The 144,179-nt window shown below is 41.8% G+C and overlaps 6 protein-coding genes and 3 long non-coding RNA genes across 11 annotated transcripts in view; 6 read left to right on the top strand and 3 right to left on the bottom strand.

The window, feature by feature from the left end:
• LOC122976715 (receptor activity-modifying protein 1-like) overlaps positions 1–1,325 on the top strand; it is a 7,166-nt gene extending 5,841 nt beyond the window's left edge. Inside the window, exon 3 of the mRNA XM_044345357.1 lies at positions 835–1,325. Coding sequence (XP_044201292.1) covers positions 835–1,090 — 256 coding nt within the window. The 3' untranslated portion in view covers positions 1,091–1,325. The remainder of the gene's footprint in view (positions 1–834) is intronic.
• Positions 1,326–1,832: 507 nt separating this feature from the next.
• Positions 1,833–5,196, bottom strand: LOC122976714 (putative methyltransferase DDB_G0268948). The gene is made up of 6 exons (XM_044345356.1): positions 5,008–5,196; positions 4,158–4,318; positions 3,725–3,938; positions 3,257–3,360; positions 2,877–3,014; positions 1,833–2,254 (listed from the first exon to the last, which is right to left on the bottom strand). The coding sequence occupies exons 1-6, from the start codon at positions 5,164–5,166 to the stop codon at positions 2,167–2,169; spliced, it is 864 nt and encodes a 287-aa protein (XP_044201291.1). The 5' UTR covers positions 5,167–5,196; the 3' UTR covers positions 1,833–2,166.
• A 10,674-nt stretch (positions 5,197–15,870) lies between these two features.
• Positions 15,871–52,934, bottom strand: klf7a (Kruppel-like factor 7a). The gene is made up of 4 exons (XM_044345151.1): positions 52,567–52,934; positions 30,940–31,567; positions 22,202–22,325; positions 15,871–18,540 (listed from the first exon to the last, which is right to left on the bottom strand). Exons 1-4 carry the CDS (start codon positions 52,666–52,668, stop codon positions 18,489–18,491), a joined length of 906 nt encoding a protein of 301 aa, XP_044201086.1. The 5' UTR covers positions 52,669–52,934; the 3' UTR covers positions 15,871–18,488.
• A 3,361-nt stretch (positions 52,935–56,295) lies between these two features.
• LOC122975983 lies at positions 56,296–78,811 on the top strand. The gene is made up of 3 exons (XR_006400775.1): positions 56,296–56,306; positions 67,319–67,325; positions 78,288–78,811. It is a non-coding gene; the product is annotated as an uncharacterized LOC122975983 (long non-coding RNA).
• LOC122975984 lies at positions 68,325–70,222 on the top strand. The gene is made up of 2 exons (XR_006400776.1): positions 68,325–68,890; positions 69,743–70,222. It is a non-coding gene; the product is annotated as an uncharacterized LOC122975984 (long non-coding RNA).
• Positions 72,546–75,615, top strand: LOC122975982. Its single transcript, XR_006400774.1, has 4 exons — positions 72,546–72,650; positions 72,754–72,968; positions 74,428–74,609; positions 75,168–75,615. It is a non-coding gene; the product is annotated as an uncharacterized LOC122975982 (long non-coding RNA).
• Positions 78,812–115,513: 36,702 nt separating the features above from the next.
• LOC122976474 (cyclic AMP-responsive element-binding protein 1) lies at positions 115,514–121,930 on the top strand. Of its 2 annotated transcripts, none has more exons than XM_044344976.1 (8): positions 115,514–116,026; positions 116,836–116,930; positions 117,025–117,171; positions 117,700–117,800; positions 118,164–118,303; positions 118,813–118,995; positions 119,159–119,312; positions 119,559–121,930. In XM_044344976.1, the coding sequence occupies exons 2-8, from the start codon at positions 116,844–116,846 to the stop codon at positions 119,701–119,703; spliced, it is 957 nt and encodes a 318-aa protein (XP_044200911.1). In that variant the 5' UTR covers positions 115,514–116,026; positions 116,836–116,843; the 3' UTR covers positions 119,704–121,930. The 2 variants fall into 2 exon arrangements, with proteins under 2 accessions (XP_044200911.1, XP_044200910.1); XM_044344975.1 differs by having other exon boundaries at positions 115,518–115,858.
• mettl21a (methyltransferase 21A, HSPA lysine) lies at positions 120,618–123,320 on the bottom strand. Its single transcript, XM_044344977.1, has 3 exons — positions 122,881–123,320; positions 122,680–122,791; positions 120,618–122,429 (listed from the first exon to the last, which is right to left on the bottom strand). Exons 1-3 carry the CDS (start codon positions 123,025–123,027, stop codon positions 122,032–122,034), a joined length of 657 nt encoding a protein of 218 aa, XP_044200912.1. The 5' UTR covers positions 123,028–123,320; the 3' UTR covers positions 120,618–122,031.
• Positions 123,321–124,616: 1,296 nt separating this feature from the next.
• On the top strand, positions 124,617–129,791 carry LOC122976675 (cyclin-Y-like protein 1). Of its 2 annotated transcripts, XM_044345292.1 has the most exons (11): positions 124,617–124,878; positions 125,367–125,574; positions 125,708–125,782; positions 125,874–125,908; positions 126,167–126,267; positions 127,425–127,460; positions 128,374–128,425; positions 128,520–128,639; positions 128,766–128,932; positions 129,106–129,268; positions 129,392–129,791. In XM_044345292.1, the coding sequence occupies exons 2-11, from the start codon at positions 125,415–125,417 to the stop codon at positions 129,506–129,508; spliced, it is 1,026 nt and encodes a 341-aa protein (XP_044201227.1). In that variant the 5' UTR covers positions 124,617–124,878; positions 125,367–125,414; the 3' UTR covers positions 129,509–129,791. The 2 variants fall into 2 exon arrangements, with proteins under 2 accessions (XP_044201227.1, XP_044201226.1); XM_044345291.1 differs by having other exon boundaries at positions 124,617–125,574.
• The last annotated feature ends 14,388 nt before the right edge of the window (positions 129,792–144,179 follow it).

The raw sequence follows: 144,179 nt of genomic DNA on the forward strand, positions 1-144,179 counted from the left end.
TCTTCCATGGGAAAATCTTTAATAATAATAAAGTTCTGTTACATTTGCATTAATCATAACTGTATTACATTTTATACATTCTTTATGTTATGAGGTATTCAATCATCTTTATTAGGGTTTGGAAAATCTGAGTTCTGCCTCTTGATGTCATGTTGCAACAGTCATTGGAGGAATGTGTTAATATGGAATTGGAGAAAGTGTTTTTGACCAGCTGTCGCAATAAAAAAAAGGAAAAAGATGCACTAAAGTACAATGCGCACATCAGAAATAGCCTTTCATGAAGAGTGTTAAAGTTGGGTGAACTTTTTATTTAAGGGCTCTCTGACCATTTGGCCACTCGGCCTCCAGCTATGCAGTTAAACAGAGTGGCCATCCGGAACACACTCTCTCCTGGTATGGTGCAATGCTGTACCGAGGGCGCTACCCTGTTGGAATGCATCTCCATTTCTCCTGCCCTCTACCACCTAGCAGTTATATTTAGCTGTGTTAAGCCCACTGGTAATCCTAGACACTCCTTTGCCTTTTTTTCCCCCTACCAATAGGAATCCCTGCTCTGGTAGCTCCCTGAAAGTACTTTTCAAAGGCACCATGAGGGACAATTTGAAGAGTGTATATCTAAAATTCTAAAAAAGGAAAAGATTATTTCAAGTTCACCATGGGAAATGCAGGCTCTAACAGTCATTATTTACGAAATTTCAGTATGGGGAAACATATATCAATACTCTGCCTCTAGATCTTTGTCTTTGCACTTCCTTTTCCTCTTCTCACCTTTGAGTTATATCAAAATTTTCAATCATTCATGTAGATTTGACTGTGTTTTGTCGCCCTCTGCAGGATCTATGAGGGTCTAACAAACTGCACCTTCCAGGAGGCCATGAAGATGGACTGCTTCTGGCCTAATCAGATAGTGGACCGCTTCTTCATGCAAATTCACCAGACATACTTCCACGACTGTCCTCTGACCGGCCGGCTCCTCCATGACCCGCCAATCAGCATCCTCGCCCCGTTCATTGCAGTGCCAGTATTGGTCACCCTGCTCATGACTGCTCTAGTGGTGTGGAGGAGTAAGCGCACAAAGGGAGTGCTGTAATGGGGGACTGCTTCGGCTCTGGATGTGGGTTCAAGGCTTGGAGATAGACTCATGACAAGCAGAGACTCCGAGAGTGTGTACAGATTTTTGGGTGATTTTCACATGATGTGTTGAGTTGTATGCACTTATACTTATGCTTATACTGTATTTTGAAATTATATAATCCTGAAGAGTGTATGAAAGATATGGCATGTTTGATTGCAGCTGAAATAAATCTCTTTCTTTGTTATAAAAATAGGACTTCTATGCACTCATTTTTTGAGATACCATCATCATTATGAGACGATGTCAAAGTTTGGCAGGGGAAAGTAATAAAGTTCTTTGAGATTCAGGGGATTTGGAGGCCGTGCATGTTAATTACCATCTGTTCTTGTGGCCCTAAACAATCTGTGAAGACATAAATTACTGCGGAGAGGAGGACACTCAGGGAGACGCACCTTTGACTTGGATGAATGATTGTTGTAAATTTGGAGGAGAGCTAAACAAAGAGAAGAAAACAGGAAAACTGGGGAGAAGCAGGGGTTTTGGAGGATCTCTTATCCTGTCAGAGTCAAAATCTTTTGTACTCAAAAACACAGACAACACTTCACAATACATTTACCTGTAGCAGAAGCCAAATGCAACCCAAATTACATTATTATCCAACATAATGACAAACATATCTAACATATTTGTTTTTTCATCCGTTTTCTCTAAAATATCAACTCGTGGCAAAGTGTATAGCAACAATTTAGCAACTGAATTATGTTCAAATACTCCAAATTTGCCTTTAATGATTCCATCAAAATCAAAAATGAAAATAACTTTTGACACATGAGGCTCAAGTTGCACTTCAGTTAAACTCTTATCCATCACTGAATGACAGGACTTCATCTAGTGTTCATTTAGCAGTTAATTTAGCAAGTTTAAGCAGGTTCTTATTGAATCATTTTACCTTTTTAGGTCTTGAAAAACATGTGTCACAACTGGCAGCCATACAACTGGACACAAGGGGTTGTAAGTAGACATTGGTTTGTTTTATCAAGCCCCAAGAGACTGGTAAACAGTGGCGTCCAAGATGCAGCCAGTCAGAATGATCAAGGTTTGCACGCCAGCCAGTAGAAATACTTCATAACCACTGAGACTTCTGTGTCGGGAGAAGACACCTGCATGGCAGACAGCAACCTGAGATGGAAGACAGAGGAGAAGAAGAAATGAGGAAGTGCTTTATTAATGAGTAAATGGATGTTTGGAGGTGAATCTAAATCAAGACAAAGGTTAAATGACTTTCTTGAAATATCTGCATAAATGATCCATGATTCCTTTCCCCTGTAACTGTCTTTCAGCGCAATGAAAACTGCATTCAAGAACAAATAAGACAAAACACAGGTCAGAGACAGGGAGCAGAACTGTGTGTAAATTTTACCAAACTGTAATAGTAATTAAATACAATGTCATACTGTTTTTTTATCCATGTAAAAGTTATGGCTCAGCACTTCCACTCCATATATTTTGCTTGCTGGGCTATTCTGTCCTGTCAGTAGCAGGGGAATTAATGGTGGCTATATTATCAAAGCAGTAAAAGCCTTCAACAGTTAAGCTTAGTCAAGCAATGTTTGGCTTTTCTGATTAATGCCCAAGACTGTGACAGTATTCAAAGACGAATTTCAGCAGTTTTTGATGATGATAAATGAATTCAGGGGGAGATTAGGAGATCAACGCGCGGCGCCAGGCGAGTGGAGGTGAGAGCTCAAGGCCAGAAGTTAACGATTAGGCTGGCGGATGAGTTTGTAGGTTAATATCTCACTTGTTCCTGATGTCGTTAGAGAGACGTTCAGCCTCAACAGGGTCCTTTTGTTTTAGTTTCTGGTAGCTGGTGAAGGTCTCCACCATGCCAATGTATCCATTCAGTGGCAGGGTTCTGCTAATCCGCAGACAGTCATTCCTGGACACCAAAAAACACAGTTAAATCATCTAATAATGTTAGTTAGAGATCTATAATCATACTAGATGTAAACTGATATGTGCATGTCATTAAATGTTAAAGAAGTTGGAGAAATTTGGGCTGGATGATCAATTAAACACTCGCGTTTGATACTTGACCCCCAACAACACAATCTTCTGCTTTTGAGTGATGCAGCTACTCTCTGCGGATAAAAATGGACACCAGTCAGACGTCACACTCACCACTCTTTGCTCGGGTACGAGCAGGAGTCAAACATGTCTGAGTAGATCTTCCCAGGGCTTGATGCCAGATAAGGATCTCGGAAAGGAAGGAGGGCAGCATAAAACTAATCAGAAAGAAAGGAAGAACAATTTAAATCTAAGCTCATGCATAACATGTTTTTTGGCACATTCAACATTCATGTTTAGAAGAAATCGATTGAATAACCGGTTTTAGCTCAGCCTAAGTTCTTAGTTTCGCTGTGTAAAATGTATCTACAGTTGATATTTTAATGTCATCACCCAACTTTATAAATACACTGCCCAAGAGTTAAAAAATTACCCAAACTTTCTCTTTTCTCAGATGACCTGTTCTAGGCCCCTGATAACTTTATATAATTAACAAGACAGCAACATGTTTACAAGACATTTAAAATATTAAATTATATTTTCTGTCTATTAGAAATTAGGGTTTCAAATATGGGATGGAACCTCTTTACAGATGTCATTTAGCTTGTTGGAGACATCCCTGTACTCCAGCTCCATGTCCATGGTGTAGCTCAGGAGGGCCAGGCAGCCTCCAGGCCTCAGCACCCTGTCAGCCTCCTGCAGGAACCGTTGGCGGTCGAACCAGTGGGCCGCCGTCATGGCTGTCACAAGGTCCACCTCACCAGAAGCAAACGGTAGCTCCTCTGCTGGACATTGCCTGGGGTTGAGGTGGTTGAAACAGTGAAGCAGAAAATAGCAACAAACATTTTGAGTTGATGCTGTTGGTATACACTCTGTACAGTATTTGTGTGTAGATAAATGAAGGTAATCTCTTATACAAAATCATATTGATGTCAAAAAAGGAGGCCTGGACATGATCCCCACACATACTAAGATTATGAACTATAAAATTCCCTCTCCCACACCTTCACCTCACCTGTATGAGACATTCGGTGGATTGCTATTAGCCAGTGCCATCTCCAGCTGGGCGCCGCTAATGTCTGTTCCAACCACCTTGGTGAAGTAAGGAGCCAATAGGACGGTCCCTTGCCCCGAACCACAGCCCACATCCACTGCAAGGTTGAATTGTTTTGATGTCTAAAGGGAATAAACCATTACTATGAACGTGTTTGTTGCTTCTGAACCTGAGAAATATTGATTTGGCAGCACAGTGGATAAAGCATTACAGCAGAGCTCTGATTCCTGCTAAAAACAGGTCAAAACTCCATATTAAACTCTGAATTTTTAAGGACCAGAGTGTAAGATTTTGTGGCATCTAGTGGTGAAGTTGCAGATTGCAACCAAATGAATGCAACTCACCCTCACCCTCCCCTTCCAAGTGTATAGGAGAACCTACAGTTACCGCAAAACTCATTGGAAGAAGCCTACCCCCTGTGTAGATATAAAGGGCTCATTCTTAGGTAACAACAACACAACAATTCTTATTTTCAGGTTATTATACACTAATTAAAATATAATTATGAATAAATGCCACTAAATTCTACACACTGCACCTTTAAGATAAAGGTCTACTCTAAATGACACATATGCTACATGGTGAAACTGCAACATTAAAAGGAGAGAGGAGAGCTGCACCTTCTCTTCAATCATAAAAAGATGAAGATACAGGGATAAAAAGAATATTAGAATATCCTTATTAAGTAGGTGTGCTGATACCTATCTGGAATATGACTTACTTAGTCTTAGTGTTAGCAGGTTACATAAAACAGCACAAAAACAGCTCAGCATGTTACATTCTGTTGATATTCTTCAACATGCATACTTACCTTTTTCTCCACGTAGCTCATAATCTTGCTGATTAATTCTTGGGGTGCCACTCTGTACCGCAAGTAAGCAGCTGCATGCTCTTTACCCTCAAAGAGCCGTACAGCCATGTTTCTGTGCTTTTCAAACTGTTTAAACTGAATACTATGACTCTGAGTCATAACACTGTGTGACACTGTGTGTCCCAACAAGTTATGCAATAACTGCCAGAACTAAAAATTTACTGCCCTCCTGCACTGCTGCCAAAAAAAACCATTGATTTAAATCAAAGGCAAAAAAATCTCCCTCTGATAATGTGTTTGCACATTCAGTTTGTCTAAGATTTAAGCACTTTACCTTAATGTTTCCTTTTTTTTCTTGGCCAAACTTTATAAGTAGTTAACCATGTCACATGCATGCACACATGCTGCCTTGGAGGTTACCCCGTTCCTAGGATGTGAACATATATAATATATACAATAAACAGCCACTACAAAGCTGAGGTTTTAATAGGTGGCAAATCTCTGGTTGAGAGTATAAGATCATCTATTTAATATAAATTAATGACACAAACACACAATATCATGAGAAAAACAGATACTTAAAAAAAAAAAAACATGTTCACTAAGTCTGCAGTGGGGCAACTTTCCCAATATTACCACAATAAATGCTGTATAATCTGCTTTTCCAAAATCTAGATTTTTGCACTTGCACTTGCTCACCAAAAGCAGCAGATGGCAGTAAATGTACACACATGATGCTTGGCAGGAAAGGGGAAACTGAAAGTGGACGTGCTTGGAAATGTTTCTTGTTAGTTGGTTGTTATTCCTCACCAATAATATTTGCACAGAGTGAGATTACCAGTCCATTCTGTTGCTCTTTTTCAGGAAATATGGTTTCTTTGGCATACTGGAATATGACGCATGGACTAAATTATATGAGTGTCTCAAGAAAAGAAATGTGTGGCTACAGTATACGCATATGTGGTTAAACAAATGTACCACACTGCAGATTCTTATAAATCTGGACAGCTTGCTGTTTTTTATTTGAAATTTGGTATTGATAAAATAATAACACCTGTTTTTTGACAAAGTAAATAAACCTCACATTTAGTTCTAAATATATTTTAAAATCATTGAAGTTGGAATCCTCTAAAGTAGTCTTGAATCGAGGCAGCCAGTCTTGGGCGCTGTATTTTCTGCCTAATCAACAAGCATTGATCCTTCCCATTCACCTAATCAATATCCATTGTCAGATATGGTTTGCAATAGGGATTGTGTTAACAAAGGGGGGGAGCGGGGGGTGCACGGTGTCCTCAGACGGCACAGGAGCCCCAACCCTTAACCACACCATGTTGCTATGTGCAGCCATGCCTTGTGTCGTCCAATCAATCAGCTTTGATCAAACCTGTCAGCAGCACTCAAGTCACACCACTGTCCACTGCTGTGTGTGTGTGTATGTGTTTGTGTGTGTGTGTGTATGTGTGCATAGTTCAAGCTTGATGAACACGCTTTGGAGGACGTTGTTGTCACCCACATACATGTGTCTACCCAGACATAACCAATTTATCACCAGGTCTTTATCACTAAGTCTTATTACAGTGTCCTCACACATTTCCACACACACACGCACACACACTCAGAAGCCATTAAAAACACAAAGTCAATGGACTCAGACAAGCAGCCTCATGTACCCTATTGCTTTAATATCTGCAGGCATTCTCACCACAATAAAAAAGAGCTATGGGAGTGCTTCTATCGACTGTGACGAGCGGTGTTGCTAATACTGCACGGGGAATTCTCCAGAAAGGCAATCACACAGGTAATCCACTCTGGGAGTAGAAAATATTAGAAATGGGTCTATACCGTATTTAAAATGCTTTTTTTTTGTTATGAGGGAAGGTGCAGGGAAAAATCTTGATTTTACCCCGTAAAAACCAGTTTCCAAACTGGTTGCAGAAGAATTGAATGTAACTGAGTCAGGAATTGTGGAAAAATGGATAAAAGTCAATATAACATGTGATTTTGTGCACCAAGTGTATAGTACACATCTTAAACTATATATTTCAACCTAAAATAGGTACATGTCTGCAGTTGTAAATACCTGCACACCGATTTTCTTCTCTCTCCTGACAGTGTAAGCAGAGACACACGGGGTAGGGGGATGGATAGATGGGTATTGAGTATAAAATCCCACTTCCCTGCGGAAATCTCAGCAGGTAAAAGCAGATTGCAGCTGTTGGATGAAATCCATAAATTTAGGAAATAGTCCTCTTGCCACATTGAGAGCCATGCATTTTTTGGAATAGAGGAAAAATTGTGTCATGCCTTTTGAATAGGTTGGGGAAAAGAGACAGCCACCAAAATTGGGGTTTTGGTGCACAGTTGCACCAGTTGTTCTTAAGAAAAACCACCTGGTTACAACATAAGTGTTCATTCGTGGAAATTACAACCAAAATTGCAACCAAAATGTATAGTTTTTATGTAGAGATAACAATAAAGTTAATGAATATTTGTGCACACACTAACTTGGTTTGTTGCATAGCTTACAACCTGTTTGGATTGAGGAGTAAAAGTGGTCAATACGGAATATGTTCAACACATCTGACTTGACATTAAAATGCTGATGTAAACTCGGAAAATGTCATTGCACAAAAACATACCTCAAAAAACCATTTGTGCCAATGACATTCGACTTAATGACCACATAACTTAGGTTAGCTTAAACTGTTTGGCATGGGTGCTATCAAATCTGAAATACACATATTTCTCCATGTATGCACATGAATAAAGGAAAGTCATACATTTACAAAGGACTGGCAGCCCTCTAAAACTTATTTGTGGAAGTTATGTTGCAGCTTGTGATGCTAGAGTGACTTCACTAGCTAGTTTGAATCTAGCTAGTTTCTGAGAACATAGGACTGACTTTACACACAAAAAGGTTTTAGCAATCAGTGGTGCAACGCAGTCCTGTGGTTTTTCTCTTCACCAATAAGAAATCAACTCTCTCTCTCTCTGTCAGGCTTTCTTTGATGAGAAAGGAAAAGTAAAATCTTCCCTTGTCTTTTTATTGTGGCACTGTGCACCGTGCCAAACAGTGTTTGCAATTTCTGGAAGGATATGAAGATCTTAAATCCTTACCCATTAAAACTTCACTTGAGACACTCTGTTCTCCACAGCCAGTTGTAAAGTACAAATATCGAGGAGATGTGAGTGACTCTGAGGCTGCGTTTTTATAGCCGAGACGCTCATTCTGTAGTGCACTCGGAGGGCTAATCCCACTCTCCGAGGAGAGAGGTAGGTATTGGCTTTGATGATAGAAATGGATTAAACAGATTACATTAAAGGCCCGTCTAATTGAACCAATCTATCCTGATTCTGCCGCTGTAAGATAAATGATGAGAAGGCCAGATAGTATATATAGGTCGTGTGTTTGTGTGTCTGGCTCTGGGTTTTTCTGTGGACATTTACAGGCTCGCCTAGAAAATACAGCACTTTCTGCTTGTAGAGAGAGATCTTATACTGTCTCAAGAATAATCAATTTAATATTCAAACAAAACTCCTACTTTTCTGTTCATGTCTGTGTTTCTGCTCTTTATTTCTGGACTGTCCTTATTCCTTTCTGCCAAGATAAAATTAACACTTACCAATATATTTGGCCAGTGTTATCCCTATTATTAAATAGCTAATATCAGAGTTTGATTTCAGTATCTAGTTTTTCTTTTTTGGTGCATTCAGGTGCTTGTAACATAAAACCAATGCTGGAAATGGCAACATTACTCCTCTATGTCCATGCTTCCAGGTTAGACTTCCTCCAAATTATGGCTTGTCAATGCTTCTTAACAGCTAACTTTCAAATCCTCCATGTCAAAGCTTACTTGAATGCTTCAATGAGGGACTGATTTCAAAACTATCCCTGCTAGAAACTACAAAATGTAACTTAAAAAAAAAAAGAAGTAAAATGTAAAAAAAGTAAAGGAGAGGAAATATCCACAGTGATGTATTGGCTGTCTTAATCAAGTTTTATGTCTTTGCAAGTTGGTTTTCGTGATTCAAGTGGATCATATAGTATGCTTTGGACAATTCTTAGTGGTAATGTGAATTTATGGTTAATGGGCTGAAATGTGCAAAACCACCACACCCTTAAAGTGCTGCTAATGCACTGGATGAATTTTATTAGTCTGCGATTTTTAGTGTTTCATGATGGTCTAAATACTGTGAATTTTTTGAGAAAAAAGATAAAATACAATATATAGTCACTTGCTCTCCCTCACGCCTCACAGAGTGGTTGTTCAAACAAATCAAATTCTGAAAGCTTATGTAAGACAGACCAGCACAAAAGAAGTCACTTCTGCACCAGCACATTCTGGCTCATCTGTCTTTCTCAATACAGAAGTGTATGCTTTGCTGTTTTCTTTATCTTTTGGATGGTTTCCTCTCTGTGTGTACCTGTCCTCTTAGGCAGGGTCATTATTGACGGTGTCCAGTTGAAGTGAGCGTGATAGGGTGACCTTTCCTTCCAACCTTGTTATCAATGTGAACTCATTAAGCAGGACTGTTTAATTAGCAGTGGAATGGCAATCAAGGAGGAGTCGGGGACCTCTGTGGCCATAGACACGGATCAATGGTCTTCAGGGAGCCTTTGCATTCAGCAACAGGGGGCTTCTACACATGTGTGCATGCAATATGCTGATGTGTACATACATACACATGCAAATGTGCTATTTTTACTTAGGTCTTAACAGCACATTTTGCATTTGGTCCAAATTTTATTATGATTTGACAGAAATTGTTTTTTTCAAATAAATACATCTGCAGCCAATATTTTATGCCAAAAGCAATGTCTGTAAATTTGATGAGCATTTTTTTTTTTAAAGATCCCCTCCCAACATGTTGTATGATACATAAAAATACTCTGCTTGGAATAATAATATGTGTCTAACATGCAATTTCCTCCAAAAATTGCAATTACCTCATTAAAAACCTTAAAATTCCATCCATTCCTTCCTTCACGCCTTCATCAAATATGAAAATGATTCATAAGCAAATATGGTTCATTTTGAAAGTTTGACTGCTGCCTCCTTCACTGAAAAGTTCATTCTCAGTGTATGTGCACTGGAGACTCCAAGTTTCCACATCACACTTGTAAAAGTTGCATACTGGACCACAATTAGCCTCCAAACTAGTTGAATCATGCTCATGGTCCCACCCCGAAATCTCAGATTTTCAATGAGCACAGAGAAACTTTCCCCCTTCAGATAAACGTGAAAACAGCCGTCAAACTCTGCACATACATCTGCACAGTTAAGCTCAAACATCGAAGTGAAGTAACAATAAGCAAAACACGTGGGACATCAAGACTGATATTTAAAATAAATACATGTCTTTATGGACCTTGCTTTGTGTAATCTAGCATTACAATTTCTCTTCACTAGTACTAAGAGACCCAAAACCTAGAAGAACACAAATGTATGGAGTGTCCACTTACTTGTGGCCCTATAGTTGAGGTTTTATTGCAGGTTTTACAAACTTCATGCCACCACTGACTCCACGTGATCAAACCATTCCCACCATAATAGCAGGAGAAAATTGCGAGGCTAATATCCCCCTTTTATTAAAATCCGAGTGCAGCGGCAAACTGATAAACAATATAACCCTGGCTGACACATGCTTCAGCACGCTCTCGAAAGTGTGTGCAAACATGTGCATGTTTAAACTCACACACAAACATTCACACGCAGGCAAAGAAATGCGAGGCAGGAGCCAACAGCCGCTGCACCTGGCGAGATCCGAGTGAAAGTGAGAAGCATAAAAAATAGCTGAATGCTCAGGTCTGTTGATCTATTTTTACCGCAGAGCAGGGGGCAGAGGGAGAGAGAGAGAGAGAGAGGGAGAGAGAGAGAGCTTCCTGCATAATGCATGGCCTTGTAGAGCAGCAGTGGCTTTTACACCGTGCTCTCTCACTGGGCTTCCAGGTGTCTGTGCTGTCTGTCAAGCAGGCAGCATATAGGAGAGCCAGGTGCTCTCACACGGTGCTCTGGTTGATCTGTCTCAGAGCACAAGGCCACCAGCCTCCTATCCAGCTGCTCGTTCCCTCTCCAAACACAAGATCTCCTCTGTAGTTTCATTCAAATCTATCTCTGAACTGCATTCAGCAGCTGGAGGGGGGGGGGGGGGGGGGGGGGACAACTACAGGTACGTATGCATTATACGTCGCCCCAGTTGGAAAAGGGAGAGCACTTTAAAAACAGAACGCTTGTTCATCTGGGACAAATGCACACTATTGTTTCAAGGGTCGTGTAGCAACTTTTTCTTTTTTTGGGGGGGGGGGATCTGTGCGGTGGCAACTCATGAATTGAGCTCATGAATTTCAGAAAACAAACCGCCACAGTTTGGTGTTTAAATTTAGCACAGAGGATTTCTCTGTAGGGAGATAAAAAAAACAACGCAACATCTAGTGTAGCCTACCGTTCAATTGCACTGTTACTAAATAACAGAATTATATTAAGCAATCCTTTCTATTGTAGCAATTCATTTTGTTTTGTTTTTGAGTCTTGTTTTCTTAAAACTGGAAAAAACGTGATAGATTTTGATGTCGTATTCTATTTCCTTTCAAGATACTTACGGAATTCTTGAAACAAGTTGGAAATGGGTTGAAATCATCTCACAAAACAACTTTTGACAGTATACACCACTAAATAACTGGATTCAGTTTTGGACGCAGCCTATCTGAGCATCCCTAAAGGGGGTTGGGCTGCTGCTGCATTACAAGGAGGGAGACTAATGAAAGCTTGATGGGGATGCTTTTCTGAATCCACCAGGATGATTAGGCTTTAATTACAGGGGGCCACCTCGACATATTCCCTATAATTGGAAATATCTAAGCACTTGGCTGCTCGTGGCATGAAACCAAAGAATCCATGGCTCACAACCCTTCTTGGACAAGCCTCATTCTCATTTTAGATGAACTGTACACTGTGTAGGCATTGCATGAGGAGATTTCGAGGCGCTCCAGATTGAAGCTTGTCTTCACGCAGATCAGTTGCTAAGTAGTTCTATGTAATCTTAGTAAGGAGTTCTTGTTATCACCCGAGTCAGAGTGTGCTGTCGGTCTAAGCATGGAATAAGACATTGTGAGGGAGGCTTTAAACTTGTAGCTCTGCTTCCCAGTATGCTGGCATCTCCACATTGCCAGATGTGACAATAACATCCCTCTATGGCTGCCAAACGCCTACAAGACACCCATAGGCATTGGCAGCTCCCTCGGTGAAATCTTTTGTTGCACAACCACATGAAAAAAAAAGGGCTTTATGTTCTGCTGGTTAAGTGAATCACTGCCTCGCCTGAAGAATCGGTCTTTTCTTTCATTACAGTTGCTTCAATTCAGCGCCGGTCACACAATTTATACCTTCCTTCAATGACGTGAGCTAAGGCTGAATCATTGTATATAAAACAAAAACAACAGTTCTGAATGCGCTCAGGTGTTTCGGCGGTGAATAGCGGAGCGGAGACAGTTGACGATTCAAGGGCAAGCTGATAAGCCTTCAAGATACCCGACAATGAGACAGTACATCAGTGAAAAGTCTGGAAATAAAAAAAAATCTGTCCTGTGGTCTTAATTTTTTTGCCAACACTGAATGTTGAATTTCGCTTTTTTAAGTTTAATTTTTACCTTTTTACCTTTAGAAATAGTCTGCTTTGGGAACTTTTTGCCTTTAAATGAAAGCTCAGTTGGAAAATAATCTTGAATTTAGCTTTCTGTTACACACTCACACACACATTATACATGTAGAATATCATAACAAGATAATATCATGGGATGTTTTAATCCTGTTGTCCTACTAGATTTACATAGATGCTATCATCTGATGCAGATGAATGGAAACAACAGAGGGAACAGGGTTATGGAGTACATGTAACAGAGCATTCAGCAGCCCTGTTTATCAACTCCGCTTTTCTATTATTCAGATTATTCTGCTTGGGATCCCTGGTGTAATTAGCCGGATAACAAATCCACCTCTATCCACAGTGTCTATGCATTGATTCTGTTTTATTCACCAGCTGTCGAACGCTATTAGAAAAGAGGGAAATGTGCGGAACGTGTGCATTTCAATCTTAACTACCGTCCAGCTCAGTTTAACCAAAATTAAAGGTTATCAAGTTCATTATATATAGTGCATGACGGAGCATTTGCCGATGTATGTGTGACCCTTTATGTGTTGATGTGAATGTGGTCTTTTCTCTCCCCGAAACACATTAAGACCATTTAGCTCTGCCGTGAACTCACATACAACCTCATTTCCACCACGTGTGATGAAAATGACGATCTGAGTGCGCTCATGGGACGGGTGACCTTTATTGAAAAATGACTCTAGCGTTTCTAATTTCATAACGTGTCTCTGAGATTGACGTAGTAGGTGTAGTTAGGTAGATAATACGCGTCTGTCTGTAATTACAGATAAAAGAACATTAACTTTGACAGATACATGTAAGCTTCTTGATGAGGGTGCCCATTTCAATTAGGGAGCATTAAATGAAACAAAAAACCTTATGGGAGTTTCACACTGCCAGACCCAAGGAGAATTAATACACTGCATAGGGCCATTTACCAGGCAGTAATTACTCCCTAATTAGCCATTAGTTATTCGATTACCCTTTTATCAACTAGTCATGGTCAAAAGGCAGGAATAGCGGATAAGTCATCACCTTGGTTGGTAACAGATGTAATTAACATGCCGTAGTTCCCTCGGAGGGAGTGTGCAATCAGGCAAAGTGAAGGTATTCTGGCCCATTTCCTGTGTTTGATCAAAAGGAACGATAAATCAGAGGCGTTTCTTTTTTAATTCATCCAGGGGTGGTTTGCTGCAAATAGCAGAAAAAGGAGGGTGTAAATTAATTTTCCTGCCCACTTTTACCCAGTTGGTTTGCAGATTTAACTGCGAAAGTGAAGCAAAGCGCACGGTCCTTAAAAGTCCTCTGGTCAGTGAGAGTAAAAGGGTGTGTGAATGTACTCTGGGTGCTTATTGTTAGCAAACTGAATGGCTCTGTGATTGAGACTTGATAAGAAATCATTAAATATTCGAAGAGAAGATGGATGATTAGGTGCATATTGTTGCAGGATGAAACCGCCATTAACAGACCAGCCAAGAACTCCATGAATACTCCATGCCAAACTGCTTCTACCATTTATTACACATAATTACATTCTTAAATAAAAACGATTCACCGAACAGTTCCTTGCATAGAGATATTACAATACCAATTTAAAAAAGGAATTATGAAACAAACCAGTAACAAAAATAAATCTTTCTCATTTTTCCATAATAAAGAACATTATCGTACCCATACATCATAATATACAAATGATAAATTTGAAACACTTTCTACAGCGAAAAAGGAAAGGAGAAAGACAAACGGAGGAAAAAGGTGGAGAAGGGGGGGCGAGGGAGGGAGGGAGGGAGGGAAGGAGGGAGTCGGACAGAGGAGAGGAGTTGAAAGGGATCATATCTGAGAAAATGGAAGGAGGAGGGGAGGAGGGAGGAAGAGAGAGAGAGAGAGAGAGAGAGAGAGAGAGAGGGAGGGGGAGGCGATGAGGGAATGCTGGTAGAAAAAGGGGGTGCGTTTGATTTGAAATTCAGACCTGGTGGAAACAGAAGTGGTGTCACACATAGTAATGCGTGTCGTCCCCCCCCCCCCCCCCCCTCTCCTTCCTCTGCTGAGAGCAAAAGCTGCAGTCTGGATCTCTGACTCTCACAAGGTGGCATGAAAAACAGTGAAAAACACACAAGGAGAACGGAGAGAGAGAGAGAGAGAGAGAGAGAGTGTGTGTGTGTGTGTATTTGTGAGTAGGTTCAGCATGTGCTTGTGCGTGTGTTTGTGTATTTGCCTGCATGTGTGCTGTATGAATCTGTGTGTTTAGGGAGTGTCTGCATGCATGTAGTCAGCGAGGGTGTGTGTTTGCATGCCTGCAGTGTGTGTGTGTGTGTGTGTGTATGCATGTATGTGTGTGTGTGTGTACATCTGTGTATAAAACAGCTACTATACAGCCTTTTGTGATCAGCGTTTTAATAAACCGGGGTCGTTTGTGTGAAGTGTAGTGTACAAGCGGACAGAAAAACATCAGATATGCAAGTGATTTTTCCAAAAATTCAGAGTGCAAATACAAACAGACGAAGAACACACAGGCACAGCAGAATTGACAATCATTCATTATGATGACACAGAACTGAACCGCATCCTCGGAGACAACATGAAACAACCTTTCCAGAAAAACACATTCACATTTGATCTCCCAGTTTTTTTTTTTTTTCGAGCTCCCGGAGAAGAATCGTTTGTTTATGTCAAGTCACGAGAAGAGTCGGACCAAATTTAAACTGTCCTGTAATTAAGGGGGGGTATTTCCATGTCTGGGCTCCTTAAAAAGTCTCAATGAATGTGAAAAATAACACATTCAATGTTTCAGTCCAAAAACCTCAGCTGTCTATGATTGGTACAGATCATGAACAAAACAAATAGAATAACACACTCCAGAGCTGCACATTCCCACACATTCGCAACCATTCAGTTCAACGGGAGAGCGTTTTTGTGCCCCGTTGAAATATTGAAACACACGAGTACCTAGAGCTGCCATTGATGATACAAATTTAACCCGTAGGTTAAACCGCTATTCTTCATTTTTATCTTCCAAGTGGAGATTTGGCCTATGCCTGCTGCGACATTCCCATTCCCAACTGGATATTTTTTTTTTAGATCGTCTACAAAGCGAATGTTTGTCAGAATCTGTGACTTTTATTAATGCCAACAAACATAAAGAATGACTGGGAGCATTGAGAGTTTGTAAGCTGTAACCTACAGTAGAAGGCCCATGAGAAATTTTTGGTCTCCTTGAAAATAAACCAGCAGTTAAAACTTGTATCTTTGCAACATTGTGTATAAAAGGGAGTGTGGCTTGTTTCTTCTCATTAAGAAAGAGAGTGTTCACTATTAACGCGAAGCAGGAGGTGACTATGTATCTACTTCCAGAGCTACAGACAGATCATGTCTAGATATGATTGAGCTGGGCTGCATTCATACCCAAAATTGAAATGCGCCTCTGGTTTACAGAGCAAAATCAATTTTCTGTCTCCCTTGCCAAAAAGCAGACTGCTGTGCGCCTCATTTGCCTCAAAGTATTAAAAGTCTTGTAAAATAAAGAACAAACACTTTCACAGAGTTCCCAATCGAGTTTGCAAGAACCCCGACAATCTACTTTTGTCCGAACTGCCTTTTTGATTTTTGTGCGCTTTCTGTTTAAGGATTAAACTCCAAAAATTCCTTCCTATTAATGGATTAAAGACATGTCACTTATAGTGTAAGGTGGCAAAGAAGTGGAATTTATGTGTCTTTGTTCTATCGGACAAGAGTCAGATCACCAAGGACAAATGTTCCAGTTTTCTAGGAGTGTATCTATGTGTCTGTGTGAGTCTCAGTTCATTGCAGTTTCATGAGCTGATGGGGCAGTTATCATTGCTGACCGAGCAGATCCGTTCAGCCACCCTGCTGGAAATCTGCACTCATGACCTCCCGCTGGTCCAGCACGACCAGTAAAATGTGTAGTAACTTGTCAAAAAGCTACCGGCTGTGTCTAGCTAAGTCAAACCGTTCATTTCTAATGTGAAAAAGAGAAACTATAAACACGTGGTGTCTGGTACAGTATGATTTTACCAGTTGTGATCACAACCCTGTTCAAGTGTTTTCTTGGGCCCAGCAAAATGTACAGACTTACAACAGATACATTCACATTGATTTGCTCCGAGAAGAGCCACCCAATTGATTGAATTTGTGTGTCTTCCTACAAGTCCTTCCGTTATCCAGTGAGTATGCATTCAGACATACATGTACGTGGTCAGGAAGTCAGCAGGAATGTTCTTGGATATGCATAGGGCCTGATTAGAAGAGCTGTTGAATGCTGCTTTCTGAAATAAAGTCTGAGAGCTGCTAATTTGGAAGAGTTCTGCATTTGCGGTGTGAACAGGACAAAACCCTCCTCGACCCAGTGGCTAGTTAGGTGCCAATCACTCTCAAAGGCCAAAGAGATCATTTCAGGCATCTACAGTAGACACTTCTGCTTTTTTTGGCTGCATCCAATGGTCTTTTCAATTGTCTTTTTTTTAACAAATAGGAGAATCTTTTCTTAGAAACAATATAGCCTTTACATACATAGTGATCTTGTTTGAGCTTGGTGTGCTATCGCAGTCGGCTAGCTGCTTCGTCTTGTGCATGTGGCTGTCCACGCTCTGACGGCATGTGAAAGCCAGTGTTTGGTGAGTCCCGAATCGTCTCCCAGTCCAAGACATTGGGACATTTTTTTTTACAAAAAGTTTGCAAAGAGTCAATTGTGCAACAGTTTCTGACAACAACTCATGAGAGCCAAGATCCTGGAGAGGAAAAACACTCTTAGGAGCCGTGTCTCTTGAGAGGCTCGGTTTCAGCTGACATTCTAGGAGATGAACAGTCTTTCCCAGAGTAGATTAGTTAGCCTCATCCAGTGTTAACCCTCAACAGATGATGTTCATAAAGCAAGCCAGCCCTCTGGATGACCTCAATCAGTCTTCACAGCACATCAGTGCAACACACTCCCATCCTCAAGTCTTCGGGGAATCCAATCTAACGCTCCGTTCAAACAAGTGCTCCGATGCCATCGAACCAGAAGGATTTATAAATGGATCCAGTTAGCAGATGTGAAGGGTCAGATGAAAAATTGTCAAATTATTATCTGTCCTATATATAGATAATAAAACCTGTGATGAATTGTAAAGGCTGTGGCAAGTTTGAAGGAGTGAAAGCCAGCTTTTTTTGCTTGCTAAACCCTAAGAGATAATGTTTGGCTACCATTGGAGATGAGCTCGTCAGCTCAGAGAAGACTTGAATATACAGTGCAAACAGCAACTCTGCTGTCAGCGCGCTAAATTTACAACTGGTCCAGTTTGGCGTCAGTGTACTCTGGCACGTGGAGCACTGCTGCATGAACAGGGCTGACATTATGGAAGCGTTTTTTAACCGAGGGGCGATCGGAAAGGCTGCAAAAGGACGACTAAAACAAAGAGCTGCAGACTACAGGCACGTGGTCCACCATTCATTGTGTGACATCCCCTCTGAGACACATACGACGGGTGGGATGGAGCGTCTGTATCGTCCACGCGACAACACCGGGAGACATTTGCGAGGTGACGACGTGTCACTGTGGAATCATGGACCAACTGTTTGAGCACAGATTGACAGAGTCACTTATGAGCCGTCTGTCTGCCTGCCTGTGTTTCTGTCTGTAGTCAGCGTCCCTGTGTGGTGCCTCTCCCTCCATTCCAGTCCAGAATGGCCAAATCTGGTGTTTTTTTGAGTCCATCCCACTGTCCCCCTCTGACATCCATGGTGTTATTTTTCTGCAGATGATACGTCCTCTCTTTTCTTCCACTCCGCCTCCATCCCCTTCCCCTCTCTTCCACTCCCGCTGACCTCTCTCGAATTCCTCAGATGTGCCTCTTCATGTGTAGCGCCAAGTGATCCGACCGTGAGAAACACCTGCAACCAAAGAGAGAGAAACAGAGAGCAGCTTGTTAGCTTGTTACCAATGCAGGGGAAAGAAGTTTGTTTTGTCGATTGAGCTAAATGTTGCTGTTAGCTAGTGAGTGCTGAGCCACTAATGCACACGCAATTAGTATATGTGTAACTAATTCATAATCAGCAATTTCAGCAGCACTCCTAATGACTTCAGCTGTGCCATGAATTACTAGAGAGCCCGCAGATGGATCTGTTGAAACAGTGTGGAAGGGGGGGGAGAAAGAGAGAGAGAAAAAAAAAAAAAAAACGCAAAACATGTGCTGTAAAACGATAGCTAAATTAGATGAATCGACGCCTCTCATCTGAAATCAGGCTTGCAGAATTGCTGGGGCGTAGCTGCACACTGAAAAATGAAATTGCCCTGGAAGTACGCTGGCCTATTTTTTTTTTTTTTTTTTTTTTTTTTTTACATGAGGGTTTTTAAAAATGTTTGATTATTTCAACCTGATTGCCACAAATCGACATAATGTATGCTTTCAGCTGGTCTTTTGTTTATTCCACGCTCGCATACATACAGATGCAGCCATTATATGAGACCTACTTTGCCATCACTATTACTAGATCAACAGTAATGCTGTTGCATGTGTGCTGAACTAATGCTACAGCTCCATTCCCAAGAGAAGAAGTGCTTTGCAAAAAGCAAGTGCTGCTTTCTTTTAGGTAATTGGAGGCTGCATGTTCTGGTGATTAGTGTGTTAAGAAATATTTGAGATGGAGGCTTATTTTACTCGTGTACTTCCATTTCATAATATTTAGAAGAAAAATAAGACTATTAAATTGCTTCCAAAGTGCTACATTTTCTAAATTTCCTTCCGATTTATTTCAAATGGAAGGTATATAAAATGTATGAGGTGCAAGTCTAATGTAATCTGTTTGTTACACCAACATTAAGGCTCTAGAGTTCATCATCCTCTGATCTTAAACAAGCCCTTAAGCACAGTTTTACATCTGCAACCAAATCTCTTTTTATGTATATTTGCCAATACTCCTTACAACAAGCAATCTTACAATTATTCATCAAATTAAGCAATAAATAAAATTCAACAATAAATAAAAACACCATACTCATGTAAACCAAATAGCATTTAAATATAAATCCCCAATTTGGGAGTCAGACTCCGTCTCACATTTCTGTAACTGTTGATTTTTTTATTTTTTCTCTCAGTTTTTGTTTTTTGACGCCAGTTTCAGATTGGCTCTTTCCACGGAGACAGAGGCAACTGCCTAAGATGTCAAGATGAATCAGTGTTTGGCCAAGAGGTGGAGTTACACTGTGATGAGCCACCAGTCATCTGTCTTACTGTCACACCTGCACGCGTGTGTGTATGTGTGTGTGTGTGTCACTGTTTTTTTGCGTACATGAGCGTGTGCGTGCTAACAAACACATGTGGGATTAATGAATGGCTCAGGAGACGTTCAGGCGTGTTTTTGTGTGTGTGTGTTTGTGTTTTACTATGTGTGTGTGTGTGTGTGCTCGGTGAGACAGATGGTAAAGTATGAGTCACGACTCGGGGGCACGACACCAGCTGGCACACCGTGGGTCTGTCTCCTCCCCCCCTCCTGCCTCCCCCCCACCATCCTCAATCTTCCACCCCGTCTTCTCTGTCTCCCCTGTTTCCCCTCTTCCTTCATCTCAGCAGGGTGTATGTGTGTGTTTTTGTGTGTGTGTATGTGTGTATGTGGTGCTGGAGGGGTTGGGCGCCTTGTGACACATGACAGAGGTGGGCCCGAATTAGGGATGTGCCTGCAGGGGGGTCTGGCGATGGGGGGAGGTGGGAAATCATGGGGGAGCAGGGAGGGATACTGTATTTACAGTCTGTCCAGCTGAGACCTGATTAAGTTGACACTGCTTGGACCTCTGCTGCCTCTCACACACACACACACACACACACACACACACACACACATGCGCTGATGACTAAGAGACGCACATTAAAACACACTCTTTCATACACATTAAGGCAAAGGACCCCAGGTGAAGAGGGACTTCTTTTTGTCCTTTCGTAATGAATCTATACATGATTCAAGAGGTCACAAATTCAATAACTTTGTTGTGACATTTCTGTGACAATGAATCACATCTTTGTGAATATATTAATCCTGACAAAAATAGTGCATACATGCCAAAAAAATTACAAATAAATCTTACTACATCTCTAAAATCTTGACATAAAACGGCAAAAATCTACCAAAAAAAAGCCTCAAGCAACAGTTTTGCACATGTATGTTTGTTATGAAACTATAATGTTCATATTTAGTGATTTTTACCCAGTGAAGCAGGGATGCATATGCAGTAAAAATGACCTTTCCACCCAAACTATCACCTGGAACACCGTAGAGGCTCCTGTAGACAAAATTGCTCAGAGATCCCAGAGGTGTCAGTGAGGGCTGGATCTCAGACAGAAGGGTGTAATTAAAAAAGGAGGAGTAAAGATTTTTGTGTCTGAGTCAAGCAGATCTTTTTATAGCAAATAACGGCCACTGAATGCTTGATGATTCTGTCGGCGGAGTCACATTTTAAGGCGCCCGGCAAATTAACATTTTTGCTGTGCTTCATAATTAAACAGAAGCCAGGGTGACTAATTAACCAGACGCGGGCGAATTACATCAGATCAACTCTTCAAAGTGACAGAGCACCTCTGTTTAAGGTTAGGAGGGTCTTTTGTCTAAGATGGTAAAGAGGAAGTGGACAAATGGTCGGAAATCCACATCAAACCATCTACTGAATGATTCCAATTTAAGATATAGAAAGTCTTGTGTGTGTGCAAACTGCCCTGCTGGTCGGTTTGCTTTGCTCAAGGACACTCGGTGCTCAGGTCACACGGGATCAGACCTGGAATCATCCGGTTTCTAGGAAAGTCCCTCCAATTACTGGGCCAGCTTGAGGCTTTATTTACAGTAACACACACACCTGTATTTTGGGTCATGGTGGTTTTGGGAAAATCCCTAAATACATTTTTGCCCTTTAGGTGTCCAACACACCAAACACTGGTACCATTTTAGAATAAGGAATCCTTTTTAACAGGTTTAACAAGCTGTAACATGGTACAGTAAATATTTCATGCTAGCCAAAATATACCCCTCATTATTAGCTTGCTACTGATCTGTAAAACATTTATAATGCCATTATTTCTGATGTATAAACCCTTTATAAAGCATGATCTAACAGAAACTGGTGCCCAAACTCTTAGAGTCACATTAATATTTCATATCAGTGATGTTTGGGAGCAACAATGGGCTCTACAATCATTTTGCACCTCTGCCCCCAGTGTGAAAGCAGCCTCCAAATCAAGGCCACTATTAATATGCTGCACAGGGCCCGATGTAGGCACCCTTTGCATTCCCACTGAAAGACTGAGCAGGTTGGGTGTTGCTTGTGTTGCACAGGAGCACACATTAGTAATCCTGCCAGCACACTTTTAAACTGGGTCAGTACCAAACACATTTGGGTGTGTTACCGGCATCTTGTTGCACTTCTTTTACGAAACCAAACTGTGTACAAAACACAACAGGGAAACATAGCCTGCTGCGCGAGTGCGAGCGCTTCAAATAACCCCTGGAAAAATGGAAGATAAACATATAAGGGGAGAGGAAAGGAGGGAGAAGTTGGGTTTTGACAGACCTGTCACAGTGGTTGCACTTAAAAGGCTTGGCGCCGGTGTGTTTACGGTAGTGCCTCGTCAGCTCGTCGCTCCGGGCGAATCGCCACTCACAGCCCTCCCACGAGCACTTGTACGGCTTCTCACCTAGGGAATGGAAAAAAAAAAAACACACACACACATGCAAGCACCTGTTTTAATGCTTATCTGCCAATCACAAGCTTATTTGTCTCTATGGTGTTGGCATGAAATCATGAATCCAGATATTTGGTGCCTTTGCTAAAGACAAAGCTCCATGTCCAGAGAATTTCTACATCCTGAATGCCGTTTTCATTCTGTTTCACTGATAAACATTCCTGTGCTTCCTTTCACTCTCTATTTTTCTTTTTTTTTTTTTAGGGGTTGGAAAGAGAGAAAGGCAATGTCTAACACTGGGATGGAGAAGCTCCCACTGGTCTCCAATCTTGCTGAACACGCAGAAGAGGAGTAGAGGTTAGAGAGAAGTGGAGCGAGAGAAGAAGAAGTGGAGAGCAAGAGGATGAAGGGGGTAGTGGGGGGAGGGAGGGAGGGGATTAGAGGCAGGGAGAGAAAGGTGGATGAGAGAGTGAGAAGAGGAGGTGAGATGAGACCAGGAGAGGGAAAAAGTGGAGTAGGAGAGAAGTGCTGCAGAAGTGGATTAAGGCAGAGGAGGCTGCAGATATGCCGGCAGGGGAGGGGTGGGTGATAATTAGGCCAGTCGGACGGCATAATGGCAAGGAGACCACAATCTGCCAGCTGCGTCCAGCTCAGAAGATGTCACCTGCATCAGTCACATCCCATCTGGACCGGTGCTCGTGGATGAATACAGACACAGTGACACAGTGACCAGCTCTGCTTGAGTGGCTTCGGCACAAAAAAAGGGGGCTTAATTTGTTGAATGTGATTATCAAAAAAAGGGGGACACAATCAATGGATCAACTGCTTTGTGAAGACAGTTGAGATAGAAGAGAGTGCTTGTATAAACACAGTGGTGGTTTGGTGCAATTATTTCTACCAGCTGTTGAAGAAATTCACTCATTGTGTGCACACTTGTTCATGGGGATAAAGCTAAAAAAATCAATAATATATACAGTATTTATGCACACCAATTAAAAGGTACATTCCTGTTTTTCAGTTTAAGTTAAATGCCACTAAAGCTGAATGGCACACGCCCAAGCAAATGAGAAAACAACAACAAAAAAAAATCTCTTGACATTTGACCCGTTCTCTCAAATATCCTCGGCAAGTAGTGGCGTTACAAAGCGCTCCATTAGCGAGAATCGTGTCGGGTTTGACGGTGAGAAGCAGAGGTGCGTTAGGTTATAGCAGTGATGAGGTGATAAATGAACAAATGGGGAAAGTATGACCTCCAGTCAGCAATCATCACATAGCAAAAAAACACCATTATTGAATACAAATTGATGACACTTTGTCAATTTTATTTTGACTTTCTCTTTTAAAGACATTACCTTAGAATCACTTGCATCAATTTGACACTCAAAAACTTGTGATGTGTGAATTTATTTCAGATAAGAACATTTTTTTATGGCAGGTGATTCAGTGAGCAATTTTCTGTTAATAAAAAAATTGTAGAGTTTAAGTGGTTTCGGTTTAGAGACACAGAAATTGCTCCTGTCCCCTTCCATCCATCCATCCATGCATGTCCCCATTGTGGACACGTATCCCTTCATACCGCCTCACTTCCCAGAAACACCCAGAGCAGCAGGTCTGGGCCATCCGGCTCTGGCCAATGAAATTCCCGGGAGGCAGGGATGCCTGACTGTGTTGCCTAGCAACGGGAGCGAGGGGGCGGGGTGTATATGTGTGTGTGTGTGTGTGTATGTGAAGGAGAAGTTGGGGGGGGGCAGTGCGCTGAAACATGAGAAGGCAGTAGTCAGTGCAGCTGGCTGGATCTGGCAACGGCACGCCGCCATGCCACCGGCCAATTACCGAGCACGCTGGCAGAGCACGGAGGCAGTTGCCTAGCGACGGTAACTGTAGAGCTGTACGGGGCAAGGGGAGGGGAGGGGGGCGGAGCTGGGGTGGCAGTAGTAGTGGTGGTAGTAGTGGTGGTGGTGGTGAAGGAGGAGGGGGCACTAAAAGACCAGAGCCTGCAGCAGTACATAACCACTCAGCTACAGACTCCTCCAACGATACGCTGCCCCCCGTTGCCTAGCAACAGAACCCCCCCCCCCCCCCCCCCCACCAACCCCCACCCTCCCCCGCTCTCCTCTCCCTCAAGATGCCCTCGTACAAACAGGCAAGTACAGCAGGTACACACTCGTCTTCTCAAACACGTAAACACACACACACACAGGAAGAGGAAGGCTACTTTTAAAATACAACGTTACATACAATATAACTGATTGGCAGTTTAAAATGGCAATCAGTAACCTAATCCACTGGATTAGCCCGAATTGAGCAACATAATCAGATTATGCTCTGTTACTTTTGGATTACTTTGCCTGTAAAACATATAATGTAGATTATGAAACTAAGTGGATTATTTCTTCTGATTTGAAGAATCAGGATTGTGGGCAGTGCTGTCGTTGGAAACCATTATATATTCTGCATTATTTAATAAGATCCCCATTAGCTGGCACTTTTTCAGGCAAAACGATGTGCAATCAAAATGCTTTTTTTCCACTTTGAAAATGTTTTCCTGGAGTAATCAAATAAGCAATCACATATTTCACATCCGTAATCTGATAACTGGGTGTTTCCTGAGTCATGGTAATCCCATTATGTGTAATCTGTTACTTCCGAGTGCTCTTTCTCTGACACACACACACACGCACACACATTTCCACTCACACGCACACTCGTTCCAGCCTCTCAGGTGCCAGTGTTGAAGTTAATTGCATTCCCTCCATTAGCTGGAGCTGAAGCAGGGCATCCGGGTCTCAGAGGTCATTAGAGTGGCTCTCGGAGAACGCTCTACAGGCTCCTGCCCACAACTCGCGGCGCAGGCTTGGGGATGAGCAGGAGGGAGAGGAAGAGAGGAAAAGGTTTATAGAGGAAGATGATAGATGAGGGGAACTGATAGGGAAGTAAAGTATGTTAGAGAGAGAGAGAGAGGGATGAGAATTATGGAAAAGAAGGGCTGAAAGATTAACGTCTATATGAAAAGTACAGTTTTCAAACTGTAACAGCTGTGGCGCAATTTTATTTTATGTTTTTTTAATTAGTTAATTACAAAACACAAAGAGAAGCTGGTAAGTGTGCTCTCTGCATGTATGATGGTGTATGTACAGCTGCGTATACATATAATATTTGGATAAAAGATTGAGAGTAGGACCAAAAAGAGTGGTGAGTCTTTTCTCTGCAGAAATGATCTTGAATATCACCTCACATCAAATTCAGACATGTAGTTAGCAGGTATTTCTGTAGCTGTGAAGTGTAAATGACAACTGCTTAACAGTTGTCAGAATGTCCTAGACATTTAAACACATAAAGGATCTCCTAATATGCAGCTTCAACCATCTAAATTAGTCAAATCAAGTGGATATCTCTCATAGTTACAGTCTTTTAATACCAATACCTCGAACTGCTGAAGCCTCATATTAGCTTTAAAATACATTTTTCCACAAAATGAGGACTATGGATTATGTCGCCCATCACTGCTACTAAAAGCACTTTATGACGGAGTCTTGTAATGGCTAGCATGAAGAGGAGGAATGATTACAGCGAGCAAAACCTGTTTCAATGTTCATCCAGGCACCTGACGGTTGTTTTAAGACAGACTTGAAAAATTGTGAGCCTATCCTTTACACTGAATGAGATTACAGTGAAGAGTGTGAAACCCCTGAACAGAAAAGTCATTCTTATACATTCTCTCATCAGGCTAAATTATAGTCAGTGAAATAATAGTGACATTAAAATATTCCCCATTTTTCTGGAGCCACTGCTTTAAGAACTTTCAATCAAGACCTGTAGCTTGCCTTAACAGTGTGTGAAGCTACGTTAGCTTAGTTATTTATCATTATTACTATAACTGGCTAACAATAAAGTTTACAACACTTTGAAATGTCATGATTATATTTGTATAATATTGATTAATGTCAAGTATGCTACTAATATAATACAGAACCTTTAATAAATGTGAACTAAACAGAAAAGTTTACTTACAGTAGAAGTTGACTTTTCTCTGTCTGATTGGTTTAAAAAAAAGAGTTCGATAGGATACAGAATATGTTTTATCAGATTCTATTTATGTAAAATCACAATACATATACATATGGCCAAAAGTATGTGGACATCTGAGTGTATTGATACCTGAATGTTTCACCTACAAGGGATTTTCTTATTAATATGCTACCGCTACTTTTCTCTTACACAGCACACATAGAAATATGGACAGGGATGTCCGCATACATTTGGCAGTATACTGTAGTATATGTCTGAGGTTATGAGTGGTAAAAAAAAAAGATATCTTATTTAATACTATGCAGAATACAAATACAGGCCTGCAGTTTAAGTTAGAGAAAATAAGCAAAAGGGCAGAGAGCAGGAGAGAGAGGCAAACACAGGAATGTCGGAGAAAGGGCTAGAACGAAAGGAGGAAGAGCAAGAGAGAGATTAGAAAGAGCGAGAGAGCGAGGCGGATGAGAAACAGAAAGAGAGAGAGAAAGAGAGAGGAGAGCACGAATAACCCAACAGGCCTCGTGTTTTACCCGTTCCCTCACCCTGCCCAAAATCTAATTGTACCATTTCTTATCTGCCATAAGCCTATTCACATAAAGCTCTACAGGGCACTGTCATTTCAACTCAGCTCGTCTAATTCCAGATTAAATCGTAGCCTTTTCTCCGTCGGTAATTTATGGAAATAACAACTAAGAAAAAGAGGATTTGAGTAATGACATCTTTAAACTTGTCAGGATAATGGCTCAGTGAATGGGGGAGCCTGTGGCACTGCTGTCTTTTTCTGAAGAGGGTCGCTCTACTGTACCTCCCCCATTCCTGTCTTCTGTCTTCATCTACTCTTTGTTTCACTCTCGCGTCACTCTCTCTCCTCTTCTTCTGCCTTTTCTTTAGCTTTTGTGTTTTCTTTTTGTCATCTTATGTCGACGTCCCCCCCCCCCCCCCCCCTCTCCTTTATCATTCTACCTTCCCGGTTTGAATAACAAGACGGATGTTCTTTTGGTGGATGCTTTTATCCAAAGCACCTTAAGTGACAATGATAAGCTCAACTGGGGGAAGGGTTCCTCAAGGAACTGAAACCTTTAAGGTACTATATGTACTGCAGCATCATGTCATAAAATCATTATCATATCAATTTTTACCACCTACAGAAAGGAAGGATTAGCTTTGGAAGACTATAGTTTTCAAAAGGTGACTTTATGTCATGTGATAAGGATATTCCTCATTGCATTGAAATGTCCTTAAACGATTAGTCAGTAGATAAGTTGATTAGATGATAAAATACAATGAATTTCCAAACATCTGCTGGTTCCAGCTTCTCAAATGTGATGATTTACTGTTTTTTTTCATTCTATATTACTATGAATATAATGTTTTTGGTTGGTCCAAGTAGGCAATCTGAAGACTTCAACTTTCTTTCAAGTTCTGGGAACTTGTCAGTATTTTTTTCAGATATGTTACAATAAATTATTTAATTGTGATAATAAGATGTCTACTGAAAATGATAGCTGTTATCCAGAGCTCCTAACTTCTCTTCACTTTGAAGAACGTCCCACAAATCTGGTCTTAAATATAAGATATTCAAAACTGTGCAGCGTTAATGCCACATTCTTTGTTTTATCCTTTATATCTCAGTATGGGATCTTTGCAACAGACAGTTCTGTGTCAATTATCTTCTAGCCCAGCCCTTTGCTCGCATGGATATTCTGACTGGACTGTATCAGTGGCACTGGTCTCCCAAAGCTGGCCCAGTTGGCATGGAGTTTAATCACAGGGGCTGTAGACACACCACACTGGGGAAATCAATGATAGCATGTCTGTGCCCTTTGTTCCAGTCTGGCTGACGCCTAAACCTGTGGCGCGCACCGTCGAGGGTGTGATAACACATGCGGCATGTTTTCTTCATTCTTAACATACAGTGGCTGACAACTTAACTTTCTTTAAATTCACACACTCCAAATGCGAGCGAGCCAGAGCTAGTAAACAAGTCCCATGTAGCTTCAGCTGTGGTAATCTGTCAACCTGGGAGTTTAGGGATTTAGATGGTGGGGAGAAAGCAAATCTAATTTGAGTCTCTGTAACTTCATTTAGCATGATGGACGCTCTTTGCCGTACCTCAACTGGTTAAAACATAAGAGCTATATATTAGTTATTCTAGGCTTTCCAAGCATGAGTAATGGCTGGCTGTCAGATGTCAATATCCATCTCATTATAGGTGGGTGGAGATCTGCATTTTCAGCCACTGTAGGGTAATTAATTCCACTGGAATATAAAAACCATTGTTCTCACCTTCCCAACCAAACCAAAAGACCTTCAATAAACACCCCAAACATACTTGATGTAAATGAGATGTGAAAGCAAAAGGGTGCTGAACCCTAACCCTGATAATTAATAACAGGAAACAAACAACAAGTTTTGTTTTCCCTTTCCCTTCATAATTGGAATAAACCTACAGATGGTTTCACTCATGACTTGCCTCCTAAGGGTACAATGTGCCATTATATTTGAAACATATTTTCCTGCTCTTAAAATGATTATCGCCCCCGCAAAATCAGGCAGTCTCCAACCATAGATTGAGAACCACTGACCTAGACTTATAGAATGCATAGAGGACAGGAGGGCCTGAAATAAACCGGGGAAATGGCGGCCCATCCAGGTCAATCCATCCATCACTGTGCAGTTACTCAGACAGAAGACAGCTCCCCGACAGGGGTCTGAGTGGTTTGGGATTGAGATGGAAGAGAGGGAGAGTTATAGCTCCCGAACCCTCCCCCCCTTCCTTCTTGAGAAGAACCTTGACAAGGAGCGCCCGTCCTGGTTTGGCACAGAGAAGTACTTAGGTAGAAAGACTGGGATAAGAGAAGTGGGTTTTCTTAAATCATCATATTTTTATCTTACATGGTGATATTTCCATGTGGCACCAAGGGGACGAGGCTTTAAGCCTGTTCCATGATTACAGAGATTTTTTTTTTTTTTTTAAACATTTCTTATCATTTCTTCTGTGCATTTTGTACTTGCTCCAAGAATGTGAAGCAGGTGGATTTTCCTCAATTATCTCAAGTCAGTTTATCTGGGAATTCAAGATGAATGAACGACTGCATGGATAGATAGAGATAAACTCATGAAAATTCATAATGTGGGTACTGTCTACAATAAAAACAGTTTACATTTTATATCTCTCTTGTAAAAAACTTCTTACACTGTTTATTTCCCTTCACAGACCAAAACAATGATCCGTGTGTCCCATAAAGACTGCATGTCTGAAACTTGACTGCCTGAATCAAATTAAATGTCTTTTTTCTAATGAACTAATTATTTAGAAAAAAAATGCTGTCAAGCCCTTGCCAAAAATAGACATATGCACATAGAAGAAAGAAAGCATTGTGATCAAAGAAAGGCAAAATTAGATTTGGAGTGACAACAGCCAAAATCCAACAAATACAAAATAATTTGCACAACCAATCTGACAAAACAACGATTTTTAAATTCTATTCTTTCGGTTCCTACGTTCAGCGCCAAGGAGTAAAAACAGAATGGCTATTCCTTCTTCACTGTGCAGTAGTCATTTAGCCTCAGGATTGAGTCTTTTTAACCTGTCAGCGACAATGAGCGTCAATCAAATTCATTACCAGCAGGTGTATCAAGTGGCTTCCTTTGGTCAGATAGGTATCCTTAGAGTTGCCTCGCTAAAGCTTTGTTCAGACTGCAGGCAAATCAGATTTGTTTCTCAAATCAGATGTTTGAGACAGACTGTCTGCACTGTTACTTGCAAGTGATAAGATTGGATTTGTGTGTCCAGACATCATCAACTTATCTGCATGGGTTGCTGTGGTAACAATGTAGGCGTCAGTAACTTACTGTTGTTCTCTGTGTTATCCTCCGTACTGCTCTGCTAGTAGCAGCCACTATGATGCACTTCTGTCAGTCTGGATTTGACATTGTTGTTCTGTGTCACGTTATGGGTGATGCAAAAGACACTTTGAAATCTGATTTGAGCGTCCAGACCGAGGTGCATCTGTAGAAATATGATTGGAATTGTATTTCAAACCACCTCTAAATGTGGTTTGTATACAATTTGCAAAAATCACATTTCATGTGTTTTTTTTTGCTGTCCAGACTTTCTAAAATCAATTTGGATACAATCTGAATATGCCAAAAAAACAGATTTGGGCTGGCAGTCTCAACAAGGCCTAAAAGTCTCACTATAAATCTGAGGAGTCAACTCAGATTAATAGTGACTAAATCAACTAAACGCTCATATTCAAAATACATACAGATTTTGAAACATTGTGTCTCTATAGAACTCCTATGAACATATAAATGTACACTTTTAAACACATTCAAATACATGAATGTGACTTTTTTAGGTGACTCAAAACAATAATATTTAACCAATCCTAGAGCTAAATGACTGTAGCACACAGAAGAAGGCAAAACAAACACGTCTCTGCATGTTATTCCCCTTTGCTCAACATAGAAACTAAAATATTACAATTAAAACTAAACTAACACTCTACTGCTGCCTCCTCTTTTACTACTATTACTGCAATTAAAAAATTCAGTCCTATCAACAAATGTCTTTAGCCTTAAGACTAATTCTCACCTGTGTGTGTCCTCTGATGAGCCTTTAAGTGGGAGCTCTTGGTGTACACCTTCCTGCAGCCATTGAACTGACAACGGTGAATCCTCTTCTTGTTCTCCGGTAGCTCCCCCACCCCAATCACACACGCAGCCCCCTCCTCTTCGTCCTTCATCCGGACGGGGAGCGCATGTGCCGCCACCAGCCGGGCCGCGCTAAGCCCCACCTTCCTGGCCACCAGCTTCAGGGTGAGCGTCCCGTCGGCCGAGGCCGTCAGCGTCTGGTTGGGTTTGACGAGGTGCCGGCCGAGTTCTGGCGATGAGGGGGGCGTCAAGGAGGTGACGGCGCTCAGCTGGGCCTGGTGAACCCCTTCCATCCCTTCTACAGTTTCCAGGCCCTGGCCCTTGGGTTTGACGTCTCTTTTCATTGCACCGGTTGATGGGAAGTTCTTACGTGTTGGGCAGAGGATCACTGGAGGTGGGCTTGGGGGCTCAGGGAGGCTGGGCAGGCTGGGGAGCAGGGTGTCCGACAACTCTTCCTCGCCGTCCTCCTTCAGGTAGGCCGGAGTTAATAGACCATCCAAGTCTTGGTCGAAGAGTTCAGACAAGCGCTTGGGCTCCGTCTGCAGATAACGCTCCAATTCTAGGCAAGTCTGAAAGAGAAAAATCGGGAGAAAAGACTCAATTTGGACTCAATTCAAGCAAGTTCATGCATTTGGCCAGCTGCATTAAAAAATGCCCATCCTCACTCTCAAATCCCACTTGACAATTTCAACAGCCATCAGATCATCTGATATGCCTTTACACACTTGTAGAGAAAGTCTGCATGGTGCCATCCGCTCACCCAGACAGGCAACTTAGCAGCTCTGCCAGCTGTCACATGCACACACGCACAGATAGCCACCAAGACAGCCAGGATTACCTGGCAGCTCCAGCAAGACGGCTGATTACACACTGATTGATTGCAGCCGCTGTAGCGCGGAACGAAAAGCGAGGCGAGTGGATAGCAGGAGGAGAAGTGCTAAACTATACAGAACTCCTATCAAACAACATTTTATAGAGCTTTGACAAGCCATGTGTGCACCGGCTTCCACTGAGCCAAGATAGGAAGATTTATTCAGCTGTAGTTATGGTCTGCTTCATCCCTATTACTCCATACACCTCTCCCTGCGGAGGGCAAATAAAAGGCTGCATCCCCGATTTGTGTGAACTGGCATCCTGAGAAGTCTATTACTTTACAACAAGCTGGCAAGGATCTAAGAGGAGAGCCAGTGGGGGAAAGAGACGCTCCATGTCCAAGGATGAAGCTATTATGTTTGAATGGACGGCGCCAGTTTGATCCCAGGGATCGTTGTGTTTCGCTTGTAGCCACTAACCCATTTTGACAGCTGAGATGGAGGCTAGCAGCTCCACTGGGCGCGTGCTACTCGCCACTTCATTTGTGTGTAAATAGGCACTGACAGACAGAGTAGCTAGTTCCATTATCAGGAATAAGGTTGTACAGACTGAACACATCAAGACATTTACAATCTTAGAACCACCCCCCCCCCTCTCCTTGTTTGCACCTTCTAAAAATAAAACCGCTCTTCTTTTTTCTTTTTTGGAGGTGGGGGGGGGGGGGGGGGTGTCTGTTGCTAAGGGAGTGTGATTTCTCCTCTAAGTCATCTTCTTCCAAGAACAAAAAGGGATTTGGAGTTGTTTTTTGACTGTTTACACTATTTGCATACTGACATCAAATTAAAAAAACAGCTCGAGACCACATCTACATCGAGAAGTGGAGATAATGCACCGTGCCTCCTCCCTCCGCTGCACGCCTACATGCTTTTTTTTTTTTTTTTTTTTTGTCTGAAGCCTTTAAAAAATAACTTCTTTCATGCACTATCTGAGAGGTCTCTACTGTTTCCTTGATGGCTGCGGCCACTGAATTAAACGAGAGGGTTTTTTTTTTTTTCTTTAGTCCTTCTTTCAGAGCACAATTAAATATTGAAGGCGTCGAGACATGAGGGAGGGAATAGCGTGCGTCGACCTGTGAGTTATAGAGTGGTGATCGAGTGGCTGCCAGGAAGGGAAAAAAACAAAACAAACCTGCTCTGTTGACAACATGCTCGGCACTATCTTTCAACTCCATCTGCCCTCCTGCCCCCCTCTCTTTCTCGCTCATTTTCGCCATTACCCTTCTCCTGCCTCACCCCCCCTATCGATTCTCCAAAATCACTCCCTTCTCTCCCCTATTTTTCACTTTCTCCTCTCATTGTCGTCACCTCCTCTCCCAAGGTGAGGACTAATTATCCGCTTAAACCAGCCAGTTAAAGGGGACTTTATTCAGCAAAACGCTGAGGACTGCAAACCAAGGTGAGCGTGCGCGTGTGCGTGCGTGTGTGTGAGGTAGAGATAGTTCAAGGGAGCGGAAAAGAGGATAGAAACGGATAAGTGAGAATGGAAGGTGAAGAAGAAGGAGGAGGAGGAGGAGCAGCAGAGTGATGGAGGGACAAGGTGAAGGAGGCAGGAGAGGATAGAGAGCGAAGGAAGGTCTTGACTTCATTTTCTCGGAGGGGGGTGAATCCTTTTTGGAAGTGTGACATTTGGCGTAACAGGATCCTGTCAGCGGGCAAGCCACGGGCCTCACACACACACACACGGGAGAGGGTTCACGCACACTAAATGTTAGGTTACGACCCACGGTGATGTGCTCAGATGTCAGGTGCGACGCGGCGAGAGGCACACACGCATACTGTACTTACATGTGTGTGAACACGTGTGTGCATGCAGAATGTGGGACGTTTGACAAGGTAAGAACGGATGAAAGGTGAGGGGGGGGGGGGGGCGAGTACGACGCTCTCTTTCCATCTTCTTTTCTCCCATCACTCCATCAAGGCCCTTCCCTCCCCCTCCCGCCCCCTCTTTCCCCCCCTCCTCCTCCCCCAGGTGGTGACATTAACACTGTTAGAGAGAAGGTCATGTAGTTGATCAGCAGTTCCTGTGTGTGTAGTATGTGGGTGTATGCACTGCATCTGTATGTGTAATTATGCTAGTTTGTGTGCGCTCATGATTTTGCAAGTGCGTGTTTATGTGTGAGTAGCATAATTATGCTTCTCTGTGCGTAATTATGCGGCTCTTGTATGTGTGTTTGTGTGAACACCTACGCGCATGCATAAACACGTCTATTTGTTGATCTCATGGCCTAAAGTAAGTGTGTAACTTGCATCTGTAAGTGTGTGTGTGTGTGTGTGTGTGTGGGCAAGGAGTCGAGAGCCAAAAGCATCACACAATAGCCAAGATAAAGGAGCACACACTTTTGGACAAACGCCGATCTGGAGAGCCAACATCAATTGGCTCTATACAAAGCCAGGGTCCATTTCCTAAAAGGCTTTCGGGATGATTCCTTCACATGAGCCAGGATAAGCTGAGGCAATCCAACGACTGTTCCAGCAGCCCCACCTCCACCTCCACCTCCAAACCGGAGGTAATCACTTTGGTGCTGCATGGTGGTTAAGCTTCCATATTGTCAAGCATCTCTCTTAAGCAGGACAGTAAATTATCACCGGCCTCAGGAGTGCTCTTCTGAAGCATTTTACTTTTCTAAGTCCAAAGTGTAGCATAGGTTTATGTAATCAACGTGCAACAAGGAGCAGAAACACACAAGGAAATTTGAAAAAAACAAAACAAAACCACAAGCCTAATCAGGGTTAGGGGTTAGGGTAAGAAGGGTTTGGGTGCATTCACTCATCATGGTTTCAGGTTACATCACAGCAGATAGCTGTCCTCTCATTGGTTGAAAGGTGACTAACAACCAAGTTTAAACTGAAACTGGAAAGAGGTGAAAGCTGTAGAAAGCCTTACATGAGTGTGACCCTAACGGCTGCACTGTATCCTTTGGCTTTCTTAATGCTTTCTTCTCCATTTTTTTATTAATAGCTTGCTCTATACATGCCAGAAAGCTATATATTCAAAAGGTCAACACATTTCACATGGCTTGATTTTATTGACCACCAATCCAACACCAAAGAATGTTCAATTTGCAATCATATAAAACAGAGAAAAGAAGCAAATTCACACATTTGACAAGCTGGAACCTGCAAAGTTTCTTTGATAAGTGACAAAAATAATTAATCAAGTATCAAAATAGTTGACTGATCTCTCGTGTCTTGTTGACTTGATGAGTTGAGCACAGCAACACTAGCACACTAATTACTTTGATCATTTTCAGCTGTGGCTTCATTCAACCTTCAAGCATGTCACACTTTCATGTGGTTTCACTGCACCTTGGCAACAGCAATGGTCTATATCGAGAAAACCGTTTACTTTGTTTCTGAACAGAAAAGATTTAGTCATCTTTACTATTTTGCTTTATTTTAGCAAAGCTCCTTTAATATTAAACCCCCAAACGCTATTGATATTCCTTCCTCTGTACATACACAAAAACGAGCACACACACTGAATCACACATGCAGAACACACCTCAGGTTAGTGAGGCTTAAAATACAGCAGGTGTGACAAAATATTCGCTGATCACAAGACAGGCTGAGAGCTGTGAACCAGTTCTGCTTCACTCACTTCCTCTACTTTTCATTCTCTGTCTTAAAAAAAAAAAAAAAAAAAAAAAAAAAAAATGTCCTCTCCTCCTCTCTGTCTCACCCTCTCCTCTCCTCTCCTCTCCTCCCCTCTTCCATGGGGCCCTTGGCCTGGCAGCTGATCCTCTCTCCCCGTCACCTCCCTTCACATTTGGCCTGCGCCGAGACGCCTGCCATCACCATCAAAGCACAGGCTGCCTCCCAACTGTTAGCACCCCGCTACGTCGCTAATAAAAAGCCTGGGTTATAAATATGAACAGAAGAGCATGCATAATGCCCTAAAGGAAGGCCCAAAACACCACTAAACAGATAAATGTAATGGGGTGGATACGGCTCATTAATTTTAGGATGATCGTGTTTAGTTTTTACAGATGCCGTGATAGAGACAAGGTGCTATGAATAATATTCAGTGGCTGATGCTAGCAGGGTTGAAAAGGGCAGGACTGTATAGGGGGCCTGAGCTGGAGGGGGTGATGCTGCTGCACTATTGTTGCACTGAGCAACACAGCACTGAGATTTGGGTGTGGGGGTGTGGGGGTGTGGGGGTGGGGTGGGGGGGGTTGTCAAATCTTTTCAGAGATGACCAATGATTCCCTGCAGCACCGTCCTCACAAGCTTCTGGACTGTATGGTGAATCATTTTTTGGCTTAATTGAGATCATGATTGCTGATATAGATTGTAAGTCACACTGATTCTGTTATTATTTAGCATAACAGGAAATATCACCATAATGGCAAGTCACACATTTAAACAAAATAAAGTTAGCTGTATACATATGTGGTTTTTGATACTTTCATCACAGCAAAACACAGTTTGCACATTTCTTTTTTTTTTTTTGATCGTTGACATATTCCACAAATTGGAAAAAGATTCCTTTTCAGCACCGACATGACATTTTGATTACTCGCGGGCATTTTCAAATAGCAGGGGTTTGATTACTCATTTTAAAAGTGAGTAACAATCGTGTCATGGATGAATTAAGTTGAACGCCGGCTTCTCCGCGGCTTTTCTTCTCTTTTGTTGTCTCACATTCAGCTGACAGGTCGGGTTTATTGCTTGTTTTAAGCTTTTATATGAATTGCACAGTATTATTGGTCACAGCGCATAAGAGGGCCTTGGTCTGACTCACGGGGTGTGAATGCAATGCCACTGCAATACCCAGCTATGATTAAAACCCTTTTGAGGAATTAATCACAGTTTTACCCCGCACAGGGAGGCACAACAATCCCATCAGTATAGGAAAATCTGGAGTGCGATGAGGTGACCAGATCGTCTTCTCTTTTGTTACTTATTCTTTTGATTAAATTTTTTATGACACTGTTTTTTCTTTATATTCCGCTAAGTTTGTTTACTGCTGTCTTTTGTTATTGCTGTTCGTGATTCAGCAACACACTTGGCACTTTTATGGGAGGAAAAGTTTGGGCAGGCGCTTAATTCACAAAGCAGTCTTTCACATGTGTGTATATATATATATAGGGCCTGTGTCTCCCATTGATCTGGTGAGCCGGGCTAAGCCATCACTTTGAGGTGACAGCTAAATGACCAGTAGCCCTAGGCAGTGGCCATCTCACCAACAGCCTTTGTGTGTTTGTGTGTGTGTTTGCGTCGCAGTGCCTAATCGATACGAAATGATACTGCGCAGGAGCTCATCAGCGGTGGCTGTCGCAGCTGACAGAGACGGTAATCTATAGCTTCACTGAGCAATACTTACACAGCACCCCCCCCCCCACCACCACCACCACCCGTACTCACACACACACACACACACACACACACAAAATCTCCAAAAGCAACCCCCCCTCCCCTCTAAGCTCCCCTTCAGGGTTTTTGCTCCTTCCCGTGCACTCGCTAAGAGCTCTGGCCCCCAGATTTCAGACTCCTTGGAGAGCAGCATGGCGTCATCGGCGGATCCCAGTCGAGCGGGGGACCTGCCTACGGGGCCAGAGGGAGGGGAAGGGTGGGGAGCGGGTGGCGGGTGGGGAGATATTGCTTCATTTTCCTCAACACTGATCTGAATAGCAGAGCGGCCTAGCATCGCCCTGTTATTCTCAATGGAGACGGTAGCAGGGGGGGTGCTGTGTTTGGCCAGGAGGACAGCTCCTGTTGCCCCCGATGGGGCTCCAGAGCAACAAAGCAAAGGAGAGACGGAGGGAGTTGAGACACAAAGAGAAGGAGCTAGAGGGGAGAGACAAAGCTAATTTATCTGCCTTCCCAGAGAGAGAGGGAGGATAAGGCAGGCAGGTAATAGATGAAGACACGCAAAGAGTTACCAGATTAGGTGGAAAGTTGTGTAGAGTGTAAAGGGTGAAGCCGCAGCATCCTCCCACCTACAAAAGCATAAGCAAAAAAGAAAGAAAGAAAAAAAAAAAAAAAGATGCTGCAGATTAGAGGAGAAGAAAGGGAGGGATAGATATGAAGCTTGAAAAGGCAGAGACAGCAGGCAGGAGTCCGTCTCCTCATTGACTAACAGCTCCATCTCTCCAGGCAGCCGAGCCTCACCTAGCTTCAGATAACACGCCACGGAAACAGCTTAATTACACAGGCGGCCTTATCAGACGACATTAGCCTCACAGTAATAATCGGAGCCGCCGTCAGCCCCTCCGTCAAAGCCTGGCAACGCAGCACCTTGAGGCGGTTTTACACAGTGCGGGCTTTCAGCTGATAACAGACACTGCCAGTTGTTAAATCACAATTTGCTGACGGAGTTTAAGGGAATAATGCACATTTGGTTGTAAACCTGACACCTCCTTTACACACACAGTCAATTTTTGTTTGGATGGGCTCACTAATAGGCCTGATGGGCACTTGAAACAGTATTCAGGCAGCATATTGTATTGGACTTAATGCTTAGATTTACATTTTAAGCATTTAAGCTGACACTTTAATTCTCATTAAAGTGCTTATCCTTTAGCATATTGCTTTTGGACAGAGGAATTGAACCTGTGAATGTTTCTTTTCAGAACGGCGTGACTATGAGGTTCAGTTTTGCGCATTTTGAGGCAACACATCTACAAACCAGGATCCTCAATTACCGGTGGTTTGTGCGACATGTGTATTTGTGTGTTTGTGTGTGTGATGGAGCATCTTCAAAGCACCTTTCATCTCGCAGGAAAGCCACAATGATGGAGCACTTGGAGCGCAAAAACCTGGTGACCTCTGCTTAATGGAGCAGAAAGACATTTCCCATTGCTTTCTCCGAGCAGACACAACAAGAAAGCACACCTTCACATCATCCTGGCACCGGGGACGCCCCCTCTGTCTTCCAATAACACAACATGAAGGCTAATAGGACTTCAAGTAAGAAATCTCAAGAAATGTAGGACCGCAAGTTGGTTAACAAACAGATACCACAAAATGGTTTGTCCCTTCTTTATGTAATCGTAAACTGAATATATTTTGGTTTCTTGGTCTTTTTCACCATTTTCGACATTTTCTAGATGAAACAAATAACCCAGAAAGAAATAACTGATCAATTAATCAATAGTGAAAACGATCATTAGTCGCAGCCCTGCATTTCTGACACGCTAGATCATGCTAGATAAACTGCAGACACATTTAGTGAGAAAACGAATCGTTGGAAATTGTTGGAAATGCTGATTATTCACTGTCTTGGTTTCCAGTCATCACTATGAAGTAACCAGGAAGTCAACTCATCCTCTGCAGACACTTTTGTTTCTGTATGGATTAAACAAACTAAATATAATGTGCTAATTAGTGAGCTTTAAAGGTGCAAGTAGGTGGATTTTTGCACATTTGGACTGAACCAGTGTTTCCAGAGTTTCTGTGTCCTGGCTTCTGCTTGGTAACAGGCAAATATGAGAGCAAATAAGCATAAAATGTTCCAAACTGTTGCTTTACGTAATTACAACGTGGCACACATGTGCTATAGTATTTTTGTACTACAAGAAACAACCACTGTCAAGTGTGGATAATCCATCTTTCCACAAGCCGCATAAACCAAACTCCTCTAAACAAAACAAAAGTAGCTTGACAAGTAAACAGGTTGAACTCGTGAAGATCTGCCGACCTTGAGAGCGATACAGACATTATTACGAGGTCTTAGGCTCAGGATACAACAAGTGCGCTGCATATAAAGACCTCTGCTGCTCCATCTAAATAGCTTGTGACAAAGTGTGGAAAATGTCTTTGTTCTGGTATTAAGTAGAGGATCGGAGAGGTAAGTGTGAAAGAGGATAGAGGAGAGAGGAGAAAAGAGAGGGAGCACTTGAGACAGAAGAAGATGAATGATGGAGAGGAGGATGAGATCGGGGCGAAGAGGAGAATAGCAGGGCATGGAGGATGGAAGGAGGATGGAGGGAGGAGAGAGGAGGGAGGGTATAATCCCAATGACTGGAGCCGTGTTGCACTCGCTGGGGAGGGGAACTCTGTCTCTCTTTAACTGGATTTGGGTGAGCTGCTGTTTATCGGCGTATGAGTCGCCAAGCGCTCCCTCTCAGCTGTCAAAACCATCCTAATCTAATCAGGAGACATTTCAGCCATTTGCTTTCAACACGGCAGAGTGCAGAGTGCATATTGGACATGTTTGTGTGCTTGTGTGTGTGTGTGTGTGTGTGCGCACATGAGCCAGAACATGAATATACGTGCGGGGTGCGTGGATAGAGGGGGGTCGGCGACAACAGTGGTTTTACACCGGGGTTAGCAGCTTGCAGCAGGATTTGGGGAGTCTGTGCTCCGGATGTGGGGACCCTATTGTGTGCGGCAGGCTGGCTAATCTTCATTACCGCACACAATGACGGGGCAAGAGAATGGGGCCTTGGCTGGAAAAGGCACGGAGAAACAAAAGAGCGGCGAGCAGCGAAAGAGAAAGAGAGAGGGGAGGAGGGCCGAAAATAACAGAGGGGAGAGGAGAGAGGGGAGAGATAAAGGGAACAGTGAAGCGGAAAAACTCTGCTTCCTCCTCATACACTGCTAGTCAGAAAAGGCCGTTCGGTACCCCAATCACGTCCACAAACCGTGAAGTGCAACTGTGGCGCCGTGCCCGCACTGATAAGAGCCAAAATGGTTCATTCTTACATGCTTCTCGACGGCTGAATTAGAAGCCACCTCCGTTTTTTTTTTCTTTTTTTTTGTGCCTTGTTTGCCTGCTTTTGCCACGCAGGTGTTGTGTAACACTAAATGTGTCTCTTAGGGCCACAGTTTCAAGCTTTGTCACTCATTACAACACCAAACCTCAAGCTAAGAAGCAAAGGAGTGGGGGGGGGAGTGTATGCATGTTGCAAGAAAACAAGCACAAGCAGCAAAAGCAGGTCAGTGGCACAGTCTCGCGAAGGCCAAGGTGGATTAGCTCAGGGTCGCAGACGTGTTGATGTATGTGAGGTTACGCAAGAGTGTGCACGTCCCGGTGACTTTATATGTACCTGAGACCATGCAAACAGGAGGTGGGGCGCTGTCGTTCCGTCTTTATTCCAGCGGCAATGCTTTCAAAACAAACCTGAGTGACAAAGATTAGCCCAAGCTGCTTAAAATATTGAAAGACGTCTCCTCGCCACCGCTACTGCTGTGGGCTCTCCTCCAAGAGATAGAGTGAAGAGAGAGAGAGAGAGGGTGTGTGTGTGTGTGTGTGTGTGTGTGTGTGAGGTTGTACGAGGATGGGCGGAGGCAAAAACGGCAGACTGAACCCATTCACCCCTCGGTGCTGAGCGGCTGGCTTTTCAGCGGGGAAGCGCAAACGGAGTGCGAGGACTTTTCACCCCAATTTCATCCTGACAATGTACGGCTGCACAGCGGAGACAAAAATAGGGCGGTTAGATGCACTGAGAAAGGTGTTAGAACTCATTGACTTTGGCCTTTACCTCTGCGTGTCGATGCCTGTGTGCGTTGACTGCTGTCCCACAAGTGGAGTGTTTCAGTTTGAGAAAACGGGTGATTACAGGGCAAAGGCTAAAGCCGAGAATAAAAGCTGTGTTAAGATTTGGGGTTAAAGTTTAAAGGCTTTTGAATTTAAATTAATTGGAGGTCGTGACAGTTACACTGAAATGTGTGCAACACAGGAGCAAGTGCATATGTTTGTGTGCATATAGGGAAACACACATACGGTACACACACCACCTGCTCTGCTGAATATTCGAAGGGAAACAGCCACTTTTCTTCTTGATGCGCACACAGGTACAAACACACACACACATAAACCCAATAAACTCTTCCTGTGAAGCTCTCTCTGTCTCGCTCATATACACACACACACACACATACACCAATGAAAATTATTGATGTGCTCTCTTATAAAACAGTGGCTGCTCCCTAAAGTATTCCTGGCAACATCACAGGCTGAAAATAGCTTCCGACCCAAATAACTTTCCCCGCCGGAATGGAGAAGGAGCCAGACCACAGCCACTGGCGACTGGCTTTACTAATTGGCATCATTTTACAATGAAATAATATCTGGGACGATAGACTGAATAACACATAGCAGTAAACTGTAGAGAGCAGGAGGATGTGCTGTCTAGCCACACAAATGTTCACGGAGATGAGTGGGGAGTGATTTCGAGGGAGGCAGGGAGGGTTTGGGGGGTGGGGGTGGGGGGGGACAGGGATGCCTTCGCTCTTGTTAGCATAAGTTATCAAATTCTTTTCCCTGAAAATACGCAAAGGGGAATTGGGTTGTGAAACATTTATGTGACACCATCAGTTTAGTTAAAAGATGGGGAAAACATCTACAGCAGGGGTTCTTAAATGTTTGTAAGTCAAAGTGGTATTTGCTAAGATTTGTACCACGGATCCCCATATGGATAGGCTGCATTTATTGATTTTTATCATTTATAGTAGAATTTTTGCACTTAACATGAGGGGATAATAGTGAAAATTATGATGGAGTTTCATAAAATAAAGCAATTTGTTCTTTATTTGTTTTGTTTTTTTAAAAAAAAAGTCTTCTAGGACTCCACTTTGAGATAATACCGCTGCCCTCACACACATTCAGGGGAGCTTGTGACTCTGAGGAATGAAAACAACCACACACACGTACAACAATGCAGATGATAAGAAATCACTGCGGATTTTTGTCTGCAAAATCTTATACTTTCAGGAACAACAACAAACAATCTTTGCATCCAGTCGTATTTGAAATGGGCCATTGTTCTTTGAAATGGGCCCTACACTTATGTCAGCCCGCAAGACACCACCCAAACTCCCAGTTTAGAAACAATCCCTCAAAATCGCCAACACTAACACAACGCACAAACTGCAACTCATGCACTCACATGCAAGTATGGTTAAAGAGAGACGGAGGAAGACGTAAACACAGATGTCTTTTGGCAGCCAATTCTTAATTAGCACCAGGAGATTCATCTAATCAAAGGGTTGCCAGCCCATCATTAAGGCTAAAACACACACTGCTCTCCTCACATACCAGAACAGAACAATGGGAAACAGAGGTGCGCTGTCATGCTGATGAATGGTTCTTCCCACAGGTCTCATTAAATCACAGAAGGGCACTTCCCAGGCCGTTTGGAGAGTTAAGCAGAGTGCAAAATCTTCTCACCCCCTCTGTCTGTCTACTTTGACACTTATATGGCCGTTTTTTTCAAAGGTGCATGTCAAAATAATATTTTTCATAATGAAAAATTGCGCTCTCAGGCCTTGACATGTAGGCTAATCCCAATTCAAGTTGAATCTGCCTGCTTTTGAGGATACAAGTCGTATCTTATTCAGACAACTTAGCCCTGCAGGGGCTTGGAATGACTGAAACTACATGACGTACCCAGCTGGCTGGAGATGTCGGTGTCTTTAGGGTAATTTGGGACCCAGTTTAATCTTCCAGTGAATTTACCATCAGCTGCTGACAATTGAAAACAACAATATCTGTGTCTGACCACCCATCTGAGTCCTCACCCTTGGTTTCACTCTGCCAAAACAGGTAGGGTGGAGTGAAATTTTAGGCAAATGATGCGAAGCAACTTTGAGAAACAGAAGGAATGAAAAAGAAGAAAACAGAGCCTGACCTAACAAGACCTTTTTTTTGCACAAAATCTTTGTCCTTACACCTCAAAACCTAATTCTTCTCTCTGTTATGTTGTCGTTATTAGAGGAATATGAAAGTTCATAGTTAGATTATGAAAAATACATCAGGATATCATATTAGCCAGCATGTAAATTAACTTAAAGGAGGGAAAATGATGAGAAACAATGAAAAAGAGTGATGATGCTGAAAGAATACAAAGGAGTGGGACAACATATGAATAAAGAAAGATGAAAGAAGAGAAGCAGGAATCTTTACTGCCCCGTAGTGTCATTGGATCAGCTTTGAGCAGCAAGCAGGTGGAAAAACATCACTAGCTTTACATGTTGGACAACCACAGCTGAGTGCTTGTGGCTAGCATGCAAAGAGCACACACACACATCATTGCATACATACTTCCAAACCTGCTGGCGCTTACATAATACAGTTAAAACTCAAGCGCACAAAGCTGGCATTGTTACATCTTCACTGGACTCGATGACACCCTGAATGCCATCTCGAGCCAAAATTCCTTTTAAAATACTTTAACACATCTCTTCTGAAAAGTCAACAACGGAGCTTCAGCTGTGATCTTCACCAATGACTGTCCAGCTTTATAAACTATCCAACCCGGTTTCAGAGCGCGGCGCGTCCTTGCGGCTGTCACCACCAAGAGCTTAGGGCTGTGATTGATGACTGGCTTCGAATGACAACAACAAGCAGCGGTGTTTACTCAGGGCAAATTGCCCTTGTCTCTCTTTCCCCTTCCATCTCTTTCTCCCTCTTTCTCTCTCTCAATCTTTGGAGAGAGATGGTCCACATGGCTGGATCTCTGGTTTCTGGAAGGCTAGGAGTCCCTTGGGGTGGGATTAGTCTCCCAGACTGACAGCTAAACAAACAAATAGGCCAAAGCTGGGCTTCCTACTTGCCAAGGCTGCCTAGCAACAGGTAGGCAGTAAGATAGGATGTAACGCTCGGTATGTCACAGCCAATGACGACTGTAAAATGCCTCGACATGATGTGAATGTGTTCCTATTATCAAAAGTGAATTGATTTACAAATATGTGAGCAGGCTGGAGAATTATACAAGTTGAGGACCAAGTGGGAAGATAAGGAGGAAGTAACCAAGACAACAGAGTAATACTTGAAGACTTTATACAGTCGAGGGATTATTTTACCTGTCAATGAATGAAACAAGTGTGGCATTTATTTGTTTTAGGGTCTTTTTTGTTCAGCAAATTATGACAAGCAACGTCACACATGGCAACAGCTACACTGCAACGTAACAAGTGTGGCCAATCACCATATTGTTTACATCAATAAGAATACACATTAATAGACACTTGCGCATCCACAAAAATCCCTGTATCAAATTATTCTGTCACTCCTCTGAATACTGATGCTCAGATTCTGGCTTTTAGAGAAGTGACCAACTCTAAAGCACGTATGATTATTTCTTCTCTTAATTGTTCAAGGGTAAATGATGTATATGAGGATGGACACAGTATTTATCAAAACCAGTAAGGATGCAGTCATTCCTCCTATTTCAAAAATTGTTAATTGGTCCATTAATGAAGGAGTGTATCCAAGTGCCTGGAAAAAAACTGCAATAATTACACCAGTGTTCAAATCAGGTGAAAATTGTAAGTTAAATTGGACAAGAGAGGTGTGGTAGGAGCTGTCTTCCTTGATTTAGAGAAAGACTTTGATACAGTTAATCATGAGGTTGTAATTACCAAGTTATCAAAGTTTAATTTTTCACCTAATTTAATTAAATGGATAACATCATACCTTCCGGACAGAAAACACTATGTAGACCATAAAACCTCACAAATGGTTGATAATTATGTTGGTGTACCTCAGGGTTCAACTTTGGGTCCTCTGTAATTTAGTTTGTATATTAACGACCTACCTGAAGTTTGTCCATCTACTGTAACTTGTCAGATGTATGCTGATGATACGGTCCCAACCGCCCCTCCACTCAATGAATTCATTAAACACAATCAAAACTCATCTACCAGAGGAGATTGTAAAAAACGATGTAGAAAAAGTATCTTTGGGCATTCAGCCTTTACCTATCGAGCAGCACATACCTGGGGCACTAAACCCACAGAACTAAGGACCATTACATCTCTTACAACTCTTTCTACAAATCTATTTTACCACAACATAAACATAAACATGTTGTCATAATCTGGAGTAGTGGTTATGCCATTGTTTTACTATTTGTCTATGATTATATGTTCTTCTATGTTTTCTTTTAGTGTTTTTTTATATGCCATCAACCTGCCAGGGACTGAAAATTAGCCTGTATGGCTAAATCTAGCATGTTTACATGATGGACCCAAGTGCTCATGTTAATTAATATGCCCTGTCCCTTTTTAAAGAAAATAAACATAAAGTGGCTCTTCTCAAATGTAATGTCTGCAAGACTGGCTCAGCGTAATCTTGTCCTTTGGTGGTAAGAAACTTCATTGAAATAACTGCACGAATACTTCTGATTGCAACAATTTCACCAGTAGTTTTGTGCCATTTATTTGTGACATGCTTGGCGTAAGAGGGCCTTTAATCAGCTTTGTGCCAAATTGTGATTGCATAACTCTCCTAAGTTCAACTTTTCTGCAGAGACACTGACTTTAAATAGGGGTTAGAGCAGGGCACATCAAACAAGGCAGCTGTGCCTTCGTCAAAACTGTCTTCTCAGAATTTGTCAGAGAAAGTGAGAGAGATAGAGAGAGAGAGAGAGAGAGAGAGAGAGAGAGTCAGTGGTGATTCCAAATCATGAAACGAGTGCCTGAGACTTCTCTTCCTTTTCTCTTTTCTCCCTGCGGTTGCCAAGCCGGATGGCAGCAGTGAAGCATGTCGGATCACTGTAAGGTGCTGTAACGGCTTCCCGATTTCGCCTCAAATGATGTGAAAGTCATTGCCAAGCCATGTGTGCTGGTGTGAGGCGAAAAAAATGACTGGCTCCTCTTCTCACTGTTAATCAAACCTGGGGTGGCAGAGCGTTTCGCAGACGGAAGCCATACATAAAGATGTGGTTGTTCACCACGCTCCCTCTCCCTCCCCCCCCCCCCCCCAATCCTCTCCTCTCCTACACCACCTCCTCTCCCTCTCCCTCTCTCTCTCTCTCTCTCTGACGAGCCAGTCACCAGAGCGTCAGACAAATGAATACTTCCTCCACCGTCCTCTCTTTCATCAGCGCTTCCCACCTTTTCATCAACGCCCATAAAGCAGTAGCAGGCACCTATCACTGGCAATCACCTCTCAGCTGCCTGAGTGATGAGACAGAGGTGGCAGAGTTCACTAAGCGCTCTTATAGCAGAATGGATGTTACTGGGTCAGGGGGTCGTTCGCACTTCTCATTACACAACATACACATAAACCTGCGCACCTGTATGTGAGGATGTATGCATAAAATACTCTCCTGATCACAAAAGAATATCCTGTAGAATAAAGGTAAAATAGCAAAATGAGGAGACACAGATGCAGAAACCTAAAGTAAAGACTGCTAGAAAACAGCAAGCATCGTCTAGTTAACATAACTGCTGCTGCTCAGGAGCCAAATTGAGTTTTTGCTGTTACAGCTCATTTATCTGTTTCTACTAATTGGACAAACTCATAGCTCTTTTATTACAGTCTCATAAACAGAGCATTTTTTTTCTCAGAATCGATGCATTGAGTAATAACTTTGTGTACTGAAAACGCTTAAAAGCGTCCAGCAGAGATGCTGCATTGTGCACCGCCGCACAAAGGCTTCCTTTCATGCCTCGGTGCGTCACGGGCCAGGCCGTGTCAAATAGATTCTACGTGGCATCCATCTTCAAGATCTTCTGACTGCTATCGGGTTAGAGGCGAGCAAAGCAACGTTGCGAGAAATCAATTTCATATTCGACATCTGAGCATCATGAGGTAGCACGGGCTTGTCGGGATACTTCGAGGATGTCTGGACATTAACTGCAATGATAAAAGAGTGCTGGTGTATTGTATGACTAATTAAAAGTGACTCTGGAGTCATGTCTGGGATGAGACCACACTGCTGCTCTTCTACCATCCATCACGTTTTCAGAGGCTTTGTGTAAACGGGACCAAACGTCAGTTAAACTAAAAGGGAATTAACTAAATTTTTCTTTGGAGAGCGTCCAAACCTGATTTCAGGAATTCCACGTCTCGTACTTACAGTTGATGTGACATTTTAATAAAACCACAGGCGTGCAACCGAGGCACTACCAGGAGCTCTTTTGAGACAAGTAAGATTAAGTCCCAGTTTGTCCTTCCTCCCCCTGCGTGCAGAATACTGAACTGTGCCCGTTACAAGATTGATTTAATTTTAATTTGCATAAAATTACATTAAATTGCGGCGAGTAAAAAGGCCGCAGAGACCATATGAGGTGTGTTTTTAAACTGGATGGTGTATTTTAGCTTCTTAGCCTGGCAGGCAATACATGATTCAGATATCTAAACTCATTCATTCTCATTGCAGGTGCTCTGCGAAGTGAAAAAGTGACTTGGAGTGCATTGTTACCTGGCAGCCACGCTGTGTTATAACAGAAGTGAGCAGCGTACGGCGTGGGGGAAAACGCACGAGTCCTGAGCTTACACAACAGCTCTGCAGAGATCAAAAATCCATACTGTGCTAATTCTATAAGAGGAAAAAACTGGGGGGGGGGGAGGGAGGGAGGGTGGGGGAGACAGGGAGAAAGGAAGAACGAGGGATGGAGGAAGATGGAGACAGGAAGGAGGGGGCCAGTTGGCTGCGATCCCCAGCATGCCTGCTGTGTGTGAGAAAGCAGCTGTGGCCTACTGAGGATTACATAACATACTGACACACATACGCACCGGCTGTGCACGTACGCAGACACGGCTGCATATGGATTTGCGCTCACACACATATATATATATACACACATTGATTCTCATATTCACAGTTTGCTTGCACATCCTGCTCTTCATCTCTATTTCTCCCTCTGTTTTTTTTTTTTTTTTTTTTTTTTTTTGCGCTGTCTCCTCTCCTCTCTTCACCCCTCCCAGAGGTTGACAGAGGGGTCACCATGACGATGTAGCTCTCTGGTCCTGATCACAACTTTAGCAGCCCAGTCTGGAGATGCTTTTGCCTCGGAGGAGCAGATATAACAGAATCCTGATGATGATGACAAAGAAGCTTATTTACATACCAGGCTATACTTGTAAGCAAGCATCATATTGATTTTTCTTCTTCTATCTGTTGCCAGTTTTCTTCAAAAGTCGAAAGGTAGCTTCCTCTTCTAAACCCAAATCTCATCCTGTCTCCATTTTTCAAGCTGGAAGCGGTAGATCTAAAATCCATGATGATAAGTAGCTGGCTACCAACAACTGTTGCACAGTGCAACAGTAAACAGTGCTAAGAAGGGCACTGTCTTTAAACGTCATTGACTCAAGACAAGTGCGTCATCAGTTAAAGATACACTTTCATGCTTGTTGTAATGGAGATGCAAATCCCTGCCGTGCAAGTCAAACCTAGTCAAGCCAAGCCAGCACATGTGTTTGCAAAACGGGGTATATCTGCATCCCTGCCTCTTCCTCCTGTTCTTCGGGACACCATGCCCCTCTACCCTCTTCTTCTCTGACCGTATCCGCGTATGCTCGTCGCTCCTGGGGGGGTTCGAGCCCACCGGACTGTGAAATGCGAAACCCTGCAGCGGGGAGAATGTGCGTGCTCGGCAACTTCCACCACCTCTACGCACGTCCCCCCCACCCCCCCCTACCCCCCCAGACGGAGCTGGCTGCTGTTGCTGCTGCTGCTGCTGCTGCTGCTGCTGCCTGGGAAATGTGCGTGCTGTCGAAGTCTCAAGCCAGAAGTTAATGTAAGTGGATGCATTTGAGCACGCGGGGCTTGCATATGGAGGTCGCACCGGGGCACCCTGCTGCTCCTTCCACATTTAGAAACATCAAAGCGACGTACAATCTGTACACATCCACATATAGAAGTCTATAATGCACTGTGCAGCAACATACAGACATTTCGCTTGGGTAGGCATCAGGCACTCAGTCTACGTCTGTGTGTGTGTGTGTGTTGAACCCCTAAGGGATAATGTATGTGTTGGAAGGTATAGAGTGTGTCCTGAGGTCAATGACAGACAGCCATTTGTGGTGTCCTGTTACATCCTATCCATCAGGGTCAAGTGCTGTGGATGAGGGCATGTCATCAGCAGAGTCTGAAGACAGTTGAAAAAAATCTATAATATGAGCCGAAAATCCAATCCAGATGTTTTGTCTTTTTTTTTTAGCGTGTAAACGCTCCAAAGATGGTGATGAATGTTTGACAGTGAGCCAAATGAGGCTTTATCAGAGCGAAGGCCAGTTTACAAAAGAGCATAACAAACACTGCAAAATTGCAGCCAAGATGACAAGGCTTTCTGTTGGTATAAAGATGCAAAATAGCACGTGTACACTTTGCTTTGAGGGAAATTGGGTTCCACAAATAACGAGTAAGTTCTGACCGGCTCTGCTTGTTCCAAATCCGGCTCAGTCCTGCTGTTTGTTCCAACTCTGAACAACCAACTGTACTGGGATTTGGAAGCGAGACAACACAGTTCAGTTTGGCACTGGTAGGTTCAATAATGGAACAAATAGCAGCCTCAAATGTACCATCTGCAGACCTCCAAAAACACTTTCTTCCTTTTCTACTCCCCATCCCCCTATAAGCGGCTGAATCATGCCTCACAGACACCAACACGGGACACAGTCATCATTCTTGCCATCGCATCTCAGGGAGCCATTTAGGGGCCGACAACAACGGCCTCCTATCTCAGCATCAGACCCCATAAAAGCATCAAATTCTAAATTGTGCCTGAAATACAGAGGGGATTGCTCAAATCACGGGTCTCGGCTGGACACAGAGCTTTTAAGGCGAGCCACAACTCATAATTTCTGTATTCAGGGGGGACTCGGTGGCATCTTCATGTCGCTACAATGAACACAAGGCTCGCTTTGCCAAGAACATCTCTGCATTTTGTTGTTGTGGGGCAAGTCATAATCCTTGTGCTCATAAAAATAAGAGTTGTTTTCCAAAAAAAAAACTTTGATATTTACCCCCAGTGACTTGTAATGGGACACAAAAAAGAGAAAAAGACAGAAATCTAAATGGTAATTTTTCCACTTTTTAGTGTTGTTATTCATACTTGTCCTGTTTTGTATCAAGATTGTTGTAAAAATATGTATCTTTATGCAATGAAAAGATGAAACATAAGACTTTATGAATAGCAAAAGTAGCTAAAGGTGCAGGAAGCGTGTCATCTCACATCTCTGGTGATCTATAGATGCTATCAGGGACAAAACTTGTGACATTTCTGTTCCTGAATAGTCTTATCTCTTAACTGATAAAGAGTTTTCTGTAAAATCAGATATCCTATGTGTTTAAATGTCATGTTATCATACAGTATAATAGCGGAATACGCAATATGCAGATCCTCTACATTTAAGGGACAGTTCATGATGATTTTCTTTCATTCCAAAATGGACGTTGTCTTGGGGAGAATAAGCTGCAGACAGTCAAAGAAAACTGACATTTCCACTCTCCACAGATAAGAGCTTTCCCAGCCTTTTGCCTACACATGCAGCTCTCTTCCATTTGCATTAGGTATTGATTTTGATATGCAGGGCTGTGGGTGAGAAACAGGAGAAGACATGCACTGCATATGGTGCACGTAGGCCTGTGCAATTTAAAATCCACTGACAGTGAAGGCAGGGAGTTGGAGACTTGTTATGAAAAGATGCGTCGGTGGCAAACAGTAGGATGCCAATTAGGCTGCTTGGCCACAACGAATGGATCCGGCGGTCACGCACCGGCTTCTCTCTCTCTCTCTCCATCTCTCCCCCCCTGTCATTCCCCTCCTCCTCTTCCCCCTCCTCCTCCTCCTCCTCCTCCTCTCCCTTTACGCATGGAGCAGAGAAGTGGGGAAAAGCTGAAGCTCCCATTGCATGAACAATACCGGCATCAAATTTCCATGCAATGATTTTTTTTTTTCTTTCCTGGTCAGTCAAGTGCAGCATGGAAAGCATCATCATCACCAGCAGCAGCAGCAGCAGCAGCAGCAGTAGCAGCGATGCAGGTGGGCTGACGGGAACGTGGCCCTTATCTGGGCTTGAAAAGATGCAAAAGATGGTGCTCATATGCGTGAAAGGTGCAGCGTTTGTATAGTAAAGGAAAATTACACCAAAAAACTCAGATTTGCTCTTAAGAAAGTGCCAAATTTCAAGCATTTCCTGAAGAATTCATTACAAGCCCCTAAAATGTTCCAAGACAGCATGTGTACAAGTACCAAAAAACAGTTTTAACTGTTAAAATGTCTGCACACACACACACACACACACACACACACACACACACACACACACAGAGAGAGAGAGAGAGAGAGAGAGAGAAAAGAGAGACAGGATATAGTGTGTGAGGAATATCTAAGAGCAGTAATGGCCGTGTAAAGTGCCGGTGAGTCTCCCCACGCATCCATCACCATGTGGTCGCGTGGATACCCGTTTCTCCATATTCATCTACTGAACTTGGATGGAGGAAGTGTGTGTGTGTGTGTGAGCTGGGGGGGTGGGGTGGGGGGGTTGAAATGTGAAAGCGAACATGCAGATGATTCTTTTCCTGCATGGTGCACTCTGCCATCGCACATATTTTTTGCCTCCACCAATGCATTTAAAGACAGTACAAAGACAGACATGTTAGGATATCTATTATGAATAAGAGAAGGGGGACTTCTCTTCATGTAGGGGGGGGGGGGGTTAACAACTCGGTAATCTGAGTGATGCAGATGTATTATTCACGACCAATTCCGTCTCTATGATGGGATTCGGATCTTCATCTTCCCAAATCGCATTTGACAGCTTTATTACGCGCCGCGGCGTGCATCTCATCCACTTTGCCATCTCTTAAAAAATTGTCAGATATATGAGTGATATAAAGCATTTCATCCCCTCATTTGTCCCTGAACTACACATCCATGCTTTGCGGGGGAAAAGTTGACGCCTGCATCCCGAGCGCGTGTGATCACAACCCCATCAGCGAGCGGACTGCGTGGTAAAAAAAAAAAAAAAAAGAAGCTGGATGTGCCTCGGCTTTAATGGGAAAGTTGAGACGTACCTGCTGCCAGTTTTCCTCCAGCGAAGGCATGGCAGAGAAGTAGCCGGTGTCGTGAACGAGCTGAAGTTCCTGAAAGATACTGTGGTTCGCCAAGACATCCATGCTGACGCTCGGTTATGGAAAACAAAAATGATCCACAAGAAATATGCCTCCTCTCTTGGCTGTGTCAGACCTCTACATCCACTTCTTTCATATTAGTCCATAAGAGGAGATTAATTGCTCAGTATAGCGGCTGGAAATGTAGCGATTAGGGTCCCTTTACCTGCGCGCATTATCGGACTCGGTGCGTAAAAGAGACTGGAGGTGATGGAGGCTCCATGCGTATCCGTGTTGCCAAAATAGACAGTGATAGGGAGCCAGAGGAGGGGAGGAGCTCCCATAAATGAAGGGGGGTGGTTTGATTTGTCAATCAACTCCCTCTGCTTGTCCATTTAAGGCAAATGGGCGGTTTAGGAGTTGTTAGAGCGGCGGTGGAGCGTGGAGAGGCGGGGTTAGGCAGATTCAGCGGGCGGGATTGGCTCCGGTGCCACGTCACTCAAGCCAAATATGGGCTCGATAGGTGAGCTATTTATGGATGGGTATATTAGATTTGGAAGAAGGTCTGAAAGGGTAGTCTGAGAGGAGAAGCCGTGGTGTAAACATCATGTGCTCACAAACAGGAGCTGTAAACAGTATTAATAGGCTGCTATATTGTTCTACAGTGTAAATATTTAATCATAATGAGATGCAGGATGAAGCATTAGACTAGCAGGGGAAAATATAATTCTGTTCAACTTCTACAGGGACATAAAATATGCTTTAATAATGACTTTATAGCAAACTTATCACACTTAATGATATTTTAATCTCTTGCAATATCACCATAATTCTATTGCAGCCCCTGTATTATTAACCACTGTGTTTGTGTTACAAACAAAATGACTTTATGGTCGCTCTATGATACAGTAAGGACTTGTACACAAGTTGTTCTCTGAGATTATAAACTGTCAAATAGTGTCAAATGTTCATCCTGACATGTGACAAGCAGGAGGGACATGATACTGACTCACATTGATAAACAGATAAATGGACTTCCTTTATGCAGCACATGTGCTGTAAGTAAAAAAGGGGTGAAAAAAAAGTCCACTGTGTGTCTGTGGAGTGATAAATAAGTAGCCAAATCTTCCTTGATATGTCTTGTTTGGTGGGGTGAGTAATGCCGCTTATTCGCCCGCTCCGTGTAAGCCATCGAAATTGTACACTTCCATGCAGGCTCAATAGTATTCTCCCTCTGTCTCACACACACACACAGAGTGTTGTAGAGGTCTGTAATCTCATTACAGTGCGAGGGGAGGCTGGCCGAGGGCCCCGGCAACGCGATTTACACATGGCATTTTGGGAGGGAGAGCTCAGCTCAGACGGACGATGAAGCTCCCGCTGACATTTATCCATTTGACACAACTCACTCTGCTTCTCTTTCCCTGCTTCTTGTTCCCGCTCTCCTTTCTGCCTCTCTTTTTTTTTTCTCCTTTTTCTTTTTTTACCTGCCCCTTGCTCTTTAAGTCTGCCCCTGTCCTCATCTGTCTTTCTCTGTTTCTGCCACTCTCCATCTACCCCCCCACCCCTGCTCTCCTTCCCCTATAATCCTGTATCACAGTTTGTATTTCACTCGCTTGTGTGTTCAGCGGGAATGGGGAAATATGACAAAACACATGACAGAGACATGAATGCAAACATCAGTGGTTGCCATGTGCTTTGCAGTGGTACAGTAGGTCAAATAACAAAACAGAACGAGAACAACAGTCTAGCACGGCTGTGTCCTGGCTCCACATGGCTGACTGAAGTGTAAAATATTTAACAGATAAATCCTGTTATTTTTATGCATAGTTCATGCGGTTCTTCGGGCGAGTCTAAGAGCCAACAGGAAGAAAAAAGGTTACATTTTCTGCTAATTGAAACCGGTAAATATCATAAACAGTGGCTGATTTTGCTGATGTGCTGAGCTTTCAAAGAACCATGTGAGCACCATATCGAACTTGCAGGATTTATCCATTAACACGGACCGTTTTTGGTGTGTCAATTGACCTTAAAGCCAAAATGCACGTCTACAACTCTGCATAAGGACACAGAGAAGACGTTTGTGGGTCAAGAACCAATTTGCACACCTCTAACATTTTAATATGTGAATCTACAGTCCTGTGTGTTAGTTTAAGTTGAAGTAAAGGACAACTTTGGGGCTCAATGTGGAACTGAAAAAGGAACCTAAACAGCAAAGTAAGTTCAATTATGTTAAGATTTGTTCATATTTTATTCATTAAAACATGTTAAGGTTTCATTCCAGAGTTGAAAAGAGGTTAGCGTTGCCATGTTTTGTATACTGCCACCTAGAGAGCACATTAAAGTTCATTGGAGTTATATGTAAATATGTTGGCTTTATGGTGAAACTCTGGCAAACACAGATATTTGACATCCCAAACAGTATGTAAAGCTGCATTTCATGTCTAAATGCTGTTTCAAAACCTGTGCCGCAATGTGAGGAATATAATTCTGGTAGTCCCTTTATTCTAACTTGGCCTAGAACAGTCAAATTTAACATTTTTGAATGGCTTTAAACTCCTCAAGACCCCAAGCACTGTTGTTGTAAGCACTAAAAATCATCAACTGACTGGGTAACATGTATGGAAACACTGAAACAATGTAGTTAGACAACACTGTGACAGTTTGTCATTAGCAGAGTATAGGAGTGTATCGTTTCTCGTGTTTCGCCGCAGTCCACCATACAGATAAAGAAATGTTACCATAGACTGTATATTAAGATGGATGTAGTGAGGTGTTGTCACCAATTGGTTTGCATTGGAGCCTGTTTGAAGCCAAGACTTGCAGCTTATGGCGGCCCCATCTTTTCCGTTTGGAACCAAATAAGGAGTGCGGGGTGTTGTCTTTCATGCTGTGCTACCTCGGACTGAAGGGAACGCTAGCTTATGCCGGGCTCAAACTATAGGAGTTTTGGGGCAATTTATCCCCATTTCACCCCTTCTGACAATCTGAGGAGAAATGTGGTCTTTGACCTTTGGCTGCCCTGATAATTCAAACATGTTTCATATTTAGGATTTAAAATCTGGATGATTATGTCACTACTTTCTGAGCGGAACCACAATAGCCAATGAGATAGTCAGGTCTAGAAGGAGACGGAAGTGAAGGAGAGGACTTTTGAAATGGCAACCACAAAGAAACAACAAGCTGTTGTACAGGTTTGTTGGACAGTTAAAACACCTCCAGTTCTCGCTGAACAGACAACTCATGTTGACAGCGTCTCCTGAACCATTTTTTCACCCAGACTCATTTCTGCTTTTGTTTTTTTCTCACTGCAAAGCATTACTAAATCAAGTTGTCGCACCATGTCAGTCTCTATTTTGTTTACATCTTCTTCCCCATGAGATCACGTGAGGTGGTGCGTTGCGCCCTCTGATACGATAATCTTAATAATATCCTGTAGTGTGTGATGCGCCATTATTTTCAAATCTTGTAATGTGTGCACGTTTGAGATTAGAGAGAAGAACATCTGTGAAGTTCCTCCTTATGTGCGTGATGCAACCTGACTTCCCAAATTTAGCGACTGAGACCACAATGACTCGTTGAAAAAAACGATTGACTTATTATTTCTAAGTTTCTAAGAAGTTAATGCTTTTTGAATGGGAGTCAACTGGAGCCAGCATCACTATAAAGTACTTCAGCTTTGGCTTCAGCCTCAAGCTGTGGTAGTTGCTGTAAAACAGTGAGTAAAATAAAATATGAATTTCTACTTGTAAAGTGAAAAGACATCAAAATTAGCCTGATATCAAGGTCTTGAGTGCTAAAATTCTATAATTTCTCAACACACATAAAGCTGTAGTCTCTGCTACATCATCAGATACAGCCTAATAGACTACAAATACAGCCTGCAGATAGAAGTCACAACATGTCACAGCAAAACTATAAATTATACACCATCTCATCAAGGGAATGAGATGAAATATCAACTATAAAATATGCCTATGCTACACTAAAAAGGATTAAGGTCACTATGAACTTTAAGAGACTATATGTAGCTTTATTATATTAGAGCTCACTTTCATTCACTTTTAATATTTTATAACATAATCTCTTTAAATTAATCATCCTTTTTATTTGATCAGTCTTCAAGATAACACTTTTTTTCAAGCACCACCCCTGAAATTGGTGAAACAGCACTGGAATAAATGCGGTCATTTCACCCTTCAAGTTGCTGAAATTGTTTGTTTTGCAGTGTACCACCCCACTGCCTTCACCAGGGATGAGCAAAACAGAGAGCTTCGTCTTAGTGCCCGTTCTCAGCCCACCGCCTCCTCCTCATCGGCCTGAAGCCCATGCATATCATAGATAAAAAATAAGTGCTCACCATTATCCGTGGGCACACAGCGTTATATTGTGGATGCTGACATTGCTCTTACCTGGCAGTTGGTGCTTTTACTATATTAATAATGGAGCAGGCGCCATCCATCATGGGGATATGAGGCTGCTAATCATGTCAGCTCCCTGCATATTCACTCCTTTCATCAAAAAGAGGAGGAGAGTTAGTGGGAGAGAGGCAGAGGGAAAAAGGAGGAAACGTGGGAGAGTGACGGTGAGAGACGGAGATAAACAAAACGAAGGGGAATGATAGGGGAAAAGAGAGGAAAAGAAGGGGAAAAGAGGGTGATAGAAGGGGACAATATCAATGTGCTGATCACATGACAGATGCCCTTGGCCTTTTGCTGAATGGCTTCCCTGTTGGCAGGAGTTAACCAGTGTATTTAAACAGGACAAGACGAATGGGACCTCTACTCCCCCTGCTCACTGAACCAGCCCATTTCTATTCCAACTCACAGCCTTCCCCCATGTGGGAATGCTAATATGGTTAGCTGACATTGCCAGGGTTAAAACTTCATAACGCCGTTTTATTGTAATATTCACTTCACTGGACCTTTCCTATTTTTCATACTTTTGCCAAGGAACGTCATGTAGTTTAATGCTGAGTCTTACATCCTTTCCTTTGGTTTTCCGAAGCAATTTCACTTGTTTTTAGAAGAAGACCAGATCATTCTACTCATATAACATAACTGAGCTACCAAATTTCTTTAAAGGAGTCGATTTGCATTTAAAATAGCACCCGATCTTTGCAGCAGCACACTTCCAAGCTCGCTCCTCCATCCATTAGTCTCCTGCAACCAGGGGGACCTTGAGTATTGGTGCGTTGCTTCATTTTCCCTCATTTGGTGTAGTATGACATCCACATGCCCTGATGTGTTTGAACATAACATTTACACAAACATGGCACATTTTCATCCAGTTGAAATTGCTTCAGTGGAATATTATGATAACCTTTATGTTATAGAGAAAATAAAACCGCACAAATTTCCCTTCAAACATCTGTCCTCGTAAGAGCCTTCTGCCCGACCATCCGCACAGAAAAAGGAAATTTGCTGGTGATTGATGGGCCTGGTTAAATAAAGATAAGATTTTGAAAACGCAGCCATATGTCTGCTGTATGCACAGTCTCTTTTGGCTCGGAGCCTGGATGCAGAACATCCTCGGTATCCTGACGTCTTCTTCATGCTTGCTCTTCCGTAGGGGAAGAGCCGTGGGAGCAGGGAGAAGGTGGAGATGGAGGTGGGCGACGAGAAGGGGGGGGGGGGTTGGGGGAGAAGGAGAAGGAGGAGGGGTGGATTTCAGAGCGACAGGCCGACTAAGAAAAGCGATAATGAGCGCTCGGGGCTGTCTGGGGTGCAAACTCCTTCCCGTGTGAGATAGCTGCAAGGGAGAAGGGGGGGTGGGGGGGTGGAGAGGGAGTGAAGGGGAGTAAAGGGTGCAAGAGAAAGTTCCCTCTCAGCTGGGTGATGTTTGATGCGGAGCTGCTGCTTCCTACGCCTGGAAAAGCGAGCGGAAACACAGCCAGTGAGGAGGCCATGAGGGGCAGCTGTTAAGTGCCAATTAGGCGACGATGAGTGGGAGACGGAAATACCCATTTGCACATACACACACACTCCTGCAAGCAGGCAGGGAGGAGTAGTCAAAAAGTGAAACAAATAGGGCCTAATCCCTGTCAATTTTCCCGGAGTCGCTCTCTTCCTCACCCTCCATCACCCCGCCTTGCCTGTTAGGTAACGTCACATCAGCGCCGGCTGAAAATGGGGGTTATGATTCGCTGTTCCATTTCGTTTTGTCTCCCTCCCTCCGTCTGGCCTCGGCCTCTTCTGAAGGCCACTGAAAGGAACATTTTGTAAAAGCCTGTCACATTATGGACAAAGGACAATGCCCAGTGTCAGGCGTCCAATTAGTCAGCAAATTCACTCACGTATTTAGTCCGTGACACAGAAAATGATAAGGTCGGATGAGGAAAATGGAGACACTATGTTTTTTTTTTTTTTTAAGCTTGTTTTCATTCATAGAAAAGCTATTCAAAAGGGACGCGTCAAGCTCAGTGTGTGTGCATGTGGGTGTTTTTTTAAAAATGTTTTTTCATGTGTTCATCTATGTTTGCATGTGTGTACATTCTTACCTATACCTGCCCGCATGTGTGAAAAGGGTTTGTGTTACAACCCAAACTTGATCAAGGAGAACAGGGAGTAAAATAAGAAGAGAAGAAGAAGAAAAGAAGAAGGTTATCCAGTTGCTGAATCTTTTATTGCCAGGTAAACTTACATTTCAGGTAAGGGAGACACCGGAATAAAATAAGAAACAAATCAAAGCTGTCTAAGAAAATAAAAACAGAACTATATGCAAAATTACTTCCAATACAGCACTCAATGAAAAGGACCACTATTGTTTAAGCCAGTGTCCACCAGCATGTGCGACTGGAGCGTCTCTCTTATAGCTAATGCGCATCTGTTTTGGATTCTGATATCTGTTTTTGCTGGATCAGCTTTCATCTCTTAAGCGTGAATTCCACCTGTGAATAAATGCCTTTATTGACCAGATGACATGAATTCATTATGTAAGGATGCTTTTAATTTGTTATTGGGAAACGATACAACTGGAATGCAACACCTTGTCTATTCACAAAACAGAGAAAAGAAGAAAAAAAATGCAGCATTGCCCCGTTAAGCGTTTTTTGAGAGTTCAAGCAGCAAAATGTAACAAAAGAACTAATTAAAAATAAGCAAAAATCAAGCATTGCATGACTGATACGCACCTGGTAACAGCAGGAGAGATCTACATAGTAATTCTGCACGAAACAAGCCGCTGACACTGCAACAACATCGTGAAAAGGATGTGTTTTTTCAGGAGGTGACTTGGCATAAAACAGGAGCAGTGAGGTCAGGAATACCAAACCTCTTCTATAGGGAGCTATGGCAACGGCAGCTGTAGCGAGGTGGCTGACCTTGTTTGCAGCAAAAGAAGACATTTACATTATCTGAATTCAGCACCTACAGGTGCGCACGCAGACTCTCGCTCTGGCGGAGACGCGCATAATCGAGCTGGATGATTTTCTATCCTTGCGTACTTTGTTCATATGAGATTGTACAACGGCTCAAATTACCTTGATAGATTCACAGCGGCTTCAAATGTAAAACCGTCATTCGTCATCAGGGTCACCGACAGTGAATGAGTCTTTTCATGTCCGAGCTCCCAGTCAATCTTGTTTCTATGCATGCCGCACATCTGAGGCCTCAGTAATTTCCCCCGGCTGCCGCCTCAGATCCACCCGCGCCATACTGTGTTTTGTATATTCATGTGTGTACCTTCCTATCTTAATCCTAGCTATTACTCGCATGGCTGGCCATGTCAAGGGGAGATTTGCTCACTCACAGTGAATGGGCCAATATTGACAGCACGCCCACCGCATCAACGATCAGTGTAAGGGCTTAGCGCGCACTGGATTCGCAGGTTTGAAGCTGAATTCAATGAGAGAGGGAGGTGTGTTGGAAAACAATCCTCACAGGGAATCTATGCAAATGCTAAATGTTAGTCTTAGACCGTCAGGAGTGATAATTTAACGGTGGGTGTTGTTGACTTACATGGTGGACACATCCCACTACTTTTTAAAGGTACTGCATTACATTGTGTTTTCTTTCTTGTAAGATGTAGTTATAGATCTATTTCCTTGTGGTAGTAAAGCTACTGCATATGCCAAAATACAGTAGCTTGTGCCAAGATATTATGCATATTTATAATTTCCAAGGTAGCCAAAATATTTTGGCTAAGAGGCATAAATCTAATATCAGGTCTTCATTTCTTTGCCAGAGGAACACCTGTGTTGTATTAAAACGTTGCTAGTAAAAGCTTAAATCCAGAACTTACCCCACTGAGATTTTGTGGATGTGCAAACAATTATTTGAAACCACTGATGTATAATGTCCCAGATTTGGCCCAAGCATGCTAGTCTGAGTCCTGGTCCCGACATTGGCACAAAGCTGGCCCATTGTCTGCAAACTGGAGTTGACTGTTAGCCAAAATCCAACTAAAAAAAACCTTAAAAGATCAAAATTTTGCAGCCATACAAAGGCCAGAACTGGCTTCTTGTGTGCCAGAACACAACCGATTGTGCCAACGACTATATAGATTTAAATTTTTCAACAAATTTCAGGAGTTTAAATCCAAACTGTCAAGTTAAAATCCTTTAATAGGGCAGGCAGAGAGATTTAGTTTCACAATATGAATTGTCTCCAGGGCAGTAGTGGTCAACCTCTTGACCAGAAGCCATTTTTGGCATTATTCACAAAAATGGGGATTTTCTAAAGGGGCAGCTTAGTGCTTCATCTCTTGACCCCAGCACTTCAATAAAGCCCACTTCAGATGAACTGTAGTCCAGACTGACCAGTGCTGACAGCTGTAAGGTGTTGGAGGGAGAGGTCATTTCAGCTTAAGCCGGGGTCAAGTGGTTTTTTTTTGGAATACATTTGAATATTGAATACTTGATTATTGGGACAGATGATCGTGTGTAGAGAGTAAGGTCAAACCATCCAATTTGTTAATTTTGAGGAGAAACAGGGTCAACTGTCCTTCAAACAGAAGGGCTCAGTCCATGTGCCCTAAATCCACCCTGCTGAAGTTTCCTTGAGCAAGACCAACCCCAGCGACCTGGTAGAAAGGAATAATTCATTCCCAATTAAATGGAATTTTGTCCTGATTAATTTCTGTTTAGGTTTAGTTCAGTTAATTTTAACTCAGTTTACTTTTCCCTTCTCTTCGCAGCTCAATTCAATAAAGTACAAGAAAACTCTCACTGTCGTTTATCAAACACGGCAGCAGCGTCTGGAGCAGCAGCTGGCCCAAAACCTCAACTGATCTCTCCCACATAGAGGTCAAAAGTTGACAAGAAGCTGACTCCCCTTTCATCCTGCAAACCGGGAGCTTCTCGCTACATTTTCCAGAGGCATGTCACCACTTCAAAGGTGTTAGCAGAATGATTTGCAGACGAAAGCGCTGCCGCTTCTCTCTCTTGGCTGGTTCACAGTTGTCACTGTCGCACTTTGTTTTGCTTAAATGAAATGATTGAGTCCTGGCTCTGTGACGCCGTTCCAAGGAAGCCAGCCTCACATCATTACCAGTGACATTAGCAGGTGACAGCAGCAGCCACAGAGCCAACGATGCGCTGAGGTTCAAAGCGCCTTAGCTACGTAAACAGATGAGACGAAAGAGAGTCAGAGAGTGGGCTGGAAAAAAAGCAAACAGTAAAGTAAGGGTTGGCTGAAAGATGATCATACATGTCCAGAGTTTTGCTCCAAAATAAGATCCACCAATTAAAAAAAAGGGGGAAACGTCTCTTTTATAATGACAGGGCTGTTGTAAGCCATCCATATGTTTGATTTTATGCTTGTAACCAAAGCTCTTTGGCTTTACAGGAGGCTTTTTACATCAGAAAACTTTTATAAAACTCCTTTGATTCAATACTTACAAAAAGGGCATCATACATTTACCCCAGATTTGTAATACACAATTTTAAAGCTCTGGATGTAGAGATCAATACTGTATAAAAAACCACGTAGGGTTGCATTTCCTCTGTACTTCTCCAATCTCTCAAGTGCAGAGGCCATGTAGCCAGATACAGTACTGTAAATTCCCTTAAGACTATTGATTCTCAAGTTGCAGGTTACAGAGTCCAGTGCTTCAACAACAGTGCAAACTGACCTTAGTCCAGCCAGGAAAGTAAAGCCAATGCTGCTAAGTTGGACCAGGAAGTGCTTTAAATAGTCATATTCATAGCTGAAATGTGTTGTGGTAATTTGATTTGCTCCAGAACAACAACATGAGGGACACGGGAGTGGATGAAGCCATATGATAGTCATATGATAGTGAGTTTGACCTCAAATAATAACCCTTAGGCCATTTGCAGTGGTGAATACTGCGTCTTTTGTGTGATGCAGCGCAGAGGGGTGAATGGTATATTTAGGCGTTCCCAACTCTGCAGGAAAAAAAAGCAAAGTTCCTCTCTCGTCAATGTGTTTTTAGAGGACCTCATCATTAGATCAAGGCCCGTTCCTCTAACTGCACACACTCATTTCATTAAAGCGCCTTTCATGGTACGTCCAAAACGTTCTGATGTCTCACTGAATGATGCCGATGAGGAAAGCATGACGCTTCCACAGAGGCAATGAATTCGTCATGGGGTTTTGGGTTGATCCAGCATCGCCATACAAACAGTAAACAAACCCCTTGTTCTAAGAGCGGGGCGTCTATTTATTTAGCAGAAAAGCGCTCCCCATTAGCGTCTAAATTGCTGTCGGAAATAGAGGCAGTCCACATTAACAACCTCGTCCTCTGTGCATAATGCTCCCAGCGTCAGCATGCCTTGTCATTATAGCCATTTCTGCTCCATTATTTCAACACCAAATCACCAAATCCCCCCTTTTCGATTCGTTCTCCCCCTCCTTTTGCCTCAGTACAGTGGGGCTCGCACTTCAAACTGCTCTAAAATGAGCTTGCTTTGCCAAGCCGGCAGCTAGCCAGACCAATCATCCATCTGCAATAATAGAAATCTTCTGGCTGATGATAGACTGAGGCAATCACTGGGCAGGCTGAGTGGGCTCTTCAGTCTGGCCTCTCCACCCCTGCTGCTGGTTGATAGCAGGGGAGGGCCGGGGGAGACTGGCACTGGTATCTTGTAGGTATAGGCCTCTGAGCTCCCGGGCTGGCTGGCGGACTGGATGGATACACATGGAGAGGAAAGCGTGAGGAGGAAAAAAAAACAATAAAAACTAGAAAAAAGTACTCATGGGATGGACAAATATGTTTGACATATAAGGGAAGGTTTGTTTTGGTTTGGATTTTTTTTATTTTTCCCACAGTACTTATCTGATTCAGTTGATTTTGGCTTTTCTTTCTAAATGCTGTGAGATCAGCCTGACAATTTACTGTATAAATTAAAAACTAAACGCCTTATTTCTTTTCTCCATGCTCAGTCAGCAAGGGCAGATTTAACTGCAGGTGTATAAACAGTAATTTATGGTCAGAGGGTCAAATTGTCAAGAAAAAAATACTCTAATGGGTTTTAAAAGGTTTTGTTTTTTAAAAATATGATACATTTTCTCTTCCCATCGAAGAGCATGTCATCCATGTGGGAGCGCTCAAATGATCTAGTGTTTGAGTAAGTTGAAGGACTTACAAGAGAGATAGTAGAAAAGAGCAGGTTTTTAGTTCCTAGTATGAGTCAGTCTCCAAACACACTGGATCCTACACTTCCCACAATGCATCTCAACAGCATCTTTGATTGCCAGCTAGTGGACAGAAGATAGTGAAGATATACTTGTTAAGAAAACAGTGAACAAATACAAAATCATTAAACCAGAAATGAAAGTACTCGAGGGGAGTAAGTCAGTACATTTTATTTATATAGCACTTTTCAAAACAGCAGTTCCATCGTGCTTCACAGTTGATAATACAGATGCATAATAGTGCACAGCATGAAAACATAGTAAAAATAGAATTTATAAAATGGAAACAGACACTCAACAATAAAAGCAATATAAATAAACAACACAAGATTAAAAGACAAATAAAACCAAGAGGAATTGCAGAGCAACACACTTATAAAAATGCCAGTCTATACAAGTGGGTATTTTAAAAGTTTTGTAAAATGTGGTACAGACTCAGCTGACCTGACAGTAAGGGGGGGAAGTGATTTCATAGTATTAAAACAGTAAAACAGTAAAAGTATGACCCCCCTTTGTTTTGTTTTTCAGCCTGAACCATGGCCTGGACCCAACCTGCCCTGGGCTTGACAGCAAGCCAACATTTCAACCTGACCCCGGCATGAAGCCAATATTTTACCATCTATTGGTCTATAAGTCAATAAAACAGTAACAAAGAAGGAAGCTTTCACCAAGCTTCAATGACCCAACCTTTTCTTTAAATGCTTTTTGTGGTTTTCTGTCATATTTATACTGTTATGATGTCAGATGTCTGTGTTAAACATGGTCAAACTTCCAAAACCTCCAAAACTTTTCTGCAAGTCAAAAGCCAGGGCTTCAGCCTGCTCTGAACTCCTCATGTAGATGTCACATTGTTCATGCATGTCCACAAACGACCGTCCGTTCTGTTGCCTTTGTTGCTAAGGTTGTTCCACGGGTTGTTCACATTGTCCACTCGTATATTTCAGATCCAATTTGGGCTCGAATGTGTACAGATTGATTTTAGGAGTTTCTATTTCGAGTAGAGAATGATAAAAAGAAGTGAAATCCTACTACTACTGTTTGTTTACGTAGCCTCTGGAACCACTTGGTTAGGAGAGTCTTAAAAAGACAGGAGCTAAACCACCCTGTTTCAGACAGAGGCTGAACTGAGGGGCTGCATAAAGAGCCAGAATAAGGTAAATAAGGAGCTAAAATCATGCAAATATATTCCAGTAGAGCCCCAGAAAATAAATTATAGACCTGGAAATGTGCATGATACGTCCTCTTTAAAATCTCACTGATAAAAACCAATATTTAAATGATCAGAAACAGACATCCATTTATTAAGCAGATTTTTACATATATTATACAATTACTGTGTTGTTTTTTTTAAAGAAACGAGCAAGTGCTTCAGGAAATGTAGTAAACAGTGGTGGTTTCCATGCAGACTTAAAGAAACATTTCATCATGGTTAAATCATTTATTGCCCCCCTACAAGTGTTTATTCATGACTGCTTGACTGGATGGATGGATGGATGGAACCGTCATGGCTTCTTTAGATTCTCTCTCTTTCATCCTCTCATTATTTCTCTCTCAACCATCCTTCCTCCCACCACAGTTCTCTCCACGCCCCGAGCACCTCTATCCCTCAATCATCCCCAGCCTCTCCACACCTCCACTTCGACCCCGCTCCATCCCCTCCATCCATCCTTCCACCTCTCCATCGCATTCATCTGCATGGAGAGCGTCTCATTCTGCCCGGGCTAATTGGCTCTAATTAGAGTCATTCAGCAGGGGTTAATCAAGGATGACTTACGCAGATTATGACTGGTGGGGGCAGGAATCGGAGGCAACAGACAGCCTATGCGCCACGCCGGCAGGCACGTATCTCTCCTCCCAAAGCGGCCTGAGGACTTGGCATATAAATGTGTTTAAACCTACGGCACAACGTGATGTTTTAAGACATGTGCTCCCCAAAAAAAAAATCCAATACTTTTGTAAAAAGGAGCCTGAAAAAACTTTATTTTATCTGCAAAAATAGTGTGATGAAAGGAAAGTCAGACAATATGTTGAAATGAAGCAGATCGCAAAATATGTGATTCGCATCAGTAACATGATATTATCTTTCCCCTGTGAAAGGCTGTCACCTGTTAAAGTTTTAAAAAGACTTTATGACTGCCATGTTTCCACCCATATATATACTTTGGCTGATGAGGTGCGATTGTGAAAGATTTTAAACATCTGTTATTGCTTCATCTGTAATTGCTTGACAGCTGGACAGCTTTTTTTTCCCCCCCAGAAAATGAGACTTTAAAAATTGGAAATCATTGTTGGCCAAGGACTCAAACTGGAAAAAGAGTCAGTTTTTTTTAAGGCGTAAGTAAACAGTACATTGGTTAATCACAGGTCAAACATTTCTAGATAACTTGGTCAAAAATGTGTAACATAAAACTGTTATTTCACAGCATTTCAGTTTAAATATGGTCACTAAAATACTGTTGAAATGATGGTTATATTTAATCAATACTTTTCAATTTTCAACCAGATTAATCCCGGTCTTAACTTAGATACCTGAACCTTTTTTGGAGCTGCAAATCACCAAAGTCAGGTTCACTGGGTGGCCTATGAACCAGGATTTTTACAGATATCCAAAACGTAAAAGAGGAGAGCTACTCCAAAAAACAAAAAAAACATGACTTCACCAGATGTGTTTGCAGTTCCAAACTTTCTGTTCTACTTTAAAGCCTCACTGTATATGAACATTTAAAGACCCCACACAGCAACACAGAAGTTTTCACTTATTCTGGCTGATTAGATGTCTGTTAGTCTTAAAGCAATTAGTCGATTCTGATGATTGATGAATTGCACGAGTCATTTCTGCAGGGAAAAATGCCCCAAATTAGCTGGTTCCCTGCCTCTAAAATGTCAGCATCTGCTTCTTTTCATTGTCTTACGTTAATGTAGACTCACTGTTCTTTATTGTTTGGACTAAACATGTGACATTTTGAGCTCTGGGAAGTTGTGATGGACATTTTATTTAGACCGAATGATCGATCGATTCGACAAAGCAGCTGAATCAATAAAGAAAATTAAAGTTGACTAAGTAGAGTCTAAGTAGAAGTTGTCCTGCCTTAACAGGTGGTTTAACACTCTTAAAGTTAGAGGCAACGCGTGAAAAAGAGGATAATTCATGGGCAATATTCAGGAACACTAATACTAAACCCCATTTAAGAATGGTTTGAAAGCATCTGAACAACTGAAGATGCTTACATGTCATCATGGGATTTAAATGATGGGTCCATGTTCAGTTTTACAAACCCCCTGACATCAACTTCAACCTCCTCTTGATGCTTTAAACAGCTGTTTTTGAGTATCTTTACCCTGTGGTTATGTGTCGTTGAATCACCTGCTTTACTTCATGTCGGAGAAGTGAGAAGAGCAGTGCCAACTTGTGATAATGCAGCAGCCACACTCACTTTAACATCATAAAAATGTTTTCATTGCAGGTCTGCGAAATTACCACCTCACGCGGTCTTCCTCACGCTCCTCATATCAGTGGAGTATGCACAATGCAATATCGCAGGTCTCTTTATTGCCTTCCCTGTTCTTATATAAAAAGGCCTGTGGTAATTATTTAGGGAGGGCCACACTGTATTGTACTGTACCGAGACCCCTCTGGGACTGGAAACATTATGGCTGGGCCTCACACACACACACACACACACACACACACACACTGGCACACTGGACAGAGAGTAATGGCCCAGCCCTTGGTGGTAATGGCCTCTCTAACTGCGTGTGTGTGTGTGCGCTATGCCATACATGTATTCATCTGAGCATGCTCCTACCAAGTCTATTTGATGTGACTAGTCCATTAGACTTTCAATGGGCTCCTACACCATAATCCTGAATACACTGAGTTTTTTTCTTTCTTTTTTCGATGGGCTCTTCATTGGAACTGCCCCACAGTACAGATTGCTCCTGTCACTGTTGAAGCAGACAAATTCCCCTTCATATCCTCTGCATATGGGATGGGATTGTCTCGTTATGGCCCCGTTACATTCCCCCATGGCAACATTAGCCAGCGGCTGTAAAAAGACTATTAGGATCCAAATCATTCTGGACTGAAGACGGCAGGGCTAAGAGAAGTTAGTGAGGGGGGTGATGGGAAAGAGAAAAGAAGATGTAGAAAGAGATAAAGAAAGAGAGCTGGATTAGGTGGTGTGATTTAAGAGGGCTCATCAGTTCAGAGACCTCCAGCATAGCTCCAATTGCACACATGAACTCCCATATATATATGTGTGTGTATATATATATGTATATATGTTTATATCTATACACATACTGCATGCTAAAGCATTCTTTGCAGCAACGCAGCTGTCCTAATCCACCGCAGCCAATCAATAAACACTTGACAGGTACTGAAATACAATATAGAGTACAACACTGGCCTGCTGGTTCTTCTGCTCCATTTAAACTGCAGTTTGACAGCTGAGGAGGGAAGCAGGGGGGAGATGCATTTGGAAATGTCTCGATTGGCCCCGACAGAGGGCTCCTATAGAGGAGCAGACAAACACACGCTGCAAAAATCTTCATTTTGTCAAGTGAGTTTTGTCTATTATTGAGACCTTAAAGATGTATTTTTTTTTTGCATATTTAGATAATTTTATCCAGTTTCTGATGGAAAAAGAAGAGTTTTCTAGCGGCGTAAGTGCAGTAATCTGCTTTGTTTAAAGGTAAGGTTGTCGCTTTTTATCAAAAATTCAAACTTCTGTTCAATCGTAGGACAAAAATTAAATAATCTGTAATTGCCCAACGCAAAATGGAGACAGTAATTATAGCATCAAACCATTTCAGAGATAATGTGTGAAATGTGTTTTTTTTACACTATATAACTGGGGGGGAAAAGTAAGGTTCATTTTGTAAAATGCAACCGCTTTACAGTAACGATACAGCTTGTCACTCAAGCGAGGCAGCGGAGGCACTGCTAATGAAAGGAAAAGGATAATTTATGAAACATAGTTTAGGATTAGAGTTTGTGTGCTGTTTAAATTAGTTAGAACGTAACCACGCTGACATTCAACACGATTTGTAGTGAAAGCAGTCATTTTAATGCCTTGGTATATTTTTCACTTTTTTTAAAGAAAAAAGACATTTACGATTCAATAATAGACAAAAAATACATCATAAGACAGTTTTTTTTTCATGTGACTCAATACATGGCAAAATATATACACCTGTGTACACCTGTGTGGATACCTGGTTACCACCAATTTACTTTTTTCCCCCGAAAAGAAATTAAGTTAAGTAAGAAAGAAAAATAAAGGATGAAAGAATAACATTCTTAATTGTTTTTCCATCCTTTCTTTCCCCCTGTCTTGTGTGGCAGATGAGGATCCGGTGCTAATGTCCCTCTTCCATCACCACTCCTCTCCAGCTGCAAAACGCTGATTGGAGCTGGAACCACCCCATGATTGCACTCTCTTATTGGGTGCAGGGGGGAAAAAAAAAAAAAAAAAAAAAAAACAGAGAGAAAGAAGAAAAAAAAAACGCTCATTTAATTCTTTCTCTCTCTTTTCATCTTCTAGTGTTTTGCAAGGAGGAAATTGGAAACGCCCCGCAAATGTTTGGGAGCCATCCCAAACCGAATCGAGGTGCCATTACCCCGATGGGTGCAGCACAGTGGGGCTGAAAAATGTCCGGCTTGCTCTCTCTCGCTCAATGATTGTCTCATCAGCAGGAGTAATTTGGGTTTCTGGTTATCGCGTCATTTCTGATGCCGACGAGGGGGAGAAACGGGGAGAGACGTAATTACTTCTTTCGGCAGACGGAGAACAGATGAGGAAATGGGGAGTAATTGATAACTGGCTGGTACCCTCCTGGAGTAGATGCTACCTCCCAGCACCACCACCGCCGCCTCCTCCTCCTCCTCCGAGAGAGACTTTACTCACTGTGAGAAACGAGTGGGAACATACTCCAGTAGCAGCCTGATGGATCAGCAACAGGCGTTTCAAAGAGGGAGAAACAGAGAGAGAGAGAGAGAGAGAGAGAGTGGGGAGAAAAGAGAAGAAAAAAAAAAAGAAATGAGATAGCAAGGTGAGAGTGAAAGAGGCGGGGGAGGGGGCAGAGGGAGGAAGATGAGATGGAGGAGTGATAGGAGCTGAAGAGAGAAGAAAGAGTGAAGATGGGGGATGAAGTGGATGGATGGTGAGGGGACAGATTGGCCTCGGCTTTAGTACACATGAGAGGCAGGGGGAGACGAAATGAGAGATGTGTCAGGCAAGTAGAAGAGGAGAGGGGAAAAGATGCTAGTAGGCATTAAGCAAGAATAAAAAAAAAGTCTTCACTTTTGATAAGAGGCTGCCTTTCCTGAGTCACTTTCATGTGGAATAAATCAAGAATATATTACAAAAAGACAGACTTCTTCTTTTCTTACTGACCGTTTTCATTTCCTCACCTATGTTTGAATAATGTTTGGCTCTTCCGCTCACATCTCCGGCATGCATAGATTATTTCGCGAAAGCTCCCTGGCAACCGCATTCGCGATGCTGCCGGGGCTTATCTTATCTCCTCTGTGTGTGAGGCGTGTCGCTTCGACAACACATTAGCCTGCACTTTACTGTCCAACATGCCCCCTTTTTTCTCTGTTTTTCTCTCTTTCTTTGCCTTTGTGCAACCCTCAGCGAAAACTGACCTCTCCGCGAAAAAAAAAAAAAAGGGCATCGTTTTTTTTGTGTGTGTTTTTACAAAAATCCATTCTACCCACACCGTCTCCCTCCCTTCAGTGCTGATGTGGAAGTCTGTTCAGCTTCCCATTTTCATTCTGCACCACTTCCTCCTCTCCGTCTCGCCTTCTGTTTAATAAGATCTTGGCGGCGGCGGTGGCGGCAGCAGCAGCGGCGGCGGCGGCGGCATGTCTGGTGCCGGATGCCAAGAACGGAGAGAGATGATCGGAGCTTGTCAAAGTACAATCTGGAGGCTTAGGTGGAGTCAACAAGATGAGAAACATATCTGAACAGAGAGGAAGGAGGGCCAGAGACGATGTTTACCTGTCTGTCTGTCCCGAGATCCAGGACAAAGTGTTATGAGGACAGGGCCTTCTCTATCGCTGCCGCAAAACTGGAATTCTCTTCTTCCCACCATCCGATTCTCCCCCACTACTGAGTCATCTTCAACACACTTCTACTCTTTAGCTTTTAACTCTGCCTAACCAGCTCAGGTTTTTCTCCTGAAGTCTCTGTAGGTCTGTGTTGCCACCATAGGCTCTGTGTGACCATGTGCCTTTATTATTATTATTATTATTATCATTTTTTTATTCATTAACCCTAATCCTAACCCTTAACCCTAATCCATCACTCTGATTTTCCTCTTTTTCTTCTCTTTCCTTTGGATGTGTTGTGTTTAAAGTGCTATATAAATAAAGTTGAGTTCAGAGTGTAACACAGGAAAACACACACACACACACACATATATATATATATATATATATATATATATATACACACACACATGCAGTGATAGTTATCTACCGAACAGGAGTGCAAACACAAACTGATAGCTATCTCACAAAATCGCATGCAATAAAGTAGACACGGTGGACAAGCATATCCATTTATCTCACACACACACACACACACACACACACACACACACACACACACACACACACACACACTAACACACACAGCGATGGTTATCTTCCACACAAACAGAAGCTGATAGCAATCCCAGGTACACACACCCACACACACACTCATACCATGACTGACCATTTTCGCCGGAGCTGAGTGACTCATCTTCACGAGATACGGTGATGAATGTTGTGTTAGCGCTCCATAGCTGCACTCTAATATTCAAAGACTATACATAAAGGCTTATTTATTGAGGATCGGCACAGATAAAGCCGCAGTCTCACAAAGAGGGATTGTGAAAGGCTGAGCCGGCGAAAGGTAAATGAGTTTGAGTGCGCTGAAGAGGCTCACATTGTTACAGGCCAGTACCAATCAATCACGCTCATCAGGGTCTCTGAGAGAGTTTATTAACAATTCAGGAAGCAGCCGGGCCCCATTTTGACCATTAACTGATTCCTACTCAATTGCTCCGAGTCCGTCTCTATCTACATCCATTTTTCCTGCCTCGTACTTTCATTCTTTGGCACACTCTGCAATCTTTACCATGCATTTCATGCTTTTAGCGTTTCTTCCACAGAAATAAAACACATCCTCTCAGGGTGCAGAAAACCATCTCATTCAGGAAAACACTGCTCGGCAGGCCTTGAGTTGACTGTAATTTCAAGTCAATCTTTTTTACCAAACTGTTACACATGAAATTCCTCTTTTGATCTAAAAATACAAACCGTTATGTCTCCCTTTTTTTACAGCCGTAGCTATTTAGCCGGTGTTTGTGCACAGCCAATTCCCCTATGGGGTCACAATGATGACGCCAGGTGCGGTTGCTAGGCGACGTGTCACGCAGCCGACTGCAAAGCCTGTAAAAGTGAGTATGTAGGTGTTGCTGAGAATGTGCACCAAATCGCACGGATGTCTAAGCAATACTCCGTCAGGTAAGAGGAGGCCTGTCTGTGTTTGTTTCTCTGCAGCCTCCTGTATCCGCTATCTGTTGACAGCACCTGTGGAAAGCAGCTGGCTGGGGGTGCGGGGTGCTTTGCATCGCAGGCAGAGGGGCTGGTTAAACCCGTTGGGGTTACAGGGATGTTACACACCATGACAACAGTCAGAGGCCCTGCTGCTGATGCAACTGCTCACATGGGACACAGAGAGAGAGTTGAGGGAGCTGGGAAAGGTGTTAGCATGTGTGAGTGTGTTCATTTTTGTGTGTTGTACTACGCACGGTTGCACATATGTATGCATAGGTGAGGTACCTGCGTGTGCACATATGTTTAAGGGGAAGAATTTCTGATATTTTCATGCAACGTAAGGAGTTTCAGTCCAAGAAGAGATGGCAAATGTTGCATACAAGGTGCATACAATGTTTATAATTTAAATTTAGAGTTTACTTTAAAATCTATTCTGATCAAAAGATTACAAAATTGGACTTACTATTATTATTTTTAAGTCATAAGATATAGTATCTCGAGTCCTTTCTTATAAATCTACAAGATTAGTGAGGATATTTAAGGTTTAAGTTTCCAGTATCTCTTGTTAAAATCTGACAAAAATAATATCCATTTAATAATTCATGTGGAAATTTGATTTTTAAGATGCTATATAAGCACTTTGTTGCTTAACCACGTTCTGTTCTTTAAATCGAATCACTAAGAGGTTCTCAGGTGTGTAATCAGCAGCTCATTTGTGCTTTCCCCTCATTTTTGCCTTCACTTTCCATTACTGGAGACATTTTCTGAGCTGTTATCGTCACAAGAGTGGCTTGTTTGCTATAAACTGCAGTAATCAGTGTCTTCTTGCAGCAGGAAACAACTCCGAGGTAACTGGAAGTGTACAATCTGGATTTAAAAGAGCTTAAACTGATCTGCTATATCTTCTGTATGAGCATTATATGACTGCCATAAATACATGAATATACGGCTTAAATCTATGCTGTCAAATTTAAATCTTTCTGCATGTTTCTTGACACAATAAGAACGATAAGAATTCACCCTCCGCAACATCTATCTGATGTAATATTGCAAGCTCACCAGCACTATTAGACGCAGATTTACCAATTGATTTCAGTGGAGCCAGTTCTTACCGACAACATGAGCCCAGAGCTGGTCTCTTTGGCAGGTAAATCAAAGGCTGAGGCTTGTTATCGGGTTTCATATGCAGCTTGAGGATCGGGGGTATGTAATGTAATAAAACAGGTGCTCAGTGGGAGAGCTCTGATGGTATTTCTTCTGGTGCGCTGGGTCAGGCATAAGCCTCACGGGCTCAGACGCATAACTTACTCGCATGTATGCATGTAATAATATAGACTCTGACACACAGGCGCAAACATAAATATACTCGTGCTGTGTATAAATGCTAGTATACCACATACACATGTCATAGCTATGAGTGGAAAATTGACATGTTTTAGATGTTCTTGAAATAAAGAATTAATTCATGAAGATTTACAAAACTCTGGAATCAATCACCGCAACTCTTATCACGCCATCTTGCTGAAGTATTGCTCAATTCCCGCTCCCCTTGCTTGACACGACAAATCCCCCCGGCCGGAAATCCAATCCCGCCTCTGTGTGACCGGGGAGGAACCGTGACGGATAGCTTGTAAGCATCCCACCATGTTTCATCAAGCCTTCTTCTCTCTTTGTCAGGGCCGGAGACTGAAGACTTCCATGCAGCGCCTCACCTTAGGGACGCCGCTGTGTTCAATAATTCAGTGGCTGTTGCTCCAGTCCTGCGGAGAGCGCTCATCAGTGACCGATGAGCATCCCTAGTGGGCTCAGCTCCATCCCGGAAAGGATTTTTCTCCCCCTTCAGTAGTCCGAAATGGATAGTAAGTTCAACTAATTACTGTATCGGCCCGAATTTAAGAGAATATATGTGTTTTATGAAGATTTATGTCTTCAGCTGGGATGAATGGGCTTGGACCTAAGAGCCACACAGAGGGTAAAGAAGTCATAAAGTTTTGAGAGAGCGATTTGTTGAAGATAACATTAAAACTTGTATTTAAATGTGGTTGAAGCCTTAATGTGGCTAGGCTAGCTAGTGTCTGCAAGTCTTTGTCAGGCCAAAAATTTGTCATGTATACATGCAAATACAAGATAATGGGACTGGAACACCTGCTTTTGAGTAAAGACTCCTTTAAAGATACTCTTTGAATAAAATAAACCACATCCTTTCAACTTATGGTCATATTTAAAGAAAATTACAGTTAATCACTACAAAATAAACACTCACACAAAGATCATAGTTTTGAATTAAGTAAGTTACTAGTAGATGAAGAGCATCAGCCTTTCATAAGCCTTTTTTCACAGCAGACATTTTGACTTATCATAGTAGCAAAGGTGCAGGTGTCACTAATATCATTAACGATGGCTGCTTTCTTCTCAAGTGCCCCAGTAAACCATGACAGTGTGACAGTGAGCCAGCCTGCACAATGCCAGGACCCTGAAACAGAGGCAGCTGCATGGAATCCAGCCAGCAGTAATTGTATTAGTTACACTGTACTTTTCCTCCAGTGACATGTGGAAATGTCTTCCAAGAAAATGGCATATTATTCATGCACAGAGAGAGATCGGTGGCCTCGTGTAGTTCCTCTACACAACTTGAGTCTAATCAGACAAACTGAGAAGACCTGGGCAGGTATGCAGAGCCTTTCAACTTAACCGTTTATTGACTACACAGGATATCAGTTCTGTTACAGAAAGTAACAGACCCAGAAAGTGTCTAGTAAGTCCAATTAAGCTGGTCCATGTTACATGTTTTGCTGCCAACCTTATTATAAGAAGAACCTGCCTTTGTATCACCTGTTTTGGGATAAAGACTCTTTTGAAACAAGACACATTTAGCATCTTTTAAATTTATAATCATAGCGAAATAGAATCTGTCAGTAAATGTCAGGGCATTTTTAAACCTATAGTTTATTTCCTCTGGTCCGAGTTGTTAACTCGGTGTGTTTTCCCCTTGCTTTGTTTTTTTTTTCACACAGAGAAACATCCAAGTAACCCAAAATGCATCACTACAGGCCATAAGAGAATGTTCACTCTGCTCATTGGTCAGATGTATCTGGGGCATGAACAAGAACGTGAACCCAGGAAGAAGGTCCTGTCTGCCAGTACCAAACATGTAGTCCAGGTTGGACCTTGATTCATTCTCCAGGTATCTGCTTGCAGCTGCTGATTTTGCTCATTTGCATCGCAGTATGCAGAACACATCTGGCCATTTAGCTCAACCTTACAGAGTATGTCTTCTAGTTGAGTCGGATTGAGGTTTGATCACGTTGTTTATGACTGGCACCCCCGAGTATGATTCCTGTGTTTAGATCAGAATCAGAGTCTGATTCAACCAGACTGAACAGCGCAGGTCTGAAAACACCCTTAATCACACTTATAATCTGGATTAATGACAAACTATAGGGTACCGTTCATTCTAATTCTGCTTTTCCATCTCGAAGAGAATCAATAACATTCAAGCAGTGGATTCAATTTGAATTATGACTCTAGTAGCAGTTCCTTCTTCGTTCTGTTTCTCAGTCATGTCACACTCTCCTGCAAAGCTCTTGGAAGAATAGAGAAAGATTTGTGATTGCATTTTTTTTTTAGACCACATCATTATTTAACATGATTTAACGTGACTTTCATGACAGATGACTGCCTGGAAAAATATTTTTTAAATAGTCCAAAAACTGGTGTTGTAAAAGTAGAAGTGTATAATTATGGTCGTCTTATATTTGGGGGACTAAATGAGTAACACAGAAAATTGTTTGAAAATTTGCAGTGTTGATCTGACAGTAAAGATGCTGTAATGTCCTTCATCCAGTGATTGCTGATCAGTAGGCCAGTTCTTTGAGGTTTTACGTTGAAGGTTTGCCAGGCCCAGCAGTAAGCCAAAGTTCATCCCCCAGCTCTTCTACTCTGTGAACCCCCGGCACCTGATTCTCAAGCTGCAGGATTTGGTTTTTGTGGGAAAAAACACTGGAGAAAGGAAGGCATCAAAGCTGACAGACGTACAAGATGTAGGGAGACAAATAGAGAAGAAGGCCCGGGCAGACTGGCAGACGGAGACGGAGACAGGACAGGCTGACCAATTAATCGTCACCGGTGAGGTTTGAGTCCTCTGGGATTTAGGAGTATTTCAAAGAGAGTTGGAGGTTAACATGCATCTGCGGAGAACACAACAGATAAAATCTCCACTGGGTACATCCTAAAAAAATCAATGCTCTGCTCGGCTCATCTCGGTTTTCAATACTGTTTGAAAGCAAAATTTTTTAGCAGTACTGCCAGAAAAGTTTGCAATATGTTGTATGTTATTCCTACAGTTGCCATATTCAACTTGCATTACATTTGGGATGGGAATTGCTGGCCGCTTTGAGACATATATATATTTTATACGTGTATCGTTCCGCATTTCATTCCCCAAGTCTTCAAAATGGCCACAGTGGGAATAAGGTTAATTCTTAATGATCATGTCTTTTTATTCCTCTCTGCACATACAGAGATTTTGTAGTCTTAGCAATAAGGATTCCTTTTCCAGTATCCCACTGTCCTGTAGGGAATTCAGCCATAACATCTACCTCTACCACATTTATGTGCCGTCCCTTTAACAAGGCCAGTGGCCGGGGAAACAGCCAGCGAGGGAACCTGGCAGGAGTCCTGGGTGATATGTCGGCTGGTTCTGCTTCAGGCATTGTTAGGCGAATCCAGGTGGAAGAGGAAAGAAAAGGAGATGGAAAATGAGGGAAGAAGAAGAAGAGCGAGAAGACATAAAGGAGCAGAGGGAGGAGAATGTCTCTGGAATGATCATCATTATGAAGGTAATAACAAAGCAGGGGTCGGGCCAGCAATCATCAGTCTCATTAAAATTATATCATTACTACCTGGATTTAAATCATGAGTTAGTGCAAGAAATGACCGGCTTTGTAAGAACAACAAGAAAGAATGAGAATAAGGTACGTCACTGCACTAGAATCAAGAAAAATGCAACTTTATTTATAATACTTGTTCAAAATACCTCTAAAAAAAGATGATTTGCAACAAAAACAACTTGATAAGAAGGAGATTTTTATAGTATTTTACAGCAATTTCCATTTCCATCACTTAGAGAAATCGTCCCACCTTTTACACTCTTAACTTTTTTGATTCCTTAAGAAAAATCTGAAAAACTGATGTTTGGAGATACATGGTTTTCGCTGTACAATGACGAGGACCGGAGCCAAAACGACGTGGCTGCTGCAAAGCCCGAGTAGCCCAACCATAGCGTCACACAGGGAACACGAGTGGAAGAGGCTTTGTGTTTCACATTACTGGCCAGAAAAAGAGTTGCGACCCATGTCGAGTGTTCTCTCTGAACAATGCGAGAACAACTGCACATGCATGATAACAGCTTTGTTCTTTCTCAGCTGCCAATCTCTCTCTGTAGATCTATAGGAGACACATAGAGCACATAAAAAAACACACATAAACACACGCGCTGGGGCTCTTTTAGCTCTAGTCCAGCAGTGTTTTCTCAGTAGAGAGTAGAAGAAACAGCATGATCTAAATAGCTCATTAACTTTTGATGACTGGGTCCTTTGGCTGTAGATCTTGAAAGCAAATGGGAGCCAGACTCCTTATGGCTATTGATTCAGCAACACCCCCCCCCTCCTCTCTGCACATCCTGAGGAGGGCTACTAGGGACTCCAAATTATTCATGCCAAGATCCGTGCATTTGTTAATGACTGATTGGGACAGTGTGTCCTGCTCTGTTTTAAAAGCAGAACCAAGGTTGTTTGTTACGACACCTCTAACCGCTGTAACACATTACTAATATCCTGAGGAGAGGCCTACCAGCCAGAACGGCTACAATTATCCTGATAGGAGGATGTTGCGCCTCATGCGTGATACAGAGGCCAGTCCTGCGGCTACAGGTGAGCCAACACAGGCACAAACAGGGCAACACTCACACAGCAGCTGTCACATTTGGAGCAAAAAAGAGTTAACAGCCTCTGTAAATACCTTCACCATAGTTTTTGATTTCTAGTTCGAGAGACAAACTAGAAATTGATATCATCACCGCAACACCTGGCAGATGAATCATACGTCATCATGCTGTATTGTACTTCACTTATATCCCCCACAGTGATTGTATTTATTTATATGTATTTACTGTTTGTTTACTTAGCCTCCGGATTCACTGGAAGTCGGCATTTTTTAAACTATAAATCATGCAACAATATACCAGTAGAGCCTCAGAATATAAATACAGATCTGGAAATGTGCAGACATAGGAAACTTTTAGGGAGGAAATACGAGCTGACCAAGCTAACAAATCACAGTTCTTGAGTTCTTCATGTGATATCTCTGCAGCTGCTGTAGCCCCAACGTTTAGTTACATATTTTAGGAGGCGCACATCAGCTGTGGTGTAACTCAACACTATCCAGTATGTCACAATAATGATTTTTATATTTTCTATACTAATCTTGCTCTCCCTCACATGTATCTTGCTCCCCTTTTGAGGGGTTTTGATCCCAATATTGAGAACCTCTGAACTAGGCTTTAGTCCTTAGTCCAAACCGGTTTGCACGGAAACCCCCCACTAGTATCAGTTTGGACAATAAGCCCAATGTGAAGGTTATTTGCATAGGAGAGAGGGGTTGGTGGGGTGGTGGGGGACGGACGGTTAATGCTTTTGTTGGAATACCAAACGGAAGTGGTGTATGTAAATTTGGATTAAGCGGATAAGGCCCCCGTCAGCTTCAATAAGTATTGTTGCCTTTGTGTGTGTGTGTGTGTATGTGTGTATGTTTGTGCGCGAGTGTGTTTGCGTGTGTGTCAGCCAGTGGCTTTAGGCTGAAGAAATGCATATAAATGAGCTCTTTACCTGCAACTACCTCTTCAATTAAAGGCTGCACTTGGGCGAGCTCATAACTGTGTGTGTGTGTGTGTTTTTTTTTTTCATGAGGGATACTGAAGTGTGTGTTTGTGCATGTGCGTAATCTATGAACATATGTCTGTCTATACACGCCTGAGGGAAAGACCAATCCACACTTTTAAATCACACCTTGAACTGCTTTATGACTGCGGGCCAACAGGCTCCGTGTCCGAAGCTGATAGTGCTGCTCTATGACTCAACCTATATCTGGCGTTACGTTTCCAGCATCACGTTCCGCACGGCGCCAGGGGAGAAAGACCGAGGGACCAAGGAAAGCACTGATAAGACGTGGAGCTAGTCGTGTAGAGGGTCAGTGCGGCGGAGAGATAGGGCAGCTACATGGCAAAAGGAAGCCAAGCGTGACCACTTTCTTACTCTTTCACTCATCCGTCTTTCCTTTCCGTCCCTCCTCCCCTCCGGTCATCCTCAATATGGTCTTGTTATCTCACGCAACACTGATGGCTGCTGCGTGTGTCACCACCATGTGTGTGTGTGTGTGTGTGTTTGTGTGTGTCTCTCTCTCTGCTTGAATTTGTGCTCCCATTTGTGTATGAATGCGTGCGCGACGGCCTGCCATTTTGTTGTCACTGTGTTCAATTCTGCTAAACATCATTTCAGCCACTATTGAGGTCTGCAACAACGAGCACAGAGCTGCTTTTCAGCATGAACAAAAAGTAAGGATGAGACGAGGTAAAGCCCCTGCATCGATTTTACACCCACTCCTCGGCTGCAGCTGTCCTTGAATATAAATGACGGTGTTTCAACCCACTCCTCTCTGCAAGGCTCCCAGAATTCTTTATGGCTATCATAGTGAGGATCTCTCTCATTTTCTAAGCTTACCCAAACCTGCTCCTCTCATATCCCCACAGCAACCGGAGGATAGACCTCGACATCTGCCTCAACACTGAAACTCATTTTGACGCCCATGAGGGAGGCAAACTAAGATAGAATTTGATCTTCGCGAGTCTCTGGGAGCGAGTGCTCTAATCTTTCCCCCCGACCAATCCGGTGGGGCAGGGACACTTACTGTACAACTCACTCATCTCCAGTGGCGGCTTTGATTCTCTCGCTCCTCTCTGCTGATTTCGCATAATCACACGGTAATGAGGTTGGCTGCGGTGCGCTGGCGTGGCCCCGGCGCGCAGCTAGCTTGTGCTGGCATGTTAAGAGGCTGCAAGGAGGTTTTTAGTTAAGAGGAGGGGAGGGGGAGGAGTTGGAGAAAAAGGTCTTGAGCCCCCTACTTTGCGAGCACATTTGTTAGAAACACAATTACACAGGCGCACAGAAGCATACCGGGCTCCACAATGATTTCTCCATTCTCCAGCCGGTGGAGCGGCTAATTTCCTTAGCAGCTAAGTACTTATGGATTGCTCTGTAACAGAAGCTTGCGACGATGGAGGCGAAGCCCAACGGATGAGGGCAATGTATCGCATGATTGTTTCTGCCTCATATCTGCCATATAGTGAAGCTTGTTCTTATACAGGGGCCACATAAGCGTGTAACACACTCGGTGGGTAAGCACTTGCTGGAGGTTGGATTTTTCAGAAGAATAGGTGTTTGTGATGTTTCGACTGCTAACTGAGTGGAAACACAGGGAGTGGATGAGATGACAAGAACACCTCTCAGAATAATACACCTACAGGGCTGTTGTACTGCAACAACTTTGAGGTACTAGGACTTCAGGATTTCATGCTACTTTATACTTCTACTCAACAGGATAAAAAATCCCATAAAAAAACAATGTGTTATACTTTCTGTCTGTGGCTCTCAACCCCTAGAAAAACAGCCTAAAACAGACTTGTAGTTTTTAGCAAATGTTACTCAAACAGGAGTAAACGTTGCATTTGTTTGGGATTATTTTGAGCTGTGGATTTAGTACATATTTGCTGCTGAGTTTTTTAAGGCACTAGGGCTGATGTGTGTGGGATTCATCATAACAGAAGAACACGTCACCCGGCGCCATCAGTGTGGCTCACTGGTGCATTTTTAGTGGTTTTTGGACAACAGTGGAGGTCTGTGCCACAGAGGAATAAGCTAGATCAAGCTTTGACAATCTTGTTAGTTCACTCAGTTCGTTGGTGGTTTTGCTCTTTTCATGGGATTTGTTGAGTTTTAAAAAAATGATAGAATTTCACCAACTTTTAGGTAAAATTTTGAATGATAATGAATTTTGAGGGCCTGAAAAAACTATGTATGCATTTTAGGAGAAATTATTGATCAAGGCATCATGTTATTTTATCCCTAACATGTCTTATTGTGTTGTAGTAAGTCTCAAGGTGGCTCATAAATAAGTATTTCTTTCATGCCGACATTTATTTAGTCAGTGTCCTACTTTCCAGATGGTGGATTTCTTACATCATCATCTTTACTTCAGATACACTCAGATCAGTGGGAGCAGCCGTGTATGATGTGCAGCTAGGCTTGAGGTTTTTGTGTGCATATCCCATAACATCACAAGTGCCAGGCGTCACACTGAGAGTGGACATGAGGTGACGGACCGCTGCGAGCTACTGTCAGACTCCGCGGGGGGTGTCGTTTACCCATCATGCAGCGTTGTGGAAAGCGCAGTACCACCAGTTGTGTCATTAACCCTTTACGTGTGGCTGCGTCTCAACAAGGAGACATCGAGCCGCATCTAATTGTAGTTTCATAGAAGTCGCCGCTGTAGCGGTACCAATTTATTGCAATGGTTCAATGCAATTCACTATCAGAGTTAAAAGTCCCCCTCAACTCAAATATGTGTGTTGCTTATTGTTCACTTGGATGTTTGAGCTTCGCTTCGGCTGTTTTCACATTCATCTGTTGAAAGGGGGATGTTTCTCTCTGCTCACCTTAAATCTAAGCTGAAGACATGTACGCAACAGCATGATTTTGTGACCTCACAAGGCAATTTACACAAGTGTGATGTGGAAACTTGAAACCTCCAGTACACACACACACACACAAAGAAGACTTTTCAGTGAAGTAGAAAACATCTTGTGTTCAGCAGTTAAACTTTTGAAATGAAAAAAAAATTGAATGTTTGTAGATTTTGGATCTTTTTGTGGAAAAACCCGATCACAACAAACACTATTTCACTATCTGTTTATTATAGTTTCTGTTTTATAGGCTGCATTTTTACACACACAACTCTTTAATAACCAAATGTAAGGGATTCTTATCAAAGATATTTATGCTGTTATGCATTTATGTTAAAGAAAATTAATATCTGATGATATATTGTTCATATCTGCCACAAAAATCCAGTATCAGACACAAATGAACCAGAATGGAATAATCAGCACTTAAATTCAAGTTTATTAGCTCAGATTAATTAATTTTGATCATAAATTGTTCATCACTGTCACACTCCACCAAACAGCTCCGAGCATCGCTGCCTTCTTACAAATGTGACAAATGTTTATCTGTCAATTCAATTCAAAGTGCTAAATATCCATCTGCTTTTGTGTGTCGCAGCTTTTCGGTTGTTTTGTGACGCATATTGTGATGATTTCTGAATGAAATATGCTATTTGTAATAAAAACTTGACTTAACGTGACGGCACTGAGAGGAGTCAACCAACTACAAACACACACACACACACAAACACACATACAGTCCAACCTACCCCACTGACCTGCTTTCTCAACACAGCAGATGCACATGATGTTCCCTCTTTCTTTCTCTTTCCCTTCTTCACTTCACTTCACTTCACTTCACACACACACACACACTCACACACACACACACACAGATGAGGAGGTGAAGAGCGGAGAGGTCTTGTGGGTGCTCATCACACACACTTGACAGAAGCAGTGCTCTTGGCAAGGAGGAGCTACATGATATATGAAGATGGCCACTTTGAGCCCACCATCACACACACACACACACACACACACACACATATACACACACAGCTCATCAGCCCCCTGCCCTCCAACCAGCTCTTGAGACGCTGATGGTGACATATATGGAACACATGCAGACTGAAACCTCTTAAATATTCATGTCTTGTCTGTGTGCCTGTACGTCACTGTGTGCATCACAGACGGCGTGTGCGTGTTTATGTGTGTGTGTGTGTGTGTGTGTGTCTATACAATTGCAGACAGATGTCAGTCTGGGCATGTGAGTGTGTGTGCTGCATATTGGCACATGATTGTATACTTACTGTGCATCTAGCGTCCTATATTTCAACTGTCAGCTGTAAATATGTGCAGACTATTCTTAATACCATCTCAACAGGGGTATAATGAAACCTGATTTTGCTAAATATATCTTTTATTCCCACTGCAGCCATTGTAACACATATCACATATAAAGTCATGAACGATGGACTAACCGCACCTATGCAGACACCCAGTATAGCATAAACAAAGCAGTGTGTATACGCTTTGAAGTATAATGTTTAAAGTTGTTATTGGTACGATTTCAGTTCGTTTGTTGATTTGGCGACACCTTGTGGTTAATGGTGGTAACAGCAAGTGTGTATTAATAATCGCTTAGCAGCTACTTTCTCAGAAATATGGACAAGCAGCTGGTGTATTTGTTTGCAGTGCAGCCAAACGAATTCATGTTTATTAAATAAAGATGTCGGTCAATAATTTGACTTTTTCCATCATGCCATGAGCAAACGTGATGTGATTTGAGGAGCCTGCTACTCGCTGCATAATTTTCAGTTTGCATTAGCAGTAACTTAATACAGCTGTGTTATGGTGTTAGGAAAGTGACCAGTAAACATGACATTGAGATATCAATGAGATAAAATTACAGTCACCCTGGATTACATGAAGGCAATTTCAATCCCCCGCAAGGATGGAGGACTTCTATTAGAGAGGCTATTATAGAATGTAAATGCATTGATTGGCTGTAAATAGTATCAAAATCTTTCACTGCACTTAGAGTTTTTTTACTTCTCTAGAGACAATTTGAGTTTTTTTTTTAAGTATAAAAATTATTTGAATAGATGGGGAGTAGAACAATTATGCTACACAGACTAGCAGAGGACCAACAATTCACAGAAAGAAGAAGGGTAGTAAACGGCATAAAAACACTTCAAAATTAAACTATTTCTCACCAAAGAACAAAAGCTATGCAAGTATAAGTCCTTTGAATGCCCCTGACTGCTCACTTAAGTGTAAGTGTATGATTTTGTCCTTAAGTGTTTATGGTCCTACATAGATTCACTCAATTTTCAGCGCTCTTGAGGAAAAAACAGTGTTGTTGTGGCCCACACCTCTATCACATTGATCCATCTCTGTTCTGAGAGTATCCTACAGGGCTGCAGTAATTTAACACAGTGTTGTGGCTCCAAGCGTCTACGGCAAAACAACCAGTAGCTTTGGATACAAATGCCTCCATGATAACTTCTCAAAACGATCTTTGGGTCCAACCAGGTCTTTCTGACACACTGTTTTAATGAAAGCCCTCGCCTCAAGGTCTATTTCAATGCTGTAATGTATGGTCGAGTGTCTAGGCCTATTTGCCGTTATAACACTTGAATCTAATCAGAGGATAGGCCACTTTTAGAGTGTTTGGAGAAACCACTTGTGCCCACAGGCAATCAACACCTCATCAGAGGTCCCCCTCTTATGTGGAGAGAAGGGGGCACCAGGCCCAGCTGTGAAGAGCACAATTTTACCTCCTTGTCTTTCTTCCCCTTTCTTCTATTCCTGTACCCTTTGTCATGTTACTCTTCTCCGTAAAGTGTGCTTCTCTGCGAGATACAACCATGAAATATTTGTTTTTTCTGCTTTAACCACAATCATTTCCTAATTTCATCTATCATGAAGCCAAGATGAGTCGTCTGCCAGCAGTGCTCATCAGGAGCCAATGTAATGCTACCACTTATCATGATTTGCTGAAAAATACTCCTTTTTGGGGGGGGGTTGTATTTAAGTGGGATCACAACACAAGAAATTGGGTTGTCCATTTGTTTTCTGCTTCTATTCAAGGAAAAAAGGTTTGAAAAGAAAAATGATACATAGGACACGATAGCATCTGCATTCAAAAGAGGTTTAGAAGTGCGAATTGTTGTCCATGTGTACAGCCAGTAATTGAGGCCACGTTACATGTAGCATGACAATAAGTTGCCTGAATGAATACGACGCAGACTGTTTCCGCTGCTTCACAGTTGTGGGATGAGCACTTAGTGTGAGCCCTACTTGGAGAAATACTGAACAACCTGGGCCCAGACTTAGCTTCACTTCACTTCTGCTGAGGGAATTATCTCTGCCTGTGCTTTCCCCATTGTCACCTAGTAGCAGCGCATATCTCCACCCCTGCACACTGATCTGCTTCTGAGACAAAACAGAGGGAATGTATGATGTCTGTTCTCTGTGAATACTCCTCCACCTGTTTCCCCACGATTCCCGTCAAGAGAGACAGACGGAGAGAAAGCAGGGTAGAGGGTGAAAGAGGTAAGAGACAAGAGAAGAGACGTAATACACACAGACAGAGACACACTAACGACGTTGTCAGACAGCCCTCTAGTCTTTGAACACACTCCCAGTTGTGTTTGCGGGTGCGCCTCTGCGTGCACACGTGCGGACTAACACATCATTGTATTAGACAGGCACTCCATCACTGTCAAGTGGCAAATTTGGAGGGAGAGGCAGCTTCCTGCAGTTGCAACAAATCTCAAAAAGCCCTTTTGTGTCTGTCAGTCTAGGAGTCTTTCATTTTGACGGCAGAGAGAACCAACAACATCAGACTTAACAGCGTTCTTTTCATCTTGCCGGGGATAAAGGAAGACAAACAAACCAGTTATGTTCTCCTCCGTCTCTCCGTCACGTGGTCTAATCTTTTATAGGAGCCACATAGAGATTCAATATTAGCCTGGAGATAACTGCTATTTGGATCAAGTGAGATTATCTGGATGGTTTTAGCATCTAAAGTGGCGTTAAAACAATATCATCTGGTGTGGTATCGTCAAAGTTTTGTGTTTGAGTCACACAGTCAATAGTAAATGTGGACAATTAGGACTTTTAGTATCAAATACATGTTGCATAAGTGTCTTTTTTTTTAGCATTTCGGGGAGCACCACAGCTCAGTGAGCAGAACCCACATGCACTCAGTAATGTTATTCATGGCCTCCCTGACTGACACATTAATCAAAAGCACGATCTACTGTTATCCGACATGATCAAGTGCATGCCTCTTTGTGTCAAATGCCCCAACCGGTTAATGTCGATTTTATAGTTTAATAGTTGCACTGAGGAAGGGGACAAGTAAACACAAAGTCAGTAAAAATGATGGCACACAGCTCACACATTGACAGAACTGAAACTGCTGAATGACACGAGGAGGAGAATTTGCCTGCTGGTACAGGCCGTTTGTAAAGATGGGCATAGCCAGGTGTGACATCACCCACTGCTTTGCATTGCAGCCGGTTTGAAGCCCAGAGTTGCAGCTTATGATTGGTGTCATCTTTTCCATTTGGAGCCAGGACCTTCCAAATAAGGAGCGCAGGGTGTTACCTTTCACGGCCTTGAAACACACTCCGCTACCTCAAAGAGAACGCTAACATTAAACTTACCTAAATATTGTGGCAATAGTCCGACTCAGAGCAAGTCCCAGAGCCGGGACTCAGGTGAGTGACCACAAAATGACCACCAGCACACTTATTTAGCAATGGAGACAGTACTGAGTCACTGAGAAAAATGATTGACGTAGTAGTCCTAGAGAGAAGTTGACGCTTTTTGAATGGGAGTCAATTGGAGCATCTAGTGGCCGTCAGTGGCGTTGCACTTTAAGGTACTGCCACACTGGCTTCAGCCTCAAGCCGTGGTAGTTGCTATTTGGTACTAACACTACGACTACTACTATCCTCTACCTACATACTACCGCTAGCAATAAAGCCCACTCCAGCTCCGCTATCTCTGAAGTTTGAAATTCACTTGTGAATGTATATAAATGCTGATATTTAATGACATTAATTAATAATTGACATGAACTGAATCTGTAATGATGCATTCTAGTTATCATCTTTATATACATAGATGTAAATATATAGTCATACCAGTTGTTTCTTATTTGTCACTACTTGATATCACTATAATTCTTCTCTTCCTCGTCCTCTTCCTCCAACACTACAGTTCTGCTTCTAAATACCAATAACAACAGAGATGGCAAGTAACTAAGTATATTTACTTAAGTTCAACTTTTAGGTACTTTACTTGAGTATTTCCATTTTGTGAGACTTTAACTTTTACTTGGTGAGAGTTTCCAATTCTCTACTTTTACATGCTGTATGAAATATGATAAGCTCATAAAATATTGCACATTGCATACTGAACTACTAAAGGTGATACTGAGTGCCACTACTGCTAAGTGCCAATACTAATTTAAACACCACTGCTGCTGCTGCTGCTCCTGCTGCTGCTACCTCTGCGATTCTGATAATGATTACTGTAGGGTGAAACAAGAATAAAACAGGCAGGAGGTAAGACTTTATGTAAAAATATGCTTTGAGAAGTGATTCAGAAGACGCCGCCGCATTGTTAAATTAGCCCTCAGTAACGCAACGGAGCCGTTAGCTAACCAAATGCGTAGCAGGCATGTTAGTGCAACAGAACAAAGACAACAAAATGTCAAGATTGCGATACAAATCTGTTGTGTCTTTGTGGATGAATTGTTTGACACCCCCCCCCCACCACCACCACCAACACCAACACCCCTCCTCATCCTCCTCATCCTCCTCATCCAACTTGAGAGACAATTCCTCTGTTCCTTAATGATGTCTGTGTGGGAGGGGCTTTTTTTTTTTTCCACCATCAAAGACAAGACACTCAAAGGCGAGTATAAGAAATGACTTAATCATTGCACCAGCGCACAAACTCTCTGTCTCTCACCCTCTCTCTCTCTCTCTCTCTCTCTCTCTCTCTTTCCCTTTTACATCCACACACTTCTCTCCTTCTGTGTAACTTTGCTAGAGGCAGCAGCTTGGCACCCTCTCTCTTTCTTTAGAACATTCTCGCACCAATCAGTGGAACCCTGTCCTCGCCCCAACACACAAGGGGAGTGTGTGGGGCATGAATAAGGCACCAGGCTCACAGCCACAACGTTCAGCCATGTTCTCTTTTTCTATCTTTTTCTACCCCCCCCCCCCCACCCCACCACCACCACCCACCCACCCACTCACCCACCAGCACCACCACCACCAAAAAAAACCCAACTCCTCCCCCCTGAGCCCTGGGTGAGTCTTTCTGCTCTTTCAGCACCCTTCTTTTTGATGTTTGACAACTGAGAGAGAGGAGAGAGAGGAGGGGTTAGGGGAGTGGGGGGGACGACTGCACCTTTCATCCAGCGGATGCTATCCTAAAGGGAAAGAAGGGGTGTGTGTATGTGTGTGTGTGTGTGTGCCAACATTGTATAAAAAAAACAAATTAATGCTCCTCAACTATGAAAGATTAAAATGTATTCACACAACTCATCAACAGGTACAGCAAGTAAGAAATGCTCTTAAAGGGTAATTTCACCCAAATCACAAAAAACTAGTGGTATACACCCATGCAGATATTTTCAAATTAGAGCACTCTTGAGTTTTAAAACATTACAGCTTTCAACTGCATCTCATGGTCCTCACTGAGGGAATAGTAAGTGGATCTTTTGGCTTACAATCTTTTTGCAGCTACATGTCATGTTCCAAAAAACAGTGTTCCACTTAGGATTATATACACAAACCGCATTGTGATAGTTTTTATAACCAAATACCAGTATAGGTAAGTTGGAAAGGGTGTTGTTTGGGGTGTTTGGGTGTCTTCTACAGTCGGGGGTCAAACTAAACAACTACAATATCTTTGGTAAGATGCATATTTGATTTAGGCGAATAAAAAGTTTTCATGAAACTAAAACAGTCAAGAAAGTTCGGGGGTGAAATGAATCTACCTTTTCACTATTCTCGCCTCCACACTTGAGAGTGAAAACCATCCAATTCAGTTCAATTCAATAATTCAATCAAACTACTGTTGTTTGTATTCTGTAGGGTGATGTTGTTGAGAGTGTTGTTTCTGCAGGTTTATGGACAATTTCATGTGTAAATTACTGCATTTTCCAACTAATACCACAGTTTCAAATGCTTGGCGGAAGATCCTTGTTGTGAAAACGCCAAAAGTATAGCACTTTAATACTCAATACTCTCAATACTGTAATCCTCAGATGAACTTGTGATGAAGAGTTTATGGAACAGTGAGTGATGTGATAGATTTTCAACTTCAGGCAAGCTTCAAGTATGACTAACATGAAGCTACGAAGTGCAAAAAATTCATAAACCTGCAAAATTAAAAAACAACATTTGTATTTCATAAGATAAACAATGCAAAATCGTCTTTTAAGGCGTCATGACCCATGCACATTTTATGAAACCAGGCTGACGATATGCAATATGTGCACATATACAGCATGTATACATGCGTTTACTGTACATATGCATGCATAACCACGTGTGTCACACTTTGAGACGAGGATGTGCAGTAATGAGCCTCACATGTACTTTGCACAGCGGGGGATGAACGCACACAGGCCGCGTCCCCTTCACCAACAGAGAGCGGGAGGGAATCGAAGTCATATATGTGTCCTTGTCCCCGCGTGGAAGCTCTTGTCATTGTGCAGCAATAGGCCTATGATCTCCCTCACTCTCTCGCTCACTAACATAAAGCCCCCTCAGGCTCCTCTCTCGCCCACCTAAGGTTTCAAGGTTGCTGCTCCGCTGTCACATTCTGACTATTCGTTCCTTTTTTTCTTTTTTTTTTTTCTTGCCTCTGCTTTGAATAGAGTGTTCACCTCCCCCTCGACTTCACTGTAAGCTTGTCATTATGCCCAGATCAGGGTTCTGGTAATGGAGTCTTGAAGTCAATTTATATATACAGTACCTCCTTCTACCGTATGTTTCCCGACTGCACATCCCACTTCTTTACTGTACGCAGCAGTAACACTCATCTTGTCTTGCAGCTGTAAAAAAAAAAAAACGTGCTGCACATTATTCATATATATTACACTCTTTCCATAACATTTACATATTTAATGACACATCTTAATATGATCTTCTAAAACACTTTTGATTGGCTCCTCTTCCTACAGCTTCTATATGTTATATAAACCAAACTAGATGTTCACAAATGAATTATTCAATCTTACTCTCAACTTCACTTTTAAAACAGTCCCACAGACAATCATTGTATCTAGATCTGATTCACTGTATAGACTTAGTTTTCAGTATTGTTCAGCTGATCAGCTTTAAGTTCACTGTGATGACAGTTTATGAGTTATATAATGCATTAAATGAATGTAACAAACATTCATGCATTAAATGGCATCCTTGCTAGAAACAAACAGACTTAAGTTATTGAAAGATCATCAAAATATGAATGAATTTTCACTCAATAATCGATTGTTTCAGCATTAGTCATTTTATCTCAGCAGCTGTATAATAACTTATCAGTTCTGCATAATTACATGATGATGACATATAAAGTTTATGAGTTATTCTGACTTATATAATACATTCAATTCTATGAAGCCCAGTTCATTCCTACTGAATATGTCGTCTTCCAAAACGCTGTGTTGCTCACTGATTGATTAAACTTCTTTGCTCCTTATGATGACATGCAAAGTTAATGAAGTTGTGCATTACAGTGCAAATGCATCTTAAGTATTTTAGAGCCAATACTGTCAATATAGCAAATATATCAAGGGCAATGAGTTTTTTCAGCCACTGGCTGACAAACAACACATTTGCTTCAGGAGAGGCTGTTCTAGTTGCATCTATTAGTAGGTGTGTTTCATATTGGTGAAATATGCCCTAAAACACTTCACTGTTAGTAATGTGACTTGCATTTTGTCTGTGTTGGTATATTTCTCTTATTCTTATTACTGTAAAAAAAAAAAAATACCTTTGAATCAAAGAGCAAGTTTTCTTGTAAACTCATTTATCACCAACATTCAAAAGTTACACAGCAAGAAGTTCTTTGCAGGGAAAGAATGAGATTACAACAAGTCATCACAAAATAACTCTTGTGTGCCTTGAAGATCGCAGACTCATGATTTATTGCGGTTTAAGAGTATCTGAGGGCAGATTTGTCTTTTAAGACCCTCTTAAAATGTCCGTGTTATTGCTCCTCACAATAAACCCGCTGGAAATGACCGGTGTCATTGCATTGACTGAATTCAAACACAGTTTTTAGGAGTTTCACAAGGTCAGCAGTGGAGTTTGGACACTAATACACACATATATACACACACACACACACACACACGCACAAGCTGGCGTCCATAAATCCAAGCATGCTGGCCTTGGTGCAGTAAAACCAGCAGTCTCTCTTTCTGTCTCTTTTTTTTCATTCCTTACAGAGTCGTCACACACTTCAACACATTCGTCCTCCATACTCTCTTTTTGTCCACTCCTTACCTCTGCTTCATTCAGCCAACCCAGACCTTGTAAAAATCATAATTGAATGCAGTCAGAATACGTGAGGTGGGAAAAAAAAAAAAGCATGAGGTGCACTCGAATCATCCTTTCTTCTTCTTCTTCTCAAGTCTTTTTTTATTGATTTTACTCCAGTATTGTGAACAATAAACAGTGACATATCTAAGACATATAAACAACAAAAACACTAACCAACCCTCACTTCTATTGACTCCTACCCAACCTTCAAATCTTTCCTTTGTGAATTGTCCTGCTTGCCTCTCAGAGTCTTGGAAGGTGACCAAGTGCATTTCTTCAAACTTGAAAAAGTAACTTCTTCTTTTTTTTCTTCTTCTTCTTCTTCAGAATGTCCGCAATTCTGTTTTAATTATACAACGGGTTTTGAGAGGTCATATGAATTCTCCAGCGTAAAGAGGATAGTCAGTAAAAAGTAGAACTGTGTCCCAATTTCATACTACATACACTGGTGGCCGAATGATTGTGAACAACCTGTCCTCATACTTTTGTATACTTCACTTTAAGGGCTGTTATAGCAGCAGATGAATGGTTTTGGATGCATATTAAATCAATTTTATTTTTAAAGACACAAGATCTCTATAGTTATCTCTTGTTAAATGCCAAATATATGTCAAAAAAAAGAATATTTTTGTTGCAAACACCTCTTTTTCCTCCTCCAGTCATCTTGAACTTGTGGGGTGTACACATTAATTTGTCCAATCATATGATCTGAGGCGACTAGCTAACCTAGTGTTGATATCTTAAAATGTTTTATTCCTTCTTTCCTATTTTAACTGTCATTGTATTTTATTGGTTTTATCTAATTTATTTTACTTGATTTTATTATTATTTATCCTTTTTTTTCACATGTGCACATTGGTTCTGTCTTATTATTGGCTTGTCAATCTTCTATAAAGCAATTGGAATTGCACTAACCTGTCCGACCGAAAGGTGCCCATAATAAAGTTTGATGGATTAGCTTGTGGATCATGTTAGCTTAGTAGTAGTGAGTCATTGATCTTTTACTTATTGCAAAGACTGCATACTTGCATACATACAACCGGTGGATATATTATCATAGAGCAGAATTTGGACACAGGCATATAAACTAGCAAAAACAGTTACAACAATAATATTTTTATCCCTTCCTCCACCTCCCCTCCTGTCTTCCTCCTATATGTCACCCCATCCCCCGTGTCCACGCTTGTATTTGTACAGTTTTATTTTTACAAGGACATATATGGCAGGATGACTTACTGCCAGCAATTGCCCGTTGACTTGTATGACAGTATTCTTGCTGTTGTTGGCCAAAAGGGTAATGCTCCACTACCTGTCAGATATGGATTTAAGGTGGCGTCAGATCAGTAGAAGTGTGATTTTTCTTTTTCAATATCAGGTGTTAAACTTGCAACCTTTCATCGACAAGACATTAGCCGCTTCTTCAATACCTGCTCTGTCAGTACAAGTGGAAAAAGATGTTGCACGACAGGATAGAAAAAGTGCAGAGGAGCTTGAAGGAGGAGTTTATCTATGTGTACTACATGATATTTTCTTCACTTTAAGACTCTTGAGCTGTACTGCTGTCAACATGATGGATAATGTTTTAGGGCTAGGTCTCCTGGGAGTGATCTGTTGTCTGTACTATCAACTGTGGAGAGCAGAGACAGAAAAGAGAAAGACAGAAAGAGAGAAGCTGACAGAGGGCAACAGACAGAGAGAGCAGAACCAGTCCTCATTACAGCCAAATCCTGCTGGGGGTTGACCAAACTGGGGCGATTTGAAGTTTAAAGTTTAAAGAATTTTCCTTGTCTCTTTCTAGCGCGATCTCTCTGTACTTTAATAACAAGGAAAGACAAAGACACACACACACACACATACACGCACCTTCAGTCAACACACGCTTGGCGCCCTATCTCTAGCCTTTGGGAACTCATTATCTTCCCAGACGAGTGGTGCCACGAGTTGCCAGGTCGGTCTCCTGCCACTGTGTCACTTTGTGACGTCCAGTTCAAATATGTGGGATGAAGAGACGCTTGGGTGGCAGTAGACAGAAAGACAAGGCAACGGCTGACACACAGGACCCGGTTTAGGTCTTTAGGGTATCACATGGTGTGTCCGTGGGGGTTTTTTGGTGATTCATTTGCAGGGCTCTTGAGTATATTTGGAACAGGCACGGACCAGTTGTAAAATGTCATTATTGAAAAAACAAAAAACATAACACCTGAAGTTTAACTTGTAATAATGTAGAGGATCAAAAGACTAATAGGTTGTCATTGTTGGAAGTCATAACCAATATAATAACAAACTGAAATAATAGCAGTGGAATGGAGAGGAATAAAGTCATTTATGTATCACCTTAAAAGTGAAACTTGCTCCTGTTTTTTTTTTTTTTTAATTATCCTTGATGTCATAAAGCCATAATCCAGATTACCTGCAAAATCTGACTTTATGTTTCTTTAAATTATTGTCTCAGAATGATTTCAGTAGATGTATTGATGTTAAATGCTACACAGTGCTTTTACTAGAGGGCTGTGGCCATGATTTTAAAGATATTCAGAACATTTTCTCCAATATTTTATTTATTCAACTGTGCCATTAAGAATTATTCAAATTATTATTATTATCTCCAAACATAAAGGTCTGAATGCTTTCTCAAAGCCTTCTTTATACTACCTGGAATAAATTGTTTTTCTGTGCATTCATTTATTCATTTTGTTGAGTTGAGTGGTCAAATATAAATATATTTAGTCTAAAAGCACAGAAATCAGCCAATTAAATATCCCGCATGTGTACGTTTTTAATTGAAGAGTATGAACTATACCCCCACGCTGCTAAAATGTCTAGAGAAAATGGAGATGATGGTAGATGTGGTTCTGCTTTTATACATCCTGTCATCCTTTGCCGCTTTGTTTGGCCTAAAGGTAGAAATTATTGAAATGTTCTTGCTATACAAACATGTTTAGGCATATTTTTTTCTCATCTAGCAAGCAGTATGTGGCACAAAAAGGTTTTCCTTTAAAAGAAATTTAACCTTTACGACACAAAAGAGTGTCACTTTGACAGCCACTTCAAACCCGCATCAATTTTCCTTGAGGGTCTATAATGTAAACCACAGGTAAACCTGCTATCTCGGGAGCAGCAGCAGCAGCGAGCGTTAATGCGGTGACCCTGGATGGAGGTTAGCAGGTCATCCACTCACCGCTGCACAGATGATCTACGCACCGCCTCACAGAAATAGGTCGATGGCATAAACTAAATCCAATAGGAATATTGCTTTTCATTGATTTTTTATCCACCTTGGGATAATACACGTATTTCAGGGAACGGATTGGGCCTGCGCGTGCGTGCACATGCATAAACACATGATGGATAAAAGCACTGATGATTGGTCATTACAGTATGTGTTGACTAATGCCTTCATCATGGGGGCGAATGGAAGCGTAAGTCTTCTCGGACATATAGGAGACATAATACAGTATAAGACTATAACTTAGAAGGAGTGTGTTATTATTAGTGTGCCGGGTCTCGCTGCGGAGGGAGACGGAGGAGAGTTATTTGTTAAATGCCACCACGACTGTACTTGGTTCCTAATTGGATTTCCTCTCTCGTTCAAAACGTCCCCTCTACTTTTTATGACAATGACCTCTGGATCGGTCACATGCGCACGCTCTTACACACATATATTTGAAACGCACTAATTCAAGTACAGGTGCACACACATATTTGGCAAATGTGAAAATATACTTTCTCATTTACTTGTAAATTTTTCACAATCATGTGTTGTTTCTTTTTCTCTCCTCAGATTGCATTCCTGTTCTTTAAACTTCATTATGCATCATCAAGGTCGCATTATTCTATTTTGTGTGTGTGGTGTGTGTGTGTACTTGGCCTGGGTTAAGGTCATTCTGTAATAAATGAGTAAATGAGGGAAAACAAAAGAGGAAACTATTTGGACACATCGGCACAGAATATGTGGGATGGCTTTTTATGAAAAGAAATGTATCCGAGCTGAACATTTCACACATATCTTATTGCTGAGGTTGATACAAAGAAAGCAAAGAAAGTGACTTTAACGCCATCTCTTTGGGCACATGTTGTACTGACACCACAAAAATAAACCAACATGACAGCTGAAAGCCATTTAAGCCGTTGGATTCATGATATTTTGCTTTAATAACAAGAAATGATGAGCTTAGACAATACATATAATCCTATAGGAAAGCATTGCAGTTTCTGTAATACACAAATGCCCACAAAAAGACATTCAGGCAGAGTTGTCACGTTTGTTCCATTTTCTATGACATACACATACACAAATGAATCTCTAACATATTAATGTATTTTGTTATAAGCTTACATAAGTGCTTCCTGAGTTGGGGTCATTCTATGATAAATTAAAATGCAACCGCTTGTGCGTACACAAGTCCAGAGCCAGAAAAAAGGAGTAAAATGCAATCTGTGGGCTGCCATTCTATCCATTGAAAGGGGTGTTGCATTCACAGATGTTATTGTTGAGTTTGATGCCAAGGGAGCAAGGAAAGTGACTTTCACTTTTTTTGTTGAGTTACAATATTTCCTGCAGTATAATGCTGCCATTGTAAAATATGCTAATATGACAGTGGACTGCCCTAAAAGAACATAAGAGTTATTTTCTTTGGCTTTAAAAGCAGCGAGTGATAAGCTAAGACAATGTATCTTAAGCTATAGGAGAACATATTGCTGCTTAAGCAATGCATCCAAGCTGCAAAAAATACTGACGTACATGTTTTTTTGTTCCTTTTGCTGTTTTATCACCATTTATAGCAGGTGGAACTGTATTTTTCAGGGCCTTGAACGCGAAGTTCACACAGGGGCTCACACCCATCCAGCATTCACGTTACACACGCATTTGTATGCATGTATGCTGAAGTTTCTAGGGAAAAAAATACACACAAATAAGAGAGATTTTCATTCATTCCTTCGATATAACCCCCCCCCCAAAATGCATAAATACAATCATTATTCTCATCTAAAGCGTGCAGTCTGCTGACTTTAACTGCTTATTTATGCTGTTTTACTTGCTCTGTCTCATCATTCTGGAAACAAACCTGTCCGCCTGTTTACAGATGGCAGAGCTCAGAATAATCCTCATCCACACCCACACACACTGGCTTCAAACATACCTTTTTTTTTCCTCTTCTTCTTCTTCTCTCATACATTTCCTACTCCTACTTTAATAACTGCTCCCATATACAGGCCTCTAAACTCCCACACATGTGAATGTATATTTTTGCTGTATGTCTTTTTTATATATATATATATATATATATATAGAAAGTAGGCTATTTCATATAGGTCTTATTTGTGTTACAGATGCACCAAATTCTCAAGACGTGTCAGAAACCACAGGTGTGATAGATTGGTTCGTTTTCCTAATTAAAGCTAATTAATGCTAACGAGCCTATCAACGAGGAATCATGTGTGTCGGCAATGTTTAATTACCGTATGAATAAATAAAGTGAAACGTTAACATGGAGTCAGCATATTATTGACTGTTTGTATTTGGCCAACATAGATCCAGCAAATGTGTTCATTTACATACATGATAAGAAATTGCCCTGCATGGCTATTAGCATGTAAATGGCCTCATTCACCATCTAGCCTATTGAGGCAACAATCAAACCTCTCAGAGGGTGTAAGAAATAAGCTGTTTCCAAGCTGCGGATGCAGGTTTCAAATGATTTAAATGCAATTTTGTGCTGCAAATTTTAACTACAATTCAAGGAGGTAAAATTAAAAAGCTACAAAGAATGATATCATCACCACAGGAAATAAATGGTGGCCATTTTCACCTCAAATTATTATTCCCTCTATCCCTTTTCTTCTCTCTCTGTAAGCGAAAAGGCAGAATGTCACATTTAATATTCACAACAAGCTTCTCGCCAATCCCCCAGAGTTCCCTGGTGCCAGATGACGAGCAGGCTGTCAGGGGTCACCCGGCAACCCGGTCGCTCTCTAAACACCCGCCGGTCCTCTACGGAAGTGACCTAATAACTGTGCCAGGCCCTTGTTGCGCCCTGCCATCTCTGTCCTCGCCGCCCGCTCAGCGGCCACAGATCGTGATCTCGCCCCCCGGTGCCATCGAGGATTACAGCCCCCACTGCTTCCACTTCTCCCGCCTCAAGGAATCCTCACTTCTCAGATCCGCTCAACAGTTTTACGAGTTGGGGTTTTATGAGCTTCATCTACTTATTTTTTCCTCTTCTTCCTCTTTTTTTTTTTTCCTTTCTTTCTTATTTCTAACAGACGTTCCTGCAGACAGCTTTCTCAGCTCATTTCCATCGGATGCCCTACAGGGAATCGCTGAGCGTAAAGTTGTGTCTATCCCTTGCCGCCGCTCAACTTCTGCGCCCATAAAGCAAAATAAAAATGTGCTTTAGTGATTTGTCAACTTCTGTCCTCGGGGAGATATAATGTGGAGATGGGCTATCCTTGAAATCTATTGTTTGGAAACGCTGTGTGTGCCATCCTTCAAAAGTGTTCGATGAACACTTGGTATTGTGTTTGTGTGATTGAGTGTGCGCGTTGCTACACGTGTACTTTTTTGTTTGTTTGTCCCTGTGACATGATCTCTTAAGTTGTTACCATTCATGTGTGCACCGCAGACAACTCGTCCATATGCTTTCATCAGCCATCAAAAAATATGATGACTATCAGCAAGCCACTCAACCCTTTCTTCTCGTTCCAAATCAAACCCCCTCAGCACACCACTCCATATCCTTTGTCATTCAAACATGACTCCACCTCTATCCTTTATTGTTCCTCTCTTCCTCCTTAACTCTCTCTCTCAACATGCATCCGGATGAAAGACAGCTTCTTGTGACCTCCTGTTATCTTCTATCCGTCTCTGCTTTCCTGCCCCGCCCTCTCTCTCCTTCCATTCACACCCAGCCCATTACCGTCAGACAGACCGCCACGTGCTGCTCCCCGTCCCTCGCCGCTCCGACGGGTGGCAACAATAGAGACAGGAGAGCCAAAATGGCAGCCGCCCGCCCCTGTCTGGCCCGTCCCCCAGGGGCCAGTCCTGTATCGGCCCAGCCAATCTTAATGCACGTCTTCCGCAACAAATTGGCCAGTTTACTTAAGAGTCTGCTGTGGCCCATGAATATTTGATGCGGTCAGGGCTGTGGAGTGGAGGGATACAATGACAGGGTCTTATCTTATTTAGCCAGACAGAGGGGGTCGGTTCCTGGTCCGACCCAGAACACTCCACCACTCTCCTGAGATCTGGAAGAGCCCAATCCAGGAGACTATAAAAACATTTTTTTTCCTCCATTTGTCCACACCTTTGAAGTGTAAAAAGCCCAGGTCTTGAGATGGTACCAATCACGGCTGTTGGATGGAAACCAAATTGAGAGCAGAATGCTTTTTTTTTCCCTCAGTGATTGACATTTGGGAAATCATAGAATGGGCTTTTAACGGGTTTAATGGACCCAAGAGTGATATAACACACCCCAGCACGCTCACTCAACTCACTTAAATAAAAATGTAAATTTCAATCCAAATAACAAAAAGAAAACATGACCACAATATTGAGCACAGCGCTCATGTTACATCTTCTGTGTTGGAGATGAAGATGTGGAGATTTGATCGTCAGAAAACGAGATGACATTGTTCATGAAGAAACATGAGTAGAAATGTGAAATATGTTGTTTCTCTCCATGATAAACTCAACACAACATGGATAGCAGGGAGAAGAAACAAAATAAGCATAGTTTTCCCAATTATCCCTCCCTCCTCCTCCTCCTCTCTCTCTCTCTATGCCTTCTCTCTGTCCCTCTGGGCTCAGGGTAGCTGTGTGATTTAAAAAAGGCCTCTCATATTGCCTTGGCTGTGATGGCTAGTAATACTGTAGCCTCCAAATCAATGGAGCCTGTCCTAGATTTCGCTGCGGTCTCAACTCTCTCTCTATAAAGGGAACTGGAGGGCACTCTATATTTTTATTACCTGCAGAGAGAAATGGAGAGGTCCGGGACCTGGATCTCATTTCACACACATACACACACACACACACACACACACACACATACACACACACAGTCACGTATGTACACAGATGCACACACAGAAACACACATGCTCAAAAGCAGGCTTGCATGAATGCAAACATAAAAATTGTCACACGTACATGAGCACAAGAACAAATACACACACAACCACGCATTCAAGCGTGTATCCACACACACGCACACACACATACACACACACACACATACACCAACTGTCCACCTACTGTACCTGAGACCCCTGGTGGTTGGAAAAAGGGGACCCCAGCAGAGACTGTCTCTCTTCATTAGGAGCTGAACACACACACACCCACACACACACACACAGGGGCATGATGCAAATGCCACAGTGGGTTATGCTGACTACTCTGCTGACTGTGCACATTGGGAGGCTGCAGCAGCAAAGGTTGCATTTGGTTTCTGGAGCGAGGGGAGGATGAGAGAGGGAAAGGGTGAAAAGCAGAAATGAGATGTGTTGTATGTCGTGCGGTGACAGGAGGAGCAGAACCCCCCAAACTTTCGACGTGAAACATGAGCCACTTTCACTTTCCAGCAGCAGCAGTGAAGGAACGCTCTTCAACAATAGGCCTGAAAGGTGGTTCTGAAAAGTTTGCAGCTGGCTGATTTATGGAGGAGCAAGAAATTACATTCATATACTTTTTTAGTAGCATAATGAGGAAATGTCAAGTTGCATATATCATATTGTTTTCCTACAATTTCCACTCATAGCAGCTGAAGAACTGATCTCCTTTTTTTTCTGGTTATGTCTAGGCACTCAAAGCACTTTCCTTAACCAAAGTGTTTTGTAGCGTAACCACATGCAGGACTCAAAATGCAGTGTCTGGTGTCAAAGTCCTGTATTTTGTACATCCACTCTGTCCAAAACTCTCCCAATGAACTGTACAGTACAATTATGTAGCAATATGTTCCCACCAATTACAATCCTAGTAGCAATTACATTTCCCTCAAAATGTATCTGGCAAAACAAAAGAGTAGTATATAAACGAGATTTCTATAAAATAGAGTTGGACAAAAAGGGTATTAAAATGTTAATAGTAGCGTGAAGCTATCCACTTCACAAAGTGAAGCTTAGGAATAGCATGACTACATATAAAGTCAATGGAAAGATGCTAATATATTCAAGGCACAGGAAAGTGAGGGGAAGATGTATCTGCGCAATTTGAGAATGTGTCTGTGAAAATTTGCTCTTGTGCAGAGGCTCTTTGACTTCACTTCATGAACGGGCAGAGCCGAGAAAAAGAAAAAGGAGAGAAACTTTCCCAGCTGCAGCGTTCGCACAAATACAGCAAGGCGGTTCACTTCAGGTGCATCATAAGAAATCGATAGCATGACATAGAAGTGGTGTACTTTACTGTAGCTATGTTGCAGAGAAACTACGAGTGTTTGGACCACAGAGAGCATATGGATGGAGCAGCTTTTCAGAGACATCTTTCAAGCCTACAGGCATTGAGTATCTGATACTCAAAATGTCGATTTCTGGTGGAGTATTCCTTTAAGACCAGTTTTATGATCCTGCAGCCTGCACTGATAAATTACTTCATTTCTCACACACAGTTCATGCAAAATGTGCGGCAACTCGACAGCTAATGCACCTCACCCCTTTGACATCGGCAGGTTAAAGGCGAACAACGCTCGTCTCCCCCGTGAGCTCCTGCGCCCCGTCCACCCACCCGACTGCCAGCCAGCCAGCCATCCAGCCAACCTTCGTCAGCAGCTAATTAAATCTACTGCTATTCATTTGGCCCTAATGTGCTTTTAATTGGATTACAGGGCCAGTCATGGGGAGGGTTCAGGAAGGGGTGAGGAGGACGACAGAGAGCGGGGCGTGAGGTGAGGGGACGAGGGAGGAGAGGCTGTTTGACATGAGCGTGAGCGAGGTAACCTTATTATTCTGTCCGAGCAGGGAGGGTGGGGTGGAGGGTGGCAGAGCAGGGAGGGAAAGATGGAGGGGCGGGAGAAGAGACGGAGGAGAGAGAAGGATGAAACTTCCATAATGATGCGATAAGTGTTTGTTTTTTTGCAGTCAGCAGGATTTGGATTTTAAGAGAAACTCGGCACATCTGTAACCAGCGGGGGGGGGACAGAGAAGGGCAGAGATGGAGGGTTAGAGTAGAGAAGAGACAAGGCTTTGATGTGGTGATAAGAGTTACAGTATGTAGGTATGTTTTGGCATTTGGGAGTAAAATAAGAGCAGGAAAGAAAGACAGCACCCAGTGATAGCCAGAGAGGGAAGAAAAGATCAGAAGAGCGGGAGGAGTGATGAGAATGCAGATGGTGGAAAGAGGAACTGAGGTTTTGGCACGGCGGTGAGAAATATATGAGTTGTTTATTGTCAGAAGTAGAAGTCCTAAGGGTTTGGGAGATGCAGCAAAGCAGAAGCTGAAGTCTAGAGCTTTTAATAGTCTTGCTTTTGAACTCTAAAGCGAGAGGAAGACAGAGAAAGCTTCTGTTTCACCGTGACTTGTTTAACTTTTTCGGAATTCATGCACTCGACCGCTCGCTTGGTATTCAAGTCATAATGTCTGACAAGATTAAAGGGGGGGATTTTCAAAGAATGCTGTCAATGTTTAATTTTTAGTTGAATTGATAAATAAATTACAGTTGGATCGATGGGGTTTTAATCTGCAGCTAGGTCTTGACAGGCAGCCAAGTCTCACTCCCCCCTCCCGCCCACCGCTTGCAGCCAGTGTTGGCTGCCTGATTATGAATGAAACTTGTGTCCAGCACGCTGACCCTTCATCTCCCAGCACACTTAATGTATGACTTTGTTCATACTACAGCTTTAACACAGGTACACATGTGTACATATGTTTTTAGCCATATTGGCATGCATGGCAATGTCAGTGGGTCAGTCCATGCTGAAATATCTCAACAACTATTGAATGGATGCCCATGAAACTCAGACATTCATGGTCCCCAGAGGATGATGGCAACACCAGCAGGTCAAACATTTCACTTATCCTGTAAAATATCTCAACTTGATTGGCTTTCGTGTTGTAAAGTAGCATCATTTTGTGCCATAAAACAAAACAGACTGTAACCCTGTGGCCTGCAATGGAAATGCAATGCCAAGACTGGTAACTGGTCCCATTTGTTTACAGTAATTAAACTAATGTCTCAATGAATCAATGCAGCAATGATTTATAGATATTTAAAAGATAATACCGGTGTAATTTATTTGTTCCTCTGTGCAGTACACAAGCCCACCAATGCTTATGCTAGTCAATAGCTACTATTGTGTATTCCTCTGCAGGTTTGTCTTACTCAAAGCTCCCAGAGCTCACATTGTTTTATAAAATCCATTAATGGGTGCCATTTTCATTTTTTCTATTACAGTGTGCTGCTCCATACTTCTTCTGGCTGCAATGAAGTGTCAAAACAAAAACTTAAGGCCAAATGGCAGGCAAATTTAGGTGGAGACGTGCATTGATTTCTTCACTTTCAGTGCCGGTAGAACGGAGTTACTTTCAATAAAAATGAAATGATTGTGACTTTATAGAGCTACAAAGCCATGTTTGGTAAAATTAAACAGGTCACCATCCATCAAGTGATGAATTGTATTTGCCAGTGCAGCAGCAACTGTTTTAATGCACTTTTTACAACAGTGGGAGACCATGACCTCAGGGGTAGAAGGCAAACCTGCAGCGGAACAAACAGCAGTAGAGGCAGTATTTCCCTTTCCATAGGTATTAAAGGGGAACTCCCGTGTGGCTCCAGGGGAGCTTTTTCAAGTTTGAAAAAATGATTCAGAAGACATCACCCAGGTATCTCAACTCGAGGTTGGAGACCACAAATTTTTAAAGACCATGAAAACCTGTTTTCTTAAAAAGCTGATTAGCGGGGTCCTACATAAGCAAGCACAGTTTTTGCCAGTTGTTTAGTTGTTTGCTCACATTGCCCAGCCACTGTCATCAAATGTGATCAAACCACACCCACACAGTCCTGATGAAGAAGATTAGCTGCTGATTAACTGATAATAATTTAGGGCATATTTCCAAACTTTAACTCTGATTGTTGCTTATTTAGTCATGAATATGCAATGTTATAGAGAAATACTTAAAATTCGAATCCAAGCTTTCAGGGGCCTCAACAGAAAGCCTATAAACTGACGGCAGTTTGAAAGACTCAAAGGGTCTAACAAAAAGACACAATTGCATTATGGGATCTGAAGGATTGGTGTTTTTGGATCTCGACCCATACCAGTGACTACAAGAGTTAGTCTCTGTGTGTTCCGCATTAATTATTTTTTCAATCTGTCTCTCACAAGTTCAACTTTATAGAAGTGCCATACTAAATCAGGAGTTGATAAGCATAGCTTAGCATCTTTAAAGCCCAGTTATTAACTACTTTAGTTGTGGCATAAACATGGCCAATGTCAAGGTGTTGCTGAATTGTCTCTACCAATGTTTTTACCAATCTCAGACAATCTTGCCATTTTAACTCAACATAACGTTAGATCTCAGCAGGGCTGCCAGGTGTTTTCTGCAAAAAAAAGTGGGTTATTATGATAAAGAGTGAAAGAGGGGAATACTTGACTTCACTTCAAGCTGTATTACGCATTGTTGAGTAGCTGCAGCCCAGCAGAGTCCTGGTAGTAGTAGAGGCTGTGATGAACAATGTTTAATTTGAAGTGCTTTGTATTTATTCATAGCTTAAATGTTTTAGACGTAACAGAATTGAAAACGTCTTCACTGGACAAAACTAACATCATATTTAAATTTCAGGCGTTAGGTGTTGTTAGCTGATTTATGATTCTTGCTCAGACATGTCGTTTAATCAAAGAACTATTACTGTAGGCGAAAATTACTCCCACAAGCAAATTAAGACTTCAGGTGTAAGTAAGAGGCTTAGCTGAAATAATGCTCTTTAATCAATGATTAATCTTCTTTGACATTATTATATATAAATATTTATATAACCCCTATCCCTCCCCTGCTCAAAGAGTAGATGAGTTATTATATAACACACTGCAGCCTCTCAGTTGAGCTCTGATGTCATAGTGAAAGTTAAGTTTAAAAAATAACACAATTAGAAGTTTTTTTAATTATTAGCCAACAAACTGAAAGAAGAGCTGCAGGTTTGAAAACCTTACAGCAGATAGTTGGTGCAGGTTATTATACATCCTTTTCTTGTAGCAGTTATTATGGAAAATTTATCATATGTCAATTTTAGATATTATTGCCTGTTTCAGGCAAGTTATATCAGTGTATGTGTATGTGTGTGCATACCAAAGAGAAAAGACAGATAGAGAGCACATGCACATACACTACTGTTTATTTTGGACGTTTGATTAAAAAAAAATGACCCTACCAAGGTTGAAAACCAAATCTACGCCCTTGGGTTGTGGTTTCATGAGGAGTTATGTGATTAATATAAGTTTTCAATGTTGTGAGCACCACAAATTAAATTCACCTGTAATGTTTTGGGGTGGAAGCATAAATCTAAGAAACTAGTAGGGCAAATTAAACCATAACTATTTGCATAGCCACTAGAGGTAAGAGAGAGATGTTTTAGCATACAGAATCATATTTTATATAAGACTTCTAATCAGCTTAAGCTTTAACATAGCTGTAATAAGTTCATGGACCTCAGCGGCCCTGTAAGCCTGCTGACACAAACAAGGTGACACTTTGGTCGCTTTGGTTTAAGACCCAGCCTCTAAAGCACATCCCAACCAGATGATGTCAAAATCAATATGGCAATGTCATCAGGCCTGCTCCAGGAGTAATGATGGTCCCTCAACCTGCTCTGAAGTCATGCACATGCACACACTTAAACACACCCACATCACTCCCCCACTTCTTCATCATATCATCAAGCCCATCAGCAGGCTTAATGGGGAAGGGATCAATACATCGGAAGGGGTCGAGGTGAGCCAGGCGAGTACACCGGCGGCTCGTGACACTCGTGCTAATGGTGCTGTGAGCCGCCACCGCCGCTGCCCCACCCGTCACTGTCAAACTAACTGTCCCCGAATGAGCCACCCATTGTCCTTATCATCGCCGTCTCCACCCTCGCCTAAGCTACTCACTGTCGCCACCAGTGACCAATGTGTTGGATGATAACAAGGCGAAGGTCAATCCCTCTTGATACTGCGCTGTCTTCAGTTGATACCGTAGTTGAGCGTTGGAATCATGAAATCCAAATAAGATCTCGGTAGATTAGTCGTTTCTCGGATTCAGCGGCTAGAACGCCGTTCGCTCATTGGCTTGAGTGCAGGTTTATGTTTAGTCTGTCCCCTCGCCCTAAGCCCTCATTACAGCCAGTTTATCATGCCAGGAAGAGAGTGGCAAAAACAAATTAGTCCACGGGAGGGGAAAATAGCTGGGGATATCGATTTCGCCTTTTCATGCCAGAGTGGAGCACAGAAAATATTGGGCTATAAAAGGGAAACAAGGATATAAAGCCATTACGGTGCGCACTTAATTGATCCCACTTCCCATAACAAATTAATTGAGCGGAAAATGGCAGATGGCTTTGATGAATGTCATAAAAAAGGCTTGTCAGCAAGCCCGGTGTGTGCGACCCCCTTGCTCACTTGCTGTATCGTATGAAGGAGCCGCTCAGAAAGGAGGCTTGTGGGAGTGCAGTGTGTATTTCTTCGAGTATTTACATCTCAGTGATCCCGATGTTAATCATGTTGACTTATTGACATCGTTGCTAATTGTCTACCGCTTCTTGGTGGATTTTTTTTTTTTTTTTCCTTTACTCATTGTCTTGTTTCTCTCCCTCTGCGTTCCTTAACTGCAGTTGGTGTGCAGGTGCATGTTTGTTTGCCTGCATGGAAGTGCGAGTGTGTGCGTGTTTCAGTGTATGTTTATACTGACAGGCTGCTGCCCCAGTAGCAGAACAAATGCTAATTTAATCAATTGGCTATAAATCCTACTGGCCGCTGACTCATGCATCTTCTGCCCTGGGGACTCCAACAAAAACCCTGCCAGTGCAGTTTGTTCAGCATACACACACTCATGCCCACACACACACATACACACACATACAAGCATCCATCTTCCATTCTCATCTTTTCCCTCTTCCATCACTGCAACATCAGAATTATTTTGGAGCAACCAGCAAGTACAAACACACATGCAGATGTTGACATACTGAGATAATTGCTATTTTTTACCATCAGCTAAAATTCTTCAGCTGTGCAGACAACTTGGAAGCTGCGATTGATCCATGCTGGCACTCATACGCACACACACACACACACACACATTTGCACAAGCATCTTACTGTTAACTCTCCTGCAACCCATCTTAACCAGAGAATTATTTATTGAAAGCATATTCCCCCTCACTTTTGCCCTCTCTCCCTCGCACACACACATGCGATGCTGACACACCTGCAGTTTCATGCCATCCAAATCTGCTAAAGCTGCTGAGACAGCGTCTTCAGGGGGGGCTGCGAGACTGGTTGGAGGGCACAGTGGGGCGATAGAGTGACAGAGAGACAGAAATATGGGGATGCAGAAAGCGGCAGAGTGACAGAGAGAAAAAAATGCCAGAAAGAGCAACAGAGCGATAAAGAAAAAGTCTGAAAAAAGGATAGAAAAAAACAGTGACAAGAGAGAGGGAAGGAGAGAGGAGCTGCTGTCTGTTTGCAGCGTGGCTGGTTGGTACCCACAGGCTCTGTTCAGAATTCTGCGGGGCCTCTGTGGCCCCCGTGTTCCCCATCAATCTCAGCCTGCTCTGGCAGCCGCCAGCGGCTGCATCTTAATCTGCTGGGGCTGGACGTGAGGACGGACAGGTCGCCTGGGCCGCGCAGTAAATAACCCTTCTCCTGACTGTCCCCTTCTATTCCCCTATGCATACACAGGCATGGAAACACACACACACATTTAGGCTGCTGTTTCTCTGCACAGATATTCCGGCATCTTTCGGCTCCAGAACGACAGCGAAGTGAGAGTGTCAAGTTTTTAGCTTTAAAACATGCACGCTAGATCATTACAAAGTCAAATTTTTCACAGCGAAGAGGGCAAGATATTTAAAGTAAAACATTTTGTTTTTTTATTTTATGTTATAAACACTGCAAAAATGTCTAGAGTTTAGACATTAAGACTGTGGCTTACTATAAAAAAAATCTAAAAAAATATATTTTAAGAAAATTCAGATAAGGATGAACACTATGCTGGAATTAAGTGACATTATCTGACTTGACTGCTTCATATTTTGTCTTATTTTAAAGAAAAACATAATTTGTTCAGATAGATATTTTGGTCAAGCTAGATAACACTTGCTTAAACAAGCTTTGCCGAATGAAAGTGAGCAATATCGTGTAAACAACATGTATTTTCTCCACCATCTCTGAGATAAATTTAGAAACTACAGAAATTCTGTTGAGCATGAAAATCTTGATGTCGGAAATAATAGTTATTTACTATCTTTCGACTGAATCACTGGGTCATAATCAGTGGAATTTGCTCAGAGGAGAAAACTGTGGTTTTGAAAGTGGATGAAAGCTCTGCAAAAAGCAAGTAAATGCACTTAGATATGCTTTTCTTTTTTCCAAAAAGAAATTTTACTGAACAACTGATAATTTCTGTTTTGTAGAATAACCCTGATATTTCTTAACTTCACCGCAGACTTTGTCAAATTCCCTGACACTCCTTGTCTAGAATACATATTTCAAATTTACATGATATGTGCGACTTTCCGAGCCCCATGGGTACCGTACTCTCTTTTTTAGGGGGCGGTTTGTAAAGGCACCTTTCACATCTCTCAGTATTTTATGTGTCTGTGTCTCTGTCTCACATTTATAAACACATACACACACACACACACACACACACACACACACACAAACCCATACAAAGCCGGCATCATCCTTACAAGCAACAGCAGTGACAGCTGCAAAGATCTGACACAAAAGATGCACTATCTGAGAAACACGGGGGAGGCAAGGTGAGAGAGACTCGGCGGATTAGAGGGCGGCTATCTTTCTCGCCCAGGGCCCTCAGAAATCCAGGAGGCAGCCGGCACGAGTCGCAGGGCTCAGAAGCTATAAGGCCACTCTGCCCACAACTCTACGCCGCTTCTCAGTGAGGATCAGTTGAATTTACAACCTGGCGCAGCCCTGTTACGCTAACCCCCACTCCTCCTCTCCATTCGTAAGACCTTGACAGGTCAAAGGTCACCGTATCCTCCCCACCTGCCAAGCCCGCTTGCTCCAATGGCTCTAGGGCAGAGCGAATTGTGTCCCCACTGGGACGCCAGTAGCTATGGCAACCTTTGAACTCAGCAGAGAGGGGAGGTGAGGGATGAGAGCTGGGTTTGTAAGGTAACGGTGTTGTGCCTGTGTGAATGACAGCTTCTCAGGGTCTTTATCTCTCTCTCTCTCTCTCTCTCTCTCACACACACACACACACACACATGTTCACCCACCAAAACAGTCGAGGCATATGTAAAAAACACACACAAACAGCATACACAACATATGCAATCACATGCTAAGTCAAGCCTAGATGGAGAAGATATCCACACATTCTGCATGAACACACACACACTTGCCTCCTCTGTTTGACAGATGACCTTACGCTCTGTGTCACTGAGCTGCAGTGTCTGCCTCTGTTGGGAGTAATAGTGTCTAGAATGACATGTTATGACGGGAAGGAGCACTGCGGCAGTGTCCACACAAACACACAAACTCTAGCACCTAGCCCATCATGTATGTGTTTTTGTCTTTACCGCTGTCCTACCCTCCTACTGTCTCACTAAGAGAAAAAAAGGGCGATGGGGGGATTGAATGTTGATTTTCATTTCAGAAGGTGACAAAGTCATAGATCAAAAGCTAAAATATGAAAAATGCACTTCTGTGCCATGTCATACAATCTTCTTAAAATGTTATGTTCATTGGAGTACAACTTCCTGCACGCCCGTCGAATTGTTGCAGAGTTTGTACTACATGTTTCACCTCCAGCGTGAATACCTGAACGAGCAGTTATCTCTCTCTCCACAGAACTCTAATTAAAGAAAAGATTCTGGTATCGTTCTGCGCTTCTGGTTTCTTCACAGGAACGAGATGGCTTCAGTTGAAACTCGATTTGCTTTGACAAGCACAGTGGAGCACTTGTCTACCTGTGTGAAGCCAAATGCGGAGGATAAAGAAACACCAAAAACCAGCTTCAAACCCCTAGCACTCAAAGAAGAAAATTGCAGCTGGTAAGATACTGCAGCGACTTCCCAAAATTGAACTGAAAGTAACAAGGTGATGCTTAAAATGAGACACTGTAGGTTGCAACCTTTTCTGCCCTTTTTATAGTCTTGGGAAAGGTTTTCTGAAAAAGATTTTATTTGTATTTTTTGGTTGCTTTGATATTTGTTGTAGGGGGAAAGGAAGTATTTGATGATTCCAGAGCATGAAGAATATGAGGAGGATTATTTCTGGACTTGTAGGATCACAGCTTCAGTCATATTAAAGGAGAGTTCAGATGTTTTAAAGTGTATCTAAATATGAAACTTCCATGCCATGTTGGTCACTGGTGTTCATACTGGCCATGATGCATTCTCCTCCTAACAAAACTACACAGTAAAAGATGCAAAAATGCAAAATACAAATGTTACCGAAGCTATTATGAGGCTTTAGCAGTCTCCCTTTACACAGTACAATTTCGGGGCTGTCCTAGATGACAAGTTGACAGTCACAAGAGAAACATGGTGAAATCTTTAATCACACCATCTGACACGCCACAAAATTGATATTGTACACACTAATTGTGACCTAGACTTTATTAAACCCATCTCAATGCAATGAGCTTGCAAGAATGTTGTTATCCAACAGCCTGTAGGTGCCTTTAGCCAAATCAAACGCCTCTTCTGGCAGTCAAACTGGACATACTGATTGATCCCCTCTCTACAGCTCAGCAAGGAAACACTGGAAACACAGAGAACTTTGGAAGGTGCCCATTGACTTAACATTTTCAAACCTGCCTCATTTAGTCTGATTTAATCAGACTCTAGTTCTTTTTCTCCAGTCACACAGATCTGAACACAGGTGTGGACCAAACCAACTGTACCAAAACCCTTTGAGGAAGTGGTTTCACACAATGAACTCTGGAATGGTTAATTTGTGGTGGGAACGTGATTCGACCCAATCACTAAGCAAGTTTGAGCTAAACAGCTTCCGTCGCCAGGTGCACTTTGCATATTGGGATGCAGATGAGGGAAATCGACCGTTGCTAGCAACTAACCGGAGAATGAATCGAGATCCAACCTGGACTAGCGCAACAAAGTACATTGAATTTGGCTAGAGACCCTTCTTGACGCTCTTGCTCCCATCACAGAAACAACTAACCAATGAGTGGCGTGAATATTCTCACCTGGCTTTTAGTGATGCATTTCGGTTTGCTTGATTTTTTTATGTGTGAAAAGAAACTGAACCGAGAAGAAAATGCACCAAGCGCACCAACTCATCCACTGATTTGAACCAGAGCAAACAAACTATAGATTTTTAAAATGCCCTGAGGCTGTGGAAGCTTAATATAAGCTTTGGCTAAACTTTGGAATACCTTTTTCCAAAGGTAAGGACAATATTCATATCCTTTTCTTGAATCGTTAAAGTAGGAATACCACACTGCAAAAATACACCATTACAAGTGACAGTCCTGCATTGAAAACATCACTCAGGTAAGTATTATCAGCAAAATGAAGGCTACTTTAAGTATTGAAAGTAAAAGTACTAATTATGCAGAAAGATGGCCCCTAGATATTTCATTACTGGATTATTATTACTGATGTGGAGGTGGAGCTGATTTTAGCTATTTAATGTTGGGTAGTTTCATTTGCTATATGTTTTTCTGTAAAATCTTCATTTGTTAAGTAACTTGTAAGATAAATGTAGTGGAGTAAATTCCCTCTAAATTGTAACGGAGTAAAAGTATAAAGTAGCATGAAATAGAAATACTCAAGTAAGCAGTTTATATGGGGGCATAAGTATTTTAATAAGACAGACTTGAAGAAATCCAAACCTATCCTTTAAGAAAGAAAGAAAGAAAGAAAGAAGGGATGGTCAGATTGGAGAAGTAGGGGGAGGGGAGAAAAAAGGTTGAAAAAACCTTACACTAGGAAAAGATAGAGAGGGAGGGGGGGGGGAGCTGACACCTTGACGGATTGATTGAGATCGCCCAATACACGGTGTTGCCTACAGCCTAGATTAGCAAGAGGTCTGGGTCAGCACAATCTCTCTGTGTGTTAGATAACTTCCTTGCCTCGCAGCTGCAGCTTGATACTGCACCTCAGTGGCACAATATTTTACTGGATATCTCTGACACTCACATCTTCAGATTTGAGAACCTCGCTTAGGTGTGTGTGTGTGTGCGCGCGAGTGATAGAGAGAGAGAGAGAGAGAGAGAGACAGACTGTGGGGCCCAGTATCCATGGCAACCCCAGCCAGGTGCACTGGTTCATATGCGATTCAGGTAATTCAACCTACAATGAAAAGCATGCATATAAGGTCAGTGGTATTTAAATGCACTGCATGTTTTCCCCCATTGGCTTCATATTCAGCCGCTCTCTGGACGGTGCCACGTGGCCTCCTGGGCGCCAAAAATGAGCTGCTATCTCCCACAATGCCCCTGCTTGAGTGGCAGGTATGATATTTCCACTCTGTTTGATTGAGGGCTGCATTTGAAATTCGACGGCAATGTTGACAGACTATATCAGGCATGTTATTAATACACTCAATATCACAGTGCCACGCAGGGAAGACAAGTCTGACGCCAGGGTATGCTTGTTACATACACTGCCTCAGGCCATGATTTTTCATATGACTGCGTGATTAAAAAAACACACACACACACAAATAGAGAAAAGAAGGACAAATTGAGGGAAACAAAGAGAGAGTAAGAGAAAAAAAAAATTGGGGAAATAGGAAGTGTCATAGGGCTTGCTGTCGATGGGGTTTTGGAAGCTTGTGTTAAGCCAGGGGCTTTGACAGCCGGGTTTAAGGAGAGAGGAAAGGGCTATGGATTGGAGTCAGGTCTCTACTTCATATTCTGAAGATTAAACTCCTATCCTCCCCCTACACCGTTTTGGACGTCTGTGGCATCATTTTACTCGGTGGTTTGTGGGTGTTTTCAGCAATGATTTACAGCCAGAGTCGTTGCTGTGGTGCGGTTGCTGCAGAGTGCTCTGGTGGAGCTTGCAATCAGATATTCTGTGCCAGAACTCACCGGCGTTAGCAATCAGAATCAAATTTAATCACCGGGCACCACTGACTGACCATGTTGATATGCGCACGGGAAGCGTGATAAAGAAGTTAATAATGCAAGGATATTCTGATTGTGTTTGTGCGTTCATGTGTTTTCAACAGCAAATGTGAAAGGCTTTTATGTGATAGGGAAATTATTTTAGTCTCAGTGACAAAAAGAAACAAAATGTGTTCATAAATTATTCATATTATGTCAGTTTTATCTTATTTTTCTCCATTTCTCTTACAATACTAACTGACTGCATTTAAAACATAGCAAGTGTCACTTGAGAGAATCATGTAAAAAGCTTATTATTATATTGTATAACTATAAATTTTGGAAATATTGTGCACAAGCTTGGTATGCATTTACCTTGGAAACAAAAATGGGTGTCTAGCTCTTTTCTTTTTGAGTATTTTGTGTCTTTATGTGCAAACAATTGGCAAAATATGCACAACAGGGATACAATTTGTATACCAACTTGCACAGACATGCTGCAAATTATGTGGATGTGCACAGCTTGCACAGGAAATTCAGTGTAAAAGATTCAGTGATAACTAATGAAACGTCTCCTCTCATGTTGCAGGCTAATCATTGTTGGCTAACGCTATCCTAGTGGACATTATTAAGAGAAATCAATGTCTAATCAAGACATTGACATGGACTCAGGAGCAGGTATAAAGCCTGCTTTGTGACATATATTTATTATATGTGCTATGAGTGTTTTTTTTAATAATGAGGTGACTGTGTGATTTGTCACTATTGCTTCATTTTGAATGGAAAAGTGCACATTTAAGAGTTTTGTTGTCAGATACTGTTCAGCCTGTTTTTATGGTAAAGGACACAAGACTGGTTGGGTCAGCAGTGAATATCTCTGCACCACTGGGGTAGTCAATCACTTGATAGGTGAAGATGGGTATGTTTGACATCTGTGCGTGTGTGCGCGTATGTGTATTGAGAGGCCTCCGCAATGACCTCGCACATAGAGATGATGGTCATAAATTGGTCTGAAGTCTCATTTTCCCCCCAGGATTTTGAGCAGCTGCCACAGCTTAGAACCCATTTCACTCCTACAGCACTAGTCCTCACATGCCGAGTGTGAGGACGAGTTAATGAGTACATTTTATGGCTTGAGTCGACAACCAAGGAGAAGCAGATCTAATATGAATCATGAGAGCTGTAAATAGTACATAATAAGTAATACGGGGCTGGAGCCCACTGGTTTCTCGTTAAAGTCACAATGTGGTTTGGTGTTGCAAAGCCAGTAACACAGTTTAGATTAATCTATTTCACAGATATTCAGTCATATGAGGCTGGGATAAAAGGAACATGTGCTTAGACATAATATAACAGGACGGTGTCAGTGCTGACTGTCATGGTGGAAGGAAATGGAGAAGTATTCTGCTGCCACCATGTGTACCACAATAGCCATGCAGCCCATGAGTTTAAAAAACATGTATTTATTTTTAAGGACAAGTGCATATAAGAAGACCATTTAAGGTCACCAAAGTGATGAATTCTTAAATATTATATTTAATTTGTTAGTGAAGAGTTAAAATTCAATGATAAATCAGATATTTATATTAGAAAAAAATCATACATGAGTGTTTCAATTCAGTTAATATGTTGTTTGAGGATGTGAATGCACCATTCTTTGTTATTGTTATTCATCAATTGTAATTATTTTACAAGATATTAAAATTGTACAAAACCCTAATATATTTAACTATCTTATAGGGCAGAATATAACCATACATGAAGGAAGTCATGCAGCAGACTCTCACTGTAATCAGTTAAGATCAGCTTTTCATTGAGTATCCTCTTCCTGTTCCTGTGAACACATGTTGATACTATAACTTTGTCTTATGAGCTGAAGAAAAATACAGCAAGATAATTGACTGCAGACCAGTTATACCGGTCTTACTCGTCTGCATTCACATTTGATAATAATAATAATGTGTTTGATTTGTACTGCACTTTTCATTCACAGTGAATATCAAAGTGCTACAGCGTTCAAAAACGTATAACATGAAGAAAATAAGGGTTAATATGAAAAAGCCTTTATGAATAAAAAGGTTTTTATTCAATAAACATTGTTTATTAATTGATTGCAGTCAGTGAACAACCTCTGCTGGCTTCATCACATCATTAAGTTACAGTAATATTTCTTTTTTAGTTAATTAGATGTTCAATCAAATCAAATCTAGATTGCTCTTTTCATGAGCTATAGCTCCAACCACGCGCATGCGCAAATCATTTCGAAGACAGCACGTGTTCCTCGGCCATCTTCGTGGCTTCCCCCCTCGTTTCCTCGGCAACCTTCGGGACTTTCCGGCCCTCTGCGTGTCCACTCGTGTCCTGTCGATAGAGCTGCTTTTCGCTGTCGTCGTCTCCCTCGTCCTCCTCTCCGTGTTGTTGTTCTCGGTGACGCGACGGAGGTGTAGCCTGACGCGGTCTCTTACGTGTCGGTCTGAATAAAAGTGGAGCTCCGTAGACCCGGGAGTGACGAAGCGAGTCTGTGTTGGTAAGAGGATACGCATCCGATGTTTGCTAAACAGATAGATGGCTGCCCAGAGAAGTTATTTGTGCTTAATATCAGCACAAAGCCAACAAAGAGATCATGGCGGCGGTGTTGCAGAGGCTCACAAAATGAGTCAGTGTCTGCGGGGCTCGCAACACAACTGAGACATAGGTATTAATATGGGGGTGGGCTTGAATCTTTTTTCTTTTTTAATAATCAGTCTTGAACTAAGTTACAAAAGCAATTAGCCACGTACAGCTTAGTCACGTCAACACTGTGCTAAACTAAATTTGAGCCAATAAATCAGTGAAAGTGAGGTGTCCTACTTGCAAACAAAACTGGCATACAATGCATTGCAGACATTTCCCTCCATAGCAACTTAACCTTAATAAGAAAGTTACCTAATTCCGTATTCATTTGGGCTGCATTTGAAAATGAAAGAATAGCGCCAAACTGCGACACGAGTCGTGGTGCAAGAAAAAAGAAGAGTTGAAATAGAGTCATTATAAATGTTAAAACAAACGTCTGCTAACTGTGCTAGCACTCCTATTAGCTTGTTAGCATGCTAACAGAAGCAATGGATGTCCATACTACTCAAGCTAGCTACATGCTAACCGTTAGCTGTCGGCGTTCATGGGGAGCCCTTTTTAAAATGGAGCAGCATTTTTTAAATAGGCACATATGTGTTTATGTTGAACGTCGCCTCTGCTAAATGCTTTTAGACATATATTCATAATATTCCTGTTGCCTCAGTGAGGAAGCCCGTTAAAGATGTATAAATGAATTCATATTGTAGCATGTGAAGCTAAGCCACACCCTCCTCCAGGACATCAACAAGCACTTAAGATGTGAAAAAGGCGCTATTTCCATACGATGTCTCCTTATATGGTGTTCTCCACCATATATTACCTTTTTTCCCCACTGTTTGTGCTGGACAGTTCTTGTAGGCTCAATGATGAAACGTTTCTTGCATTTTGCAGATTTCTAAATGACCATGGAGGCTGGTGCAGAAACACAGCAAAGTGGTGAAACAGCTGTCTCTGAGTCTGAGGCCCAGCAGATCACCCTGGCCCAGGTACAGCAAATCCTCACTGACATTTTTACAGTATCGTTAACTGTTCACAGTTGTAAGTTTGCAAACAAGTGGTGTGTGTGATTATGGGTTGCAGGCGTCCATAGCAGCGGGCCAGGTGACGTCCAGCAGTCCCACAGTCACCCTGGTGCAGTTGCCCAACGGTCAGACAGTCCAAGTGCACGGGGTGATCCAAGCTGCCCAGCCCTCTGTCATCCAGTCTCCACAGGTCCAGACAGTACAGGTATGGAAAAACACACACTTTTGACACACAGTATCTAAACAGATCAGTCGGTATTTCGTTTCAAGTTTTATATCCCATTTGAAAAGTATTATTATTCCATTCTGTCTGTAGAGTTTAAGTTTTTCATTTAATTGTAGTACTTCCTAGTTTCATTATTATTACTACCTCACCCTTGTTCTATTTTTATTCCTCTATGTTGCATTTGTGGGTTGTGGAAAACACCAAGACACACTCTTTGTATGCTTGCAAATTTTGCTAATAAATAGATTCTGATTCATAAACATCCCTGTTTTCCCGCATTGTTGCACACATTGTAATCTCAAAATGCTGTCATAATATTTCATTAAGTATGTGACCTGAAGTCAGTGCATAAAGACTCTTGATTCATAACATATCATTTTGCAAAAATGTTGCAATAGTAGTTAACCAATCCTAATCAATGATTTTATGCATGTTTGATGTAACTGGATACTTTTGTTGTTGAGTCATCTGTCGATATTAAAGCACATCCATTTTTCTTAATTTCAGATTTCGACTGTCGCTGAGAGTGAGGACTCTCAGGAGTCCGTAGACAGCGTCACAGATTCTCAGAAGAGAAGAGAGATCCTGTCTAGACGACCTTCTTACAGGTCTGTTTGACATCTTAGCAGAGCGATAATAATGAGTTTTATACTTTTATTACCTGTGTGACTCATCATAGTCATAGACTTAGAACTCTTTCATTTCAGACAGATATATTTCCTTATAATTTTATTGTTTTGATCTTTTTTGTGTATCACATGTCTGTGTTTACCTGAAGCAATTCAAACCACAACAGAAATGGTGTTCCTTATTATCTCTTCCACTTACGAGAGTGTGGAGAGGACTGCTTAAAGCAGGCTTGTGAGTGGAAAGTCCCCCCTGGTTTGGAGTTTGAAGAAAAAAGGGATGCTCTGTGCTCAATCCTGTGACACAGTTTGCTGATGTTTCTCGGCGATTGTACCTTTCTGCAGGAAAATTCTGAACGACTTATCATCAGATGCTCCAGCAGTTCCTCGGATTGAGGAAGAGAAGTCAGAGGATGACTCTGCCCCCGCCATCACCACAGTCACCATGCCCACTCCCATCTATCAGACCAGCAGTGGCCAGTACAGTGAGTACTTGCTTAATATTAATATTCTGGCTGCGCGGACTAAATTAATTCATTGTCACTGCATAACTAAGCCTTGATTATCAAATGAGTTATAATATTTAGCTAATGTAATTCTATTATAATACATCAATGATTGAATCATTTTAAGCAACCACACCACTTTGATGGCATTGAGGTAAACCCTGATTGACAGTGTTTGCATTTATCTGTTGCCTGAAGACACTCTGACATAAATACACATCAAAGTCCTTGTTAGATAGGAAACATCACTGGATACATGTTGTTTGATGTGCAGAGAGCGACGCTACTGAGTTTGCTACTGATTTTCCGCATAAAGACAGCATAACAAAGATAGTAAAGGAGTTGCTGCAGTTCGCTGTATTTATGTTGTTGACTGTACACAATCTTAAATTTGTGTTTACTGCTCGCTACCTTGCACTGCAATTTCCAGGTCAATCACTGAAATTAATTTGGGACTAATTCAAACACATGATCATATCCCTCTGCAGTTGCCATTACCCAGGGAGGGGCCATCCAGCTGGCCAATAACGGCACAGATGGAGTTCAGGGCCTGCAGACACTGACCATGGCCAACGCCGCTGCAGCCCAGCCTGGTGCCACCATCCTGCAGTACGCCCAGACCAGTGATGGGCAGCAGATCCTAGTGCCCAGCAACCAAGTTGTTGTACAAGGTAGGAGAAGTGTAATGTTCTGCATAAGTATATCGATGGTAAATGCTGCACCACTTTATTAAAAACATAAATGAGGGCATGAACATTACTTGGGCTTTAAACGACATCAGTGGAAGTATGTTATGTGCAACTGACTGAAGGTTTCTGTATTTGTGTCTGTCAGCGGCCTCTGGAGATGTCCAGGCCTATCAGATCCGCACAGCACCAACCAGCACCATCACTCCTGGGGTCGTCATGGCGACCTCACCTGCACTGGGCACAGGAACAGGCACAGAGGAAGTCACACGCAAAAGGGAAGTGCGCCTTATGAAAAACAGGTATGTTGATAGTGAAGTTGACTTACAATTACCAGTTGATGCTGTTGTGCCCGGTGTTAACAGCTATCTGTCAGCTCCGCAAATCAAGTAGTTCCATCAGATGCTCTTGAAAGCATTTTTTTTTTCTTACTATCTACGTGTTCACTATCTGGAGATGAGGAAAAAGTTGGAGATGGTATCAGTGCATGTATGACGTTGGACCGTAGTTAAGGACATACACTTACCCGTGCTTCTTATGTCACACAGGGAGGCAGCCCGCGAGTGTCGCAGGAAGAAGAAGGAGTACGTCAAGTGTTTGGAGAACCGCGTGGCTGTGCTGGAGAACCAGAACAAAACCCTCATCGAGGAACTCAAAGCCCTCAAAGACTTGTACTGCCACAAATCCGAGTAGAAACATCACCAAACGCCTGCCAGTGGCTCAACAGGTGCCCGTCTGTCACCATGTACAGAGACTCCGCACAGAGCCATGCATCTGGATGCCACTTCTCCCTTTTCTACTCTTTTGCTTTCTTTTTAAAAACTGCTGAAAAATCTATAAAGTGACACACCAGGAAAAGAAAAAAAAAACAAAACAACAAAACTCCCAATTCAACGATTTGCAATCCTTATTCTTTTCCCATCAATCCATGAAAGGGGTGATGCGATGATAAGAACGGATGTGGAGGATTTTTTTCCTCCGAGGGGAGTTAATCAACCATACAGGGTCCTCGTGGTGAAGTGATAGGACAGACGATACGGCTGTTCGGGGTTTTTTTTTTTCGACGCCACCAAAGGGAAGCATTCCAGTCACTGGTGCCTGGACGAACTGGGCAACATCACCAGCACAGGAAACTGCTCGATTACCATCACTACTAATGCCGGAACTTTTTACAGTTTTACCTCCCTGAGACACTTGGATCATTTGGAGAGGTTACCTTTGTGTGCAACGTTTGTAATCGTAACTGCGCTCTTGCATTAACATCTGTTACTTAATAATGCTTTGAACTGTAGGTGGGCTGTGTCATGGACATTTTATCTTTGAGCTGTGTTTTGGTTTCTTATGTATTAGATTATCTGCTCGCATAATGCCATTGACTTTATATAAAAAACTTTAATTACTTTGCCTTGATACCACATGAACAAAAAATGCTAACCATTAAGTTTGGTTGTAAAATGTTTTTGTTTTTTTTTTTTTTTTTTTTTTTTTATGTTAAATGCAGCTTTAAAAATACACAGTGAAGAGAGATTGTAGAGCAAGGATAGCAGTGGATTTGGACACCATAGGAGTCAAAATCTAAAATTACTGTGTCTTTTTAGCTTTTTTTAAAAGTTTTACAGACACAGTAATTAATGTCAAGAAAAACATTTATGGTTAAAGAGTTCCTCAAGTGTTTACTGGGTCTCTGATGCATGTTCCCCATGTTTATTACTGTGATTTAATACATTTACTATTATCATCGTTTTCCAGTTCTTACTGACCTTCACCAAAACATCTCCAGATTTATAAAAGGACTGAAATTGAAATTCTGTCCACACTCATCCGAAAGTTGTTTCCTGCTACAAGAAGACACTGTTCACAGGAGTCTTTAGGCCCTCTTGTGGCAAGAACAGCTCAAATGAAATGAGTGGAAAGTGAAAGAAAAAAACAAAACAGATGTTGCAGTTTTGTTCCTACATGCATCAGACTAACTGACATAATGAGGTAAAAAGCGGTTAAACAAGTATCTGTGCTACAAGTGGTATTTTAAAATTTGTTTTTGTATCATGGATTTTTATTAAAATCCATTTTCAGTTTTTTTTTAATTCAATACAGATGCTGGTGATTTCCTGGATTCTTTTAAAGATGAAGACCAGAAATAATGAGCCCTACTTATAACTTGTTATGCAACGAAAGAAATACTTTGTCTGCCTTTTTTTAAACAAATTGTGGAGACAGATGAAATCATGGATTCCCTGATATGTTGGTCTGATACGCTGTCTTTGAACATGTATATCCCAATTTTTTTTTTTTTTGTTATTGGGAAAGTCTTGGGAAAACTCTTCTATGTAGTTTTGTTCCTGACTTTCAAGGCATCAGCAAAGTCTGTCTCCAAATTCTGTTTACATAATTGCAAAGTGGCATGTGCACTTTCCTTGCATATACAATCCTGCTACATTTCACATGATTTAACAGGAAGGTCTCACGCAGCGCTGACAGTCAAATGGTTTCACTTGAGAGTAACACTGCTAACTAGTAATTAATCAAAATGTCCATGAATGTTTTGTTGCTTATTATCAAGGCATGACCATGCATTTGATTGGATGTTTGTTAGTTGTGTGGAGCATCAAATTTCAAGTACAGTTTCAAGATTGCACCTATCAAATACCCTGCAAAAGGATTGTAAAGTGCGACCAAATCAAGGAGACAACGACTTCACAGTGAACAAAAGTGGATATTTTCATGATAATGGAATGCCATATTGTATTCTTTAGGTATTATGTATAGTCATGACATAGTATGCTTTTTTTATGTTGCTTTTCATTCATTTTCTATTCACGATTTCTAAATGTCAGCACCAACTTGTATAATACAGTACATTATGTTAGAGCTATTCAAATATTACATTTTTGGCAGCTGTTAATAAATGTGTTTCTGGTAATCTTTGATTTTTTTTTCATTCATTTTATTTGATTCTCATACAAAATCAGTTACTACAAACAAGAAATTAAAAGAAAACTGACAAGTTAGGACACTCAACCATCACAAATCCCTCCTGGGTGGCAGTTTCCAAGCTTTATATATATGGATGTCCCTTTGTTTCTCATAGTAAACCTCTTCAACTCTGAACTGCTGCTTCAACATGCCCAAAAAGTTAGTATCTCGCTCATAGCGGATCTTACAGGCCAACAGCACCACAGTGGTGTCTGAACTCAGGTGCTCCAAAGTCTGCAGCAGTGGCACAAAGGTGTCCTCCAGGTAAACAATATCTGCTCCCAGCACGAGATCAAATCCCCCAGTTGGGTACCGTTCAAGGCCTTCGCCCCAGGACAGCTCTGACACAACCGCTGATCCCTGGACATCTGTGGGAAGATTAGCCTTGATGTTGGCTGAGAGGAAGTCCAAGGCTGGCTGTCTGTCAGTGATGGTCACATTGGCACCTGGAGAAGTCAAGAATGTGACACTTTATAGGCCAATAATTATATTATGGGTGCATGTTTAATACCTTTAAAGGTCCAGTGTGTAAGATTTAGTGGCATCTGGCTGAATAGACTTGGTAGAAATGGAATATAATAGTCATAAGTATGTTTTAATTAGTGTACAATCACCAATGAAAATAAGACCACTCACAGTTGAGCTTATATAAAGGGACAGTCCGAGTTTTTACATGGTTAGTTTTGATACACTCACCCAGCAGAGCTGCTACAATGCCGACCAGTCCAGTGCCAGCTCCCAGTTCAATAGCCACCTTCCCCTTTAACTCCACCTGCCCCAGCTCCAGGTACATACACATGACAACAGCCTGGGAAACAGACAGAATTTGCATTAAATGCAAATACGTAGTAATATACAACGGGACAGTAGTAACGTTACCACTAATGTAGCACTCACCGCATCCCACACAACTGCTGCTACCCCAAGCTTTTTCCAGTCCTGCACAAGACGGATGTCGTGGTTGGCAAAATTAAACTGTGCTGATGAATTTTGCAGTTTGGAAAGCGCAGGTATCGCATTCTCTACATAAGGAACGAGAGCCATGCTGTTAAACACATTGAAATTACGCTATCTAGTCATATTTGCGTAGTTTCCGGTCCTTTCTTCTTCTTTGAGGTTTTACAGCATCATTACTGCTGCATTGCTGCCATCTTCTGGAGTTAATTATCTCACTCGGTGTCCATTTCCTCTATTAATTCGCTCCATCTTTTATGTTTTCACCAAAATATTAAACCAATTTTCTGCCTCATCACTGCTTTGTAGGTTTGTTTTCGGTAAACATTGTAGCGCGAGCAGAACAGCCCATTCAAACGTCCCCAGCCCACACTTCACACATCAATGAGGAATTTCAGCCAATCATGTTGCAGTTCGGCTAACAGCGACCAATGGGAGAGCTCGGTTTCATCGTGGGCGTGTCTTCAAAGGTTTTCTGAACGGCTGTGTTTTCTACATAATGGCGGGGGCGGAGCCTGCGCATGAAACTGTTAAATTAGCAATACATAGGAGCAATAGAGTTTCCGCTTCGTTTGTGTTCCTCTATTCAAAATCAATGCAGGAAGATAATCTCTTCTGGAAACGGGACAGAGTAAAGCTATTTTTGTAAAGCTATCTTACTTTTGGTTTGACATGCTTGCATTGTTGATTTCTGGTTGACATTGTGGGTGTATGTGATGTTCTGTTGTGTATGGCTTTGTATTTTGTGTAGTGTGTCCTGCGTGTTTTTTGCTTTATACTGTTTGTTATTGTGCTGTTATATGTTTTAATTGTAAGGGCCTGCAGATGAAAATTGGCCTGAAGCTAAATCTGGTACATTGCATCATTTATGTTAAAAATAATAGAAATATCTCCTCTCCTGGTGCATGGTGAAATAAGAGAGAAAAAATACAGATCTTTCCATTCTGTTGATCCAATTTAAAATACTGGATGCTGTGGTCCCTTTTAGAAAAGCAGCTAAAAACCCATCTGTTCAGACAGGCGTTTGGGTAGTATGTGGTATTTTATATTTTAATTTGACTACTATGCACTTTGTGACTGGTGTCTGTGAAAGGTGCTACATAAATAAACTTTGCTTGCTTGCTTGCTAAAATGAGAGCATGACCAAAAAAAACCCCCCTCAGACCTTTAATTTCAATCCTTGATTCAATCCCCTTTCAATTCTCCTAGCTAACTGTATATAAAGTAGTTGAAACTAGCTCCACTTCCAGCAGCTACAACAGTAACATGCTGCTCTAACACTGATGCTTCAGAATTAATAATCGAATGATGTCATATATAATAATATATCAGTCAGAGGGACCAAACTACTACTTTTACTGCTGTACTTTAACTACATCAAGCTGCCAATACTTATATACTTAATGCAGGACTTTTACTTGTAATAGAGTCTTTTTACATTGTTGTATTGGTACTTTTACTTAAGTAAAAGATCTGAATACTTCTTCCACCACTGCAACATTGTAAGTACATTATGAAGGGATATTCTAATGGCCAGTATGAACAGGAGGAATGATTATGGCAAGAAAAACATATTTCAATGTTCATTTGGGAGCCTGACTGTTAATTGTTAAAAATTATGAACTCGTCCTTTAACGCCACAACGGGACTTTTACTTTGAAATCCTCCCGCCGGAAGCCACAACTGGACTGAACTACTTCGGTCGATTTGACAACCAGGACGCGTCTCCTGCAAATGCGACGAGATGAACGCCAACGCTGGCTTTCTTTTAAAAATTCCAACACTGCTTCCTCTCCGCTTCCTTCGTTATCTCTAGAGATATCTCATTCAGCAGAATTGTATGTGTAATTCTGACTGAAAAGCCTTCAGTTGTGGCAGAGGCTTCAACTGCAGTGGAAATGGATTGATCCATGCTGTTGAAGAAGCCAAGAATGGATTGAGGTGCGGAAGCTAGCGTTAGCCGGCCGGCTAGCCATGGGGGGTGATAGAGAAGCCTGTGACTTTGTATTGTTAACCTCTAGGCTGTAAAATGAGTTGATATTAGTCATTCACCGTCCAAAACTATTCAGTCCACGCATGTAATTATTCCAAGTGCGACAGTGCTATGCTGCGCACACGCCCAGAGTATGTCAGCTGTCCTGCAGATACCCAGTTGGCTGTCATTGCAGAGATCCCCCTTCTGCTCTGATGCTAGGTTATTTCACTTTGCAGCCACACACACAGGATATACTGGTCTTTAATGTACTAAAGCTTTCTTTAGGAGAAATTAAGTGCAGGATTTACCTCTTCAATGCATTGTCAGACATGTTAAAATTAGCAACCTAGAGTCAAACAATCTATTTAGGCATTACATTTCTCACAATTACTGGTGCTGAAAGGATTTCACTTTGAGAAAGTTGCAGACACACGAGTGAGTGATTCCTCCTCAGTTGTATGGGAAACAGTGCTGGCTGTAGCAGGACTGTTGCAGGTCAGCTATGGGAGGCTCGGTGTCATGCTGCATCTCTCCCGGAGAGAGTCCCAAGGTCCACAGGAGAGAAGTGGAGCTGGAGGAGTGTCCCATCACCACTGCCGAGGACGTGAGTGAAGACACCGGGACCTACCTACAGCACATCAGTGACAGGGAGCTCCCAGATGGTGAGCGCTTGACTGGAAACTTCTGATTAAAGATAATTTTTAAGAATCTCAAGACAAAAATATTCTGTGTAGACACTTCTGAGTGTAGTGTTGTAAAATCCACTAATTTCACTTTCCCACTTGCATCTTCCAGAGCTGGCCCAAGAGGCCAATCCATCAGACCACCCCAGAGCCAGCACCCTCTTCCTCAACAAGTCTCAGACGGACGGTCAGTTAATTCTCTGTCCTCATTTAAGCTTTTTACTCTCCTCTTAATCTCCTAATCTCACTGATTTATGTTCTTCTTCTTCCCAATGCAGTGCGTGAAAAAAGGAAAAGCAACTACCTGAATCATGTAAGTCTGCCTGCGCTTGACACAATTTGGAAAGGAGTCTGAGTACTTTACCTTCATTTTAAAATCAACAGGAGTTTAACTGGCGTCTAGGGCTGGGTGATATAGACCAAATACCTCAAAATCGATATTGTAACAATATTGTAGGGATGACTTGGAATTGCTATCACTATACAGCCCTACTGGCATTTCCTCAGTTATGTGGGTGTTTTTTCAACCTTTTTGCTAACTAACCCTCCAAAACAATATCATCTCTACCAGATGTCCCCAGGTCTCCTGACAAAAAAATACAGTTCCTGCTCTACAATATTCATCGATGATAGCACAGTCAGTCAGCCCAACCTCAAGAGTACGATCAAATGGTAAGTGGCTTTCTGAATATCTGCAAAGTAATAATTTGACATGTTTGAATGTTTCCTTCAGCAGACAGTGGTCATGTGATGAGGGAAAGGTTAAGGCACTCTTTCAGTACTCTTGTTAATTATTTTAATTCAAACTTATGTGCTTACTGCTACAAGCTAAATAGCTCATCTGTGGTTAACCCTGTGTATTAATTAGGGGTGGGAATTGAGAACAGGTTCCAGTTGAGAACCGGTTCCAAAATGTCAGATCCATTGGAATCCATGCCTCCGAGTTTATCAATTCCTTTTATTGACGCCGGCATGTTTTTCTGACTTGCGTATTGCATAACAATGATGTCAAACTCATTTGTCTACGCTGGTGGAAACTTGCAACAAGAGAGAGTCATGTTGGAGAGGAAGAAGCGGTCCAAAGTGTCATTTCATGAAGAAAGATGACAACAGTTCTAGTTGTAATGTCTGTAAAATGATCATTTCAAGTAAGGTGGAAATACCAGCTGAAATGCCTTTTATACACAACATGGGCTTATATTCCAGGAATTCCATGTATTTGACTCTCTAAGCACAAGTACTACTGCTTCCCAACCGAGCAGCACGTCTGTTACCGAGGGTAAATATCCAATGTTATAGTAACAGGCAGGCTCAGCAGATTTTTTTGTTTGACTAAGAAAACCTAAACAAAAACATGCTGTACAAAGTTGATAACCAGTTCTAAATCAAACAGCGGTTAAACAGTGGAGCTTATGCACACCTGAGTCACATGCATGCCCTTTTCTACTCTGTTTCTACACTGTGTTCAGACTCAGAGATCATAAAACAGTTGGGTTGACGCTGCTTTTTTTTTCCACACGTAAAATGTATCAGGACTCAGTAAGGGAATATATAAAGAATCGGACCAATAAGAAGATTTGATAATGGCATTGGTATCAATTAAATCTTATCAGTTCCCATCCCTAGTATTAATAAAGCACATATTTCAGTTTTTCAGACAAAATATCGATTCCCTTCAATATCAGTCGCGCCAGACGTGATCTGCATGCCTGTCGGTAAAACTATAGATGTAGAAAGCCGTGATATACAAATGCTAACACAACATAGCACCTCTTGTTTGGAACAAAAGTGGTTCACTATTTGTCTGTGTCGATTTCTTTCTGTTCCAGCGTCGCATTGGCCATATACTATCACATAAAAAACAGGTAGGAAAAGTTTGAATTTGTGTTATAGACTTAGACTCCTGAGCTTTTGCTGATGCCCTGTAGTTAGGTAGTTAGTTATGAATCAGTACTGTGGGTTTATCAACCCCTGGTGACCAGTAGTCAGTCAGTTAGTTGGGAAACACACCATTTTATTAACTTTTAATGGCATTATAGTAAGTTTTGTTGGTGGCCAGTAGTTGGGTAGTTAGTCATTTAATTAGTTAGGAAACACATCAATTAATGAATACCTTGGGATTGTATTAACTTTTAATGGCATCATAGCAACCTTTTTGTTTGGGGTCAGTTAGTTGGTCAGTAAGTCAGTCAGTTAGATAGATGGGTTTATCTATCTATTGGCATCATAATAACTTTTTGCTGGTGATTAGTAGTTAGTAGATTAGGATGTTAGTTAGTATCATATCAATGTGTTGCTTGTAGCCAGCAGGAGGTTAGGTAGTTAGTTAATCAGTTAATTAAAAGTAACAACTTTTTGCTGTTAACCAGTAGTTAGTCAGTCATTCAGTTAGTAAGGTTGTACAAATCCCTCAGGATCTTACCACCTTTATTGTCATCACAGCAACTTTTTGCAGATGGTCTGTTGTGAATGTGTCAGTCAGTCAGTCAGTCAGTCAGCTAGTTCATCAGAACATCAATCCAACAAACCTTTTATGAAGAGGTAGTTCATTTAACCCAAGACAGGAGTTGTTTGGGTGACATGTCCTGCTTGTAGTGTCTAATTCCATGTAGGTTCAGGCTGAAGTAGAAATGAATGGTTGAGTAATTGGTATTGATCTCTAATACTACTAATACTATCAACCCCCCACAGATAGACAGTGGTCCTTTTGTGCTATGGGACTGTAAAAATCACATGCAGGTCACATAACATGAGCTTGTCCTTGTTTGTCTCTTGCAGAGATTCAAATCGCTCCCTGGATATATTTGATGAGAAGAAGCATCCTCTGTCGGTGAGTTGAGTTTTTCATTTACACGAAGCAAAGATTTTCACTGTAGGCTCTGTCTTGATTCCTGACTGACCGATGAGGACACTCTCTCTAACAGCGAGAGAAAGTTCCAGATGACTACTCTGTGGTGGACCCAGAGCACAAGCTCATCTACCGCTTCATACGAACACTCTTCAGCTCTGCACAGCTCACTGCTGAGTGCGCCATCGTTACTCTGGTAAGTTTACAACACCAGATTAACTTTACAGCACTCTGATAAATGACTTTAAGACATATTCAGACCCTTTTTTATCTCTATTATTGTTGTTTGTGCATATTGCCAATGAACAAATGGTTATGTTAGGTGTACCTGGAAAGGTTGCTGACATATGCGGAGATGGACATCTGTCCGTGTAACTGGAAGCGTATCGTTCTTGGTGCCATCCTGCTGGCCTCAAAGGTCTGGGATGACCAGGCTGTGTGGAATGTCGACTACTGCCAGATCCTTAAAGATATCACAGTAGAGGACATGTGAGTGTTAATTTTTATCCATTAAAGTACTGGTAATTGAGCTTAAAGTCATTTGGTTTACATGTCGAAGCCCAATGTTCTAATTTTGATAATTTTCTGATAACGGATTTGTTTTTACATAAAAAACTTAAATCCTCTCTGACCGACTGTCCACTTTGTTCCATGTGCTGCAGGAATGAGATGGAACGTCACTTCCTGGAACTGCTCCAGTTCAACATCAACGTCCCAGCCAGCGTCTACGCAAAGTATTACTTTGACTTGCGCTCACTGGCCGACGACAACAACCTCAGCTTCCCCTTGGAGCCACTCAGCAACAAGCGGGCCCAAAAACTGGAGGTGAGTAGATCCAAGGCTGCAAGTAAAAGTGTCCAGATGTTTTCTGTCTTCTTAAACGGCACTGGCGCCTTTCTTTGTTTTGTTTTTTGGGTAGTAAAAGTGTTGTGTTGATATTGTCTGTAGGCCATCTCCAGGCTGTGCGAGGACAAGTACAAGGACCTGAGCAAGTCAGCTATGAGGAGGTCTGTCAGCGCAGACAACCTGGTCGGCATCAAGAACTCCCAGGCTGTGCTGTCTTAAGTCTGCGACAGCCATCTTCAATTTGATGAGGAGGAGGAGCGACGGCTTAGGTTCAAGCTACAAGCTACAAGATGTGACACCACACGTCGAGAGACATTTCCAAAGTAGATTATGTTAATACTTAAAAGTTTCATCACAAAATGTTGATTATGGACTTTCGGGGAAGTACAAAAGACATTGTTTACCATACAATATCTCTAAAATATAATGAATTCAGTCTTTATGTGTTCTTTAAAAAGAACTTAAGCTATCTGCCTTTAAAGCATGGTCATTTGATGAAATATTTTGCAGACTGTCACATTTTTTCTAAATGGTGGATGTCTAACTTTGGAAGGAATCAATTCAGCATGAAAATGCTTCCTGAAGCCACACAAATTGAGGACCTCATCTTCTTTTTTTTTTTTTTCCTTTTTTTACATCAGCCGGTATTTTGGGGAGTCCATTTCTCTGGCTTCGGCCCTCTTTTTTCCACCAGCTGTACCCCCCCTCTCCTTTATTCAGATGATGACAAACTGTCTTGAACTACCCTGTGGTGTAGTTCTGCACATGGACAAAGAGTAGACTTTGTTTTGCTTACTATGTAGGCCCTTATAGCTGTGAAATGTATGAGACTTTATTTAATTCAAATAAATTTCAGTCGCTGTTTAAAGTTGAGGCTGCTTAGGTGGGAAAACGTGTCTTGGTGATTTTTGTTTGTGGGATCTGTGAGGTCTTCTTGTGGAATGAAGATGTTTGAAAAAGGAGGGAAAAAATATCCATGACAGCTTAAACAATCAATTATGGTTTTACAATGATATGAAATGCATCTATGAGGTCCTTTCTTTTGCCTCAGCAGAGTCCCCTTGTTTTTTCAAAGTGATACATCACATGTTTAGGTTAACATTATTCCAATTAGTTGAATTTTACAGCTAGAAGTTTTATCACTGGAAATGATAGCCTAGACGCTGTTTGTTTTTTAACAAATGAATGAGTTCATGACCTAATGAGTAACCAGAAAATGCCATTAGTAGCCCTTTTGGGTAATTGATTGACTCCATATTGGCTTTATTGGAAATGCACAAGTGGATTTCAGTCAGGAGAGAGTCATGTGGAAAAAGAGGAGTGATTAAATCAATTTATTTGACATTGTGTGCACAATAGGGATAGTTAAAGAAATATGTGAGGATAATTAGACCCCATCGTGATGTCATCACTTTTAAAAGGGTAGTCATGCCATGAGCTGTACAGGGATATCCCCTGATGGAGTCAAGACACTTGTGGTGGTGAAGGAATGAAGGGGTATAGAGCAGTGGTTGAAGATCTGGACAGAACTTCTGATGAGCTCAGTTGAGGGATCCATGGACGCTGCAGCCCGGACGCTGAAATGACAGCTGACGGCAGTGGAGAAAGTAACCGTTTTAAAAGTTTGACAGTGACGGGATGATTGACCCACCGTGTTTGCATCTTAAATACCATTAACATAAACAACAATTAGGGATGCACTGATCCAACCTTTTCTACCCAATACCAATTCTGATAACTCATAATCTTTGTCGATTCACAATCCCATACCAGTGCTTTCGTTTACCCCAAGTAAAAATAAAATCTGTGTACCGCACTGCACGGAACTAATGGGGATCATTTTTATATAAGGCAACATGTGACATCGACAAATTAATTGTATTTAATTGTGGATTGTCACTCCTGGATGATACCCGCTTCCACTTCCTAATACCGGACCAGGCTGATTGGATCATTGCACCCCTGCTAAAAATATTCACTGTGCACATACAGGACTAAAATGAAATCTTGGCACACATTTAATCTTTCAATTCAATTACATTCAAAAAGAGTATCAGGATCCAACATACTTGTCTACATTATGAGCATTTTCCCTAAGTGGTGCATCAGTTAATCCTATCAGTTTATCATTAACCTAGCACTAACATGTCCATATTAATGTAACGTAAAGTCAATTAACAAGTGAGAAACTCTTGCTTCTAAGTTTAGACCCTGTCAGACGAAAGGTGGAGCTTGACCTTTGCTTGACAGCCCTGCTGAAAGAGAGACACTTACACACTTACTCTTGACAGGTAATTACACAGGAAGGAAAAATGTGAAGGAATGCAAAAGATACTGTATATCATATATGTTTTTGCTATAAGCTAACTCTGGTACAGTAAATGGTAGCATTTATGTTTAACACTGTCAGTTTAGGCATGGAGAGACTGTCTTGTGCATAAATGCACACAGCGTCTCTCAGCTGCAGGGAGATCGCTGCATATAACTGAGTTTATATGTAAATCTATATATCTGCGGCGCTAAAGTGAATCAATAGGACGGGCATTTGAATTTCGTGAGGGGCACACAATGTATTGCATATTTCTTTATCCTGTTATAAAACAAGTTGAACACAGCTTTGGACAGAGAGTACATGGACCGCCGGATAAAAACAACAACGAATTTGGTCTTTGCAAACGGAAATGATGTCTGTGGTTATTGGCATATAGAGTGGGTAAGTGAGATCTGATCACAAGTGGTCACTCAAGACGCATGTGGAGACGCATGTTAGTGCCAGGTGTAAACAGACATACTTAAAGCTGTCCATTTGTGATCAGATCACCTGAGACAGATGTTAGTGCCAGGTGTAAACAGGGCCTGTGACCCCTGGCAAGTTGAAGTGTTTGAGTGCAGTATTTTCCCAAATTGCGCAATCAGGCCCTGAACACATGCTGCAGAACAGACCTGACTGCCTCTTGAAAAGAAGAAAAAGGGATTTTGACTTATCACAATGGCTTGTCAGAGTGAACTGCAGTTGTGCTGATGGAAATAATTGTGTACTTCAACCCCTCAGTGCTTCAATTATCTACTAACATGCATCATACTGAATGCAAAATGAAATGAAAATTAATATTCAGTGAATGACATTTTTAGGCACTTTGACACTCTGAAAAGAAGAAGAAGTGGGAGGATAGTAAAAAGAGTAGGATATTTGTTTTAAAATGAGAATATTTTAATTTTAGTCATTTTATTCAAGAGTGAAAGATGAGTTTGATACCAAATCACTTAATTTTCCAACAAAATAGAATGCAAAATGGTTTGCTAATTCAATAAACAAGGTACAATGGTCTTAATTAACTGCTATTTTGAAGGGAAAACAAACTTGTACCTTTAATTAAAGAAGTCTGGCGCTATTCTATATTTCAACTAATCCCATTAAAATGCCAAAACTGAAAATGCATAAGCCCCTCTCTCATTATTTTCCAACTTTTCTACCGTCTGTGGCACTCAGCCTCTTGCCCGTTCATTCACAATGAAGCGGTATGTTTATGAATCTTAAAAAAGGCTCAGTAATTTCCCACTGTATTGCTTTAGCAAGCGGGAGGAAAAAAAATGGACTTTCCGGATGTTTCTTGGTGGTTTGGTGTTTCGCTTGACCTTTGTCATTAATCTCCTTTTTTGAACTCTTTGTATTTGTCTTTTGTGTTCTTTCTTTCAAGGTTAATTGCTTTGAAAGTGTGCGGTTTCAGCATCTCAGAGGCAAGTGACAATAACAACAACATGCACATTTGTCTATTTACGCAGAAATATGCACACAAATAACACGCAGCTCAGATTTCACAATACTGAGCCATTCTTCTCTTTATTTGGGACTGTGTATTCATGTTGCACACATTAAACCACGTATAACGTCAGTATGTCTTTATTCTGTTGAAGTTGCCTAGAAACCGAAACATCAGCATGAGTTTGACTTGACACATAGTTCACTGTTTTTTAATGGATTGCACTTTTTTTTTTCTATTTCAACCAGTGGATGAAATGTTTTAGTTATGTAAAATATAATACATTTATAATCTGAACTGTATAAAAGTTCACAACGGAGTAATCAGCTTCTGAATGGTTGACATTTACTGGAAATCTTCGGTATATTAAGCAATATATAGAACATGTTGAACATGAGGACCATTATAATGGTAATGGTCCCTTCTGCCTATATCCTCTCTTCTTTCTTCACGTCTCCTGGTTACTCATGGCCCCTCCTCTTAACATCTCTTCAAGACCTTTTCATCCTCAGACAGCAACAGAGTCCTCTACCTGTAACCATGAGTGTGCAACATGTGGATCAGAGTCCTTCAAACTTCTCTCTCTCCAATTCTTCCAACATGACAACCACAAGAGACTGGAATGAACATGAAGATGACGTATCCAGCTGTCTCTCCTGGGACTTTTCCTTTCTTTTCCTTTTTCTTTTTCTTGTGTTTCTCGGCTCTGTCCTTTTTTCATCTACAGCGAACGGATTTCTCATTTTTCTGACAGTGAGATATAAACAGCTACTATGGCAACCACAGTACATTCTGCTAAAAAATATATCAGTTTGTGGTTTTGGGATGAATTTGGTAACTGCTTTGGTTGTATTGTCTTCTATTGTGCGTAAGCAAACTCAGATCTATGGATGCTGGTGCATTGCACAGTTCTGTATGTTGCGTTTTTTTTTCCTGACCTTCCAGATTACTTTGGCTCTAATGGCAGTAGAACGCTACATATTCATTTGTCATGGCATCCACTACCTGCGCATAATCAATACCTCCAATGTTCAAATTAGCATTCTACTTATATGGCTGGTCAGTGGAGCGGTGAGCGTTCACGGAGGGTTAGTGTTGAGCCAGAATCAGCGTGGCTTCCAACAGCAAACCAGCGGGCTCCTGTGTGATGCTGTTACCATCAAGGAACATATCACATTTTCCCAGGAAGAGAACATGCTTGTGTTTGGGCCCCCATCTGTCATAACAACTTTTTGCATATTGACCATCTGCTACTGCTATGGGTGCATGTACCATGCAGCGCTCAGAGTGACCATGACTCTTAAGTGTAACAACCATCGAGCCAACCGCACTGTGGGATTCTACTTTTTAATGTTTTTGCTGCAGCTGGTGCTGAACATTTTTTTTGTCATCCTTACAGTGATGGGGGAGAGAAAAGCATCCTACTGCAAGACGATCAGTACCCTAGTGACACCACTAATAATAATCATACCTACATGCATTAGTGCAACCTTCTTTATCTTCAGGAACCCGCAAATAAAGCGACTGTTCTTTTCTACTTGGCGCCAGAAATACCAGTCTACAATCAGGATGGAGGTGGAGATGCTTCAGCGGAACAGGAGCAGTGATGAGATGAGAGATCACACTTATCAGGGTGAGAACAAAATGCAAGTGGAGGCAGAAAACGTGGTGGCTACACCTAACCCTCTACCTGGTTATGTCTCCCCTTCTACCCCAGAGGTAGAAGGAGAGACTGTTAATAGAGTCAAACCATTGACTGACCTTTAGTGTGACCCAACACCTCTCCAACACCTTCGGAAGTGTGTTGAGCACAATTGTAGCAGCATGCAATCTGCTACAGTCTACAAAACTGTCATCAACAAGGTCTATATTCAGATGTATGACATGGTTACTACAATTGTATTGATAAACCCTTTGTGGTTAATATGAGCTTAATAACCACTTAAAGTGATTGCAAAGATATTATTTTGACTATATGTTTACTGAGTGGCATAATTTAGCAGTTTTTTATACCTATAATTATGGTGTTTTTAACACTACTACAAATAAACTATTTTCAATGCCAAGATGGTCAAGTAAGTTGGTATTTTTCATAGAGAAGTGCTCCAACGCACTGTGCGAACGGTATTTTGTAAATATTGTCATACCGATTGATCAATTTCTATTACATTCAGTCCAAACATCTGATCTGCAGTATATAACTTAAAGGAGACATATTCTTCACATTTCCAGGTCTCTATTTTAATATGGGATTCTACTGGAATATCTTTGCATGATTTACAGTTCAAAAAACTTTATATTTATATTATCATTATATATTTATATTTAAAATTTATATTATACTGGCTCTTTATGCAGCCCCTTAGTTCAGCCTCTGTCTGAAACAGGCTGTTTTAGCTCCTTTCTCTTTAAGGTCCCCCTCCAGATGAGCCCACTTTGTCAACAAACGACGAAACGTTCTTTACTCGAAATGTTAACTTCTCGAATTTATCTGTACGTGTTTGAGCCCCATCAGAAATATTCGAGCGGACAATGCAAACAACACATGTAAAATCCTTAGTAACGACCTTAGCAACCGGGGCTACGGAACGGCCAGATGTATCATAGGCATGCAAGCTGATGTCAGCTCATTGGCAAGGTAGAAAAAACGTTGCAAATGAAGAATTCAGGGCATATTGAAGCCCTGACTTTTGACTTGCAGGGAGTATTTCTACATATGTTAACCTCAAGTTTTGGAACTTTTAATGTAATATTGTAGAATGAAATAATGTAATAGTTCTGGACGCACATTTTGTTATTTTACATTGGTGTTGTTACCAGTTGTGCGCGTTTTCTGTTTTTGATATTGTTACTTGTAAAGGTTTATTCAAAATGTGACTTAAATGCAGTATTTCCCTCAGATGCTGATATGTAATAAAACATTTGTTGATTTTTATGTGAAAGTTTGAACACATTTCCGTTTTCAGTCACTACTTTGTAAATAAAAACATTCATGAAGAATCAATAGTTTGGTTTTCTTGGACTGTGCAGAGTACATTGAAGAGGACAGACGCTTTCACGTTGACGTATACCGGAAACCAACACACACACACTGATCAATATTTACTCCTTATTTCTCACTACTCATTGGTTGTTTTAATCTGAGAAAAGCACTGTGTAACTGTATTTTTGACTAGTCTGTTTGAACTTGAAATGATTTGTCTCAAAGTAATAACAGTGATCAAATGTGTCAGAGCCCACTTTCCGATGCGGACAAAGACTTCCACTTGAGAAAGCTTAAGTGAGTCAGTGTGATAGTAATGAGAAATGACATTGGAGAGACAAGGTCAACACGTTTTCTTTTTCTTCCCTGTGCTTAGAAATAGATCACCTTGAGCTTGAGAAGCCTTTTCAGTGTTTTCAGTTTGCATTTACAAAGTAAGGTAGACATCAGTCTTATAAACATTTAAAGGTCCCCTTCCATGTTTTAAGAATAAAAACTATTCTTGAAATAATAATTTGTATCATGTGGTTTTCAAGTTTTCCGCATCACACTTGTGTAAGTTGTATACTGGACTACGACTGGTTCCAAATTAGTTGTGATATCACAAGTCATCCTTGTACAGTGTATGCCTTAAACTCAGGTTTATGGTGAGCACAGAGAAACTTCCCCTGTTCAGCAGATGAATGTGGAAACAGCCCTCTAGTGTCAAACTCTGCACATACATCATTCTACACATTGAAGCTCAAACAGAGTAAAACACATTTTCGACTGGAGGTAGACTTTAACTTTTGGGAGAACATCTTTTTATACCTTGCCTCCAAGAACGTGTGCTGTTTCTCATCTTGCCTCGTCTTTTACTAACCTCACATACTTTAAACTAGTATATATCAGTGGTGGCTGGTGATTCAAATAATCTGGGAGGACAGGAGGAAAACCAAGCCACGCCATCATGTTATTTTACACTAGTTGGCTACTTATGTCTACTTTATTATGTTCAGGTTATGTTATGTTCTTATGTTCAAATGCAGGGCCACACAGAGACCTTTAGAGGGTCAGGGGGCAGTTTATATGCCAGTAAAACACTTTTCTTTAAAAAAAAACAAAAACCCCTGAGTGATGAAAAGACTAGTCCTATAAAGACATTTATAGTATTGTTCTGTTGTTACAACAGATTTATGTTCTCATCAAACACACGTTTACACGTTTCCTATGTATTTTCTTAGTATACCAAAAGAAAATACCACAAAGCTTATAATCTGATTGAGGTACAGATCGGTGGTGAATACTAGAGAGATTGAACACTGAAACATTCACAGATCTAAAAGTGTAGATTCACATCAAAAAGTATTAATGCATGTATCAAATACATGACTTACACATTCTTATCTATATGCATGACACAAAATATAGCCTACAAAGCTGACATGTTAGCACTGTTGTTATTCTAGTTACTTTAAGCTTATTACTCAATATACGGCTCAGCTTAACAACAAACAAGAATAAAGAAATTCTCACAAGCAAGCAGCCAGACCTCCTTCCTGCATTCACTAATCACACAACATCAACAGGTGGCTGAACAACCACTCAATTAAAAACTAGGTCAATTCCAAATGAATCAGACTCTTTCCATGTGAGTCCAGACCGCTGTAACTCTTCAGTCAACTCAACTCAACAGTCCCTCAGGGCTGCTACAACAAGCTAAATGTTGCATCGCTATCTGATGTGTTTAAAAGTAGTTTGCAATTTGCACGTTATAATTTATTTTCTAACGCTACTCTATGAATCCATCCCTTTGCTGCATACAGTGGTAGAGATTTGAAGATGAAATTTGGAAATTGTCATTGGACCAACGCGATGTTGATATTGTATTCTGGTTGTAGATTGGTTAGAGAGGACGTCCTCCCTTGGAGCGCCATTTTATGTGTTTTAGACAATTATAGAATAGCATGAAAAAAATGAAGTACCTTAAATTGATATAAGAGATCCCGCCCTCAGGAGGACAACAGCCCGTCCTCCTCTGCCCCCCACCATCACCACTTCACCCACATCTGCCTGTCCTGAAGGTATCACTGTTGAAGCATTTTAATCAGAATTTCAATAATAGATTTTTTTCCAAAGAAGAGAGATTTTTTTTTTATAAATGATACTGAGATTTGGTAATGGTTATTTCAACCAATGACTCATTTTTATATTTTGATCATCTCCCTCTTGCCTCTCAAAAATAGAGGAAGAGCAACCTCCTCTGCCTCTGTGTTTGAGCCTCCTCTGGTATATATCCTTGGGGAATATTTTGCCTCAAAGTCCAACCTTTTTTTTTCATAGCTGAACAAAGCTGAGAGGTTGCTGGTTGCATAAGTGTGGTACCCACTTGTTACCACAGAGAGGCAGTGCTGCAATGCGTAACACAGCTGGCCTGACTGCAGGTGTGAGATAAGTCTGTGTGTTAATGCGACATCCTCTCGACTCTCCTGAGCTCTGGTGCAGCTTGCTTGTATCATCGTCAGACTGGAGGATGGAGATAGATGCAAGCAGGCCTTTTTCATCCGATCATTACGGATGAAGACTGAAACCTTGAAGATTTACAAAGCGTTATTCATGACATCATGCTTAAATGACAGTGGTGACCATTAGCAGTCTTGTATTTAAAAGAGATTTTCTATTTGAAGCTAAAATTCCTGCTGGGAAAAAAGACATGATGTAAAAATTGAGTAATTTTGATCAGATAATCCTATCTGCATGCCTGCCTGGTTCTACAGTCTGGCAGGGCATGCAGATGAAAATTGATCATTATAAATCTGCTTGAGTGCAGGTTTGTTTGTGAAGACATTTGTAATGTGTGTACCACCCTCAGTGTAATAAATACCCGCGTTCTGTAAAGCTCACATCATTGCAGGTACATGAAAGTGTCATAATCTGAAATGAATAGCGTGTGTGCATGTACGCCTTCGACTGTGTGTGTGTGTCCTGTAGAGATCACAGTGCCAGTGCAGCTTCATTAATCTCTCAGCATCATGGGACTTGTCTAAACTCTAAAAGAGGGCTAGAGAGAACAAGCTGCCCCCCCTGGGGAGTCACTCCGTTTACCCTCCACACACTCGGGTCACTCCTCATATCACACACTCTTCAGCTATACAATGTCAAACCCTCCAGTAGGCCTGAAAACACAGAGCCGCTGCCACCGCTGCTGCTGATCTGCGCAGAATGTGTGTGGATGTGCGTTATTTGCGTGTGCATATTTTTGTTTGCTCATGCATGAAGAGTGATAGAAGGTGAGCGGCGCATTTTCAACAGTGAGACTTTTTTGGCAGTATGTGGGTCACGCTGAATGAGTCGCATGATTTCCTCAAGTAGGCAAAACTGTGCCACGATTGTATTATAAATATTTCTTTCTCCTCAATAATGCATAGGAAAGCACATATACTGATTACATTACAAAACATGGCGTTATAAATATCTTAAGACTCACATAGGAATAAGATTCACACTACAGCATAGCAGCATAATTATATGGAACGTGATGACACACATGGTGGGATTCAGAGGAATACATCATTAGTTGTCCTGGAATCGGTCATGAGCCAATCAAATTACCTGTTTTCCTTCCCTTTTAAAGCATTGCACTCTGCACTGTAGTATAGTCCAGTGTGGATTCACCACAAAAGCTTCTCCCTACAGAAAAGTGGTTTCCCTCTATGGAAGATGAATGAGAAAATAAATGGCACTTTTAATTAAATTAGCCTGAGAGGACGAAACACATTTAGCTTCCATGCTGTTCTGATCCACCAGCCAGGCACCTCCGCAATTCTCACTTGGTGTGTCATGTATACTGTCAGCTCTTTGTTGACTCATGTACAACACAGCCGCATGTGGATACAGTGTAAAATTGTTTTAGTTATTTTCCCTGCTTGAGACGTATCCTTACTTCCGTACCTGATGGAGAGCTAATTTGGGCGTGAAATGTGTTTTTTCTAAATGTAATAAACATTTTTTAAAGGGAGCATTCTATAGTGATGCGAGTCCTTCGAAAGCAGAAATCAAAGCAAAATTTGCAAACATAACGTACTGCATCAACCACAGGAAAGAGTTCACTGCTCTGCGCATCTTGCTTTTGATCTGGTCTAAATTCATAGGACAATCCAACCATGAACCCCTGTGATTTTTTAGACCAAAATTGCACTTTCTGCTTAATTGTTATTGGCTCAGCACGCTTCACATATCTTCCCACTTTGGTGCAGTCAAGTCTGTAACTCAGTGAGGTCTTGTATCATGGTCCACATGTTGTTTCAGAAAAGAATTTCAGTGTTGGACAATACAGCAAAACCACAAATTCAGTGACAACTTTTTGTGTTTTTTAGGTCTGATGCGAACGTTTTAAAAATTCTCACTTTCTACGATATCTGTGCATGGAAACTACACTATGGTTAAGGTTAACGGAAAGATTGTTATAGATCTCATGGGATGCAAACTCCGGTCAAACAGTCTACATGCCCATTGTTCACCCTGACCTCCACTCCCTTACTTCCCTACTGTGGCTCATTTTGGGAAAAATGACATGTATTACTGATCTTTTCGAATGTAGCTGGTTGTCAGATGGTGGTGCCAGGGATGTTGTACTCTACTGTTTGGGAGTATTTGATCTAATTTATTTTTGGGTCTATTTTGGACCTGGTCCCTTCAGATTGGGTCTCTCTTTCTGAAAATTATTTTATGCATGTCTGGCTCAGGTGGGTTTTCCATGTGTCCTTTTCGGAATGGGGTCAAGACCTCTAGTTTCAGATGCTTTCCCACCTGTGTATGGAAATGGTCAAATTTTGAGGAAATCAATAGAAGGGGTGTAGTGAGCTCCTAGATTTGTCAGCATGTTTTCATTTTATTGCTTTAAAATATAAATTACAGGCAGGGTTTTTGTAACTTCAGGGTTAGGGTTAGGGTTTCCCAAAGAATAATATGTAGCTTCAGTATGGCTCTCAAAAATCTGTCACACTGATATCTCGCTGTATTATCATATTAAGAGCTAAATTTGAAAAAAAAAAAATGTGTGTACTTCTATGTATGTGTTCAAAATGTTGTGTTGTGTGGGTGCCTGATCCAAACTCCTACCGTGTCATGGCACGGCTTCCATCTCAACTTTGCCACCCCGCTGTTATTACCGCTGAGCTGGCACGAAAATGGTGGTCAACCACTGCTGGTTTGTCTCTCCTCTAATGAGCTTGTTGTACGATTTAAACCTTGTTTTGCGCCCCTGGCTCCTGGCAATGGGTAAGTATACCAGGACAAACATTCTGTCAGTGTTAAACCAGACATTAGGCAGGTACCGGCGGACAACTTGATCCAAAGAAAGGATAAATGCACTTTGACCTTTAATGGAAGTAGATAGGGGGGTTTTCTCTTCCTGAACCTTACTGTAGGCTTCATCATTACAACAATAGGCAAAGGACATAAGGGGAGTCATAATATGTGCAGTCTTGATGTAACATGGACCTCTACAATTGGAAATGTTATACATGACTGAGCCGCTGTGCTGTGCTGGCTCATAAGAGTCAACACTCCCTTTCACAATAGCTCTCATCAAAAACACAAAACTGCTTATCTATATGCATGTTTTCATTTGCACAGAGAAGATGTTGGCTGCGCTGAACCAGGGTGATTTTTATTTCTGCAAACTGGAGGCATTCTGGTGCGATTTGTCCTTAGTTTTGCTTTCTATGGCAAAGAATGCACAATATGCAGTCATGCAGTGTTCTTCAGCCTGTGGCATGTTTATTAGCATTATACTGTAGACTGATTGTATTATATTTTTGAAGTAACAAGGTAAAATGCTTTTTGCTACCAGTCCATCACTCAAATCTAATCCAAAAAAGGGCAGCAAGTGTGTACTCCAGTTGGGTGCTCAACCTCAAAAATACAAATCAAAATGTGGAACAAGGTGGCACACCATCAAAGCAAACAATGCCTGTAGAGCTTCACATTTTATTAGAATACAACGGCTAGCCATACTAGCCACTTTTTGAATGAACCAATTCAGAGAACAAGGCTAAAAAAAATTTGCCCAACAACATCAAAGCAGATTACAGCAGGAAAACCATCTGGGAGTTATTAAAAACAACTTATCTTCCATTTAATTGTCTTTTTCCTTTCACAATGAACTGACCCTCACCAAGGTCACACTTTAATATGACTTGAGGTCAGCCATGAAAGAATCAGACAAACTTTTTTATGGTGAAAATGGTAAATTCTCTTGTATTAAGCCTTCAAGCCGAATGTTAGATTGTGCTGATGGTCACAATGGTCCTGTCAGACTTAAAATTGGCATTTAATCATGAAGGTTGACCTTCCCTGTAGAAGAATTTGGGGGTCATTGGCCATTGATTGAGGTTAATCAATGGCTTGTTCACCTGTGATCTTAGGAGTGAAAGTGATATCTGTCATCCTGATGCCTTCAGGGATCCAAGTGGACCGGAGTTATGAAGGAATGAGGTTTGGGATGCGGTTGAGACCCTGTGGTCCCCTGGCGACCGGTGGAGCCTGTGTTTTAATGTTCCTCTGTGTGCTGTGATCAGCAGATGCACCAGAGTGATGATGACGCGCTGAGTAGAACAAAACTGTGTTTAATGGGCTAGAGGCCCGGCTGCTGTGCAGTGCTGGCACGGACCAGAGAGGGGAGGCGGAGATGAGGTGTGTGTGTGTGTGTGTAAGTTTGTGTGTTAGAGAGAGAGGAAAAACTGCAAGAAATTTTACTCAGAGTACTATTTAACCTGTTAAAACAGTTGTATGTCTGAAGGAGCTTTCTAAGTCTGACTTGGAAACACATTAAAAAAGGAAAACCTGTATTACAAACTGCGGGTGAAGTGTTTATTGGAGAGGGAAGGAAAGATGCTATTGATTGGAATCATGGGAAGTGTAAGCACCAGCATTTTTGGAGCTTGACCCACTCGACTCTGGCCATTGTTTTTGTAATCTGTTTTCCTTACTTAATGGAATTGCAATGCTAATCTACTGGAGTACCATTCTAATATATTAAAAAAGTAAATTGAGGAGGTGAGGAATATTTGCTTTCACCTACACCTATTATGCACTCAAGTTTTACGTTTTGGATTTTTGAAGCAGATTGATGAGATGATGATGAGTCTGAGTGCTAACATACTCAAAATGACAATGTTAACATGCTGAACATACTGACGTTTAATCATGTTCTCGATCTTAGTTTAGCGTGTTAGCATGCTATCATTATGCTAATTAGCACAAAGTAGTGTGGAGACTGATGGGTATGTTGTTAGTTTTGCAAGACCACTATTGGACAAAGCCAAATTTTGACCTGCTGGTGGTGCTAGATTACAGATGAGGGGATCACTATAATTATTCGGCTCCATCGTTCATCCTTCCTCCATCAATGAGTGTACAAAGTTTCACTAGCCATTAGCTGTTGAGATTTTTCAATCTGGACAAAAGTGGTGCAGCACCATTGCCATTCCTAGATCCATACCACTGGAGTGGCTACAAATCTACCCCAGTCTGAATGGGTTACTATGGTTACTTTTTTACGGTAATTTTACTTTTAGCACTTACTGTATAGCAGCAGATATACAGCTGAAATTGAATTTTCATCTGTGGTCTCTTGGCTGCCAATGGCTTTGGGAAAACCTTAAAACTGATTGATCAGCATCAAAGACACAATGGATCTAATGTTGACCTTCATGATCAAGTAACTGTACAATAGCCTGATTCCTCAGCCAACAGACTGTAATAAAGCTAATGGAGCAAAAGGGAGTTGAGAGAATGGGGGGAGGAGACAGCGATGCATAGGTTCTCTGTCCAATCTCCTCTGCAAAGGCATATAGGCTGCATGTATGTGAAGTCTCATCATCCACGTCTGCTTTTACATGAGCTCTTCCATTTCTCTGTTGCTCTGTTCCTCTCCCACTCTCTCTTCTTTCATGTCTATATAATCCTCTTTTGTACGACTCGTTCATACTCTCTGCTTTTTAATCAGGATAATTAGGCTTAGACTTCTCCCTCGCCATTCCTTTCCTACAGAAGATGGTGGAATATGTGCACTAAATAATGCTCCTATTATTGGAGGATAATCATCTGAAAAATGATTTAAAGGTTATATTTTTTATGGCAGTGGTGAAGGTTGGAGATAAGG

Source organism: Thunnus albacares, chromosome 24, assembly GCF_914725855.1.
Source record: "Thunnus albacares chromosome 24, fThuAlb1.1, whole genome shotgun sequence".
Lineage (NCBI taxonomy): Eukaryota > Metazoa > Chordata > Actinopteri > Scombriformes > Scombridae > Thunnus > Thunnus albacares.

What these genes read in the sequence shown, in the direction of transcription:
- LOC122976714 (XM_044345356.1), bottom strand. Translation starts at nt 5,166, where the DNA reads ATGACTCAGAGTCATAGTATTCAGTTTAAACAGTTTGAAAAGCACAGA. An exon ending in TAAATGACATCTGTAAAGAG is followed by an intron (nt 3,361 to 3,724) that starts GTTCCATCCCAT and finishes CTTTCTGATTAG; the next exon opens with TTTTATGCTGCCCTCCTTCC. An exon ending in TCGTACCCGAGCAAAGAGTG is followed by an intron (nt 3,015 to 3,256) that starts GTGAGTGTGACG and finishes TTTGGTGTCCAG; the next exon opens with GAATGACTGTCTGCGGATTA.
- klf7a (XM_044345151.1), bottom strand. Translation starts at nt 52,668, where the DNA reads ATGGATGTCTTGGCGAACCACAGTATCTTTCAGGAACTTCAGCTCGTT. An exon ending in TGGAGGAAAACTGGCAGCAG is followed by an intron (nt 31,568 to 52,566) that starts GTACGTCTCAAC and finishes TTTCTCTTTCAG; the next exon opens with ACTTGCCTAGAATTGGAGCG. An exon ending in TCATCAGAGGACACACACAG is followed by an intron (nt 22,326 to 30,939) that starts GTGAGAATTAGT and finishes TCCATTCCCTAG; the next exon opens with GTGAGAAGCCGTACAAGTGC.
- LOC122976474 (XM_044344976.1), top strand. Translation starts at nt 116,844, where the DNA reads ATGACCATGGAGGCTGGTGCAGAAACACAGCAAAGTGGTGAAACAGCT. An exon ending in TCTAGACGACCTTCTTACAG is followed by an intron (nt 117,801 to 118,163) that starts GTCTGTTTGACA and finishes ACCTTTCTGCAG; the next exon opens with GAAAATTCTGAACGACTTAT. An exon ending in CAACCAAGTTGTTGTACAAG is followed by an intron (nt 118,996 to 119,158) that starts GTAGGAGAAGTG and finishes TGTGTCTGTCAG; the next exon opens with CGGCCTCTGGAGATGTCCAG.
- mettl21a (XM_044344977.1), bottom strand. Translation starts at nt 123,027, where the DNA reads ATGGCTCTCGTTCCTTATGTAGAGAATGCGATACCTGCGCTTTCCAAA. An exon ending in CAGCAGTTGTGTGGGATGCG is followed by an intron (nt 122,792 to 122,880) that starts GTGAGTGCTACA and finishes TCTGTTTCCCAG; the next exon opens with GCTGTTGTCATGTGTATGTA. An exon ending in CATTGTAGCAGCTCTGCTGG is followed by an intron (nt 122,430 to 122,679) that starts GTGAGTGTATCA and finishes TGACTTCTCCAG; the next exon opens with GTGCCAATGTGACCATCACT.
- LOC122976675 (XM_044345291.1), top strand. Translation starts at nt 125,415, where the DNA reads ATGGGAGGCTCGGTGTCATGCTGCATCTCTCCCGGAGAGAGTCCCAAG. An exon ending in TACTATCACATAAAAAACAG is followed by an intron (nt 127,461 to 128,373) that starts GTAGGAAAAGTT and finishes TGTCTCTTGCAG; the next exon opens with AGATTCAAATCGCTCCCTGG. An exon ending in GATATCACAGTAGAGGACAT is followed by an intron (nt 128,933 to 129,105) that starts GTGAGTGTTAAT and finishes CATGTGCTGCAG; the next exon opens with GAATGAGATGGAACGTCACT.